This window comes from Dipodomys spectabilis, unplaced genomic scaffold (assembly GCF_019054845.1).
Source record: "Dipodomys spectabilis isolate Male_0828 unplaced genomic scaffold, ASM1905484v1 ptg000146l, whole genome shotgun sequence".
NCBI classification, from domain to species: domain Eukaryota; kingdom Metazoa; phylum Chordata; class Mammalia; order Rodentia; family Heteromyidae; genus Dipodomys; species Dipodomys spectabilis.
The window spans coordinates 2,174,229-2,298,455 of record NW_024870823.1 but is presented as its reverse complement, the minus strand read 5'-3'; the positions used below and the strand labels follow the sequence as shown (position 1 = coordinate 2,298,455).

At 43.3% G+C, this 124,227-nt stretch overlaps 2 protein-coding genes across 8 annotated transcripts; one reads left to right on the top strand and one right to left on the bottom strand.

Moving 5' to 3' along the window:
- Positions 1-12,375: 12,375 nt before the first annotated feature.
- On the top strand, positions 12,376-68,495 carry Fntb (farnesyltransferase, CAAX box, beta). The gene is made up of 12 exons (XM_042691796.1): positions 12,376-12,684; positions 25,318-25,382; positions 34,770-34,842; positions 37,561-37,652; positions 47,472-47,618; positions 47,719-47,802; positions 51,465-51,551; positions 53,488-53,617; positions 58,142-58,274; positions 61,979-62,090; positions 62,603-62,717; positions 67,451-68,495. Exons 1-12 carry the CDS (start codon positions 12,541-12,543, stop codon positions 67,577-67,579), a joined length of 1,311 nt encoding a protein of 436 aa, XP_042547730.1. The 5' UTR covers positions 12,376-12,540; the 3' UTR covers positions 67,580-68,495.
- A 14,534-nt stretch (positions 68,496-83,029) lies between these two features.
- Max (MYC associated factor X) lies at positions 83,030-111,595 on the bottom strand. 7 transcript variants are annotated; one of them, XM_042691817.1, is made up of 5 exons: positions 111,303-111,593; positions 110,542-110,568; positions 102,186-102,293; positions 85,886-86,015; positions 83,030-84,664 (listed from the first exon to the last, which is right to left on the bottom strand). In XM_042691817.1, the coding sequence occupies exons 1-5, from the start codon at positions 111,336-111,338 to the stop codon at positions 84,477-84,479; spliced, it is 489 nt and encodes a 162-aa protein (XP_042547751.1). In that variant the 5' UTR covers positions 111,339-111,593; the 3' UTR covers positions 83,030-84,476. The 7 variants fall into 7 exon arrangements, with proteins under 7 accessions (XP_042547751.1, XP_042547752.1, XP_042547753.1 ...); XM_042691818.1 differs by having other exon boundaries at positions 85,886-86,009; positions 111,303-111,590; XM_042691821.1 differs by lacking the exon at positions 83,030-84,664 and adding an exon at positions 85,085-85,412 and having other exon boundaries at positions 85,886-86,009; positions 111,303-111,595.
- Between the last annotated feature and the right edge of the window lie 12,632 nt (positions 111,596-124,227).

The window sequence follows — 124,227 nt, the reverse complement described above, 5'->3', positions numbered from 1 at the left end:
TCCGGTCGGCGGCGCGGCTCTCGCGGGCGGTGGGAGGAGAAGGCGGCGGCGGGCGGCCCCAGCCCGCCCCTTTCCCCTTCCCCCCTTCCCGGTTCCCGCTGCGCCGCCGCCGCAGCCGGGAGAGGGGGCGGGGAGCGCGCGGCGGAAAGCGGGGACCCCGCGGCGGAGCCCCAACTCCCTCCCCCTCCCCGACCCCGGTAAGGCGGGGACGCGTGGGCGCCTGGCTGCCTGCGGACACGGGTGGCGGAGTTGGGGTGCGGTCCCGCGCTGCGCGCCTCTACCCAGCTCCACTTTCCCCTCTCGTCACTTCTCCCCACACGCACCCCAAGTCCAGCCCTGGTGGCTCCGCCCCCACAGGGGCACCGGGCGAGCGACCAGCCCGGCTCTCCCGTGGCGGGGCTTCACCGGGGCTCACCCCAGGTCGGACCTGGATTCGATCCCGATCCACAAACACCCCCATGGATGTTTGTTACCTCGCTGCCTTCTGACCTCATAACGCCGTGTGACTGTCACACCTCCCTCCCCAGTTTTTGCCTGATCTCGTTTACCGGGGTAAAAAAGATGGATGATTAGAAAAGGCATTTGCAAATGCAGTATCCTTTGCAGGAGTTTCAGACCCGCCCCCTGCCCCCAAAGTCTCTGTTCTAGGTCTAAGTTGCTTAGGGTAGTTGGTGATGTGAACGCATTAGTTCACATCACTAAATGTTGGCATAATACATCAGTGGTACCCAAGGTGAGTGGGCTTCTGTCCAGGCTCAATTAATTTACTGTCACTGAAGATGTTAGCACTGCAGAAAGGCAAATTAAAATGTTGTTTGTTTGTTTGAGTTCAGAAAATTACCCATTCCTAAGAATAGGTAACTGGGGGAAAGGTGTTAGCATCATGCCCACCTTTGGTCCTCAGCTCCACCCATACCTGAGCTCCTCCCAGCCTTGGAGTTCCCGCCGTACAGCTGGCCACTCCCTCTCTCCGCCCAGACCCACCTGAGCTCCCACCTACCTCACTTCCTGCCCCCAGACCTTCCTGCTACCTGGATAGGTAGCCATGTGCTCCCTCTCCTGGGAAATATGGCCCCTCTAAAAAACCTTGTAATAATCTTTCTCCTGTGCCTGCTTGCCTCTGTGTGGTCCCCTGGGGTGGACGTGAAGGATCCTTTCGAAAGGAAGTCCAATCCATTAGATCTTTGTATTATTGCTGTTATTATTGTTATCTTTAAGTGGTTGTACAAAAGTTTCAATTCAACATACAAGTTTATAAGTACAATAAGTACGATGTATGAAATGTCCCCCCTTCCATCATTATCCATCAATTTACATAGCTCCCTCTTTCCATTTTGTCTGTTCCTCTCACCTTGGGTCTTTGAAAACCAATGGAATTGTGTGTGTGTGTGTGTGTGTGTGTGTGTGTGTGTGTGTGTATTAACTGAATATTTTGAAGAATGTACTTTTCTAGTAGGTCTATTTACTTGACCCACTGAGCTATATTTCAGACAATCTAAATTTATATTAAAGCGGGATAAATCCTAAGCCTGATAGCTACTTAACTACACTAAAATCTAAAGAAACGCACCCATGTGGAGTCCATTAAGCTGTGCAGGTGCATTTCTCTCCCCAGGTTTATTTGGGGTTTCCAGTGCATGTCTGCTCTGAAGTGAGCACACTTGGACCCACAGCTTCATTCCTCGGAAGCTGTGCAACCTTGAGCTTCAGGTGCCTCATCTCAAAATAGGGACGCTTGGAATAAAAACCTTATGGATTGTTAGGTGAAATAAATAATGTGTGGGAAAGATTTTAGCACAGCTCTCCGCATGGCACTCAAAAGATTCTAAGGATACCTGTCATGTTTTCCTTCTGCTTGCCCAGCCTGTAAGACTATTCCACAGATGCACAGGGCCAGGCATGTTTTTACTGAACTGAGTCCAACCTGCTGGGATGTTTGCTTTCTCCATGCATAGAGTACAAGCCCCAGTTCCACTCAGCCCGCTTGCTTTGAGCACAGCGGCTGTCTTCCCAATGATCCTTGCTTCAGTGGGAAATAATTTTCTACAGGTTTTCTCACGGGACCTGTAGTGATTCTCTGCTTGCTTCTGTCAGAGGAAGCTGGAGGAAAGATGTAAGCAGAGGTGGATTCCTCAGTCTAGAAGAACTTTTTTTTAAGAAACTTTTTCCTAGGCAAGAGAGAAAACAGAATAAGGTTTCCTAAATGAATTGGGGGACATTGGTGGGGGGGGGGAGGTGCCCATACTAAAAAAAAAATGTAGGATTTTTCATCAACACTGGGATGATTTCAAATTTAAATTAATTTTTAAAATTTAAAAGACAGAACAGGAAGCAGTGGACACTTAGATGGACATGTTAAATTGAAGCCCCCTCCCCCTTGTACAAACCTTTGAAGTTCAGAAAACTTAAATTTAAAGATTAAAAAAAAATGGAACCAGGTACTGGTAGTTCATACTTATCATCCTAGCTACATAGGAGGCTGAAATCTGAGTTTCACAGTTCAAAGTTACCCAGCTTAGGAAAATCTGTGAGACTCTTTATCTCCAATGAAACACCAGAAAAGCCAGAAGTTGAGCTGTGTCTCAAGTGGTAGAGTGCTATTCTTGCTCACAAAAGCTCAAGGACAGGGCCCAGGTCTTGAGTTTAAGCTTCAGGACACACACACACACACACACACACACACACACACACACACACACACACACACACACACACACACATGGAAGAGAGGGCTAAACTAGGCATTGCAGTATGCTTATAGTCCCTGCTATTGGAGGAACTAATGTAGGAAGATTGCTACAGCCTGTGAATTCAAGACCAGCCTGGTGTCCCATCTCAAAGTAATAATGATAACTATATATATATATATATAGGTCAGTGGTGGGTCCTGAACTCTGGACCTGGGTGCTGTCCCTCAGCTCTTCAGCTCAAGGCTAGCGCTCTACCACTTGAGCCACAGCGCCAGTTCCAGCTTTTTTCTTTTTGCTTATGTGGTGCTGAGGAATCGAACCCAGGGCCTCATGCATGCAAGGCAAGCGCTCTACCACTGAGCCACCTTCCCAGCCCCAATAACAATAATTTTTAAACAAGTGAATAGTCTAGAAGCTCAAGCTTCCTGGCTTAGCCACTTTCATAGCCATCAAAGACCTCCCTTGAGAGTTCTCTCTGTTTCTGTCTCTGCCTCTGTCTTTCTCCATTCCGTAAGATGGAGGAACTAAAATTTGGGACAGTGTTATCAGAAAAATCACATATACCAGTAAAGACATCAAAGTTCATTTCAACCAAAGTCTCTGTAAATAAACTACCTACTTCCACCCTCTTACCACAGTCACCCAGTAGGACATTTTGACATCTCCCCAGTTTTAGTCATCTTGGACTGGGAAAAATTTCTCTAGAGCTGAGACATACTAAATGTCTCTTCCACTGGAAACCTCCTACAGTCACTCGATTATACTGAATCTTTTACCAGAAAGATGAATCCTTTTGCCTCCCCCACCTCCTCCTCACCTCTGCCACACTGAGCATGCTCCAAAGGCCACTGCTGAGATATATGCCATAGCATCAGCTGAATAACCCAAGAAATGCTCAGTAGGCAGCCCATCTACCACCGAGATAACACAGCCGGCTCCCTGGCTCCTCATTAACCAAACTCAATGCATCTTCCAGACCCACCCTGTGTGTTCAACCCTGGGTGACTGTAATATGCCCACCACAGAATTAGAAAGAAAAGAAAAACAGGACCAGCCCCCCACCCTATATCCCTCCTCCTCCTCCTCATGCTGTCTTTTCTCTTTTATATCCTTTTTCTTTCCTGTTTCTGACAAAAGCAACTCTGAAATGGCACAAGAAGACAAGCTGTCAGCCATCATCCCTAATGCTGCTGGTGATTTGCCTTCACAGAAAAACTCATTTCAGTACCACTTCAGGTGCAGAAGGCAGGTGCAGGTGGCTCATGCCTGTAGTTCTAGCTATTCAAGAGACCAAGATCTGAGGATCCAGGTTTGAAACCAGACCGAGCAGACAAATCCTAGAAACTCTTATCCCCATTTAACCACACACACACAAAAAGACAGAAGTAGAGCTGTGGTTCAAGTGGTAGAGTGCCAGCCTAGAGGGAAAAAGCTAAGGGGCAGTGGCCAGGCCTTGAGTTCAAGTCCCAGCACTGCCACAAGAAAGAAAGAAAGAAAGAAAGAAGAGAGAGAGGAAGAAAGAAAGAAAGAAAGAAGAGAGAGAGGAAGGAAGGAAGGAAGGAAGGAAGGAAGGAAGGAAGGAAGGAAGGAAGGAAGGAAGAAGAAAAGCAAACAAGCAGAAATGTGCTTTCCCACAATTCTGAAGGTTAGAGGTCAGAGCTCAAGTCCCCAGGGTCAGTCCTGTGAGACATCTTTCCCTGGCTTGTACATGGCCATACCCTGTTTATAATCTTCCTTCTGTGAATGTCTTCATCACCTCACACAAGGACACTAGCCACACTGGATTAGTGTCCACTCATATGACTTTGTTTGACTTCAATTACTTCTCTTAAAAGCCCTGTCTCCTCATGAACTAAGGAATCATAATAAATAAGAGCAAAAGAAAGCAAAGGGCTCTTTTGTTTGTTTGTTTGCAGTGCTAGAGATCGACCCAGGATTCTAGTGCACTAGCCTAGGGCTCTACCACTGAGCGAGCGGCACCCCCAGACTCACAGAGCAGAGCACATTTGCAAATCCAGAAACACAGGTTCAACTAGATCAAACCTGTAAGTTTGAGCTGTTATCAAATTCAAAGGCTTAGAAACCCACATAATTGAAAGTGGCATGCATTTCATAAGTGCTTTGGAATGTCCAGGTCAAGAGACAAAACTGGTCACTCCAGAAATTTCTAAAACCTTGTGAAGACTTTTGAGATTCCAGAAAATTGTTCTCTGTGTTCCCAGCATGATGTTTACCAGGTGTTCTTCCTCCTCTTGGGAACTCTTTAAGGCTCAGGAAAAGACTTCTGTTCCTTATAAAAGACAAAAAAAATTCTGAAGCCATTTTTATTTTTACTTCATCAAAACTCCTCTTTGTTAATTGAGATGAGGGGTTAGAACTAGGGATCCTAGGAATTAGAACTTCAACATGAATTTTGAGGTGGAGTGACACAATTTGCCTATAACAAGAACCAAACCAGAAGGCTTATCTAATTTGATTTCCTGTGCACAGTTTTGGGAAATCATTTCATTCTTTCACAGCAGGAAATTAAAGCTGTGGTGTGTTTCTTACAGCTTCCCAGCAGGTGGTTTTAGCTATGGAGGATGTTATGGGAAAGTTTCAGAAAAGATTTTGTAATGAGAAGGTCTCAGAATGTCTCTTTATGAAACTAGGGTTCAGAGACATGACTCAGTCCCACCAACCATACAATATAGGTCTTTTTACTATTGTATATTGCAGTAAAAGTTTTACTGTCAAAGTTAGGTTTAGGGGAAAAGATATAATTTGCAATTAGGAATCCAAGCAGGAATGAATCACCTCATATATTAGTCAAGGTAATGCTAGTTGTTCTAACAAATAAATTTCCAGATTTTAGGGCATCTCATCAAAGATTTATTTCCCTCTCACGGGAAGTCAATAGGCGGCATGGTTGGGGGGGCGGGCAGGGGTGAGAACGGCTCTGTTCCACAGGGTCATTTAGGTACCCAGGATGACAGAAGTTCTGTTATCTACAACAAGGGAGTCTTTGCAGGAAGGATCACAGAGAATGCCCAGCAAGGACATTTTTCACACAGCAAGATTATAGACTTACTTTTCTCACATATGTAAACACAGCTAAGATTGCATTACAAACAGCAGGAGAGAGAGTCTTAAATTAGCAGACTTCAGAAAGACTGAGCTGGGTGCTGGTGGCTCATGCCTGTAATCCTAGCTACTCTGGAGGCTGAGATCTGAGGATCACAGTTTGAAGCCAGTCCAGGCAGGAAAGTCTGAGAGAGTCTTATCTCCAGTTAATCACACACACACACACACACACACACACACACACACACACACACACACACACACACACAGGAAGTAGAACTATGGTTCAAGTGGTAGAGCTCTAGCCTTGAGCAAAAAAGCTCAGGGACAGTGCCCAGGCTCTGAGGGATTGTGTGTGTGTGTGTGTGTGTGTGTGTGTGTGTGTGTGTGTGTGTGTGTGTGTGTGTTGTGGTGCTGGGGATCAGTCCAGGGCCTTATGCATGCTAGACAAGCAAGCACTCTACCACTGAGTTCCCTAGGTCCTTTCCCAGTTTTGTAGTGTTCATTGTACTATGTAGTTGGCTTCAGTTTTGCATCTGCTGATAAAATACTTTCCACCATCATAACAGATGGTAAGAAGGACTGAGAGTGAATACTTTCATGTATTTGTATGTAATTGAATATGTAAATATGTATAGTGATTAGTAATATATATTATTTATTTGCTGTCAACATATGGCACAATGAAACAATGCAGGCTAACAGGTGTGATACACCTCTGTAATTCCAACACTTGGGAGGCTGAGGTAGGATAGTGAATTTGAGGCCAGCCTAGGCTACATAGAGAGATGAGAGTTCTAATTAATAATAATACTAATACTGCCAATAACAATGCAGGCATTTAGAGTTCTAATTAATAATAATCATAATAGTAATGAAGGTATTTAGATTTGATTACATATTGGTTGCTGAGAAAACTCACAGTTATCCTGTGTCATAAAATCATTATATTTAGAAAGATATTCTATTACTGTAACTAGAAACTTTTTTTTTTTTTGCCTTTCCTGAAATTTGAACTCAGGGCCAGGGCACTGTCCCTGAGCTTCTTTTGTTCAAAGCTAGTGCTCTATCACTTGAACCACAGCATCACTTCTGGCTTTTTCTGTTTATGTGGTACTGAAGAATTGAATCCAGGGCTTTCTGCATGCTAGGCAAGCATTCTACCACTAAGCCACATTCCCAGCGCTAGAAACCTTTGTAACATTTCCTTTTGTATGTATGATACCAGAAGTGACAGCAAAAGTAGAATTTCACAGTTTTTAAATTCTAATCATTTAAAAGCTATTGTAGCTTCATGGAAGAGTGCTTGCCTAGTACACACAAGGCCCTGAGTTCAATCCCCACCAGTGAAGCTTTTTTTTTAATTAAAAAAAATGAAAACTTGCCAGGCACTGGAGGCTTACACCTGTAATCCTAGCTACTCAGGAGGTTGAGATCTGAGGATCACAGTTCAAAGCCAGCCCAGGTAGGAAAGTCCGTGAGACTCTTATCTCCAATAAACCACTCAAAAACCGGAAGTGCTGCTGTGACTCAAGCTTGAGCTAAAGAGTAGCCCCACGACCAACAACAACAAAGGAAGGAAGGAAGGAAGGAAGGAAGGAAGGAAGGAAGGAAACTTGTACTATATAATATTTACTATATTGAAAATACTGTTAAACACAAATGGTATTTATATACCAAATAGCTATCTTCACTAAATAGTATTAATTCTTCATGTACTTATTTTCCCACTTCATTTTGTATATGTGTTTGGTCTTACCTTCATGTATTTATTTTATAATGAACTATACAACACTAAGAGCTATATAGTTGTTTCTGCATTTATTTGATAATGAGCTCCTGGAGGCTAAGGCTAATGACATGTTCACTGTCATTATCTCCTGCAGCATGTTACAATGGCTGGAAATCATTCAAGTCACTTAACTTATCCAGGGTTTTGTGCCAGGGAGTGCAGCAATGAGCAAAATGCACAAAAATCTCTGCTCTGTATAACGTGCATTCTAGTGAGATTGGAGATGGCAAATAACAAATGCACACAATATAAAATCTGTGATCTGATAGGAAGTGTGATGGAGGAAAATAAACTAGGAAATTGGGACAAAGTGTTGCTGGTGGGTAATCACTTCATTTATTTTATTGTAGGTGATGTCAGAGGGATTACAGTTACATAAGTAAGGTAATGAAGGAGTGCATTTCTTGTCAAACATTGTTACCCCTCTCTGGGCTAGAGCCAGGTAGGGGAGAGAAACGGCAAGTATATATACTCTGCCGCTGGATCATGCTGAGATGAACACAGACCAACAAGAAGATGTGTGTGTATGTATGTGGGGGGGGGGGGGGGTTGGTTGGTTGGGAGGGGGAACAAAGTAAGCAAGCAGGAAAGCACAAAGCGAAGAGACGGGTAAAGTAGTTGGGTGGGGCTTTGTAGGCCACCTTGACTTTGGCTCTGGGTAAGATGAGAAGTGAAAGGTAATTTCACTTATATTTTAAAAATTCAGTCTGAAGCTGGGTGCCAGTGGCTGACACCTAGCTCTTTAGGAGGCTGATATCTGGGGATTGTTGTTCAAAGCCAGCCCAGGCAGTCTCTTGTGAGACTCTTACTTCCACTTAGCTGGCAAAAAAGCAGAAGTAGAGCTGTGGCTCAAATGATAGAGAGAGCCAGCCTTGAGCAAAGAAGTCAAATGAGAGTATGAGGCCCTGAGTTCAAGCCCCAGAATCAGAGAGAGAGAAAGAGAGAGAGAAAGAGAGGGAGGGGGGGAGGAGAGAAGGAGAGAGGGAGAGAGAGGGAGAGAGAGCGAGCTGACTGGTATAGGTCTGTTTCCTGGTTTGTGTCTTCCTGTGAAAGAAGAGGGATTAGGAGTTTCTGAGGATTCTTTTATAAGAGCACTAGTCTCAGGGCTGGGAAGGTGGCTCAGTGGTAGGGTGTTTGCCTTGTATGCATGAGGCCCTGGGTTCGATTCTTCAGTACTACATAAGCAGAAAAAGCCAGAAGTGGTGATGTGGCTCAAGTGGTATAGCTCTAGCTTTGAGCTGAAAAGCTGAGGCACAGCGCCCAGGCCCAGACTTCAGGCCCCACAACGACCAAAAAAAAAAAGCACTAGTCTCATTCATGAGAGCACTACTTTCATAACCAAATCACCTCCCAAAAGGTCTACCTCCAAACATTTTATATCAAGGACTGTGTTTCAACAACAATTTTTTAGGGGGATAGTATCATAGAAGCATTGCACCTGGGGCTGGGAAGGTGGCTCAGTGGTAGAGCACTTGCCTTACATGTCTGAGGCCCTGGGTTCGATTCCTCAGCACCACATAAGCAAAAAGAAAAAAGCTGGAAGTGGCGCTGTGACTCAAGTGGTAGAGCGCTAGCCTTGAGCTGAAGAGCTGAGGGACAGCACCCAGGCCCAGAGTTCAGGCCCCACGACCGGACCCCCCCCCCCAAAAAAAAGAAGCATTGCACCTATATTAAGTTTATCTGAGAGTGTGGGAAACAGAATGGAAACAGAGACAACACTCAGCGGATTCATGTAATATTGCTGGCAAGTCCAACAGACTCGACATAACTTATAACAGAATCCTCCCTTGGATTCAGCCATTTGGAGTCTATTTGAGACTTGATTAGGAAGACCTAAATCAGAAACCAGATTAAAATGAGTTCAAGAGAGAGTTGGAGAAGGGGAATTAGAGACACTATTAGTAGGGGAAACTCCTCTCAAGGACTTTGCTCTAAAAGCAAATGAGTAATGGAAAAGTGTAAGAGGGATGAAGAGGGCTAAAAATACCTGGCTTCCTCACAGAAGTGGAGAAATAGTATGTTGGGGGGAGGGCGATTTTGATTAAGTACAGGGAAAAATGATGTTTTAGGAGCAAGAGAACATTGTGTAGTTATGTCACAGAGCTGGGCATGAGGAAAGGGGAGGGGTTGGGCCTAAGTAGAAGCAGTCATCCACTAGGGTAAACCAGAGACAGGGATATGACAGGGGAGTAAGTGTGGGGGAGAAAATTAATTACCTAGAGGGATAATAAGCTCTTTTCATTTTCCCAATGTTCCGATGTGTATTATCACATAGTCTCCCGAGATATTAAAGGAAACAATTCATCCTGACATAAGGCTCGGGTGAGTAATGCGGTGACAGCTGTTCCCGTTTACTTTGCGCCCACTGTAAAGGTCAGGAGCGACCTCTAGTGGTTTATTTGAAACATTTTTTTCTTTTTGTTTTAGTACGAAGATGCACCGTCCACATTTTGCATTGTGTTTTTAAAAAAAGAAATAAAACCCACAGTTCAATGTAGAAAAACATATCATTCATTTGAAAAAATAAACCCAAAGCATTTTCAGTCCAATCTGGAGTTGCTATTCATGATCATTATTAAGGTGTTTCCCTCTACATCATTCTTGGCAGAGTTGACAAGATTGATGTTCATTTTGCATCTTGAATGAGTATTTTTTTTATTAACTAGAAGAAGGACAACTGGTAGACTATTAATTATCCAAGGCCTAAGGATCTCCTTGATGCTTACACACAGTAAAAACTTCTCATGTTTTTCATTATTGGTCACAGTTGAGTTTTGGTTGTCAGTGGATTTTCCATTGCTTAGTCTGGTCCCTCCCCCTAGATTATCTAGCTTATTTCCTCACTCTAGATCTGCCAAACTGTTTTTTAGGTTTCCTATTATGCAATCTTGCAACACTCTGTGCTTCTTCCTGTCTCATGCCATTTTCTCCGGCTGTAATGAAATAGTCAATTTTGTATTATTGTTTAATTTCTTTTGGTAAATCATGAGAGACCCATTAGGGCAGAGCCTGTCTGGCTTGTTCACCACTGCCTCCTTAGCATTTATTTCAGTACCCAGCATATAACTGATCTCAATAAACATCTGCTGAATGAACAGCCTATCCTCAGAAGATGCTTGCCAGGCTCCTATTAACAGCTCTTGGATCCCACTGCACAGGAGATTGCATTTCAGAAATGGATTTCAATTTCTAGAATATGATTTGTAATTGCTTTAGGTGTACCTGTGAGAAATACAAAGTATTTGTTACAAAACCATTCCAGTTACTCTTTCAGTAACTCCATCTTTAGGATTGAAATCTTGTTTCTGGCTCTTAAGCAAAGCAACAGTTTAACACAGAAGGCTAAATCCTTTATGACCTAGTCCTGATTAGACTCCCCCTCTCCCTACCCCCCCCCAAGAAAAAAACAAACAACACACACAAACACACACAGAGAGAACTAAAGGAAAGACAGTAAGATGCCAAATACAGAGGAAAGTATAATAAAGTAATATTATTTTGTACAGCCACATCCACAATCTCAACTGCAGTCCCACTCATTTTCAGATTTGGTAACATTCTAGCATCAGGGTCTTAACTCAGCAACAACATGATATATTCACCCACATAAGGCCTTTATGCCACCCAGCCTCATCTTTGCAATGACTGTTTCTGAGAGACTGAGGACATAATCAGATGTGAAATATCACATTGGCCTATATTTCTTGGACCTTAGAAATATGACTTGGAATTGAATGGGGATGGCAAAATGTGCTCTCCGCAGCCCCCCTTCTCTTTCGTGTGCGCATGTGCTAAGCCCTAACCACTGAGTTACACCTATTGTCTTTTCCTTCAACCCCTTACTTAGGCTCTTGGCATTATGATTTTGGTGTAGTCTTTTTGATGTTAGCCCTGAAAAATATTATTTTACATTATTGTTCAAAGGCAACAAGGTTTTCCTACGATCAAAATATAGGGAGTATATGATTACACCTACTTCATGAGAATTTCTTTGGTTGTGAATACTTCTAGATAATAAAAGCATACACAGATATACTTGTAACATGTTCTCTGCAACTTTGTTCCCTCTTCTGGAGTCCTCATTTAGTTCTCTTGGATTGCTCCTTAGCATCCTGCAGGTCTTAGCTTAATACATACTTAAGAGAAACTTGGCCTGACTACTAATCTAGTTAGACTCCTAACCCTTTAGTCTCTTTCACAGACCTAATTATGTCATTATTCTAAATTTTCATATTCTGGTCATTCATTTCAATCTATGTATTCCTTTAAAATATAAGGTTTCCAAGGGAAACTTTTGCATTCCTGGGGTTTAACACAAGGCCCAACAGGCAGCATGTGTTCCATAAATATTTGCTGACTACATCTTGGGGGAAGGGTGTCTTACATCTAACTCAGGTTTTCTCTCACATTTTAATTCCTGCTATTGCACTGTAATCCCCCAAGGAGGGAGAAAAATCACAATACTCCTTCCCGTCATCACTGCGAACCGAGAGAGTAATTTTGCTCATTTGTTGAGGAGCTTCTGGCTTCTTCAGAGAGGCTGTCAAAGACCCAACGGTGTGCACAATAGTTCTTAGTAATAGCAACACTGTGGCAGCCAGAAGAGCCGTCAGAATTGCTTTTAAATTTATACTGCTTTTAAATTTATATCCCAAACTCAAGGTTATCTCCTGTTTTTTTTTTGTTTTTTTTTTAAGATTTGCATAGCAAACGCGGGCATTCTCTGCCACGTCTCTTCGAAAGTGAATTCAGAGGCTCGGACCCTTTTCTAGCTCGCCAGGGGGAAGCTGAGCTCCTGCAGCAACTCATCTGTCCAAAGGGGGGCGACAGCATCCTAGTCACTCACTCCCTGAAGATGTGTAGGTGGGAGGAGAGATTCGCGTTCAAAATCTTGACTCTACCCACACTCCGTAGCGCCTTAGCCCGCTCGAGTTTCAATGCGCGTTGTTGCTGGACGAAGCTGAGTCTTACACATCGTCCGCTGCTCTCCCGATCATGGCTTCTCCGAGTTCCTTCACCTACTATTGCCCTCCATCTTCCTCCCCTGTCTGGTCAGAACCGCTGTACAGTCTGAGGCCGGAACACGCGCGGGAGCGGTTGCAGGACGACTCGGTGGAAACAGTCACGTCCATTGAACAGGTGAGGTGGCAGGACTGGGCGAGGCGCTTGCGCGGGGGCTTCTGGGAGTGGGAGTCCCGACCGCCAGGCTGCTCGGCCACAGAACACTTCAGGGAACTACGACTCCCACATTGCACCTCGGCGTGCCCCTTCGGCGAGCGCCCGGGGCTTCCGAGTGGAGCCTTTGTGGGGCAGCCTTGGGGAGGGGTCGTTAGGCCGGGAAGGGAGCGCGGAGTTCGGGACCTCCGTGCCTCCGAGCGGGGAGAAAGGCGTTCTAGGCCCGAGCCCGCCGCAGGCCAGACGGACCGGCCCTCGGCATTCTGCCCCCAAGTTCTGGGACCGTTCGTGCCTTTCCCCCCACCTGCTCACAGTCTCGGCACCTTCAGGGAAACAGTATGGCGGGACGGCGCTCCTACCGTTCCACAGTCGGTTTAATTTCTGACATGCAGTCTCAGGCTGGGGATTGCCTCGTGGTGGCACCAGCTAGGTACTGGACACAGTATGTATTGGACACCGTATGAAGAAACACAAATGAAACAGCCTCTGGGGTGTGTGTGTGTGAGAGAGAGAAAGAGAAACCGCCTCTGTGTGTGTGTGTGTGTGTGCACGCGCGCGTGCGCGCGAGTGGAGAGGGTGGGGGAGAAGACAGGAAAGCAGTTATGGCTTGGAAAGTTCTTATGGTATGGATTAAGGGACTGCTTGTCATTCACTAAGGCCTAGAGGTGAAATTGAGCAGAGCATTTTGAACAGTGTTTGTGAGGACTGAATAGTGCACTACATCGTTTAGCTTTTCTTTTTCATTACCCAATTGGAATTGTTCCCGAATGAGTTGTAGGGCTGCTTGCCCATCTGTTACTAGAAATGGTCAGGATGATTCTTTCAGCACTGACAATCGAGCCTCCCCAACTGCTGACAAAAATAAGATCTCTTAGTAAGATGAGTACTTAGACTTAAGCAAGGAGGGATCTGCTTCCTCTTGGACACCTGAACCTGCAGGCCTCTGTCGAGGCAAAAGTAATAGCAATAAATTTGTTTTACACGTATGACTCAATATAAATTTATAACAAAAGACCTTGAATACGTGGTTATACACATAATAGTAGAGGAGATATTTTAACTGGAGATACATGATAATGGGTAGGAAAGAAAACCTTTACATCCCAGGGGTAATGGTGACACACCTGTAATCCTAACTGTTCAGCAGGCTGAGATCTGAAGATAGAGGTTTGAAACTAGCCCAGGAGGAAAAGTGTGTGAGAATCCGGGAGGGTCGTTGGGCTGGGAGGGGAGTGTGTGCAGAATTAAGATCCTCCATGCCCAAAAGCCAAAAGTGGAACTGTGGCTCAAGTGGTAGAGTGCTAGTCTTGAGTGAAAAAGCTCAGGTACAGTGTCCCAGTACTGGCACCCCTACCCCAATAAAAAACCCAACCCAAACCAAAACAAAAAAAAAAATCCATGAAAACTCTTCTATTGAATCTAGTTTCAAGTGAGTTAGCTAATCATCTTGTCCTAATCTTTTGCCAAAGGTTGCAAAAAAATCAGTGAAAAACTTGTAGGATATTTACAGTGTTCCAAAGGAATGGATTATTAAGTTGATTCAAGTCAAATCTTTTTTCTTTTGGCCAGACTTTGGACTGAGGAGTTACCTTATTCTCCCTTCTCTTTTTTCAGCCCCGGGATAATTTTTTATGTAGTTAACTGAATTGCCCTAGCCGATAAGGGTCTGGATACTAAGGAAAAAGGGGAATCAGTGATTGGTCTGTTAATTTAAAATTCAGTACAGAGACTTCCATGCTTAGAAAGGCACGTAAAAAATAGGGACATTATCAAGAGCTTTTTTGATAGGCTTTTTTTGGGGGGGGGGTATAATTTCTTCCCCCCCTCCCAGAATGCTAAAGTTCTTACCAACTCTTATATTCTAAAGTGGGCAAAATGAGTAATGCAAAAAAGGAGCAAGTTCTCATCTGAAAAAGGATAGAGCCAAGGTCAGGTCCAGGTCTGAGAAGGTACTTCGTCCTAAGAGGTTATTACAGAGCATCTTTCAGATACAGGCCCAATGGTGTGATATATAGTAGAACATCTTGTGTTTCTTTTGCATGTCATTATTTCCACTCATATTTTAAAAAGTCTGTAATGAACAGGTTGGCAATTCCTAAGAAGATAATGAGCTGCGTGTAATGGAGCACAGTTCTAGTCACAGCAGTGGAGAGGCTGAATAAGAGGATCACAATTCGAGACACTAACCTGGGCTACCTAGCAAGACCCTATTTTAAGAAACTTCAAACACATACTCACACAAAAGAAAAATAAAAAGATAATTTGGCTTCCTTAGGGATTTAATCAACATAATGACCATTTATTTTGGTTCTAGCACAGTGCTAAATGCTCCTGTATATCCTGTGTGATTCAGTCTTTACACATTTGGCACATGAGAAAACTGAGGTATAAAGAAGTACTGAATTGGTAGGTTAATGATGTGTTGTGCTTAAGCTGTGGGCAGTGGGCCACCTATGGACTTCTGAGCCCAAAGGAGGGGCCGGAAGGGTTCTAGGAAAGAATTTTAGCCTCCTGCTTCATGGTATTGTCTTTAAAGATTAATGAATGCAGGTAAAACAAGTTGTTCAATATGATTAAACTTCCCAGTTTTGTTTTTTTTGTATTGCGGTGTAGAGGAGTCAGAACTCTGGTTAAATGCTCGATAGGAGGCTGTGTGAATCATTTTTACTTCATTGAAATTCAGCATATACTATATTGTATATAAGGCAGCCTCAAATATCAAATTCTGTAGGCCAGGAAGATGAAAAACAGGTGCGGCTTTACTGAGTTACATAGAGCTTCCTTGTGGAGCAGTCTGGAGTTTTCTTTGTGAGGTGGGGAAGTAAGGGGGAAGGAGAAAGCAAGAGATGTGAGATTTCCTTTAGAGATGTAAATTTCCCTTTGGGATCGGTAACTTCAGAGCAGTTTCCAGAACTTTCCCTGTGTCTGCTGTTTCTCAAAATAATCAGCTCAAAATAATCCTTATGCCAAAGAGGCTTATTTTGGAGTGATGAATTCTGGGCTCCTACAGTCTGATTTTCCTATGGCATATTCTAGTCTGCATCCTCAAAACATGAAGTTACTCATTTCGAGATATGTTTCATTTGTTAAACTTAAAAGAGTTTTGGTGATCTCTCTCTTTTATTACTTGAGAGGAAGTAAAACCAGATTGTTGAGGTGAAAAGCCCCAGCTCCAGTCCCAAGCCATCTACAACTACACCTGAGCCTGGTGCTGGGCCACTGGTTCTTCCAGTACGATTGCCCGTGGTTTGTGGCTGAGATCTGAGGATCTCAGTGGTTCTAAGCCAGTCCAGGCAGAAAAGTCCATGAGACTCATAATTCCATTTTAGCAGCACAGAGCTGGACGTGGAGGTATGCCTCAAGTGATAGAGTGCCATCCAGCTATCTTTTTAATTGCTGAGTGGTTTTTAAAAATAAATATAATATAGGTTTTTGGGTAGTCTCTCTCTTCTCTCTTCTATTCCCCAGATTTTGTCTGTTATAAATAATGCTACTAGAAAAATTCATTTAGAAATCTTTTTGGGTATGTATTTCATTTCTTTTGAATAAAAACAGTAGATGTAGGTAAGTAGGTATTTAATTTCATTTAACAAAACAAAACAATCATGAGGCTTTTCCACAGCTGTACATTTTACACCGTTACCAGCAGTGTGTGTTGTCATTCTGCTGTTAAGTGTGTGCTGGGCCTGAAACTTGAACTGGGAGCTGTCTCTGAGCTTTGTTGCTCAAGGCTAATGCTTTACTTACTGCTTGACCACAACTCCACTTTTGACTTTTTGGTGGTTAATTGGAGATAAGAGTCTCATGGACTTTCCTGGGTTGGCTTTGAATTTCAGTCTTCAGATCTTAGCCTCCATAGTAGTTAGGATTACAGGTGTGAGCCACCAACACCTTTTTTTCCCTCCCTCCCTCCCTCCCTCCCTCCCTCCCTCCCTCCCTTCCTCCCTTCCTCCCTTCCTTCCTTCCTTCCTTCCTTCCTTCCGTCTTTCGTGCCAGTCCTGGGGCACAGCATGGGCAGTGTCCCTGAGCTTTGTTGCTCCAAGCTGGCTCTTTACCTCGAGCCACAGCTCCAGTTCCACCTTTTTGGTGATTTATTGGACATAGGAGTCTCCTAGACTTTCTTGCCTGGGATGGCATTGAACTGTGATCCTCAGATCTCCTTCTGGATAGCTAGGATTATAGGTATAAGTGAGCATTAGCACCAAACTTCATAAATTTTTTTTTTTAAAGTTTATTATGTGTATGTGTTCAATCTGGATCCAATCAATTCCCTTTATTTTAGGCTGCTTTAAATTTTGAAGAGGTAATCTCTTGGGACTAAATCTTCAGTGAGTGATCCTCATGGTCTTTCTTGTAACTGTCATGCAGGAATATTTCTGAAGCAGATCAGATGCTTTAGGTTGTCATTCTCTCCCAAGAGAACCCTTTCATTTTCATTAACATGGTTTATGAACTGTGTGCCCACTGCTCAGGGAAAAATGAGTCTATGGGCAAAACAGCAAAAGCTGTTATCCAAAAGAAAATCTGTTGCAATAGGGCTGTTAAACAAACAGCATTTCTATTGCACAGGCGGAGAACAGCCTGCCTAGGCAGGTTCTTACTTAGATAAGAGAGTTTTGATACAGTAGTCAGTTCCTTTGGGATGGATAGGAGGCATGGAAATTAAGGATAAAGTGAGAGGCCAGGGAATGGGGCATGCTTTAGCATCACTGTTCTTTGCTTTGTTTTTAGCATCAATATAGTCAAGTTAATGTTCATAGTTACTTGCGGCTTAGATAACCCTTTTATTATTTATTGGTAAATCTCAGTTACGTAAAAAAAAGTTACTTAGCCTCTGTTCTCAATATTTCTTTTTATTGTTTATTGTGGTTCTGTGGATTGAACAAGGCCTCCCTCACATATACTAGGCAAGCCCTGAGCCACAGTCCTGGTCCAGGTCCCCCTTGTAATTAAAGTGTAGAATTCAGTAAAATTTATTTATTTATTTTTTTGAGGGGGGGAGGGGGTCCGGTCATGGGGCCTGAACTCGGGACCTGGGCATTGTCCCTAAGCTCTTCAGCTTGAAAGACTCTAGTCCCCTAGGATACTTTCGTAGATGGGAGGGCACCCCAGAAACTCAGACTCCAGGCCGGGAGATGCAACAAGCAAGAGGAGTTTATTTGAGGTTTGCGCAAACGGACTCTCAGCCTCTGGAAGGGAGAGAGTCCTGAGCAGCGGTTACAAGCATTTTTAAAGGCAAAAACCACAAGATTAACGCATAACACAAAGCGTCCCGTGATTGGCCCGTTTAAAGGTCACCATATACACCAGCAATCACTTTGCCACGCGGGAAATTCAGTAACACTCTTTGTAAAATGATTGGCGCGGGGGTTGGGGGTGTGTGGTAACTTTGGACCATAAGGGTTAGGGGAGTTCACATCCGCTAGTCCTGCCAGATGGTCGTAATCTCGGGGTCCCATTTGGGGAATTTCCAAACAGGAACTAAAAAAAAAAAAAAGCACTTGTTCTTTATCTAGGACCACAGACCTTGTCCTGGGGCCAACATCTGGACATTGAGATTTTTACCCAATTCCTTATTTCCAGGGAGGGGGTTGGTGCTAGTGCACAAAAGCAAAATCAGCAGTTAGCAATGGTAAGATGTAACTCTAATTTTTAATCTTTCAAGCTCAAGGCTAGCGCTCTACCACTTGAGCCACAGCACCACTTCCGGCTGTTTTCTTTTTGCCTATGTGGTGCTGAGGAATTGAACCCTGGGCCTCAGGCATGCAAGGCAAGCACTCTACCACTGAGCCACCTTCCCAGCCCCAAATTCAGTAAAATTTTTAAAAGGAATTTAATTATAGATATTCCACCAGTTAAAACTAAGAACTCTTAATTTTCTCATTGTAATGAAGTGTTGGAAATCCGTAAGGCCACCCCTAGGCTGTGATTATTCACTAAAGGATTCAGAGAACTAAACGTACTGTTGTGTTCACGATTAGGGTTTCTGTTCCATTTTCCTTACCTGTGTTTGGCTGGCTATGTTGCCCAAATGGGAGCTGTAGTTGGGACTTGACATGAAGAGGTTCGTGACCTGAAAGTTTTGACCTTAGATGTCTAAGTATTAGAATGCTAAGGAGAAGATAACTCATTTACTTGTCTTTGATGTTCTGTAAACCTCTTCCTCCTGGATAACTTTCTCTTGAGGAAAAACCTCTTGAGGAGGTTTTCCACTATAATTTATTGAATAGATAATATGTCTTTAATTGGTATCTATTCCCTTTCTATATCTACGATTCATAGGTTTGCCCTTTTGATGATGTCCCAGAAGTTTTATAAATTCCATATATATTTTTTGTAGTATTTTCTCAATATCTGACTGATGATTTAATTCTTCTGCTTTGTCATCAGTCCTTTTTTACAAAAATTTTGTGTGTGTGTGTGTCTGCCCTGGGGCTTGAACTGAGGGCCTGGATGCTGTCCTTTAACTTTTTTTGCTCAAGGCTAATGCTCTACCACTTGAGCCACAGCTCCACTTCCTATATTTTACTTTATATGGCAATGTATATTCAAAATTTTGCATTTAGATCCAATCATTAACCACCATATTATTCTTTTCTTATTTAAGACCATGTTTAGAAATACTGGTTGCAAAAGCAGGATAGACTGTTTTTTTGGTTAGTTTATTGGAGATAAGAGTCTTACAGACTTTCCTGCCTGGGCTGGCTTCCAGCTGTAATACTCAAATCTCAGCCTCCTCAGTAGCTAGAATTACAGTATGAGCCTCTGGCAGCCAGTTTTTCAATCCCTGTTTTTAACTTGTTGTATAGCTAAGGCTTTTGATGAACTTTTGTTTGTGCTGGTCCTGGGGCTTGAACTCAGATCTTAAGTGCTGTTCCTGAGCTTTTTGTTCAAGGCTTTTACTCTACTGCTCTTATCACTTGAGTGATAGCATTTTTGGCTTTGTGGAAATGAGAGACTTTCTTGTTGGCTTTGAGCTTCAATCCTCAGTTTTCAGCCCTCTGAGTACCTAGGATTACAAGCATGAGCCACTGGTGCCTGGCTTTGATTTAACTTTTTATTCAGACTATTGAGTGCTTAATTTCCAATTTTTTTCAAAATTTTTATATCTTTGTATATCTTTATTGAATTCTTTCATATCCTGCATTGTCTTCTTTATTTCATTCAGAGTTTCAAGTTCTCTTTGACCTCAGTTGTCTCCTCTCTGAATTTGTTCAGCTATTTATACATCCTTAATTTTATTGGTCATCCTTGTTACCGGGTTTTTGAACCAATTGTTTGAAAATTCTTTTTCTTTCTTTTTTTTTTTTGGGTCCGGTTGTGGGGCCTGAACTCTGGGCCTGGGCGCTGTCCCTCAGCTCTTCAGCTCAAGACTAGCACTCTACCACTTGAGCCACAGCGCCACTTCCAGCTTTTTTCTTTTTTGCTTATGTGGTGCTGAGGGCCTCAGGCATGCAAGGCAAGCGCTCTACCACTGAGCCACCTTCCCAGCCCCTGAAAATTCTTTTTCTTCACTGTCACTTATGACCTTTATTGTGAGTTGTTGGCTTTTGAGGGAAGCACATTTGTTTATTCATTTATGTGCTGTGATTTATGTATCTGGTCACTTTTCAATCTCCTGTGTCTTTTAAGTTAATAACTTAAAACTGGATGGTGGCTGGGATATTGTGTATTTCCCTGTGACTAAGTTGCAGGAGTATGGCTTAGCAGCCAAGCATTCATTTTCAGTGCCACTACACTGTATGTAGACTTATTTTCTACTCAGGGTGAGGAAGCTTTGCTGCAAAAGCTATTGCAGTTGATAAATCATAACCTTGTGTGTGGCAATCCCTAATGAAGACCAGTTACTATCCAGTATCTAGATGAAATAGAAGCAAAGATGTTTGTTCATGATCTAGGAGGACTTTAGTTAACCGGGGTAGTAATGGAAAGAAATAGGGAAGATAACACTAGTGAATAATACAAACTAGGTGATTATATAAGGAAGAGGTGGCAGTTAACCTGGAAAGGAAGGTTTTTTTTTTTTTTTGTTTTTGTTTTTATTTGGATCCGGTTATGGGGCCTGAACTCTGGGCCTGGGCACTGTCCCTCAGCTCTTCAGCTCAAGGCTAGCACTCTACCTCTTGAGCCACAGTGCCACTTCCGGCTTTTTTCTTTTTGCTTATGTGGTGCTAAGGAATTGAACCCAGGGCCTCAGGCATGCAAGGCAAGTGCTCTACCACTGAGCCACCTTCCTAGCCCCAAGGAAGGGTTTTTGGATGGTATGGCTCACATTTGTAATCTGTCTTCACTCAGGAAGATGAGATCTGAGAATTGTAGTTCAAAGCCAGCTTGGGCAGAAAAGTCCATGAGACTCTCCAGCTAACAGCCCAAACCCAAAAGTGGAGCTGTGACTCAAGTAGTAGAGCACTAGCTTTGAACAAATAAGCTCAGGGACATCACTCAGGCCCTGAGTTCAAGTCCCAAGACTGGCAACAAAAAAAAAAAAAAAAGAGAGAGAAAAAGAAAAAGAAAAAAGGAAGGGTAAATAAAAAAAAAAAAAAAAAAACCATGAGGGAGACAAGTAGAAAATATCTAGTTAAATTGTGGTAAGAAAGGGAAAGAAGAGATGAAGAAAATTGAACAGATAAGCACATATCCATCCAAACCAAAAATAAAACACAAAATAAGAAACAAAACACAGAAAAATCAATAATATTTGGCCAACTTAGTTACCAGCTAAAAGTATAAGTAATGAGGAAGGATTAGGGATGGCGAAAGAAATGTGAATGTGAGAGCAATTTAACTGTAGATAGAAATACAAATAGGGAGGGCTGGGAAGGTGGCTCAGTGGTAGAGCACTTGCCTTGCATGCCGATTCCTCAGCTCCACATAAGCAAAAAGAAAAAAGCTGGAAGTGGCACTGTGGCTTAAGTGGTAGAGTGCTAGTTTTGAGCTGAAGAGCTGAGGGACAGCGCCCAGGCCCAGAGTTCAAGCCCCATGACCGGACCCAAAAAAAAAAAATAAAAAGAAAAAAGAAATACAAATAGGGAAGGGCAGTTTGGGAAGGAAATATGATTTAAAATTGAACACTGAAAGGCAAATATTGTAGGTTAGATATGACTGCAGAGAAAAAGGAAGGAAAAGTTGAACAAGTAAGTGACCATCTTGCCTGGTCCTCCACTATCCTTTGAATATTTTTAATATGGATTTGAATAGGTTTGTCTTTGGTAATGGATGTGTTTTTGTTTCAGTTTTGTTTTATTCAGAATTTGTCAACTTACATATAACCATGTCATAGGCAAATCTTTATTTAACGTCCTTGCTGACATGCTTTATGACATATAACTTCCTGTCCCATTCAGTTTGCAGCTAAGGAAAGCATGATGGAAAACTACCATCTGTGTTCTGATTTGGCTGGTGCTTTATATTAGTTCCATATGAGTATCTGGAATGGAAAAAGCATCAAGAGGGATCTGGTACAATGTTCTATTCTTCTAAGTCATGTTCTCGTGGTGGCTTCAGTTTGTTTCTTGAAATATTATAAATTCTTAACCAGAACTTCCCTCAAACTTAGGTTCCAACAAAACACTAAAGCATATTCTGAAACCAAATATAAATGAATTTTACATTGGCTGCCACTTTATATGATTAATATCCCTGCTTCTCTCATCATCACAAATAAATTTGCACATTTGTCAATAGAACTAGAAACTCTAACTCGGGTGTTTTGAAATAATACCCCCCCCCTCCCTTTTTTAATGTTTCCTGGGCAGGGTGGAGGGGAAGGCTGGGATTAGTTTAGTGTTAGAGCACTTATCTAGCTTGCTTGAGGCTCTACATTCTTCTCCTGCCTGGGGGAGGAGAGCAAAAAAAATAAATATTTCCAAGGAAGGAGATCAATATATATCTCAGAGAGGAGTGCCATGGGCATTTAGATACAACATCATTTTAGACTATATAGAATTGCCAATACAGGCAGATGGCTTCCAGCAACTGATAAGAACCATGCAAGAAGCATTAGTATCTGTCTACCACATAAGCAATAATTTTGAGGTATGATACAGCCCATACGCTGAAGGTTCCCTACTCCTGCTCTTAGGAATTTAGAGCGTTGTAACTTGCTAACTAGTCCCCTACCTCATTACCATCCCTTTATCCTTGCAGAACCTACTATGAGATAACCTTGAGGTTTGGCCAACAGGCACATTCGGCTTTTGTGACTTTCTGAGGTCCTTTGTTTTATGGGAGGAACCAACGTGAACCATCTTTCAGGGCTGGGGATGTAGCTCAGTTGTAGTACTTGCCTACCACATGCTAGGCCCTGGGTTTGATCCTTAGCACTACCAGAACAAAGGGACATTTCTTTCAAATGCAGAGAAGGAATATAATTGGTTTTTTTGTTTGTTTGTTTGTTTTTGTCGGTTGTGGGGCCTGAAGTCTGGGCCTGGGCGCTGTCCCTCAGCTCCTCAGAAAGGCGAGCGCTCTACCACTTGAGCCACAGTGCCCCTTCCCACTTTTTCTGCTTATATGACGCTGAGGAATGGAACCCAGGGCCTCACACATGCAAGGCAAACACTCTACCACTGAGCCATCTTCCCAGACCAATAATGATCTGTTTTAAGTTCTTGTCTGGTACCCTGTAACAAAAAACAGATTATCAAATGGAAAATAGAAGCTTATTAACACACACACACACACACACACACACACACACACACACACACACACACACACACACACACACACACACACACACACACACACACACCCCCATATATCTGGTACCCTGTAACAAAAAACAGATTATCAAATGGAAAATAGAAGCTTATTCACACACACACACACACACACACACACACACACACACACACACACACCCATATATACATGGGAGATTCCCAGAGGAAGAGGACTGTAGTGAGGAATTCTAGACCTAACAGGACCAGTAGGACAAATAGACTAGTAGTGATAAGTCCAGAGAAAAGGGATAGGCATATTTTAGGAAGATGCAAAGTAAGCCCATCTTCCAGGTATATTAGGTTTAAATGTTGGAAGAAGGGGTATATGTAATCATAATTATTAAACAATCCCAGTTATGGATGTGGTCAGGTTGCTCATTCTATCAGGATGGGTCAGACAGAGCCTTGTTATAAGAAAGTCATTGTTTGGAAGTGGCGCTGTGACTCAAGCGGTAGAGAGCTCGCCTTGAGCTGAAGAGCCCAGGGACAGCACTCAAGCCCAGAGTTCAAGCCCCACGACTGACAAAAAAAAAAAAAGAAAAAAGAAAACATGTTTATTTGGGCTGGGAAGGTGGCTCAGTGGTAGAGTGCTTGCCTTGCATGCCTGAGGCCCTGGGTTCGATTCCTTAGCACCACATAAGCAAAAAGAAAAAAGCTGGACGTGGTGCTGTGGCTCAAGTGGTAGAGCGCTCGCCTTGAGCTGAAGAGCTGAGGGACAGTGCCCAGGCCCAGTGTTCAGGCTCCACGACCAGACCCCCCCCCCCCAAAAAAAAAAACAAAAAACAAAGTCATTGTTGCCTGGTCCTGCAGAGGGACTGCCATTCTTTTTTTTTTTTAGGTTATCATTTAGATTCAGCTTTATATTTTTTTTTATGTATTTTTATGCAGATACTGGGGTTTGAACCCAGATCCTAGGTGCTGTCTCATAACTTTTTTTGTTTAAGGCTAGTGTTCTACCATTTGAGCTGTAGTTCCAATTCCAGCTTTTGTTATGGATAATTAGATATAAGAGTCTCCCAGACTTTCCTACATGGGCTAGCCTTAAACTGTGATCCTCAAATCTGAGGTGTTTTTTTTTTTTTTTTGTCAGTCATGGGGCCTGAACTCTGGGTCTGGATGCTGTCCCTGAGCTCTTCAGCTCAGGCTAGTGCTCTACCACTTGAGCCACAGCACCACTTCTGGCTTTTTTTTCTGCTTATGTGGTGCTAAGCAATCTAACCCAGGGCCTCATGCATGCAAGGCAAGCACTCTACCACTGAGCCACCTTCTCAGCCCAAATCTGAGATTTTTTTTTTGTGGGGGGGGGGTCCGGTCGTGGGGCCTGAACTCTGGGCCTGGGCGCTGTCCCTCAGCTCTTCAGCTCAAGGCTAGCGCTCTCCCACTTGAGCCACAGCACCACTTCCGGCTTTTTTCTTTTTGCTTATGTGGTGCTGAGGAATCGAACCCAGGACCTCATGCATGCAAGGCAAGCGCTCTACCACTGAGCCACCTCCCAGCCCCTGAATCTGAGATTCTTGAGTAGCTAGAATTACAGATGTGACCTATCAGTACTCAGCTTTAGGTTAAGCTTTTCTTTAGAATTTGGAATGCTGGAAAAAAAAGAGAGAGAGAGAGAGAAATGCAAGGACAACTTGAAATAGATAGCCACTGTTCCAATTTGGATTAGGGTACTGGAAAAACTCGTGTGATGACAATATGGTACATGGGACCACTTACCTCTACCTGCCTCTTGTTCTAAGTCTCTGAATCCAGTCTTAAATACTGTGCAATCAGAAAACACTATATCCAGTGGGCATTTGTGGCAATGAGAAGAAAAAGTTAGCAGTATTGTCATTTATATTATTTTTTCTCTCTTCCATGTCCTGCATCTTACCAGGCCAAAGTAGAAGAAAAGATCCAAGAAGTCTTCAGTTCCTATAAGTTCAACCACCTTGTACCAAGGTAAGCTGTAGTAGGAGATTGAGGGGCCTGGGAGAATACCACCTGGATGAGAGCCTATTATTTTTCCTCCTTGTGCCTATCTAACCACAGGGTGCTCCCTGTGTCTGCTGCCAGAGTGATGCTTGATGACTTGTGGCTACCTGGGCATGCTTGTGACCCCAAACTTAGCCTCAACTGGAACAGTGTGTAAGGAGATGCTCCACTTGGTCTGAGCCACCGAGGGGTGCCCCTTGAGTCCTGACCTCTGAAGTCTGAAGGTAGGAAAGAGAGTCAGGTTTTGGATAAGTTATATCCTGTTGCTTTGGTGTTCAGAGGAGAACCCTCACTCAAACTTGAGAAACAGGCCAGGAAGGGGCAAAGGATAGATGATGCTGATTGAATGCTGGGGCTGGAATCCATCATGTGCTAGATGAGTGCTCTGCCAATGAGCTACATCTCCAAGGATGAATTCCTAATGAGAAATACAACTTTTTTTTTTTTTTTTTGGTTGGGGAGGTGGGAGTGCTTAGCAAGTTGAAGTCTTCAAAGCTCTCTTGGATCAGAAAATCTAAAACAATTAGAAGAAAATCTGAACTTTTATTTTCACAGTATCCTGGAAAGTCTCACACTAGAATTTCATAAAGTTGCTTCATCCCCTTATTAGTATTTCTCTTCCTGTCACAAATTGCTTTTCTAGAATCATCCAATGTTGCATTCTCAGTCATTAGAATTAATTCATAGCCCAAAATCCTGTGTGGCCATCACTTTATCTTAGAATACTTCTTTTTTGGTACTCTCCAGAGTTAGCATGGTGATGAGTCTGGTTAGGATGCTGTAGGGTCTTGAGTCCAGCCTCACCTCCTTCAAGAAGACTTCTTGAGCCCTTAACTGACTAAGTCTTTGCGTGCTTCTCTGTACTTGAACATTATACATGGCTCCAACCTTGCTACCTTTGTATCCTTTTTCCTATCATTTTATTTTGCTACCATTTCCTTGACTGTCCACCCCCATCCCTTTCTGATTATCCACTGCAGAAAACAGGGAAAAGCACTTATTAAAAAAAAAAAACAGGCAGGTGCTTATCTCTAAAGACTGTTTCTTCACTGGGAAGGCAAAGAGGAAAATATCAGCCAATGAGGAATCTTCCCCAGACTTGTAGACCAAAGCTTTACATTATATTATCTCAAAGCTCAGGCCTAAGCAAGGTGATTATTCTATTTCTCTTGTCAGAAGCTGCAACTGGAGTTAGCAAATGATACCATTTATGTCAACAGTGTGGGAGAATGAGCTGGTTGGATGTAATGGCATCGATGGTGCTTCCTCTACCCCCACGCACAAGCCAGTACCCCTCAGTTTTCCCAGTGGTTGCGAGACTTGTTGATGGTAAGGGGAATGATTGATTTAGGGGCCCCAAATGACTCACCTGCTTGGGCTCTGAGTCACTGTCTCCTGCCTGGAGCTCTGTGGACACATGGCCTCTCTTCCCACAAGGGACCTATGATTAATAGCTATTCCTTTTGCATTCACCATCAGAGTAGACCCTTATACTCCTTCCTTTGTGCTGATAGGTAAGTGAGTCTGAGGCTACAGTCTGGAAAAAGTTGTTTAGGAGTTACGGTTGAGGACAATAAAAAATTCAGATGTGGGTGGAAAACAAGTACTCCTTTGGAGCTTTGGGCCCCGTGAGATAGAATAGATCTGGACTCTGGGCTTGTTTCAGGAATATGACAGCTTTGTATTTTATCATCATTGGCTATAAAACTTGTTGTTTTAAAGGATGCTAATTAGCCTGCTAATTAATATTACATGGTGGCTGAATATGTGTGTGTGTGTGTGTGTAGCAATATAAGGCTGAAGCAAAACATCATCATAGAATAAACTTCTTGGATATCAGAATAAATCTGGAGGCTGGGAAGCTAGCTCGGGGAGAGCTCCCTGTGGGTTTGATTCCTAGCACTGCAACAAAACAAAAACATGAAAATTAATCAGAATTTCAAATTATTAACATAATTTTAATATTTTACAGTTTAGTAGTCAACATTTTGTAGGAACAAACTTCACTGTTAGCTAAAGTGTATCTTTAGACTTTAACAATAAATCTAGGTGGCTGGGTATTTGTGTTTCTGAGGTCATGATGCTGATCAGATGTGACAGAATTGTACACTGCCAGGAACTCTGACCACATACAGGCCCAGGGTACCTGCAGTGATACTTCAACAGCCTTCCAGAGCCAAAGCCAAATTTGATTTCACTGAAGTTTCAAGGCTGGAGATGAATGTGGATACATTTCAAAATGACTACCCTTTCCCTTCCCCACACACACCCCTACCCCCACCCCCAAGATCCCAGAAATTATTCCATGATTTTTTGCGTGTGTATGTGTGTATGAGCCTGTGACTCACTTGGAGTCATTCCATAGGATTGCAGATAAATTTCAGTCATTCTAATTCTCTATCCTGCTTTCTTAAACATGAATTGATTCTTTTTTTTTTTTTTTTGGTCGGTCATGGGGCCTGAACTCTGGGCCTGGGCGCCGACCCTCAGCTTTTCAGCTCAAGGCAAGCACTCTAGCCACAGTGCCACTTCCAGATTTTTCTGCTTAGGTGGTGCTGAGGAATGGAACCCAGGGCCTCATGCATGCAAGGCAAGCATTCTACCACTGAACCACCTTCCCAGCCTGATTTTCTTTTCTTTATGGTTGTGAGATTTACATCCATTCCTGGAGTCAGTGAGGTAGTAAGTCCCAAGGTTTTTTTTAAAATTTAATTTAAATTTAAATTTTAATTAATTTATTTATTTTGTTGGTTGTGGGGCTTCAACTCTGGGCTTGGGCACTGTCCCTATGCTCTTCAGCTCAAGGAGAGCATTCTACCGCTTAAGCCATAGCGGCACTTCCGGTTTTCTAGTGGTTTATTGGAGATAAGTGTCTCATGGACTTTCCTGCCCAGGCTGGCTTTGAACTGTGATCCTTAGATCTCAGCCTCTTGAGTAGCTAGGATTACAGGCATGAGCCACTGGTACCCAGCTCAAGAAACTTTTTTTTTTTTTTTTTTTTGGGGGGTCTGGTCATGGGGCCTGAACTCTGGGCGTGGGCGCTATCCCTCAGCTCTTCAGCTCAAGGCTAGCACTCTACCACTTGAGCCACAGCGCCACTTCCGGCTTTTTTGTTTTTGCTTATGTGGTGCTGAGGAATCGAACCCAGGGCTTCAGGCATGCAAGGCAAGCGCTTTACCACTGAGCCACCTTCCCACCCTCAAGAAACTTTTTGACCATAGTTGTTGTTTTTATTTTTGTTACCTGGGGCTCGAACTTAGGGCCTAAATACACTGTCCCCGAGCTTTTTTGCTAAAGGCTACCTAGCCCTTTGCCATTTGAACCAGAGCTCCACTTTCAGTTTTTTGGTTATTAACTGGACATTTCTGCCTGGGAAGCCTTCAAACAATGATCCTCAGATCTCAGTCTTCTGAGTAGTTAGGATTACAGATGTGAGCTACTGGCACCCTGCTTGACTATAGTTTTAATGGTTTTGTTTGTCAGCATCTTGCTTTCCTATGAAAGTTTATTTTTTCCGCCTTGTACTTTTATTCCATACTCTTTAAGAATTTACTCTTTTAGGGCTGGGAAGGTGGCTCAGTGGTAGAGCGCTTACTTTGCATGCATGAGGCCCTGGGTTCGATTCCTCAGCACCACATAAGCAGAAAAAAAAAAGCCAGAAATGGCGCTGTGGCTCAAGTGGTAGAGCGCTAGTCTTGAGCTGAAGAGCTGAGGGACAGCACCCAGGCCCAGAGTTCAGGCCCACGACCGGACCCCCAAAAAAAAAAAAAAAAAAAGGAATTTACTCTTTTATTTATTTCATTAGCTTCCCTGAGAAACCTAAAATAGTGTCCATGCACATGCATGTGCAGACATACACACAAACATTCACATATAATTTTGAAATTGTTCTCTCTGAGGCAAAAGTGAGCCAGTGCTTCTCAGAAGTGAGAAATACTGGCAATGTCCTGACCTGAAAGAGCTCTGGAGGTTTGCGTTGCAATGGCTCTGAAGCCAGAGTACCTGAGATAAAGCTCCACTGGCTGAGCTTGGCCTCCACTGGCTTCTGCCACCCCATATCCAAATGCTATTTAGAAGTTTTAAAATTCCAAGGAGTCCTTAATGGTTGGTCTTTCTCGGGTTCTTGCAGGTAAATTCACCTTCTCTCTGGTGATGTATGATGTGCCTGGTGCTTGTTTGTCTAGAGAAGCCTTTAGTGGGTTTAGGAAGTTCCCAGTAGCCAGCAATGGACTGCATCCTTTGTCCTCTCATCTGTCACAGCCAACCATGCCACTGAGCGATGAACACATTCCTCTCTGCTGTGTTCACTTGAATTCTTTCCACTTTTTCACTCAGTCCGCAACAGTAACAGGAGGGGTTCCAGAGGGTCAGCCAGTCTCCTAGGCTTGGGAAACAGGCATGTGTAGCAGGCTAGTGCAAGGCTAGTTGGGTCCTGTTCCTATTGGACTCATGGTTTTGGGGAGGTGGACCTTAAGTTGGTGAGTGCAAATAGACTTTACCAATGGGATGTTCCAAGAGAGAACCACAGGGAGGATCTAACTTATGTTGGGAAGTCAGTGGCAGCCTCTCAGAGAAAATGACATTGGAGCTGAGACCTGTGGGGTAAGTAGGGTACCTAAGTGTGAGTGTTCCAGACAGAATAATAGCATGTGCAAAAGTCCTGAGACTGAAGAGAACCAAGCTCAAAGAAGGCAATGAGGATGAGAGGCAATGAAGGCTTGACATGATGAAGGAAGGGGATGGATGCATGGTAAAGGTTAGCAGGACTCACCTTAGCCTGAAGTACAACTCCCAAGGTCATCCAGTACACAATATTTCTAGGTTAATTCCAGTAGCTTTAAGGTGTTTGCCTATTTGGTCTTCCTCTTGAGAAGCTGGTGTTCAGTCCTCTTTTGCACTGTCACATCTGGCCTGAAGCCCTTGTTGACAGCAGGTTCTTCTTCTGCTGCTCTACCTGATTGCCTTTGGGGTTGTATTGTTCAGAGAGAAAGGGGAGGAGTTATAGCTTTGACTTTCTACACTAGAGGTGAACTGAGGATAAAAGAATGGTAAGAGTGTTAGTCAGCCTGGGCTGACATAACCAGATTCCACAGCCTGGGTATTCTGAGACACAGAAACTTACTTTCTCACAGTGGTGGAGGCTGGAGATGTCCAACATCAAGATGCTGGCAGGATTGGTTTCTCCTGAGGCCTGTCATCAGGGTTACAGATGTCTGCCTTCATGCTGTATTCCTACATGTGTTTTCACCCCTCTGGTGTCTTTTCCTGTTCTTGTAGGGATACTAGTCTTTTGAGATTAGGGCCCCATTTATATGACCTCATTAATCTAAGTGCCTCTTTTTTTTTTTGTCAGTTGTGGGGCCTGAAGTCTGGGCCTGGGCACTATCCTTCAGCTCTTTAGTTCAAGGCTAGCCTTCTATCACTTGAGCCACAGCGCCACTTCTGGCTTTTTCTGCTAATGTAGTACTGAGGAATCAAACCCAGGGCCTCATGCATGCAAGGCAAGCACATACCACTAAGCCACCTTCCCAGCCTCTCAAAGTGCCTCTTTAAGGGACCCGCTTTCTAAATAGTCACATGGGAGATTAGGATGTTAGCATGAATTATGCAACCCATAATATTAACTCTTAGTGTAGTTAATAATTGACCAAAAGAAACTGGGCATGTAGTCTTCTATTGAAAAGAGTAAACCCTAGTATATATGGGTATGTGCTTATGATTAAATGGATGAGAGTGAAAAGAAGTGTTTGATTGTGGAAATGGTTACTAGAAGGAATTTCTTTTCCCTTGGTTTTTGGATCAAGTTTGTCTTGAGATGAATCAGCTGAAGAAACTTAGCAGGACTCCTGGGACCTGGCTGTCTACAGTAAGGTTTGAGGTTAGAGGAGAACTATTGAAGGGCTTATCTTAGGGTTGACTCAGCTTCTGTCCCCAGGGACCAGGGCAAAATCCAAAGTGACCTAGGTGATGTTCCTGAGCAGGTGGGGCTTCAGCTATTCTTGCCATTTTAGTAAAGTGGAGTCTCTTACCCTCTTGAGGCAAAGCATTTGCCTTTGAGATTTTAGATTTCCTTAAGGATGACAAAGCTTCTTTCAAGAAACAAGCTAAGAAGGCAAGGAAACAGCTTCTTTCTCTTCTCCTTCCTCCTTCCCTTTCCTTCTTCCCTCCTTCCCTCCCTCTTCCTCTTCTTTCTCCTCCTCCTCCTTTCTTTTTTTTGTGCTAATACCAAGGCTGAACTCTGGATCTTATGCTCACTTGGCCTGCTTACTTGTGGCTGTACCACTTCAGTCTTGTCTCTAGCCCAGCTTTTTGCTGGTTAATTAGAGATGGAGTGTCATGGACTTTTCTGCCTGGGATGACTTGGAATTTTATTCCTAAAGATCTCTTGTCTCCTGAGTAGCTAGGATTACAGGCATGACCCAACTGTGCCTAGTTGGCTGGTTGTCTGGGCCTTTTGCTGTGTGGTGCTTGAGAACACTAAGTATGTGATTGAATTTCAACTTCTCTTTGGAGGCAGTATCCTTCTTTTAAACTGACGGGACAAAGATGCAGAGAAAACAGTCCCTTGTGGCCAGACAGAAACTGACCTTATCAAACTCCTGCTTCCTTTCCCCAGCATTCTACTTAGGATCCCCAGATTTTTGTTATCAAGAACAGAGTGCTAGCTTGCCTGACATTCTAAACAAGGCAGCTAAGTTCTCTTTTGGTATATTCTGGTGTTTTTCCCCTGGAAAATAACTAACTAATGTATAGCAAACACTATGAACAGGTCCATTAAGAGAAATCAGGAGGGCCTGGAGCAGATTCAAGTGGTAAAGCATCTGCCTAGCAAGTGCCTGGCCCTGAGGTCAAATCTCAATACTACCAGAAAAAGAGAGAAGGGAATGAAAGGGAGAGAGGAGGAGAGGAAGGATAGAAGGATTGATTGAGAGATATTGTGAGAGAAAGGGATTAGGAATTCTGGCTCCAAATTCTTTGCTGTCTTGCCCTTATTGATGGTCTCACAGACTTTCATGGTTTTTCTTGTCCATTAGACCCATCCTGGCCTTGGCTTCCAACATGCTCAACCAGACATGTGATAAACTATTTCAGCAGTTCACTTAACTCTTTTCATGTTGTCCCTTCTCAGCTTACCTGCTCTTCCCTTAGCTTCCCATTGTGGCTTCTAATAGAGTCCCAGCAAGACTGGGGAAAATGAGGGAGAGCCAGTCTGGCCCACATAGTGAGATGCTATTCAAACAAACAAACAAACAAACAAAAAATCCAACAACAACAAAAAAATTACCAAGGAAAGATGTCACTTAATAGCGCCTGCTAACTGGCTTCACCAAAATTTCACGTTCCTTAACTTGTACTGGGCCTTCACTAACTACCTTATAATCCTTTTATTCATCTCATATATTGATTCCCAAATAATCCCTCCCCCACCAAACCACAGCTCTCCTGAGATTTTGGTCCTCATTCCTGAGAAATTGGAGGTTGTCCCAGATGAGTTTCTTGCCTCCTCCCTCCTCCCTCCTTCAGAGTCTTAGCTTTGGCTGGTTCCCTACTCCCACCACCATCTCTGTCTAAGGATGTAGAATCTCACATCTCCTGCTTCCTAAAATACTTGAGATTCTTAAATTTCCTTCCTTCCTTCCTTCCTTCCTTCCTTCCTTCCTTCCTTCCTTCCTTCCTTCCTTCCTTGTGCTGGTTACTGGGGCTTAAACTCAGGGCTTTCCACTCTTGCTTGCTTTTTTTTTCTCAAGGTTGATACTCCCTCTACCACTTGAGCTCTGTCTCTACTTCTAGCTTTTTGGTGGTTAATTCAAGATAAGAGTCTCACAGACTTTTCTGCTCAGGCTGGCATTGAACTTCAACCCTCAAGTCTTAGTCTTTTGAGAAGCTAGGATTACAGGCATGACCCACCAGCACCTGGCCATTGTTAGTCTTGGTCCCTCCTCTCAAAAAATTTTTTTTTCTTTTAAGAAAATCAGCGTCTTTCTATTGAGATTGGAGTCTTTATGTATGGGATGACCTCAAATCCCAATCCTCCCACCCTCAGCCTCCCAAGTAGCTAGGGGTGAGCCACTCATACCTGGCAATACCTGTCAGGCTTTTTAGTTTCTTCATTTCTCTCTCTCTCTCTCTCTCAAATGGTCGTGGGGCTTGAACTCTGGGTCTGGGTGCTGTCCTTCAGCTCAAGGCAAGCGCTCTACCACTTGAGCCACATGCCACTTCTGGTTTTCTGGTGGTTTATTGGAGATGAATCTCACTTACTTTCCTGCCTGGGCTGGCATTTTGAACTGTGATCCTCAGATTCCAGCCTTCTGAATAGCTAGGATTACAGGTGTGAGCCACCAGTGTCCAGCTTAGGCTTAGTATTTTCTTTATGAGACGTACTCATCCCCTTCACCTCAGGAGTAGTCTGTCTTTTTCCTTTATGAAATCTAGTCATCTGCCCCCTGGCTTTACAGCCATTTCTGTACATACCTCATTTCTATTACTGAATTGGAAAAGGCTTGTTGAGGTAGTGTCCTCATTAATGATCTTATTCTGACCATAGTTACAGTGGGAGTTCTAAAAACAATTGTTGAAATGATTACCTAGAAAGAAGGCTGGTTCTCTTTCCTGTGATTTCTTTAGTCAGCAGGTACAGTGGCTGCCTTGACATTCTTTTCCTTTTTATTCCTTCCATAACCACCCAGCCCCTTTTGCAGCACCCAGCAAGAAGTGCCGCCTCTGTCTCTGCCTGTGCAGGTGGCCATGGGCGGCACATTCCATCTTAAAGCCACTGTTGCTGACCTCAGCGCCAAGGATATGAATGACTGTGGAATACAAACACCATCATCTGGCCAGCATGTGGGTGGTGGAATTTCAGGGCAGGAATAATAGATAGCTAACCATGGAGCAGGCAGGGGAAAATATAGACCTCAAAGAAGTGACCCAGAAGAAATGGCTGAAATGACAGTGGCTAGCCAAGTCAAGGAAGCAGAGAGGCTTCCATATAAATTGTTCCCAGGAAGATAACCTGTTCTGAGGTCCTGGAGGAACTATCTGGATGGATTGTCACTATCTGGCTACATGTAGCTTTTCTACTAGCCCAGGGTCACCTACTTTAAGAGGTGATCAAACTCAGAAAATGGGCCAGTGTAGCATCAGGCACTCCAGATGTATTTAGAGGCAGGCCTCCTTTCCCTTGTGCAGTTGCCCTTTGGGCTTCAGAAGTTGCCAGGTATCCATTTAGTGATTGCAAGGTATGTCTTGAAGGCTAGATGTGCAGGTGCATGTGTGCATGCATATGTGTGCATGTATGTGTGTATGTGTGTAAACAAGTACTACTAGAATAGGCTTACAGGCTCTTTGTCTTTCCAGGCTTATTTTGCAGAGAGAGAAGCACTTCCATTATCTGAAAAGAGGCCTTCGACAACTGACAGATGCCTATGAGGTAAACCATGTGGCTCAGAAACTCTGTCATATTCTCAGCCACATCTTCCGTGTGTGTGTGGGGGGGGGGGGGTGTTTATGCTGGTATTGGGGCTTGAACTTAGGACCTCATACTCTTGCTTTTTCACTCAAGGCTAGGGCTTGAATCACTCCTCCACTTCCAGCTTTTTGCTGATTAATTGGAGATAAGAGTCTCAGACTTTTCTGCCTGGCCTGGACTGGCTTCAAACTATGACCCTCAAATCTCAGCCTCCTGAGTAGCTAGGATTATAGGCATGAGTTACCAGCACCTGGCTATCTTCTCATTTTTTCCTACTATAACACCAAAGGCTATTGGTCCTGACTTGTTAGAGATTCACATATTTACCACATGACTGTGGCAAGAACGGGCTGCTGTCCCACATCCAGGACCTCACTTCTGAAAGGAACAGAACTAAGTCTCTTACTGTCTTGTTGGCCCCCAACAGCCAGTGGAGCACCTTAGATGGGATTGGGCTTTCTTTCCACATTTAATCACAGCTAACAGGTGATTTCCATGCTTTCTCCTAACTCTCTAAACTAGCTAAACTAACTAACTAAACTAACTAACTAAAAGTCAATGACCTACTCATTCCTTATAGGACAAAGTCAACCCTTTTTCTATAACCTGATCTAGTTTTGTTCTGACCAGAGGCCAGTATGTGAATCCCCAAGAGTACTACTTGCAGTTTAACACTGTGAATCCAAATACTGAGTGGCTCTTAAAGCTTATTTCTCAGATCTCTAGGGTTGGGTTCATGAAGGAGCCTTAGTACTGTAGTTGGAATGAGAGGTGGCTTGGCTGGGAATAGGGCTGAGTGGCTGTGCACAGGAGGGCTCCAGGCTCCTGCCCTGCTTTACACTGAACAGCGCCACTTTTAACCTGTTGTATTTTGAGTTTTCTGTATTTGACTATTTGTGGCAGGGATTTTTCAACTCTAATGGCGTGGGGCCTCATTAGGTGGCAAAAATAAATGAATTTAGCAGAATGTGGTCTGTGGGAAAGGGAGATTTCATGTGTTTAATCTCCCCCACCAAGTTGCCAGCATCTGGGAATGTAGACCAAAAGTTGCCAGATCTTTATTTTCCTTCCAAATGAAGCAGAAATTCAGATTTCTGTGTCATTCTCCTATTAGGCTCAATGTTGCAACCAATTTCAGTTAAACTAAAGGACAAAACATATCCATGGGCTAGATTTGGCTGTGGGATATTGGTTTCAATCCTTGACTGAACTCTTCAGTGATTAGGATCCCATCAGCCCTGATAAAGATAATACAGTGTGCATTATCTTTACTCTCCTTCCCCCATTCATTTCACCCTTGTATCTACTGCATGAGCTAGATCAGTCTTTGAGGCATAGCAAGATTCATTTGCTCAAAGGCACATAGCTAGTAAGAGGGAGAGCTGAGATTCAAACTTGGGCCAAACACTTAGCAGTGTCTTCAGTGACCCACCAGAGTGAACTCTAGTAGTGGGTTAGAGCTCAAACCATCAGCACCTTTTGAAGAAGGTAGCTTGTGCCAAAGCGCACTGAATTGAGACTTTAGAGACTTACCGTCTTATCTCAGCTCTGACATGTACTGTTTTTACAAATTTGGAAAAAGTTGTTTTAATCTGTAGAGGTGGAAAGTGGGCACTACTCTTACCTGTCTCCTCCTTGACTTAAATGCTCATAGCTATGTATGATTGTATTAGGATTGAAATCTTCACATGTCACCTTTGGACACCTCTGATGGCTCCTGAGACAATGAATGAGTCAACCTGTTAGTTTTCTTCTCTCCTTCCCCCTCTCCCCCCCGCCACTCTCTCTCTCTCTCTCCCTCTCTCTCTCTATATATATATGTACACACACACACACACACACACACACACACACACACACACACACACACACGATATTGAACCTCAAGCTTTACCCATGCTAGGCCAACTCTACTTTTTGAACCATGACCTCAACTCCTCAAGAGTGTTGATGCCCATGGCAGCAATTGTGCAGGAGTATTTTTCATTCTCTCTTCATGTAATTAACTATACATATATTCTATATCCCAAATAGTTCAAGAATCTAAGCAAGCTAGACATGGCAGTATATGCCCATAAACCCAGAACTCAGAAGGATCATGAGTTTGAGGTCAGCCTGCGTTACAGAGTTGAGTTCTAGGCCAGGCCGCCTGCAGGCTGTGAGACTCTGTCACAGCAACAGCTTGGGAAGCAGCTTTGTTAATTATCATGCCCCAGTGTCTTTTCAGTGCTTGATACAAGTAGATACACACCAAATATTTATTGGCTCAGGGCTTTGTGCTTCCTAGGCAGGTACTCTGCCACTTGAACCACATTCCCAGTTTGCATAGTTTCTGAGTTTATGTGTCTCTTGGGGTCTGTACTGGGAAAACAAGCAGCCCTTAACTTCCTGGTATGTAAGAGGGCCCCTCTTTTGCCTTCCTTGAGTACTTGCGAGGGAGGGACCCACTGAGTTCAAGTTTTAATTAAAAAACTTTAATGCCATTGTCCTTTTCTCACAGATGGTTATTTTAGCTCTGACTAAGGCTACAAAGCAAAGCCTCCTTCATTCACTGTGGTCCAAAGCCAGGGTACCTTCCTCCTCTTGCTGGGCTGCAGGGAGTAAGACACATGTAGCCTTGTTAGCAGTGTCTTGGAATGATTGAATAAAGAGTGTGTTTTCTCCCTTTGCCTCTCACAGTGTCTGGATGCCAGCCGCCCATGGCTCTGCTACTGGATCCTGCACAGCTTGGAACTACTAGATGAACCTATCCCCCAGATAGTTGCTACAGAGTGAGTCTGGCTTTGGGGAGTCTGGAGTTCACTCTGGATTTATATCTTGAGTTTTGGATTCTATTTGTTTTGTTCCTGTTGTATTTGTTGTGAATGGAAATATAAACCAAACAAAAAACAAGCAAAAAACTCCAATGCTACCAAAAAACCCTTGCCCTTCTCTTGACCTCCAACAACTTCCTGAAACTCCTCCACAAGCCTATTGTAAGCTAGTGGGTAGAAAAGACTTTGAACTCCTCTAAGAAGGGCTCCGGTTCTTCTGTGGTCTTTTCTTTTGGCTCTTGCCTCTGATCTTTGAGAAGAGTCTTTATCATCAACTCTGAGAGACATGATTTTGCCAGAAAGTATAAAATGTGTTTGCATAGCTGCTGTGGGAAAGTGTGTACCAGCTCAATGAACAAGAATGCCTCTGACTTTCATAAACATCTCCAAAGAAGTGGAGTGCCTGAACAGGATAGTTCTTGACAGGACTGGATGGTTACTGTGTGCTATGATTCAAGGATCTTAGCAGCTTAGATTCCTCCCAAGCTGCTCATGCAGATGGCCTTCCTAAATTCATCACAATTTATATTTTGTGTGTATATGAGTGCATGCGTGCATGTGTGTGTGTGTGTGCGCACACGCACACGCACGCGCATCTGTGTGCATGACAGTGCTGGGCTTGACCTCAGGGCCTCGGTGCCATCCCTTAGTTTTTTCACTCAAGGTTGGTGTTTTACCAATAGAGCACATCTCCACTTCTGGCTTTGCTTGTTAATTGGAGAGAAGAGTCTCAGCGACTTTTCTGCCCATTCTGGCTTTGAACCAAGATGTTCAGATCTCAGGCTCTGAGAGCTAGGATTACAGGAGTAAGCCACTGGCTCCCACTTCACAATTGATATCTTAAGGAACCAAAAACGGATCATGCCTTGCATCTCTGGGATATCTGGGATGGGAAAGGAGAGCCAAAAATTGGATCTAAGAGGTCCATTGGGAGCAAGCTTGAGTTCTGCTATTCTCATACTCCTGAGGGTGAGGGACCAGCACTTGGAGCCTCCTGAGCTAGGATCATTTTTCCTCAGCACAAAGTGGCAGCCATGACCATGGAAGCTTACTGGAGCCCTCCTGGGTCACAGTGCCCCTGCCTTGGTCACATTGTCAGGTCAAAAGAACAGAACTCACATTGTCTCATTCATTCTCTTTTAACAATAACCTCTCATTCTTGAGTTCCTGGGCAGGGTGTCTTGTGATGAATGTGGATAGGGAAGATAATAAAGAATTAGGCCACTAACCCTTGTGGTGGGTACCATGCTTTCTGAGTCAGAGGGAAGATAGGCATTTTTTTTTTTTTAATCATCAGGATGCTGTGGCAAGCCTGCTTGCTTCCAGCACTGGAAGTGGAGTTGGACAGAGTTTCTGCAGTAACAGGAATTTTTCTTTGTCAAAATAAAGGCCTATGTGTTTTTGAAATACCAGTTGAAGGCTGGGGGTTGTTTGGGAAGTCTCCCCCTACACCTACACAATCAGGATGTATGTGAGAACCAGAAAGCCAAACATTTCAGACAAGCAAGAAGAACTGTGAGGATTCTGTTATGGTGATGCAGAAGATAGGTACCCGCGAGGAGGACCAGTTTGTCACGAGGGCTTCTGCAGTGGGAGAACTCAGTGTGGACTTTGAGCTTTGTCCAGGTTATGTGGTTTGTTGCTGAGGCTTGCTTGAGGATGCATCAGAGCTGATTCTGTGGCAACATCTGATAAGAAGAGGGGACGCTTTGAAGAGCTCACCTCAATGAACAATGAGCAACAACCTAAATACTGATATGAGGGTATGCTCTCAAACAGGTTAAATGTTCAAGTAAATTATAGTACAATACATGCAATGAAATATTACCATCATTAAAACTATATATACATAAATGTGTTTATTGCCTGTAAGAATGTATATACCCTTACAAAGAGATATGAAGTGAAAATGACTTTACAGGCGAAAAGTGAATAGTTATATACATAAAAAACCAGATGGATGTAATATACCCATCATTGCAATTCTGAATAGAGGTTAAACTGATTTAAAATGTTTCCTTTTGAAGCTTACTGCATTTTGTTTCTGTAATGAACCTTCACTGTTTTGTAGTCAGCAAAATGTTTGAACAATAAAGACCTACCCGGCATGGTAATGCAGGCCTGTAATACCAGCACATAGCTGGCAGAGGAAGAAGGAAAGAGAATTTGAGGCCAGCTAGGGTTGGTTACATAACAAGATCCTGTCTTAAAAACAAACTAGCTGATTTGTCCCAATTTCAAGAATTTTCTATTTTATAGCTGCCTTAAAGCTTTATCCATGATTCTTATGAGCATTAATTTTAATAACTTTTTCTTTTTTTTTTTTTGAGACAAGGTCTATGCAACCAGGAAGGTCTCTCCCTGATCTTCTTATCTCCCCTCTTGAGTGCTAGGAATATAAGCATGTACTACTATGACTAATTATGATCTTAAGAACTATGAAAGAATGACAAATTTAATAGCGCTATGGCTCAAAGTGGTAGAGCACTAGCCTTGAGCAAAAGAGCTCAGTGACAGTCCTAAGCTCTTGAGTTCAAGCCCCATGTCTGGCAATAAAATAAAATAAAAAATAAAATATTTTAGCCCAGTTTGGTGGCTCATGCCTATAATCCTAGTCACTTAAGAGGCTGAGATCTGGAATCACTGTTCAAAGCCAATCTGGCAGAAAAGTCTGTGAGACTGTAAGACTGTTATTTTCAATTAACCACCTGAAAACTCTGTGGCTCAAAGTGGTAGAGTGCTTGCCTTGAGCAAAAATAGCTTAGAGACAGCACCCAGGCCCCAAGTTCAAGCCCCATGTTCCAACACACACACACACACACACACACACACACACACACACACACACACACACACACACACACACACACACACACACACACACACACGAACGATAGATTTGGCCAGGCATGGTGGCTCATATTTATAACCCCAGCTATTAGGGAGATGGAGATGATGGTAGAAGGATCTCAGTCTAAAGCCAGCTTAGGCAAATAGTCTAAGACCTTACCTGAAAAATCACTAAAGCAAAAAAGGCTCAATTGGTAGAGTACCTGCCTACCAAGTGTGAGACCCTTACCTCAAATCCAGTACTTCCTCCAAAGAGAAAAAGAATGACAGTGTTCCAATAATGGTATTGTTTTTTGTTTTAGGCTAAGCAGACAATTAATTCTAGGTACCAATAATAGGTTATGAACACAGGCTAGTAGTTCTGACTACTAAAGAAATAAGCATTTTTTTTGAAGATTCAGAGCAATCTTAATGGCTTTTATAAAAAAGTGTTTTTTAAAGTACTACCTAAAATATGACACTCCCTTTTATTTTGCACAAGGAAAAGGAATGCTTTGCAATGCTATCAGTGTTTTTCCCTCATGTAAAAAGGTGACCCAGAAGGCATTTGGGGAGAGTTTTATTGTGTTCCTGCCCTCTTCCCTACCCTCCCTGACATTCAACACATGTGTACTCACACACTTTATGCATGATATGAATGTTTCTCACGCTTTTCTATTTTGTTCTCTCTGATGCTTCTGTTTGTTTATGGAATGGTATGACAAAGCAGGGTTCCCTCTAGTGGACAAAAATCACTTGATCAGCTACTGTGACTGCTGAACCAAATTAGCAAGGCTAGGCTTTTATTACGGCCAAAAATCAGATGTTTCAAGAACAATAAATATATTCACAGGTAGGAATTTAGCTTGCCTCCTAAGAGATTACACATGCGAATTTATATGTGTGTTTACATAAAATACGTTAGATGTTTGCTTTATTTAATGGTTTAACACTGAAGGAAGTACTTTAATGAGATTACCATTCTTTTCTATTAAAAGCAACTTTAATGAAACAAACAGCAAAATAAAAATTACAGGGAGACATTGACACTACCGAAGTGAGGTTTTTAATTTTTATAATTAAGTTAGTTTAATTTAATACTATTTAACTTAATACTATTTTAGAACTTTTCAGTTTATAAAGCTTTTCCAAAGAAATTCAAAACTTGCTATTTCTGTGCTTTATTGTTTCTAAAGGCTAATTGTTTTTAAAAAAGAAAAGACTATTGGGAGCTCCTTATATAATTTTAGTAGTACTGTAGATTGAATTCAGGGCCTCATTTGCAAGACAGGTACTCTACCATTCAAGCTACTCTACCAGTCCCTTTATTTTGTTGCTCATTTTCCTGATTGGGTCTTACTTTATATTTAGGTCAGCGTGGACTGAGATCTTCCAATTTGTACAGGGATAACAGGTGTGCACCACTGTACCCAGCCATTGTACTTCCCCTGTTAACTTGGAATGACAGGTATCTAGCACTATACCTAGCTATTGGTTGAGATAAAGTCTCCCAAACTTGTATGCTATGCTGGCCTTAGGCCTAGTCATCTGGTCTCTGCATCCCAAGTTGCCAGAATTATAGGCTTGAGCCACTGTGCCCTGCCTATTTCCTTCTAATTTTCTAATGAAAATATAATTAGTATGTTTTCTTGCCATTCAGTGAGGACACTATTTAATCTAGGCAGTGTGCTTTGGGGACCAACTTCTGATGGCATCTAGAGGGTATAGATCAGGGATGTTGCTGATTGTACCACCATCTCTGAAAGGGAACTGTCCACCCCAAACATCAGTAAGCCAAAGGTAAAGTAACCTACTTAGACTTGGCCACATTTTCCAAACAGCAGACATGGAAAGGATTGTTGGTGTTTGGTGGGAGTTCTGTGAATAGCTCCAGCCTCCTAGAACCAACAATAGATGCTGCTTATCTTTTACTGACCTATTAGTGGCTCCACCAAGGGGGAACATTGCCTCTCTCAGCTATGTTGAATGAAGATGTTTTACAGTCTAACATTTGGAAGAATTAGTACTAGAAGAAGCATTATGTCACTCATGTATCTTGCATTTGCCTCTATTCCTAAGCCAAGATGATTGCTTTTCCAAAATGTCCATTATCTTTATAATCTATTTAGGCCTTGAATCTGTGCTAACATCTTTTTTTGCTGTAGTTGTTTTGTTGTTTTTGTTGTTGTTGTTGTTCAGTGTACTGGAGTTTGAACCCAGGCCTTCCTGCATGTTAGGCAAGCACTGAGCTACATTCTGAGTCTTATGGTTTTGTGTTTTTTTTTTTTTTTTCCTTAATCTAGCCTAAATTCTTGCTTTAGGTTAGCCTCAATTTTGACTGTTAGAAAGTTTGTAAAATTATGCTTTGCATATATGAAGTGTTTTGCTGAGTAGTATCTTCACTATGGTTGTCCATAATATTAAGCCTTTTAATATTTTGTTCCCTTCTCATCCTTAGTATCATTTTTTGATGTTTAGGTATTTTTATAAGTATAATCTGAATTCTCTTTGAGTTGGAACAATAGAAATGGAAGCTAAGGGCCAGATAATTGTTTCTGGCCAATGCTGTGTTTACAATGATGCTTTTTTTTTTTTTTTTTTTTTTTTTTTGTCAGTCGTGGGGCCTGAACTCTGGGCCTGGGCGCTGTCCCTCAGCTCTTCAGCTCAAGGCGAGCGCTCTACCACTTGAGCTACAGCGCCACTTCTGGTTTTCTGGTGGTTTATTGGAGATAGGAGTCTCACAGTCTCTCCTGCCCGGGCTGGCTTTGAACCGCGATCCTCAGATCTCAGCCTCCTGAGTAGCTAGGATTACAGGTGTGAGCCACCAGCACCCGGCCCTACAATGATGCTTTAATAATTATATTTTGTTATTGATTGGCCACAATCAATAATTCTCTGGACCTAAATTCTCTGGTCCTTTTCCTGATGTATTTCCGGTCATTTTCTATCTTGTATCTTTATGATTTCTCACTCCACCCTTTCCCTAAATATATTACTTGCTTCTTGTGCCTGTTTCACTTTTTTAAAAATTCTTAGTAGTCTTTGATTTGTGCCCCTGTTCATTTTATTTTATTTGACTATTTACTGATCATACTTAATTCCCACTGGTAACAATTCTATCCAGAATCATTTACTCCAACTTTAAACTATCACCTAAAAATCCAAGTAAATTCCTTGTAAGGCAAATAGTTATTCTCTTGCTTTCAACTTGATCCTCTTAACAATTTAATGGTTACTGTTCAATGGAGCCTGCCATGTGGTCTAATATGTTAGCTTCTAGCCAGGCTACTGACACTTGAAATGTGTTCTATGTAACCAAGGAGTTGAATTTTTTTTTTTTTTTGGTCCGGTCATGGGGCCTGAACTCTGGGCCTTGGTGCTGTCCCTCAGCTCTTCAGCTCAAGGCTAGCACTCTACCGCTTGAGACATAGCGCCACTTCCGGCTTTTTTTCTTTTTGCTTATGTGGTGCTGAGGAATCCGAACCCAGGGCCTCATGCATGCAAGGCGAGCGCTCTACCACTGAGCCACCTTCCCAGCCCCGGAGTTGAATTTTTTAATTAAATTAAAACTTAAATAGCCTCATGTGACTAGTGGCCACCAGTTGGACAGTGTAGCTCTATCTCATTGCTACCCAAAATGTGGTTCCCAGGCCGACAGCACTGCCATCACCTGAAAACTTGTTAGAAACACAGAATCTCAGACCAGTCTTAATCCTGAATTAGACTTACTGTGTGACAAGATCCCCAGGTGATTTCCGTGCACACTTAAGTTGAAGAAACACTGGCAGTTGGGTGAACATTGGCATCACATAGGAAGTTTTAAAAATTTCTGCCAGCCTGGCTTACCTTCTGTGATTATGATTTAATTGATATTTAATTGATATTAGGCAGGGGCATTAATTTTTCCCACAACTCCCAAGTTATTCTAATTGTTTAGCAAAGACTAGTGCTCAGACTTTGTGGGTATCTGAGTCATCTGAAAATTTGGTAATATTGAGAGGCCTACATTCTTTCCTGCTTTGATATGCCTGAGCTTCTGTTTATTCTTTATTACTCCATGGGTTCTCATGCTTATACTTTGTGTCTGAAAAAACCATCCTATGTAGAAGAAACTTTTCTACTTTGTTAGTAATAATTATCACATACGCTAGCAATAAAAGCTTTGCTAATATTAATGATAACTGATCTGCGTCTACCTTTACTATGCATATGTCCTTAGCATATCTAAGCCATGCTTGTGAACTTATTTTTCACAAGTGTGCCCCTCTTGATGTTTGCATAGTACTTCCTGCTTGTAATTTCTTATTACTTGGTGAATTTTTGGTGTCTAAAATAAGTTTTTCTCCCCCTTTTGGTAGACTGAAGTGTCATGAACATTTTGGTGTTCAGAATTGCTAAGAAGGCTGTTACTGACAGCTGGGTTTGTCATGGCCAATTTGTCAGTTCCTTAAGGTGCAAGTAGGAAGCCTCAGGATCAGAATGTTCTGTAATACAGAAGTGTGAAACTCCAGAGAAGCCTCGCCTCTCTAGCACAACCCTAAGACAGATGCAGTGTGTCAGCTGACGGGGTTTGGCATGGAGGCTAGTACATCCAGATCCCCACTTAGTCCAGACTCTAGGCTACTAGGTCAGAAGTATTTTGTTCTGAGGAGCTAGGGAAGCAAATGGATGGCTCTTCTTCCCATGTAATTGTAACTCCTCTGTACGTATTCTCACAATAAAAAAAAATAAAAGAAAAAGAAACTGTTGAGCTGGGTGTGGTGTTTCAGACCTGGAATCCCAGTTGAAGTTGACGCAGGAGGATTCTAAGTTCGAGGACAATTTGGGCTACATAGTGACATCTTGTCTCTGAAAAAATATCAGTGCTGTTACATTTTTTGTTTTTTTGTTTCCCACTGTGGGAAATCAAACCCTGAACCTCACTCATGTGGCTACTTTTGAATACTTTCCCAACCTCAGACTATTCAGTTAGGTCAGCTAAAACCTTTTGTTTTTCTAGTATGGAAAGGTTTTGGTAGGTCATTCAGGCCACCCTTCATTCGGACTTGAGCTTAGTAGTTTTTTTGTTTCTGGGAGATGACCTAAGAATTTAGGAGGATTTGGTAAACATGTTAAGAATCACTGTATCTCTTTATGAATTTTTTTTTTTTTTAGTTGGTCCTAGGGCATGAACTCTGGGCCTGGGCGCTGTCCTTCGGCTCTTTAGCTCAAGGCTAGTACTCTACCACTTGAGCCACAGCACCACTTCTGGTTTTTTGGTGGTTTATTGGAGATATGTGTCTCATGGACTTTACTGCCTGGGCTGGCTTTGAACCGCCATCCTCAGAGCTCAGCCTCCTGAGTAGCTAGGATTACAGGCGTGAGCCACTGGCGCCTGGCATCTTTATGAACATTTTTATTAAAAATGTGTTGCAGAGTAATCTGTGTACCAAGTTTTAGTCTCAAGCCTTGTTTCCTACAGCAAATTTTTAGAAGTAAATGAGCATTTTTTTGACCTGTGAGGATTTCAAGACTCAAATGCCACGTCAGTAGCTTTTTCTGTTGCTGTCCTTGCCCAAGTAATGGAGGGCCTGGAATCCAAAGCACATGATATGGAAAAGCAATCATGAACTTGTGTCTTCATGGGGGTTAGCCCTAAGTGGTCTCTCTGTAAGCAGTGGATAAGAAAAAAACGAGGTGAGGGCTGGGAAGGTGGCTCAGTGGTAGAGCGCTTGCCTTGCATGCATGAGGCCCTGGGTTCCATTCCTCAGCACCATATAAACAGAAAAAAACCCGGAAGTGGTGCTGTGGCTCAAGTGGTAGAGCACTTGCCTTGAGCTGAAGAGCTGAGGGAGAGCACCCAGACCCAGAGTTCAGGCCCCACTACCAACAGAAAAAAACTAGGTGAACAAGCCAGAAAAGAAGGCCCCTGACCACTTGAAAGACATGGACTTTGTTCATGTCCTCTTAAGTGGAGGTTTTCCTAACCATAAGGCCTTGTGTGACCTGCAGAGTGTAGGCTAGGGAAGCAACTTGCTAATGAGGGCCGTGTACTTCTTCCTGGTGAACTTCAGAGGACTTTGGACAGATAAGGGCTTTCTTATTTCACCTAAAGCAGGAATATAACTTTTGGGTACCCTGATGCCTTCTCAGAGGCAAACCCTCATTAAAGTTGCTCCCAGTTCAGGAACTGGAACCTCTGTGGATTCATGTGGAAAATTCTCCAAGAACTCACAAATTGCCAAGCTGTCCTTATGACGTGAGCCATTTGGGCTTTGCTTGTGTTCACTTCTGTTGGAGAGCATGACAGGCCCTCTGTCACACTCCTAGCCATGGGGGCAGACTCCACTCAGAGATTGTTCCTTCCTAGCAACAGAAGAAACAGAACAGCAACCCTCCAGGGCACACATGGGAGAGAGAGATGTCTCCAAGTATTCACCACCAGCCAAGGAGAGAATCTAGACTGGGGTGGCTAGTGTGGAAAGAAGCAGTTGACCACTAAGTGCTGGTCAAAATTCAAAGGCAAGGAAGGAGGCTGGATTTCAAATCCAAGATGTGAAGCTGAATGAAAAAATATGAGAAAGGTTTGATAAAGATACACAAGACCCTCACCCTTGTGTATGAAAGGTTGTTTCTTCATTGTCTTTATGAAAGGCAATGCTTAAATACAAAACTGATAGGAATGCATGTAGCTGGAGGTATGGCTCAAAGTGGTAGAAGGCCCTGAATGCAAACCCCAGTACTACAAGAACAGCAACAGGAAAAGATTGGAAGACATACTGAACTGATGATAGTTTAGTGGAAAGCTAAGCCTCTGGGCGAGGGGACATTATTTTTAACAAATAAGAGGTAAGGGATTTTCCAACTTTAGAGGTAGGGAAGCTAGCAGAAAGATGGGCAATCTGGTGGCATTGGAATTTTGAAATGAATGTTCTCTGACTTTGTTTTTCCCCTTGGCCATGTAACTAGTGTGTGTCAGTTCCTGGAGCTGTGTCAAAGCCCAGAAGGTGGCTTTGGAGGAGGCCCTGGGCAGTACCCACACCTCGCACCTACCTATGCAGCTGTCAATGCACTATGCATCATTGGCACCGAGGAGGCCTACGATGTCATTAACAGGTATGACCACAGCCAGCAGTGACAGAGACCCGGAAGGGCTGCCCGGCTGCTGTACCTCACTGACCACTGTTTCTGCCTCTCTCCCTCCTGCTTGCCTCAGAGAGAAGCTTCTTCAGTATCTGTACTCACTAAAGCAGCCTGACGGCTCTTTTCTCATGCACGTTGGAGGTGAGGTAGACGTAAGGTGAGTGGGGGTTTTCTCAGGTGGTTGCATCCATGGCTTCTGGAGCTCAACTGTGTTAGTGATGCCAGGCCAGAAAAGCAGCATGGCAGATGTACTGCTTTATCCCACTGAGCAACGTGCAGAATGATGTGTCAGTGACACAAGGCCACAGTGATTGGGGAAGTGATACAGATATCCTAAGAGTCATTATCTCTTCTTTATGTAAAGGCCATAAAACATAAGTAAAATAAGCTGGGTGCCGGTGGCTCATGCCTGTAATCCTAGCTACTGAGGAGGCTGGGATCTGAGGATTGCAGTTTGAAACTATCCCAGGCAGGAAAGTCCAGGAAAGTCTTAGCTCCTAACTACCAAAAAAGCTGGAAGCTTCAGAGCTGTGGCTCTGCAAAAAAGCTTAGGAACAGCACCCAGGCCCTGAGTTTAAGCCCTATGACCAACAAAAAAAGAAAAAGAAAAAAATCTTTATGTTTGCTATAAAATTATATACTGTGATATGACTATACAGTGTAATATTATAACTCAGATATAATATATATTAATGTACATTATTGACATACTTATTTATATAAGTAATATAGTTCATCTCTTGTGGAGAAAAAAAAAAGTCCCAGCAGTGACTCAGTAAATACTTTCTGTTGAATTTGATGAAATCCTGAGAATGCTGAACACCTGAGCTTCTCCCTAGTCAGTGATCATTCCTTCCCAAGGTGCAGAGAGCCTTATGGGCCAATAGAGTGCAGTGCAGTGATGTTGCACTAGCACACTGGTACTTGCTTATCAAGGCACTGTGTCTGATATGCTTGTAGCAAGTAGCTTCTTTACCTGGCAGGATATTACTTATGAGGCATGTAGAGAAATCACTGAATAAGTTATTTCTCAAAGGCAGTGGTTATTGAGATTTTATATCATTTTCTAATTATTTAGTCTGAAAAAGATATTTTTTGTGAGTTTTCTATATCAAAACTATCTTATTACCATTATTGTCTAGGTTTGCCTCTGGGCACATTGATTAATATTCCGGCTTAAGTATCTGATTTATTCATTGGTTTGGAGGTATAGAGAAAGAGCTGTGTGTGGTGGTGGCACTGCACATTTCAATGGAGGCTGAGGCCAGAGGGTCATGAGTTTGAAGCTACCTGGGCTACAGAGTGAGATTAGGCAAAAGCAAATGACCCATAGCAAGACTCTTTTGTTATTTTCTCATGTACCTTTCTCAGTATGATTATTCTTCAGCTCATTTATTCTAGCACCAGCCTTTCTCTCTGTTCTTGTTTATACCTGATAGACAAATGCAGGACAACTTCAATAGGATGGATGTGTTCCTCTGAGCCATAGTCTCCTCTACTTCTCTCTTCTGGGAATATTCCATCATGGAGGCCATGCTTTTTATTTGCACAGTGGAGGAAGATATGAATAATGGATAAAAGTTTGTAGTCTGCATCCAGTTTCTTGAGGCAGGGATCAGCATTAACAAAAGTTGATGTGATGCTGGGTGCTGGTGGCTAATGCCTGTAATCCTGGCTACTTATTAGGAGGCTGAGATTTGAGGATCACAGTTTGAAGCCAGCTTGGGTAGCAAAGTCCATGAGACTCTTAATTCCAAGAAATGACTCAGAAAAAGCTGAAAGTGGTGTTGTTGCTCAAGTGGTAGAACACTAGCCATGAGCACAAAGAAGCTCAGGAACAGCACCAAGGCCCTGAGTTCAAGCCCCAGGACTGGAAAAAAAAAATTAATATGACAGAAAAGGATATCTGCAAGACAGGAAAGGCTGAGTGTTACTGAAATGTAGGGAGCCTGTGGTCAGAAGGAGCCATGAAGCTGAAGACAGCGCAGAAATGGACTGAGGAGGTCCAAAACACTCCTTCCAGATTCTGGAGTTTATTTTTGTGGTATTAAGTAGAAAGTGACGTGATCTGATTTGTATCTTGCTAGAAATTTTCCAGGTGTCCAGGTGCACTGAATAGATTGTAGTGTTTTTGCAAAAGTCTTCAGTTTCAGGGCTGGATGAAGGGAGACTGGACAGGAGATTGATCCAGTTGGAAGATAGCGATTCAGATTTGGATGACAGCAGAGAGGATGAAGTAATGGAGAGAAGCAAACAAATTGGAGTCCTTGGATGGCTGGACACATGGAAGGAGGAAGGAAGAAACCACCTGAAGAACTTGTGTCTTGTTCCCTCCCCAACTCAGTGTGAGATCTAGAATTGGTGACTTTGTCATCACTGCTTAGTTTTTGCATTGATGCAAGGCAAATGCCATCACAAGCTACCTCCCTGCTTCATAGGTTACATTAGGATTCAGAGCCTCAAAAAATACGTCTGAGGCTATTCCAGAGGCTGAAGACCTGGGCAATTGGATCAAATTTTTGTAGTTAGCTTATGGTAAATGCCAACATTTGGTGCTGGCACACATGACTCTTTCAGGCTTCCAATGCCTGCTGGTGCAGCTAAGCTTTGCCCTGCTTTGGCCAGCAGGAACCAGGCTGACAACCGTGCTAGTAGGATTATCCTGCTTATAGCTAATGCAGAGATTTCTATGGAATACTCAGTAAGTTTGACTTTGTGTTGTTTTATATTGTAAAAGATGAGAGAAGCTGAACTAGAATGTATACTGAGAAGAATTAGGGCTGGGATGGTAAAAATTATCCCAAATCAAAAGTGGGATAATGCTTTAAAAAAAAAGAAGACCTTGAGCCTAGTGCCAGTGGCTCACGCCTGTTATCCTCGCTACTCAGGAGGCTGAGACTTGAGGTTTGAGGTTCAAAGCCAGCCCAGGCAAGAAAGTCTGTGAGACTCTTATCTCCAACCGGAAGTGACACTGTGGCTCAAGTGGTAAAGCACTCGCCTTGAGCTGAAGAGCTCAGGGACAGCGCCCAGGCCCAGAATTCAAACCTCATGACTGACCAAAAAAACAAACAAACAAAAAAGAAGAGTCTTTGAATATAACTCAGTGGTGGAGCATATTACTTAGCATGAACTCTGGGTTCAATTCCCAGCACCAATAGCAAAAATGAGCAACAATGACGACAGCATTCCTTTGTTTTTATTGGAAGATGTTTCTGTGTGTGTATTGGTGAGATGTTGGAAACTAGAGTTCCTTTCCTCCTGGTGTTTAAGAGCTATGTCTATTCCTGTTCCTCTTGTTTTGCTTAAGCAACTATTAGAGTTCAGTGGTCTGCTCTGGAGTGTGCCTGTTGCAGAAAATGTAAAGTTCTAATTCCTTAGGCACCAATTCCACAGAAATCTGTACAGTCCTGCCATCTGAATGAGAGAGCAGCACATCGGAAGCCCTTGCATATAAACCAGATCCCTGAATGAATAATAGAAACCACTGTAGGTCTTTGAGTAGAGGAGCTAAAGCTACTTTTGACATGAACTGATATGGCTGTTATTTCCTCTGATGTCTATTTGGCCATTTGGAGGTAGGGAGAATAGAATGTCATGTTCTCTCACTGAGGCCATGCTGTGAGCAACTCTGTCCAAATAGAATACCACACCTCTCAGTTGGAGACTTGGGAGGACTGACTAGGTGCCAGGAGTGAGGACGGGAGGTAATCTCTGCTTACTTGGCAAGGCAAGCAATCCACCTACGGAGCTCACTGAGCCAGGACACTAGATGCATTCTTAAATAAAGCACACTATGTTTTCCTCTGTTTGTGTCTCCAGAAGTGCATACTGCGCTGCCTCGGTGGCCTCTCTGACCAACATCATCACTCCAGACCTCTTTGAAGGCACTGCGGAATGGATAGCAAGGTGAGAAAGCCAGGGTTTCCTGACTTCTTGGAGACCAGGTGGCCAAGACTTCACTGTAGACTGCAAAGAAATATAAAATTATAAGAGATGACTCAGGATTACATGATTGTGCATTTAAAAATATTTTAAACTGTTAAGTTTTCCAGCGTTTTATTATTTAGATGGTAAAGGCTCAAAACTTTGGTAAACAGTATAGGTGTGAGTTTGAATTGATTTTAGCAGTCTAGAGCAGTTTAGCAATATCATAAAGTACCCTGGCTATGAATCAGTAATTCCACTCCTGCAGAAACTCTTATGAAAGAGATGAGAGAGCTGGGCACCAGTGGCTCTTGTGTGTAAATCTTGGGTACTCAGGAGACTGAAATCTGAGATTGTAGTTCAAAGCCAGCTCAGGTAGTCAAATCCAAGAGACTTATCTTCAGTTAATCATCAAAAAGCTAGAAGTAGAGCTGTGGCTCAAGTGGCAGAGTACTAGCCTTGAGCAAGAAAGCTGAGGGACAGCACCCTAAGCCCTGAGTTCAAGCCCCAGGACAGGCACACACAAACGGTTACATATATACTATTTTTATTTTATATTTCTCGTCAATGTAGTAGTACTTTTTTTTTAACCATCTAAATATAACAATGTGAAACCACATAGTATACTATGATCTTATTTTTTTCCATTACTTTGATTTTCCTGGAGTTAATGTACATGTCATAAATGTATGCATCAGGAATTCATTCCAGAAATTCTGTCAGAACTATAAAATTATTCCCCACATAGTGAAACACACAGGCAGTCATGTATGGGTATGTGCGTGCATGAGTGCATGCACTTTGTGTGTGTGTGTGTGTGTGTGCCTGCGCACGCGTGTGTGCACGCCTGTGTCCTGAGTTATCCTTCCTGGAGCTCTCTGCCCTCTTGCTTCAGTCTGGGCAGATTGTTCTCAGCTTGTTGCACAGCAGGCATCTACAAGCTTCCTTTTGGCATGAAATTACTTCTTTGCTTTGTTGAAGGCATTACTCTTAGGTTTACTTATTCATTTTAGCGGAGCACATACTAGTGGATCTCCACAAATGACACCTGGGAGGCACACTTTTAAGATCTTGCCTATGTCTGTATTCACAAACTGATTAGTCGTTTACTTGGTTAGAGATTTCTAAGATAGGAATATTATAACTATATTCCTTCTGAATTTTGTAAGCATCATTCCATTACCCTCTCATTTCTAATATATTAATAAAGCAGATAATCCTAGTACTCAACATTTCTTAAAATTTTTATAGTGCTGTTGTAAGGTAATTATTATTTTTTTGTTTTGTTTTTGTCAGTCATAGGGCTTGAACTCTGGGCCTGGGCGCTGTCCCTGAGCTCTTCAGCTCAAGGCTAGTGCTCTACCACTTGAGCCACAGTGCCACTTCCGACCTTTTCTGTTTATGTGGTACTGAGGAATGGAACCCAGGGCCTCATGCATGCAAGGCAAGCACTCTACCACTGAGCCACCTTCCCAGCCTCATAATTATTGTTTAGAAATCGTACTTTAGGCACTCTGGGTTTGGTTCTTTTGTTGTTGGTGGTGGTGGTCATGGGACTGGATCTCAGGGCCTAGTGCTGTCCCTGAGATCTTTTGCTCAAGGCTAGCACTGTACTACTTTTTGCCACAACTCTACTTTTGTTTTTTTGGTGGTTAATTGGAGATAAGAGTCTCATGGACTTTCCTGCCTGGGCTGACTTTGAACCATACCTCTCAGATACCAGCCTCCTGAGTAGCTAGGATTACAGTCATGAGATACCAGCACCTGGCTAAGTCTGTATTTTGAACCAAGATCTGGAATATTTTTATATTCATAATGGTGATGGCTTTTGCCTTTACCTGAGCAAAGTCATTCTCTGCCATCTGCAGTGTGGAGGGGACATGTACACATTCAGTCTGCCTTTCTCAATATCTTCTAGGTGTCAGAACTGGGAAGGTGGCATTGGCGGGGTGCCAGGGATGGAAGCCCATGGTGGCTACACATTCTGTGGCCTGGCTGCACTGGTAATCCTCAAGAAGGAATGTTCTCTGAACCTGAAGAGCTTGTTAGTAAGTATCTGCTGAGCTGTGTCCCCTCAGCTCCAACTCCTAGGGTTGTGACTATGTCGGTCTGATATTCTGGGGAGGTTTGGCTGTGGAAAGACCAATAGAGATAGCCTTGAGCTCAGCACCTTCAAATCCTGGGAGAAGATGGGATGTTGGAGCTCTCAGCACAGTTCTGAGACAATTGAAAGAGTCCAGACTTAGGCTCAGTCTCAGCTTTCTTTTCTGCTGTCTCTCTGCCTGTTTCAAATTTTCTGCACATTGTGCTAAGCCAACTCCAAAGTCCTCTTAACTCTTGCAAACGTGGAATGATCCAGAATACCTTCCTCATACTTCCAAGAAAAGTAGCTTCAGTCTCAGGATTAGTTGCTATCATGTGTCTCAGAAGAGAAAAAGTTGTAAAAACTTGGAAGCATTTTGAAGTGAAGCTTTTTTTTTCTCTCTCGTCTATGTGAATGTTCAGCATCTACATCCAGATGGAGCCAGGTAGTTTCATTGAGGATACCCAAACATTTACATCTAGACCTCCAGCTTCTGGCTGAAATTCAGAATGAATTCAGAAAGCTGTCAGTCTTGAGCACAAATATACACACACACAGCCACCAAAGAGAAACTATTCTCCCTTGTCTTTTGGAGACCTTGCACTCTCTAGACTGTGACTTCCAAGCAAATTAGCTATAACTGACAGTTCTTGAGTGCAGGTTCCAGGCTCCCATCATGGACCCACCGTGGAGTATTTCTGCTATATTGTTTACAGGTTTAGCTAGGAGCATCCTCTTCCTTAGGAAGCTCTTATACATCACATTCTTTTAGAAAGTTTTTCAAAATGACTAGCTTTGTGTACTGGACATAGAGTTTATGAGACACTTGGTGATCTGTTCACCAACAAGGAATGCAACATAAAAGTCCTATGTCCCAGGTGGAACTAAGGAATATAATTATTGACTAAGTATATAATGGTAATATTATATATATATATATACACACACACACACACACACACACACACACACACACACACACACACACACACACACACACACACACACACACACACACACACACACATATGTATACATACCATTGCTGTTTTCTAACCAAGTGACCTTGGGCAAACTGTCTAATTTGTTTGTTTTGTTCTTTTCTCCCTTCTGAAAGGTAGGAAGAACGATTCTTGTTCTTCTTTTTTTTTTTTAGGATTTTTTTTTATTGTGAAAATACCATACAGAGGGGTTACAATTACATGAACAAGATAATGAGTACATTTCTTATCAAGCATTGTTGCCTCCTTCTTTGTTTCCCCTTCCCATACCCCACCCAATCTTCCCCTCCACTCACCAAAGTTGTAAAGTTCGTTTTTCAACATAATGACTTGTACATCTCACAATGGGTTTAAATAGGAATACAGGTGGACCTATAAAGATTTTTTTAAGTTGTAGATACTAAGATGATATTTCTTACTGTTTGAGCTTTCCCTTATATTGATGAAGTATTCCCTCTGGAGAAATAGTCAATGACAGAATGAATAGATCCATATAAATAGCTGCTTTTTCAGAAACACAAAATCCTAATTCAGTAGTTTTAGCAAATGTACAGATCCAGGTGAGTGTCATTTTAAGATACACAAGTTTAAAGATTCCTATTATCAATCAGAATGGTGTTATATATATATTTTTTGAGGACTTTTTTTGTGAAAATACTGTACAGAGGGGTTACAATTACATGGGCAAGATAGTGAGTATATTCTTATCAAGCATTGTAGCCTCCTCCTTTGTTTCCCCTTCCCATCCCTTCCCATTCTCCTCCCCCCACCCCGTCCCCCTACCCAATCCTCCCCCCGCCCAAAGTTGTAAAGTTCGTTTTTGACATATCGACTTGTACATTTCATTGTTGCAATGGGTCCACTTGTATCCCTATTTAAACGATTTGTTTTTTCCCTTCCCCTCCACAAATTATACTGACATCAAATACAATGAAAGCATGGGTTATACCGTGGAGGAGGGACATACAAAGCAACAAAGAAATAATCTTATAAATGTGTTAGAAACAATCGCATGAAAGAGAAAAACATTTGAATACATATCTTAGGGTTCATTTCCCTAACGTCTAACCTTTTCTGCTTGACTCAGACATATACTAGTTATTGCAAATAAGGGAAACCATGGGACCTATGTTTCTTTGGGCCTGGCTTACTTCACTTAATATAATTTTTTCTAACTCTTTCCATTTCCTAACAAATGGGGCAATGTCATTCTTTCTGATGGAGGCATAGAATTCCATTGCGTATATATACCATATTTTCTTGATCCATTCATCTACGAATGAATGGGTTGGTTCCATATCTTAGCTATGGTAAATAATACTGCAATAAACATAGTCGTGCTGGTAGCTTTAGTGTGGTCTTGTTTGGGTAAATGCCCAAAAGTGGGATTGCTGGGTCATAGGGGAGCTCTATGTGGAGTCTTTTGAGGAATCTCCATACTGCTTTCCAAAGTGGTTGAACAAGTTTACACTCCCACCAACAATGCAGTAAGGTTCCCTTCTGTCCACATCCCCTCCAGCATCTGTTGTTGTTAGAGTTCTTGATTATAGCCATTCTAACTGGGGTGAGGTGGTATCTCAATGTTGTTTTGATTTGCATTTCTTTTATGGCTAGGGAGGTTGAGCATTTCATGTGTCTCAATCCTTGTTCTTTGAGGGTTAAAGGAGAGAACTTACACAAACAGCCTTGTTTATACAGTACATGCTCCATAAATGTTAATATTACTCTTACCCAAACTTCCTCCCGCCTTCCCTTCCTTTTGCTTTGGAAGAGCCAGGACCTATATCTAAAGGATTTTATGACTTCCTTAGTCAAGGGAATAGGCTTAGGCATTGGGGAGAAAAAAAATCAATTGCATTTGGGACTACTTAAGCAGTGGGGAAAGAGAAAAATGAATAGATTCCTAGGTAGTGCTTACTTTCTCTCTTCCTGAGTAATGCTTAGTCTACTGCCATCAGATGCCATTATCCCTCGGCACAAGTCATTTAAGACCAACTAGGATGTGTTACTATCTCAACCAACTATGCAAGTTTTTACCTTTTTCCTCTTTTGTGCAAGTCTTGGTGCTTGAACTCAGGGCCGGGGTGCTGTCCCTGAACTTTTTTGCTCTACCACTTGAGCCACAGCTCTACTTCTGGCTTTTTTGGTAGTTAGAGATAAAGAGAATCTTGTGGGCTTTTCTGCCCCAACTGGCTTTGAACCAAGATCCTCAGATCTCAGCCTCCTGAGTTGCTAGTGATAGGTATGAGTCACTGGTGCCCAGCTGGACTTTGTCCTTTTAAGAATTTGTGGCTGGTGGCTCACACCTGTAATCCTAGCTACTCAGGAGACTGAGATCTGAGGATCGAGGTTCAAAGCCAGCTAAGGCAGGAAAGTCCGAGAGACTCTTATCTCCAGTAAACCACTAGAAAACCAGAAGTGGCGCTGTGGCTCAAGTGGTAAAGCACTCGCCTTGAGCTGAAGAGTGCAGGGACAGCACCCAAGCCGTTCAAGCCCCATGACTGACCAAAAAAAAAAAAAAAGAATTTGTGGTTGTGACTGTCACTGAATGTTGCTATGACTACAACTACAACCATTAAGAGAGGTCAGGGCTGCTTTTTCTAATGAGTCCATTGTGTTTATATCCAAGAATTCAATCCAAAAGACTGGGTACTGGGGACATAGCCTACTCTCTACCTTTCAGTGCAGTGATACTGTTCTGTGGTGTCGGCCAGTGGCTGCTCCATAGACTGGGATGGGAAATGAATGTTATATCTGTTCAGAAAGTTGATTCTTTAGCCAACCCCAAGGCTGTCTTGATCTTAGTAGTACAGTGTGTTTAGACGACTTGGAGATAAGGAAGGAATGGTGGTATCACATGTGACCACTGAGTAACATCAAGTGCCAGTGTATAAAGTAAAAGACTCGTATCAGCCAGCCAGTTTCCTTTTGGAGGATGGGAGGCTAAACGGTTAGAGACTACAGCTGATAGTCAAAACAAATGGGTGCTGCCTCAGTCTTGGTGGAGGACTTGCTGAGAGGCCTGGAGTGAATTTCCCCAGGTAGTAGGTGAGGCAGATGCTATGATGAGGTATAACAGAGCATTCCATTTATCTACTTTGAATAAATGTTCCCTGAGCAGTGAGTAGTGAGTATAGAGCCACTGACGGTCTTAGTTAGCTTTCCTGCACATGCTGTGTTTACTAAGACACTTTTGCAGGTCTCCTTACATATCAACTTGTTCTCTTTATTCTCAGCATCAGCACTGAATTGGAACCAAGTAAAGGTTAGCCACTGAGCAGAAATAAGTACTAGTAGCTTCAAAAGGGTCAGATTAAATGATCAAAGCAATGTGGAGACCAGAGGGAAGAAAGCCAGAGCCTCTAAATCCAAGAGCTAAGAAGTCATATGTAAGGAAGCCTTCTTCCCACAGAGCAGCCTGTCTTGCTGGATTTTGTGAATGTTTAGTTAACATTCTGCCTCTCCTGTCATTTTTTTTCCTTTCTCAGCAATGGGTGACAAGCCGGCAGATGCGGTTTGAGGGTGGATTTCAGGGCCGCTGCAACAAGCTGGTGGACGGCTGCTACTCCTTCTGGCAGGCAGGGCTTCTACCCCTGCTACACCGCGCACTGCATGCCCAAGGTGAGCCCAGGAGGCCCTTAGCTGGAACTGCATGGTAGTTGGTCTCCAAGTGGCCAGGAGCTAGCATGCCTGTTTAGAGGGGTGGAAGGAGCTCTGCCCATCCTGCATTTTGAGAACTCCATGGGGAGCCCCTTGGTGAGGGATTCATGTGCTCAACAGGATTTAGGGCTAGTGGTTGAGGGGTCACCTGTGGCAGGATAAGCTCCCTTATACCATAGTGAGGAGGCCCCTGTTATCTGGCGGAAGCAGCCATTCCTGTCTTGACCCCCTCAGTGACTGTCACCTCAGCTAGGTGTGAAGCTACAGCTTCTACCACAGAGCTTCATTCGGTCATGTCAGAAGTGCAATACTGTGCGCCTGGGCACCTGGTGACAGGAAAGGTGCAGAGAAGTGGAATGTTCAGAGAAAACAGCTACCATGTCTACTATGCTGACTGTGTAGATATCACCACCATTAGAAATTGTCAATTAGCCAGATGCCCTTGGCTCACATCTGTAATCCTTGCTACTCAAGAGGCTGGGATCGTATCTCTAGTTAACCACTGGAAGTGGTTAATTAAAACTGGAAGTGGAGCTGTGGCTCAAGTGGTAGAGTGATAGCCTTGAGTACAAAAGCTCATGGACAGTGCCCCGACCTGAGTTTAAGCTCCATGATCGGCAGAAAAAAAACAAAAAAGGAACAGTCGATTAGAAATTCATTGAGCCATCCAAACTGTGAGTTTGTTACACCTGTACCAGGTATTGCAAAACTCTACATTCCTGTCTGTGGGGGTCTCCAGTGGGGATGCAGAATCAAAGTAGACAACAATCAAAAAGTGCTGGAAACCTTCCTTCCTTTTCTCTTGGAACCTCAGGCTGCTTGTCTGCTGCCTGTTCTGGCTAGCTCTTTTGCTTTCCTGAGAGCAGGGTGTCACTGAGTACCAGCTGGACAGAGGAGCTGTGCTGCCTTGCTGGGTACTAATCCAACCCTTCAGGGAGATTCCCCTCCCAGAAGGAAAGTTTTCTTTGGACTCAGGTAGGTAATTAGTTGCTCAAGTGTAAAAAGTAAGATTCTTTTCTTTTGCCCTTCTCATCCTGTCCTTTTCCTCCTTCTTGTTTGTATTTTCCACACCTTATTCTTTAGCTGCTTAATTTAATTAGAGCTGTTGAGTTGTGGCCACTTTTGATACTGTAAGATAAACAGAGTTGCTGGGCTGTGTCCCCAGCTCAGGGCTACAGGGATTAGGCTCAGAGCTTTAAGATACAAACCTGTCTGTCTCTGGAGTCTGCACACTTTCTGGCTAGACCACTAATAGGATTGTCAGAAGACCCTTATTTCCAATAAACCACCAAAAAGCCAGAAAAAGAAGTGTGGTTCAAATAGTTGAGTACCAGACTTTAATGGAAAAGCCAAGTGAGAGCAGGAGACCCTGAGTTGAAGCCCCAGCACCATCACAAAAGCTTTTCTAAAAAGGAAAAGAAAATAAGCAATAAGTTTCTTGGACTTGGAACAGACTGGAGTCTAGCAGAGGATGTGTTCTGAGTGGCAGGTAAAATACCAACCTTGGAATGGAAAGGAGATGCATTATAGACACATCTTACCCTATACTATGACCACAGTAGTTTCAAAACAGAGTAATCTCATTTTTAGTGAGAGTTGGCTCTACAAATTAATAGAAAAAGCTGAGAATGTAGTGTTGTGGTACAGTGCCTGCCTAGCACATGCAAATCCTTAAGTTCCATCTTTAGGATGGGGGAAAAAAGAATAGACTCTAGGATATGAAATTACAGATAGTCATTTTCTTTTAGTTTGCATTTTCTGTTTTTCTCTACAATTGAAATGTTTCTTGTATAAAGAAAAATAAAATATGCTGGGCACTGGTGGCTACTCAATCTTGGCTACTCAAGAGGCTGAGATCTAAAGAATTAAAGTTTGAAGCTAGCCTGAGCAAAAAAAAAAAAAAATTGTTGAGAGTCCATTTTCAATTAACCAGCAAAATGCTGTACTAGAAGGTGTGACTCAAGTGGTAGAATGCCAATTGTGAACAAGAAAGCCAACCATGGCACGAGGCCCTGAGTTCATGCCCCTCTACTAGCATAGAGAAAAAAGGAAAAGGAAAACAACACAGGTTGGGAATTTGGCTCAGTGATAAAACACATGTTTAGCACGCTTAAGGCCATTCCCAATCTGTCTTTTTTTTCTCCCTTTCTCCCTCTCTCCCGCTTGTTCTCTCTCTCTCTCTCTGTCACACACACACACACACACACACACACACACACACACACACACACACAGTCTTTTTCTAGAAAAAGACCCAACAGAGTGCAGAATAGAGATGTAGGCTATTTCCTTACTCAGCAAGTGACTATTAGTAGCTCCATACCATCAACTGCCTTCCACCAGTGGAAGACAATATTTGAATAGAACAATGAATTACCAGTAGTCACTTAAAATCTCCGATGATTAAGTCAGTCTTACTTTGCTTTCTGGAGCATTAAGAAAGCCTCTGAGTTTCTTTGGGATATTCCTTGGTTGTTTCTTGTACATCTGTGAAATTGGGCTCCATGTGGCTGTACCTGTCAGTTATGGTTTAGAAATTGGGTAGATGAAAGGAACCTTTGAAATGCAAAATGATAATGGGGATCTGTAGTTGAAGGCAGAGAGGTAAAGGGATTTAAAAAGCTGATTTCCATGCAAAGTAATCATCCTGCTATCATTTCTCCCTTTATCTTGCTTCGATTATGTGTGATTGTGTCCAAATTCAGGAAGCTCCTTGTGGAGTTTATGAACTTCGAGATTTAAACCTCAGTAATACAGGAAGTAATTGAAGCACTCTATAATCTTTTGATAGTTTATAGCACTTTCTTTCCAGATTCTGATTTTACCCATAGGTTATTATTTAACTTCCAGAAATAATCATTTGTTTTAGGGTATGACATAAAGGCATATTTTATATAGAAAGTTTAATGTAGCTTTTCTGAAGTGTTAAGACATAAGATTCAGGGTTTAGTTTATTCATTGAATTATACATCCATCATCACAATTAACTTTAGAATATTTTCAAAGTCCTCATAAAAAAAAAACATTAAATAAATGTTCCTTCTTACCACCCCCTCCCCTCTACTGGGGATTGAACTCAGGTCCTTGTGTAGATGGCTTTATCACTTGAGCCACTCCTTCAGCTAGGAAAAAAAAAAAAATTGAGTCCAGAAATCATTTGATGAATTCCCTTTTGGAGATAGCTTTCATTCTGATTTAGAAAGTAGGAGAATAAACAGTTTATTACTGCCTGCTGAGAATTCCTTTATCTGTTTAGAGTTTTGCACAAGGTTCAGAAAGGTGCCAGAATACAGAATGATGGCTTCCAGGCATGGTAGTACATACCTGTAATTCCATCACACAGGAGACTTAGTTTGAGGCCAGCCTGGCTCATAATGAGACTCTATCAAAAAAAAAAAAAAAGGCAAATTTAAAAAAAAAGGCAAACAAATTGGTCATTTCAGGAGGAGTAGTAAGGTAAGTACTCAGTAAGCTAACAAGGTAGGAAGTGAATGCTTTGTATGGCTGCTCTTTGACACAGGACAAGGCTCAGCAGAAGGGATATGTGAAGATAGCAAGTATACCAAGAAAGAATGGAAGAGGAGGGAAATGAAAGCCTGACTGTTCTTACTGGCTCATAAAATACAAGTCATGGCTAACTCCTGCCTGGACCCTTTGTCTTTCAGGTGACCCAGCCCTCAGCATGAGCCACTGGATGTTCCATCAGCAGGCCCTGCAGGAGTACATCCTCATGTGCTGCCAGTGCCCTGCCGGCGGCCTTCTGGACAAGCCTGGCAAGTGAGTGTCTTGTCAGGATGGAAGGAGGGAGGGAGGGAGCAGGGGATGGCAAGCAGGAAAGGCAGTATTCTACAGCTCAGCTCAGAACCAGGCCATTGAAGGCTGGGCATCCCTTTAAATCTGCCTGCTTGGTGCTAGTGTCACATGGGGAAGACACTCTAATCAGTAGGACCCCAGCTTATCTGGTCTCCCTGCTCACATGACCTTCTCCTGAGAGGGGACAGGATGGCGGGCTTAGTAGCTTTCCTCCTCTGTTGTTTGTTTTGTTCTGTTGAGACAAACTGATTTAAGTAGAATAGGACAAAGGCTAAAATTATAGCCTCACTGTTGGGCGGGGTGGGAAGATAGGGCTTTTCAAAACAATGCTAGGAAAAGCCACACCTGTAGCCATGTGTAGCCTAAGGGCAAGGCAGGCAAAGCATATCACTGGCACCTGGATCCATGTGGTTGGATTCACTGGAGGGATTGGTGGGAGCAGAGGAGCACATGCTCAGAACTGCTTGTCCTTACAGGTCACGTGACTTCTACCACACCTGCTACTGCCTCAGTGGCCTATCCATTGCCCAGCACTTTGGCAGCGGAGCCATGTTGCACGATGTGGTCCTGGGCATGCCAGAAAATGCTCTGGTAAGGTGCAATGGGGACTCAACACCTCTTCTCCACGGTGTTTCTCTGAGCAGAGAACTTAAGCCTGCAGCACTGGCATGTGCTCCCTCTGTGAACAGGCTACAAAGCTCTTAGTGGACACTCCCTTACTCTTTGCTGCCCATTAGTGAGGATACAACCTTTAGGAAATGCAACTGTAGGCACTCAGGTTATTAATAGTGCAGTCTGATCTGGGATAGATAGAGGTTTTGTATGTTTATTCCAGAGTCAGGGATCCAGACCAGCACTTACCCCTTAGTTCCTCTCTGAGGAAAGTACAGCATATGCAGGGCATACTCACTGTATGCTGACTACATCTATCCTGGGTGTATCAGCTTAATGTCTCGTTAGAGATACTCTGAACCCAAATATGAGCCCAGGACATGGATTCATCTGAGATGTCCACAGAGGTCAAGTAACATGACCCACACAGATTTTAGTGAACACAATTTAGTGTTATGAAGTATTACAGTGTCCTGTTTCCACAATTGTGAATACTTAGCCTATTTTCTTATCTGTCTTCTTTTTTCTTTTGTTGGTCGTGGGGCTTGAACTCTGGACCTGGGCGCTGTCCTGAGCTCTTCAGCTCAAGGCAAGCACTCTACCACTTTAGCCACAGCACCATTTCTGGTTTTCTGGTGGTTGCTTGGAGTTAAGAGTCTCACGGACTTTTCTGCCTGGGCTGGCTTTGAACCGCAATCCTCAGATCTCAGCCTCCTGAGTAGCTAGGATTACAGGCATGAGCCACTGGTGCCTGGCCATTATCTGTCTTCTTAATCTTCCTTGTTTTGTTGCTTTTCAAACAAAAGAAACACAAATGGCGAGTAGATCAGTGAACAGATGCTCAACCTCAGAGAAAAATGAGAATAACAGCTTTATAGCCATTCTACATCTTAGATTTTTTCCTGTTTCCTTCAATGCAACCCTCTTCTTTTGTTTCTTCTCATTGCCTAGAGCTAACTTGTCCTGAATTTGACTTCTATCATGGCTGGGTATTTTTTGTCCTCTTAATATATCTGTTTCTACTATAAAAATATTAGTGTGTTAATTTTACATATTTTAAGCTTTATACTTGGGATCAAACCTAAGACCTTTTGCTTCCTAGACTACTGAGCTATAGCCCTGGCCTTTGATCTCTGGAGACAAGGTCTTGCTATGTGCATCATTCTGGTCTGGAACTTGTTACTCAGGCTAGCCTCCAACTGTGATCTTTTCCTGCCTCAACCTCTTAGGTGATGGGATTACAGGCGTATCCCAGAACATGCAGTCAAATGCTTTACTAGATAGCTACCAAACGTTCTTCAGCATGGTTTGTGCTATTTTATACTCACAGCAGCAGTAAGACAAGGCATTCCATAGGCAGATTTTTTTTCTTGTTGCCAGAATTCTTATCCTTAGCTCCTTAGCTCACTGATTTGTAATTTCAGATGTTTTCCTTTGTCTTGCATATTTGTAGGACTTCTTTGTGTAGTCATGATACTAACCCTTTCTCACTTATAGGTATATAGTAAGTATCTTTCAATTTGTGACTTTTCCTTTTTGCTTTATTTTTAGTGTTTGGACAGGGGCAGGGTATTAGGATTTGAACTCAGGCCTTCAAGTTTTCTAGGCAGGTACCCAACCATTTGAGCCCTAGTGCTAGTCCTGAATGGATTTTCACTTTAAAGTAGTACGCAGTTTATCTTTTCTATAGTTTGGGGTTTTTTTTGGGGGGGGGGGCAGTGGGGAGTGTTACTTAAGTAATTGTTCCTTTTTTGTGTGTGCAGTTACTAAGACTTGAACTCAAGGCCTTATGATCTAACGTACTTACTTGTATTTTCTGCTCAAGGCTAGTACTGTACCACTTGAGCCACACGTTCACTTCCAGCTTTTTGGTGGTTAACTGGACTTTTTGGTGGTTAACGGGACTTTTCTGCCCAGGCCAGCTACAAACATCAATCTTCAGATCTCAGCTTCCCAAATAACTAGGATTACAGGTGTGAGCCACTACTGCCCAGCCATAGTAGACGGCCTGAAATCATTTTTTAAAAAAATCTATCTTCTGGATCTTTTATTATTTATTTATTTATTTTTCTGTCAATCGTGGGCCTGGCGCTGTCCCTCAGTTCTTCAGCTCAAGGCAAGCACACTATCACTTGAGCTACAGCACCACTTCTGGCTTTTTTCTGCTTATGTGGTGCTGAGGAATGGAACCCAAGGGCCTCATGCATGCGAGGCAAGCACTCTACCACTGAGCCACCTTCCCAGTCCTCTTCTGGATCTTTTATAGTTTTCATTGTAAATATCTTTTACCTTCTTAGTTTATTCCTAGGCTTAAAAAAAAATAATTGTCTTTGAATTTCTTTCTTAGATTGTTCAGTATTGGCATATAGAAAAGCTACCAATTTCTCTATGCTAATTTTTATCCTGCGATATAAAAAAAAAGTGTTTAGCAGAGCCAGGAGTTTTTTGTTAGAATCTTTAGTATCTTTTAAATACAGAGCTCCATAATTTGCAAATAGGGATAATTCAATTTATTTCTTCCCTTTTTAAGTCTTTTATTGTCTTTCCTGTTGTACTGCTCTGCTAGGAGTTCTAGTACTACACTGAATAGCAGTTGGGAGAATGCAGAGAGTATAGAGACTATACCTGTGTCTCATTCCTGACTTCAGTGGGAATGATTTGTTTTCCTCCATGTAGCATGATATTGGCAATAGGTTTGTCATATATAATCTTTATTATGTTGTGGTCCATTCCTTCTATTCCTAATTTCTTCAGAGTTTTGTTTTTTTTTTTTGGGTGCGGTCGTGGGGCCTGAACTCTGGGCCTGGGCGCTGTCCCTCAGCTCTTCAGCTCAAGGCTAGCGCGCTACCACTTGAGCCACAGCGCCACTTCCGGCTTTTATCTTTTTGCTTATGTGGTGCTGAGGAATCGAACCCAGGGCCTCAGGCATGCAAGGCAAGTGCTCTACCACCGAGCCACCTTCCCAGCCCCTTCTTCAGAGTTTTTAACCAAGAAAAGATGTTGAATTTTCTCTGTATCTCTAGAAGTGATTTTGTGGGTTTGGTACTTTATTTGGTTTATGTACTTTGTTACATTGATTTGAATAGGTTGAACCATCCTAGCATTGCTAGAACGTACCAACTTAATCATGATGTGTTGTTGAATTCACTTTGCAAGTATTCATTAAGGAATTTGTCTGTGATTTTTATTGCTGCTGTTATTGTGGTCTTTTTCCAGTTTGGGTATCAAGGCTTTATAGAAGGAATTTATCCCTACCATGTTTTGAGAGAAGCTGACAAACAAAATACATCACAAGTCACGTTAAGTGCCATAGTTAACAAAGCACTGCAGTAAGACAAAAATTTTCAAGTTTGATTTGATTTCTGTCTATAGTGATGGCAAGATATAATTCTGTATTTTTTCTGACCAGCAGTATTTATTGTGGTTTGCAAGCTTTCATGCTGGTGGGCCTCCCATCAGTTTGTGTGTGAGGAAGTTCTGTTCTAGACTGTCATTCGGTTCCTTTGGCTTGTTTACCTCTGCACTTTAAACAATCTGCACACAATTAGGCAAGTACCTCTTTTTTGTTTTCTTTACAACTGCCTTTCCTTATGAGTTATAGGATCAGCTTATCAAATTCTTACAAATTTTTTTTTAAGAATTTGAAATTTTTGTTGGACTTGAACTGAATGTTAGGTTAATGTGATACAGCTGGCCTCTATTAAGGTTTTACTTTTATAAACATTCTAAGTTTTCTTTCATATTCTTCAGTGATTCTTAAATTTTGTTCTCTTGAAGGCTAGTACATTTTTGTTAGATCTATATCTGAGTAGTTCATGGTTTTTGTAGTTACTCTGAGTACAATCTTATTTCCCCATTATATTTTATAACTGGTTGTTAGTATATGAAATGGCTGTTGATTTTTATATGTTAATTTTATATACAGCAATCTTTATAAACTCTTAATAATTGTAATACTTTACAGACTCTCTTAGCTTAGGTATTCTATTTGGAAAAGAATGGTATCTTCAAATAAGGATAGTTTTGCCTCTTCCATTCTGACTTTTAAAAATCTTATTTACTGTTGTCTAAGATCCCCACATGGTATGTGGACTAGAGGTAGAAAAACTAAGAGATAGTGCCCAGGCCCTTAGTTCAAGTCCCAGTATGGGAATATACACATACACTCTCAAAAAAGCAGGGGGGAGTGGGGAGGAGAAGTGGGAGCTCACTGTATTGCCCAGGCTGACCTGGAAGTCACTGTGTAGCCCTATCTGGCTCTGAATTCCTGATCCTGTTGCTTCTACCTCCCTAGTGCTGGGGCCCAGGAGTGGGCCACCACATCCATTCTTATCTTATGTATCTTGGTGTGTATCTTTGATGAACCTTATACCACATTCTTAGAAGTATATTTCAGCTGGGTGCCGGTGGCTCATGCCTGTAATCCTTGCTACTCAGGAGGCTGATATCTGAGGATCGTGGTTCGAAGCCAGCCCAGGCAGGAAACTCTGTGAGACTCTTACCTCCAACAGACTACTCAAAAAAGTCAGAAGTGGCACTGTGGCTCAAGTGGTAGAGCACTCACCTTGAGCAAAAGAAGCTGAGGGATAGTGCCCAGGCCCAGAGTTCCAAGCCCCAGGACTGACCAAAAAAAAAAAAGGGCATTTCAGCAAATGAAGGATGTATGTATTTCCAGGGAGCACAGTATGATGTTGGATCTGTTCTCTTTACAGCAGCCTACCCACCCTGTGTACAATATTGGACCGGACAAGGTGATACAGGCCACCACATACTTTCTACAGAAGCCAGTCCCAGGCTTTGAGGAGTATGAGGAAAAGACAGCAGAGCCTGCCACTGACTAGAGGACCTGCGTCCCTGTGCCACCCAGCTCCCCAGTCAGACAGAGTTTCTGCGTTTCGGTACCTAGTGCATTCTGCGCTGCACCAGCCTTAGCTACCATGGAGCCATGTGTGGTTCTCTTTGTCCTTTCTTGTCAAAACAAAACCAGTGGCTCTGAGTTTGGAGTACACAGTGGCGTGGTTTTTAAAATTCTTTTCACATCTGTCAAACCAAAACTCTGTCAGCTCATGCAGTGAGGCGGGGAGCAGTGCATGCCAGGAGAAAGGAGCCCTCCCTGCCAGCCTCCAGCCTGGATGGTTGCACTGAAACGCATGGCATCTGAACATTACAGGATCCATAGCCACTGCTGCCACTCCCAACAACATGCCACCATTAAATCACCAGACAGGACACCCTCTTGTGGGTGAAGATTGGTCAACTCCATGCCAATGTGGGGCTCTGGTTCCCACCAAAATGAGCTCCCTGGAAAAGACCATGTTAGGGCCACAGTAAGAGGTACTTCTGCCTCTTGCCTCCCATCCCAGTTATTTTCAAGGGACAGAAGCTGGGGGTGGGGGAACTGAGCCACACATCTCTCCAAGGCCACGCCTGGTGCACAGGCCTTACCTCAGGTGTGCTGACTTAGATCCAGGTAACCAATTATGAGTGGAAACAGGCCTCTAGCTCAACTCTAGGCAGAGGAAGCAGCCCCCAGTGCCCAGCCCCTGCCCCTCTCATCATGTACCATGTAAAACCCTCTGAGGTCTTAAGACCCTTCGGCGTGTTTCCATCTTCGCCCACAGATTCCCAACCCATCTTCTGAGTGTTGTCTTTTTTTTCTCAGCATTAACACTACTAAGTCTTTCACCTTCATTATGACTCAGGATTTAGTTCTGGCTTGCCCAATCTAGGCTCACAGAAATAGTCAAGTGCTAGACAGCTGGCTGCTGTGGAGGCAGAGGCCTTGTGAACTAGTGGGGGCAGGGTGAGTGCTATCCTCCCCTTGGGCCCTGCTAGTGCCTCTGCTGCTCCCTGCATTGAGCCCTTTGGTGGTCAGTGGAGTGCCAAGTTTGGTCATCTGTCCGCTGCTACAGTCACAGCCAGCTCATGTCACTGTCTTGGCCTTCTTGTGAGCAGCCCTGGGCTATAGGCAGACCAGAGCTCAGAGATGCAGCATGAGGCTCTTCTCAGAAACTCTGGCTATTTGCTGCCTCTAATTTCCTATTGCTTTGGCATTCTGGGCTATGTATTACCTCCTTGAAATAATAAAGGAATAACATTTTCTATAATGTCTGTCATTTGTGATCTGTACTGACAGTTCCTTCAGAATGTCTAGTGTTAGGGAGTTTTGAAGGTTGCCATTGAATCATGTTTCTCCCATGTAAAATGTTTCCAGACAATTTGCATGGGCCTTTGCAAGTGAGACAGGACATCAGTTCCACCCTCACACACCTTTGCCTCTAGTTAAGGAGGCAGTGTGCCCAGTGAGGAGTAGAAAGGGTTGTTTTGCAAACTCCCTGCACTGCACATCCTGCATTTCAGCATGTCTGTCTCCTCCCTGAGTACGAGTGGAGGCTGTGCTCTAGAGCCCGGAGTAGGCATTCTGCATGGTGGGAGATAGAGGTTCTGACTAGAGGCAGAGGTTGGCATGGAGACAGACTGGAATCTTGCAGTCATCTGGCTTTGTGTCTCCTCTGTGGAGAGACCCTCTTCCTAGGAAACCCAAGAAGGTAGGTGTTCTGCTCCAACAGGGAGAGAGGAGTCCTCAGAGGACGCCCACACCCAAACAACCTAAATCCAATCCCAAAAGTAATTCTTGATTCCTGGTTATTTTTGCCCGGTAAGAAAGTTGGTTTTGTTTCGTTTTTGGTGGAGTGGGGCTGCAAAATTGAAATCTATCCTTCTCATTACTAATGCAGAAGGCTCTGGGCACAGTAATAATAATTGGTGTAACGAAGACACAAAACGGACTGCTTCCATCTGAGTTTGCATTACAACAAGGAGCTGGGCCTAGTAGGGTAGGTAAAGTCAAGCTAGGGAGAGAAAAGAGGGTGATATATCAGTGTTTACACTGCCATTTCCAGAGATTTATCTTCTCTTGGACTTTCCAACCCAGCATTCAAGACAGGTCCTAGAAGCTAGGTGCAGGTGGCTTATGCTTGTAATCCTAGTTACTCAGGAGACTGAGACCCAAACATTGCAATTCAAAGCCAGCCTGGGAAGATGAAACTGAGAGACTTATCACCAACTAACCAATAAAAAGTTGGAAGTGAAGTATGACGCAAGTGGTATAGTACCAGTCTTTTTTTTTTTTTTTTGAGTCCGGTCATGGGGCCTGAACTCGGCCTGAGCGCTGTCCCTTAGCTCTTCAGCTCAAGGCTAGTGCTCTACCACTTGAACCACAGCACCACTTCTAGCTTTTTTCTTTTTGCTTATGTGGTGCTAAGGAATCGAACCCAGGGCCTCAGGCATGCAAGGCAAGTGCTCTATCACTGAGCCACCTTCCCAGCCCTAGTACCAGTCTTGAATGAAAAAAGCTACGCAAGAGCAAGAGGCCCTGAGTTTAAGCCCCAATATTATACATGCACATACACACAATTTGCTAGGTTTTAGAGATAACATTCTCAGACTTACCAAGCAGATCCGTGTATGGAAGATACTACCATAACATCTAATCCCAACAAACATGAACTGACCCACCAATAAATGCAAAATGTCCACAGAGCTCTTTCCACACGAGCCCCACCTTCCCCTTAAGCCCAGCTTGAATGTCCTAGATGTTGAGGTCCTGCCAGGCCCTCCTGGGACTAGCGAGGAGGCCTCCTGGGTAAGGCAGAAGGAACATCTTTTCTGAATCAGAGGTTAGACTCTGGCCAGTAACTGTGAGATCACAACACAAACCCAAAGTGAAATACAAGCTGCCACTTTCCTTTGATGTGCTGCCCTTCACAGTCAACCTTTTCCTGACCAGCCTTCACCCAGAGTCTGCTTCCCTCATCATTGGAGGCTCCTCTACTGGAAGATGGATGCTTAATCCCCTGACTGCTCAAGTTCATCCCAGAGTTCACCTATTCCAGAAACTTCTCTAGGCTCACAACCTGTGGAGTTAATGCCAGTCTCAGTACCAGCCTGGTAGCCATATCAAAGCTTCCAAAGCTCTTTCAGAAGAAAGGAGAATAGCTGTGCCAAGCCGGAAAAGAACCAACCTCTGTAAAGACATGATGTCCTTGGTTAACTTCTATCCTGTTTCCTAGCAGAACTCAAGCAGCTGGAGACGTCCAACTCAGAACTGGAGATGCTGAAGCTCTATGGAGCCCATTCTTGCATGGGTGCCTTTGAAGTACACAGCAGCAGCATCTTCCTCCTGTGGCAGCACAAGTGGTACATTCACCAGCAGTTTCAGATAGCCCACATTACTGGACCTTAGCAATCAGAAACTAGAAGTGGAAGTGTGGCCCAAGTGGTATAGTACCAGTCTCGAGTGAAAAGAGCTATGCAAGAGCAAGAGACACTGTGTTTAAGCCCCAGTACTAGCGCACTTGTACACACACACATACACACGCGTGTGCGCGCGCAATTGCCTAGGTTTTAGATTCATTCTTAGACCTATCAAGTAGATCCGGAACCTAGAAGAGGTAACTCAGAGCTCAGCTTTATTTCACCAGAGCTTCCCAGGGTCAAGACAAAGGAATAGAGTAGGTCACAGGTGATCTGGGATCAGCCATCCTTTTCCTTGAGGAAGTCTGAGGGGTTCATCATGTAGACTTATGACTAAAAACCCAAGGATCACAAGGCATTGGTGCCTCGCACCTGAATCCTAATTATTCAAGAGGCTGAGATCTGAGGATTGTGGTTTGAAGCCATCCTGGGCAGGAAAGTCTGTGAGACTCTTAACTCCAATTAAGCACCAAAAAAGCACCAAAAGTGCCAGAGAGCTAGACTTAAGCAAAAAAAGCTCAAGATGGCACCCAGGCCCTAGGATAGGCATAAAACAAAACGAATCACCAAGGATTATCCTGCCAAAGCCATTTTGTGGACAATGCAACACTATCCTTTATGAAGCCCTTTCTGAGGAAGATTCATACAAAATTATCATAGATGTTTAAGGAAGTTTTATGACAGGATTTCCTCAAAATCTTACTATGTTTCTTGCTCATGATTTAACTTAGCAGAGATAAAGTTCTTTAGAAAACCCCATAAGGATGACTGATTACATGTTCCTTCCCCTATTTTACCCACTTTATCTGTGTATATGAGACTTGAGGCAGGAGTGTAACTGCCAAGAATTAAACAGGGAGATGGCCTGGGACCAGAGGAATAGCCTACCCCTTGTGGTAGAGCACCTGCCTAGAGTATGTGAAGCCCTGGGTCCAATCCGTGCATGACAACATAAAAAATTTCAAGCCTTTTTTTGATGGCCTTTAATACACTATAATTGTGGCTAGAGGTTTTAGATGCCAGATAGACAGATAAGATTGAGAAATGGTTATGAAAACTTGACTAACTTTTACTCCCGGCACATTTACACTGGTCCTACTTCCTAGTGAGGGTAAGCCACATGGTAAGGGCACATTAACTTCATTGTGAGGTAAGCTTTGTTCAAGTGATACTCGCTTTCCTGAAGAGCACAGGACCAGAGGTAGTGAGACATAGGCCAAGATGGAGGCCTCTCAGTGCTGCTGTGATTTGGGGACACAGGCAAGGACTTTCCCAATATTTTATTCTTCCACCATCTACCAGGGGGCAGTACATCTTTTTCTGGTAGGTTTTATGAGTCACATGATTCCTGTAGCTCCCACTCAGTTCTGCCATAGGGCCATTACACAAAACCACCAGAGTGTGGCTGTGTTCCAGGCAAGCTTTATTTATGAAAACAAGTGGTGTGCCAGATTTCTTCCACAAGCTGTAGTTTGCCTACCCCTGATCTGGATGAAATCTCCTCATCCATATTCATGTAGCATTCTTCCATCTCTTTCATGGTTGGGATGCTTTCTGGGTAACATTAGAATCAAATGACAAATGCACTTGGCCACTAAAACTTGGGCCAAACATTCTAGTCACCCACATGTACTTCTCTGTGGCATGCCCTGCCTTGGATGAAGACAAAGAAGAGTAGCATTTAAGACCTGGATGAAATTGATAGAAAACAGGCCTAACTGGCTTAAAGCAAAGAAGAAATGTGTCATCTCCAAAACGGAAAAGTCTAGGGGTAAGGCTGGCTGTATGGGCCAAACATAATAGTACAGGTTCTATTGAATTCATGTTGCTTTTGTGCCCTCCCCTGGAAGGACACTGGTAGTAAATGCATTTAAATGCATTTTAAAAAGCAGGGTTTCACTATAGAAGTGGGAAACAATGAATAAGTAAGGGTAGGGAACAGATTGGGGGGGGGGGGGGGGGGAGAAGAGTGATCAAGTAATACCGGACACTTATATGGACATGTTAAATTGTACAACCCTCTTGAAATTCAAGGAAAGTATGTTTAAAATTAACTGATGAAAACAAGTAAGCAAGCAAACAAGAACGCACTTGCAAAAAGCAGGGCCTTGTTGAAGACTCAAAGCTGGCCTGGAACTCAGTCTTTCTGCCTCTCCCTACTAAGTGCTAGGATTACAGGTGTGAACTACTACACCTGACTTGTAAAAGCATTTTAGTATTAACAATATTTTCAACTTACAATGGGTTTCTAAGGGGATGTGACCCCATCATAAGTCAAGGCACAGCTATAGTTGCAACTGGAAGTATCCTGGATACACACTAAACTGTCTCAGATGAGCTCCTAGGCCACCACTCCCTCCTTGCTGCCTGAAAAACCAGGAGCACTCTAATCACACTTCCCAAACAATAACCCCTAAGTCAGCCTACCTCATTTACTGCCTCTCCTCATTCAGTCCTTGACTCAGTCTCAGAGGTGGGCGAGGCTGGTGTCTGACCTGCATTTTACAACTGGAGAAACAGGTCAGGAGCAGAGTGAATCACCTGAGGTCTCCCTGTTGTAAAGTGAGGAAGTCTACCTGAGTCAGATCTGCTGCCCCCAAATCCATGCTCCCACCGCTCCAGGCCTCTGAAGGAAGGAGTGCAAGGGTTGTAGAAGTCAAGACAAGGGCCAAATATACACACCATAAACATAAAAAATTCCTCCAGGGCTACATGACTGAGGTCCTGAACACCTGCCTCCATCTTCCACCAAGACTTGGGTGGAGACAGCCAAAGGTAGGAACAGGTCCACTTCAGTTTTCTAATGGGTCCCTCATGCTCTGCCCATGCTCATGTCATAGGGACATTCTCAGCACCAAGTGTGTGTCACCCCAGTGCAGTATGGCACTGTGAGCCATACTGAGACGATCTCTCTGATAGCTGACCATAGCCAAGGTGGTAGCCAGTCTTCTTCAGACAGGCCCCAGCATGTCTAACCAGTTTCTGGACAGCTCAGTTGCCCACAATGACAGCTTTGCTCTGGCTTTTCATCACCTGGTACAGGAGGTTCAGAGACCAAGGACCAGGTGGCCTGATGACGCTCAAGAAGACAGCAGGGCAAGACACAGCCTTTGATTCCCACTCAGCTTGCTGGGAACTAGTCTCTACTCTTGTCTTTCCAAAAGAAACAGCTTTCTTATTAAATGACTATGTGTAATGTATGTTTAAAAATAAGCTTTCTAGCCCGGCTCCAGTGGCTCATGCCCATAATTGTAGCTACTCAGGAGGCTGAGATCTGAGGATCGTGGTTCAAAGCTAGCCCAGGCAGAAAAATCATCGAGACTTTCTCTTTCTCTCTCTCTTGTCAGTCCTGGGGCTTGAACTCAGGGCCTGGCCACTGTCCCTGAGCTTCTTTTACTCAAGGTTAGCACTTTACCACTTGAGCCACAGCACCACTTCCAGCTTTTTCTGTGTATGTGGTACTGAGGAATTGAACCCAGGGCTTCATGCGTACTAGGCAAGCACTCTACCACTAAGCAGCATTCCCAGCCCATCTGTGAGACCCTTTTCTCCAACAAACCACTCAGAAAACTGGAAGTAGTACTGTGGCTCAAGTAGTAGAGTGCTAGCTTTGAGCTTTAAGCTGAAGAGTTCAAGCCCACAACTGACCAAAAAAAAAAAAAGCTTTCCAGCCAGGCACCAGTGGCTCACATCTGTAATTCTAGCTACTTAAGAGGCTGAGATCTGAGGATCATGGTTGGAAACCAGCAGGGGCAGGAAAAGTCCATGAGAGTCATCTCCAATAAACTACTCAGAAAAAAGCAGAAGTGATGCTGTGGCTTAAAGGGTTGAGCACTAGCCTTGAGCACAAAGTGGCTCAGGGATAGTGCCCAGGCCCTGAGTTCAAGCCCCAGGACCAACAACAACAAAAATGCTTTTGTATAGTTTTAGACAGAAAAAAATATCACAAACAGCACACAGAGTTCTCATTACCAATCAGCCAGTTTCTCCCAATTGTTAAACATTTTATGTTAATATAGGGCATGTGGCACAAGGAATGGAGCAGTCTGCTTATGTTATTAATTAGCATGTTTTATTCAACGTAGTCTTTAACCTAATGCCACTTTACTGTCTTTGGATCACCTCTATAATACATTCTATTTAGTCATGGCTCCTTAAGGTCCTCTTGACTATGACAGTTTCTAAGACTTTCCTTGTGTTTGATGACCTTGACAGTGTTAAAGGGTATTGTTACTTTGTAGAATGTCAACTGGGACTTGTGTGTTCTCTCATGCTTAGCCTGGGATTGTGGCTTTCTGGAAGGAATGCCACAGAGGTAAAACTACTGCTCTGATGATCACCTGGCCCGTCTTGTGTGGTCATGTCTCCAAGTTACTCCTTCCCTCCCTTCCATACCACACCCTGTAGAAAAAGGAGCCCACCCCACATTTAAGAATGTGGAGTAACTGTATCATACAGCATTCTACATGGGAGATGTGTTTATTCTCCATTTATTTACTTCTTCGGGCCTTCCGTCAGACCTCTGTATCAGCACATTCCAATGCCACAAACTCAACCAATGGCAAATTGAAAATACTCACAAGAAAATGCCTATATCAAACATGTACTTTTTTTTTCTTGTCATTATTCCCTAAATAATCCAATATACTATTTGCCTAGAATTTGCATTCTATTAGGTATTGTAAGTAATCTTATTTTGGCAGCACGAGTGATGGGACCCAGGGCTTACATGTGCTGAGCAAGCACTCTATCACTGAAGCTCTGCCCCCACCCCTAGAAGGGATTTAAAGCCAGCTAGAGGTTGTGTGAGGTTTTGTGCCTGTGCCATGTTATGTTAGCGTCCACAAATCTGGGTTTCCTTGAGGAGGGTCTCAGAAAGCAATCTCCCAGTATTGAGACATGACTGTATTTATGTCAGTATGGACTCATGAATATTTATTTTTACTCTGGGTTTTGTTCCAGCAGTACAGTGTTTACATGGTTGTTCAGATTGTTTCTGTTTTGGCCACTGGGAGCTCTTTCTGTTGAATCCTGTGTTGTTTTTTTCTTGCCAGTACTGGGGTTTAAACTCAGGGCTTGCATGGACAGCATTTTACTACTACAACCACAACTCCAGTCTAGCTTTTCGCTGGCTATTTTGGAAATGACTCTCCTAAGCTACCCTTGAACCATGATCCTCCAGATCTCAGCTTTGTGAGGAGTGAGCCACCAGTGCCTGCCTCATACCCTTTTCACATACCCACACTTCTCACCTTCAGGAACAATAATAATAAACAATAATAATACATTTTTCTTTCAAGAACAATGCTTGTTGATAATCCATGATATTGAGTAATAGGTCTGTATGAGTTCAGCTATACTGTTCTCTCAACCTTTGATCACATTAAATAAGTACACTGTGCTTCGTGACGGTTATCTTGGGTGTGATTCTGTTGCCACCCCTGTACCCAGGATGGCCCGGGCTGATGGGACATTGGATATTCTGGGGCTTGCAGCTATCAGACACCTCGTGCTGACTAGTGCCAGGCATGAAAGATAGAGCTGAGGGCCCTGCAGGTGAAACCTTCTTGACGGAGATGACCAAGGGATGGAAGTTCTACCCTGTGTTCCTCACTAGGCAATACCCTTTGAGACCCTCTCTTCCTTCTCCCCAGCAGCGACTGCTGTGTGCCTGGATCCCAAGGGAGACCATGCATGTAGTGCCCATCTTCCCTTCACCAACACCTGCTGGCAACCTCTGGGTGCTTACATGGGGCCCTGAGACTGGCTTCTTTCAGGGAGAGAGAAAGGAGAGCCCAAAAGCTTGAGAATTGGGGCTAGGACGGTGGCTCAGTGGTAGAGTGCTTGCCTCGCATTCCTGAGGCCCTGGGTTCATTCCTCAGCACCACATAAACAGAAAAGGTCTGAAGTGGTGCTGTGGTTCAAGTGGTAGAGCGCTAGACTTGAGCTGAAGAGCTCAGGGATAGCACCCAGGCCCAGAGTTCAGGCCCCATGATCGACCAAAAAAAAAAAAAAAAGTTTGGGAATCAATGATTTAGTTTCCCAGATCACTGAGTTAGAGTCCACTCCCTCCTTGAGGGCTCTACTGAGCCACTCTGGAATTCAGGTGCCTGGGCCACATCTGAGTCTTTTCTCTAAGCTTTCTCTGTGTTTGTTCATTTGTTTTGTTTTAGGGGAAGGATTTATTTTGCTCTTCTAAGCTTTCAGGAGACAAGGCCAGGCTTTAAAACCCATGTAAATCTCTCCAGTGAGTGGTTCAAGATAGGGCCTTGCAGCTCAACTCCTGAAGAGGCAACCCAGAACCGCCCATCAAAGGCAGCAATAAAAAGCAGTGCAGGGCCAGGCGCTGGGGGCTCAAGCCAGTTTTACCTATTCTGGAGGCTGAGATCTGATGATCACGGTTTGAAGCCAGGCTACACAGACAAGTCCTCCAGGTTCTACCTCCAGTTAACCAGCAAAAAGCTGGACTGGAGATATGGACAAGTGGTAGAGTGCCTGCCATGAGTGCAAAAGCCCAGTGAGAGCACAGTGCCTTGAGTCTAAGCCTAGTACCAAAAAGAAAAGCTGTAGGGACAGTGATTTTTCCCCCCACATATTTGTGGCACAGTGACAAGACACTGGGCTGGAGGGGGAGGGGAGAGGAAGGGTGAAGTAGGGCGGGGGAGAGAAGGGACCAGCAGCAAGTGTAGATCCTCCCCAACCCTCATGGGAGCTCTCCCACAGGGGAAGGCCTGCCTCTCACATTGAGGAGAGGGTGAAGAGCCTGAACTCATTTCCTGAATGGGAATCATGGTTCAGTTGTTGGAACCAAGGTCCCTCCTACCTAAAGTCTCTCACCAGCCTTGCGTAGGAGTTCTCTGTGGACGTGACATTCCTTTCTCAGCTGGCTGGCCTCACTGTGGCCTTTTGGTCCAAAGCCATTGGCCAATGTCCTTTAGCCCTAGATCTGCCCTTGCCACCCCCAAGCTGTTGATGGCACCAGGAGATAGGAAACAATGACTCTCTTAAGTGTTGGCATGCACAGCCAGCTGAGCCTGCTGGGCTAGGGATGAGTGACTGGTGGTGTGGGCAGCAGCTTGGTTCATTCTTTCCTTTTTTTCCCCTCCTGGTCCTAGAGCTTGAACTCAAGGCTTGGATGATGTCCCTTAGCTTTTTTTTTTACTCAAGGCTGGCATTACCAGATGAGCTACAGCTCCACGTCCAGCTTTTTGGTAGTTAATTGAAGAAAAGAGTCTCATAGACTTTCCTCCCCGGGCTGGTTTTGAACTACAATCCTCAGACCTCAGCCTCCTGATTAGTTAGGATTATAGGTATGAGCCACTGGTACCTGACTTTGCATGGCTCATTCCTGGTATTGGTCTCCTGCAGGGGCTAGCTTGTGGGGAGAAAGCACCTCTCTCTACTGGCCTGATCAAGTTTGCTTTTCTTGGCAGAAAGCTGAATCCCTGCCTATGTTCAGCATTGGCATGGAAACTTTTGGTATAGTTTCCTTAATATAAAATCCTTGATTCTGCTTCCCCCTCCCAATCCCTGATCTACTGGAGAAAAAAATAGAAAACATTAATAGTAGAGACTGTGCCAGATAATTTTGCCTAGAGAAGGCTACAGGTGTACAGGGACCCATCCCTGCAATGAACATACAGGCAAACAATCCTACCGGGGGCCTGGTTGTCACAGCAGGCCTGCTGGACAGCTGGCATCTAGCTCAGGGCTCAGGAGGAGACCTGTTCAGCTGGTTGTGAACTGTCCAGGGCCACCTGCTTGGCACACCTGTAAACACGCCCATCATGCAGTATGTGCACATGTGCCTGGGGTCCAATGAGCAGGCTTGTCTATCTCCACTTCACTCACAATAATGAATCCTCATAATGAAATTAATATTCTCTTTTAAGAGACTTGAGCCACTCTTTTGTGCTTGTTGAAATGTAAACATCACAGAGCACATCCCTTATTTTGAAACTCATTCGAAGGAAACCCGAATGGCTCTCTGCTAGTTTTATCAAAGGAACCACCTCTAATGCACGGTCACTTTAGTCAGGGCTATTTTAGGATGCTTTTGTAGGGATTTGGAGAAAAGCTTTTCTGGTTCAAACTTATTTCAGAGTGCCCAAGGGAGGCCTTTTGACTATCGGAGATTCCAAAACTCCACCCTCTTTTGTGAACATGTGTCTTAGGAGCCATGAAGTTTGGAACCTGTGATGGACATCAACAATTTCACCCATACCTCAGACCACCCCGTCTGGCCTATCCCATAAATACCTCTAAGTACTATTGTTCAGGGCAGTGGATTTGAGCCCAGGATTCTCCCATATTCTTGGCTGCAATGCTCACTATTTCAGGGATGGGCTTGTTATGTGGCAAGCGAGGACAAGCCTGGCTCAATACTACCACCAGATGGGCTGCAACCATGGTCCCAACGAGTCCTGTACAGAAACCAGGCTGACCCCAGGATGGCTCAATCTCTGCCGAGTGTGCACCCGGCACCAGACACTGCAGAAACACAAACTGAAACCAGAGCGAAGGACAGAAACTCAAACTGAAACAAGTGAAGGGCCGGGTGAAGGTATGTTAATGGTTAGTGGCTCTGACCCAGGTGGCCAGGATATATATCAATTTCCCAGGTCCATTTATTTCAAAAGGTAACACTTATGGCTCAAGCGCCTCCAGAAAGCAAGCAAAGCACATTTGTCTTTGGCCCTTAACATATGTTGCCTTTCACTTTCTCTGAAGGATCATCATGCACTAAACCTTGATATGTGAGCAGGATGGTGCTCATTCACTGCACATTTCAACAATACCCAGGCAGGACGAAGAACTTACTAAGTGCCAGGCAGAGTTCAAGCGTTTTTTTTACATATGCCTCTAAGCCTCACAATGCATATGGTGCCACTATTGGCCTTCTATTAGGGCTCAAAAACTGGGGCAGTCACCTCATAGGTAAAGGTTGTCACTGCCCTGCCAATCTGGACAGCCCTGGCCCCAGCACTGGTTCTGCAGCTCCTTCCTCAGCTGGGCTGCTGGGGAGTCCGGAGTGGCAGCAATTCAACCCTTACTGGTGACAGTATGCCTAGGTGCCCTACAAGTACAAGCAGGCTCAAGCCATTGGTGCCGGGCTAGAAAATATTTTTGTTCCTCCTCTTCACAGGGGGTGGGGACAGTGTTACTTCACTCATGCATTACAAAACCCCAGACATGTTTGACCATTCACCATCTAGCAGTACATATAGAGCGCAGCAAATCTTTTCCCTTCCTGGGACTCCAGGGGTTGTTGAGAACAGAGCTTGGGAACAGGCCTTAGATGCCCTTGCTCTGGCTGGATTACAAACCTGCCTGGCAACCAGAGGCAACCAGTGTAGCATGAGAACAGGTGTGCTGCCCGGGGCTTCTCTGGTGTGCACGAGAGGGGAGGGGGGAAGTTAGCCCTGTAAAGGCTTAAAGCCCCACCAGAGAAGGAACTACTCAGCAGCTTTCCGAGCTTCCTCCAAGTGCAGCTTTAAAGGAAACAGAGCTCAGTCCCACCTTGCAATTGAACTCAGCTTTTCTTTGCTGTCCCCAACAGCTTCCTTTAGTTCTTGGGTTATACTTTAGAGAGCCAAACCTGAGTGACATAAACTTGTTACACTGATTCCAACTGTTGGGTCAGAATGCTGTGTATCAAGAGGGGCGGAGCCCAGAAATCCTTGAAACAAGTTCTCTTCGACTGGTTAAACGTTTTTCTGCAGCTGGGGGCTGATGGGTGATGTCTATAATCCTACTCAGGAAACTGAGATCTGGAGATCAGCCTGGGCTGACAAATCCTTGAGACTTGTATCTCTGATTAACCAGCAAAAAGCTGGAAAACTGGCAAAGCACTAGCTGTGAACAAAAAAAGCTGACTGAAAATATGAGGCCCTGAGTTTTGAGTACATACCTACTCATTTGGGTTTTCTAATAGCAGCCAGAGCTCAGTGATGCTGGCGTGGCAGGCTGCGTGGTGCACCCACAGAACTTGCTCTACTGAGCTGGAGGATAGGGCAGCAGTGGGAAGCATTTGGGAAGTCCAAAGAGTCAGGCCTTACTCTGAGGCAGGTGCCCAGAAGCTAGTTTTTCCCATCCTGCAGTCAGCGTTGGTCACACACTAGCACCACAGTGGCTACTCACTCCTGAGGTTGAACACATGATCGGCATTCTCAGTCATTTCACACGTGTCTATCATTTTCCTCCTTGTATAGATGAAAGTATGGAGACTGAGTAGCTACTAAGTGACAGACAAGATTTTGAACCTAGGCAGTCCAACTTTAGAGCCCTGGAACAAAACAAACAGTATTGTTACAAACGTTAAGTTTGCCTTCTTTAGTCCTTGTTCAGGCTTCTATCTACTCAGCCTTGAACTCAGGGCCTGGGCTATCCCTGAGCTTTTTTTGCTCAAGGGGAGTGCTCCACTTCCTGCTTTTTTAGTAGTTTATTGGAGGTAAGAGTCTCACAAACTTTCCTACCCGGGCCAACTTTGAGCCATGATCCTCAGATCTCAGCCTCTTGAGCAGTTAGAATTATAGGTGGCAGCTACCAGCACCTGACTTCAGCTTTGTTCCTTTTTAAACTGCCCCAGCTGACAGCTCTTGAGCCTAGTTAATTCTTTACTGAAGCAGTAGCTGTTATATAATGGTATTAGCATACCACTTTAAATACTCTTGGCAAAGGTGGAACCATACTAAGTTCACCACAGTAAAAAAGAAGGTAGGAGTCCCTCAGTGACACTACAGCGGTGACATCTACAGCAGTGACATAGCAAATCAAGAGTGACATAGCAAATCAAGAGGTTACCTGGCTTTGTGCAGGAGACTGTCCACAGTAAAGGGAAAAAACCTGATTTCAGAGATAAACCATTGCTGTGAAGGCTAGAAGAGACCTGGCTGTGACTTTGATTTGTCCACTTCAGCAGAGTAGTCTGCAGCTCCTTTCCAGTGCAGGCACCTGCCAGAGTCAGCTCAAGTCAGGTGACTAGGTGCCCTCCACCTCCCCCCCCCCCCCAGGAGCCCAGCTTGCTATCATGCCTTGGAGCCTGGGGATTACTACATCTAGGAATAAACAGCTGCCTGCCCCCCACGCTTAGTTGTGCCTTCTGCTTTGCACCCCTGCCTGAATGCCTTGCTTCCTTCCTACACCTGGTACCTCTTCACCAACAGCAGGGCGCAGCTGAGCCCCAACATCCATCCTGAAGAAACCAACTATGTTTAACAGATTGTATTTATGGCTAGCCAGATTCAGAGATCACCAAGAAAACATTGACATAATAAGCAAGCTTTCTGATCTGAGGGACTGTGAAATTCCACGACTGCTCGTTATTCTACTGGCTTTCCTCTGTCTAGAAAATAACATCTTTGATATTTGACATCAGATGGATTGAAGCTGTGGTACCCTCTACCATTCTAAATCAAACAAGTTACCCGACTTTACTCCCTCCCTCTAGGAAAGCAGAATTTCCTGTGAGCTGGACAGGAAAATCAAAGCTGAGCAGTTCTAGCCAGAAACCTACTTTCTTTCTAAAGTCAACCTGGTTAAGTCTGGAGTTGGGTCCACAGATGAGTTAATCTGATCTTAGGCCTTCTTGACTTCCAGCTGGCCCTTGGCAGTTCTGCGGCATCTTCATTGGAACTCTCTAGAAACTGAAAGGTCCTGGTGAACACCAGACCCTCTACACTGGGCACTCACATTACCAGAACACAAACCACAGTTCTAGGCTGTCAATTCCTCTAAAGGCCATTTATTCAGCAGGAAGACGATTAACATTGTCAGAAGTTACTCCTATTCAAACCCTGGCAGTCTTTCTAATGAATAGGTCACCATTTCTCATTTACCTACACTTCCTCAGGCTGAGCTGAGCCCTCAAAACAGGCATAGTCAGAGCAGGTGACTATATTTGTTCCTTGCCCTGCAAGCCCCAGTAAAAAGACCTTTTTTGATCGTTCAGGATGCCACATAAGCCCAGAAGCTTCCAGAAGCCTCTTCCTTCAACTACCTTGGCCTTTTAGGGGCAAGAAGACACCACCACCAAGAAGGATAAAATAAGTTTTTATTTATAGTCTTATAGTAAAGGGGAAAGCCTTAACTTGCAAGACAGTTCTTCAGCAGTATGTACAACATACTTTTTATTTCCATGGAATGGAATCAAACACGGACTGAGACTACAGAGTATACACTAGAAAATCAGCGAATGCCAGGAACAGAGTAGGAAAAAGACAAAGAGTTGAGGCCTAGAGACACAAAACCCTTCACTGGGATCTGTTGACGGCAGCCAGAACCAGGGCTGGACCACACAGTGGAGACAGGTTCCAGGAGGAAAAAAGGACTCAGGGCGAGGGTGGGGATGGGACCGCACTCAGGTGCGGGTTTAGTACCAGGTAAATTGCTCTTGGTTATTTACATACAAAATCAGTTGGCTCTATTTCTTAGAAATACACACAAAAAGAAAGGAAGATTTGATAATTACTTTATGAATCTGTCGCTTTGCAATATCGACATCATCAGAAATAGGGACAATTCACTCAGATTCAAATTTCAGTAGCAGGAAATAAATATCAAAACATCATCACTGGCTCTCAATACAAAACTTCTACCCCACCCAAGTCCCTCCCGCCCCACCCCCAATAACCACCCCTACCACTCTCCGGAGGCTGCTGCTCCACTGCTGCTGTCTCCTGTACATACCACAAGTGTCACGTGGCCCTCCGTAAGGCTGGCACTGCAGCTTTAAACAGCTGGCTGAGAAGCAGGAATGAATCTGCACATCTTTCTCCACTTTCCTTTCACACCACCAACTTGTTTTTTGTGGTCCTGGGGCTTGAACTCAGGGCCTTGCACTTGCTAGCAGAGCACTCTACCACTTGAGCCAGGCCCCAGTCCCACCACAAACTTCCTTAAGGATCTGGTCTTTCGGCTGGAACGATAATAGCTTTCCAGAAAAAATAATCCTTATGAACGAGAGGGGGTGATTCTGATTATTCCAACCTGGTCATCTTCTCAAAAGTCGAGCCATTCACAGATTCACAAAGTCTATCAAACAGAGGTGGGGGGCGGGAGGGGGTAGGGCGAGGGAGGACTGGGAGGAGGCCTAGCAGGGTAGGCATCCCTCCAGGCAAGTGCCCAGAAGGGCTATAGGAGCTGGTAGGGTGGACAAGACACCATGTGCTCAGGTCCGGCCGGCTGTCTGTCCTCCACAGAAAAAGCTGCCAAGTTGGGGTGTTTTGGTTTAAAAATTCCTGGAGGGGACAGGGAATCCCTGAAGGGAATACATTTAGCGGGGAGGGGGGGAGGGGGAGGTGAAAATGGGGAAGGAGAACGAGAGTTGTTGTCCAAGAGCTTCTATGTAAAAATAAAAATTTAAAAAAAAAAAGAAAGAAAAAAAAGTCTCTTAAATGGTTCTGAGGGTTCTAATGAACTGAGAGGAGAACTGAGACGATGGAGGAGACAGACAGTTTTTATTGCTGGCCTGCTCCAGCGGCTTTAGCTGGCCTCCATCCGGAGTTTCTTCCTGCTTTGGGGCTCTTCAGGCTCCGACTCCGAGCTGGAGTCCGAGCCCCCATCGAAGGCAGAGATGGTGCTGCCCTTGGCGTTGGTGTAGAGGCTGTTGTCTGAGGAGGAGTAGTTGGTCTGCAGTTGAGCACTTGACCTTGCCTTCTCCAGTGCACGGACTAAAAGGCAACCAAGGGAGCATGTTACCACCTTCTGGAGACTCAGGAACAAACAAGACTCTGCTCAGGTCCAGCCTGTTCTTCCTAAGGGCTTGCTTGCTGGCCCCCAATGCTCAGGGTGACTCAGAAGTCACTCCCTTCTAGTGGCTGTTCCACTCGCACACTTCAATTCCCCCTTCTCTCTCCTTTCTTGGCTGGGCACACATGACCAGCGACTCTGCCATCCCACCCAACCCTGAAGAGAGAAGGCTTGTGATGTTCCCATCCTGCCACAGAAGTCCAGCACAGAGGATGGAGTGCGAGTTCCCTGTTGGATTCAGCAGTGCAATGACAAAGAAGAAGCCGGCCCAGCAATGCCCGGCTCCACCAGGTTATGAAAGTCTCACAACAGCCAGGAAGGATGACGTAAGATATACTGACCAAAGAGAAGTTTTGGTTCAAGATCCACTTGGAATGACAAGCTGGACACTTGGAAGTCAGTCACCAATGCGCACAAAATACCTGGACCTACTGACAGCCCCTACATGCAGGCTGCTCAGCCCATTCACCAACCCACTGATGCCACCCACGGCCCATCCCTTGGTTCAGCTCAGCTTGAGCCTAGGTCAACCCATTCATTTTATTTATTTCATTTGAGATGTTCTAACCCAGGTGATTACTTGCATTTCCTTTTACTTGCATCTTCCATGAGGGAGGAAGAGAAGTGAATTCCCCAGGAACAAAGAACTTGATCAGCTCTCGCTTTCTCCTGTGGTTGTAGGAAAAGGCGGGTGTGAGCATTGGAGAACAGCAGGGGCCTGGCCCATAGGCTGCCCTGAATGGACTACCATTGACAATGGGGAGGGCTCACTGTCCCTGAACACCTGGAGTTTCTGGTACTTACGCAGCACATTCCACTCCAAGGACTTCAAAGCTCTTTTCAGACACCTGATATCAGGTGAGACCCCTATTGCAGGCAGAGCACCTGAGCTCCGAGAAAGGGAGAAAGCAGGCCAGAAAAGACACACCACTGGATGTCCAACTCCCTAGCCTCCACCATCTCACTTGGTGGCTCAGAGATCCTTCCTCAAGAAGGCTCTAACACTCAACTACCCAGGCCAAAGAAGCAAATCCGAGGCTGTTTCTGAGGCACAGGACTGGCTCTGACTGCAGGCCCAGGTGAAAGCCCTGGCCTGGCCCGAGCACAGCAGGGCCAGTCGCCCTATGAGCTCAGCTGCTCACCTTGCTGCTCCAGAAGAGCGTTCTGCCGTTTGAGGTCATCAATATCTTGCTGGTGCGTGTGGTTTTTCCTTCTCATATACTGGATATACTCTGTGGCTTTGTCTAGGATTTGGGCCCGGGATGCCTGTTGCAATATGAGAAAAAAGCACAGGGGACAAAATAAAGACCAAGTGCGGAGAGCGGAGGAATCATGGCTTTCCACGGAGACAGCTTGAGGCTGGGTACAGTGGAGAGAGGAAATAATATGGCTAGCTATGGGCTTCTTTGTGCCAAAATGCCAAATGCTTCACAGAGCTTACCTGAGACACACAGCCGAGTTCCACTAGGAACCCAGGGTTCAGAGAAGTTCACTGGCTTATTCAAAACCACCAGTGGCAGAGCCTGGGTTCTGACTCTTGGCCCATCTGACTCCTCAACTTGGACTCCTCCCATCCCCTTTGGTTCTTTAGGTTGCTTTAAAGTCTTCAGCTTGGCTATGTCTGAAAATATCAAAATACTACTTAAGTGAGAGCTCTGGCTATTCACTCTCTGCTATGGCCTGCCTATAATCAACTGGTCCAATATGATGAGAGTATAATGTCAGCTGATGCTGGCTTGGATAGAAGTGGATACCGTGCTTTTCATTGAGATCTCACACTTCAGTCAGATCCTCAAACTTCTCTTGTGAAAGTGGTCAGTGATTGGTGTCAATACAGGAGGGGCATGAGACTGAGCCATCTCAGGAAGCAGCCACACCTCTACAATGGCTAGAGGCAGCCTATCACTAACCTGTCAAAGCAACAAATTAATAAGGCAATAAAATGGATGGCAGACTACTGGGCCCCCTAGAAGACATGCTCATCTGGGAGACTCCTTCCAGGCTGTAAACAGTTACTTTTGGCCAGGCAGCCAAATTGATAGAATGGTACAAAAAAAGCCCAAGGTAGGACCATTAGTAGCTAAACTGTGACATGTATGTCACACAGGCTTCTGAGAAGTAGTAGAAAAGTTCTGTGCCCATAGGGTAGTTTTTGGCAATTCTGTAACACAAGTGGTTCTAAACAACTGGGTCACAACAGTAGGAGAAAGACAAAAGAAAGCACCCACACTGAGATTAGCAAAACTAAGTTTACTTTTGTATTAAGTGCTAACAATCTCAAGTTACAGATCTCAGCGTGGGCTGACTATCAGAGAGGTATGCAAGGACTGAGTTTATTTAGCAGTCTTGGAAAGCACTAGTACTTCCAGGCTTATTCTTGTACCCTGAAGGCAAATTTTTCAACCAGAAAACATGTTCAAGCAATCATTTTTATCTGGCATGACTTATGTGCAAGGTACTGGGCAGACTACTGTGGGGAAACTATTAAAATACATTATTCTTAGCATATCTGCCCAGAAGCTTACTTGCTATCTAGTTAAGAAGATAAGTATTATCTACACATAATCACAGGCAGTGCTGACAGGTGTGGCAGGACTAGACCACTGCAGATTACAAAGGCCATGGGAAGATGGCCTTTGGCATGGGTGATTGATTCCTGTGTGCCAGGCACTGGCCCTGCTCTGTATCTGACACATTCGTGCATATACACATGAACCCTGCATTAGACCAATGAGGAATTTTAGGGAAAAGGTCATGCTAAACAGGGAGAGTAGTAGATTTAAGAAGTCAAGGAAGAAGTCCAGTGTTTCTTTAACTGGCGGTCTGTGTAGAAGGAACGAAGAAACATAACAACAAACACTTCAGATGCACTTCTGGCAAAGGGCTTTATTGGAGCTAATAATTTTTAAGTGATAAAATGGGTGTGAGTACATAATTAGAAAGAACTAAAATATCTTGCCTCTCTGGACACTAGAGGTGGAATTCAAACAGGCCAGTGGTGTTCAATAGGTCTGAGAAGCATGTTCTGCAAGGTTATTACTAGGCTTCAGTCCTACAGGCACTTCCTGCCCAGGGCTGTTCTTTCTCTGACTAGAAATTCTCTATGCCCCCACCTAGCCCTCATGACTACCCTCTTGACCACTGATATAACGACATCCATTTCACATCCCATCTATCTGTCTATATATAGTGGTGTTTGAACTCAGGGCCTTGTGCTTGCTAGGTAGGTGCTAGGTCCCTAGTCCACTTTGACTTATTTTGACTTGTTTCATTACTATTTTGAGCAGGGTCTCATTAGGCTGGCTTCCTGGCTGGCCTCCAAGTCAAGTTTCCTTGCCTTAATCTTCTAAGTACAGGACTTGTAAGTGTGTGCCAATCTTTCTTAAATGTCTTTTATTTGAGGGACAGTACTAAGGTTTCAACTGAGAATCTTGCTAATTTGACTATTTTAAAGCTATTTTTTAAATTAGTAGTTTCCAGAAGGCAATACTAGCTCTTATTTAACTACCTGGATGCATGTGGAATGAGGGAAGAAAAGCACAGTGTGAAACCAGAAAACACTTGCAAATGTTTTAGTAGGAGCTTGTAATAAATGACAGGTAGTAGCTGTCCATGTGCTCCCCGTTTCTCTGGCTAATTTATACATGAAACCATTCAATTATTATCAGGAAATGAAAAGTGAGCACAGCAAAACAGGCCAGAAAATGAAACAAGGTTCTGAGAGCAGTGGCAGTTTCTACTCCAGAGAAGTTTTTGGAGGCAGACAGAATTCAGATTCTCAAAATAGAGTGCTCAGGAACCAAGTCACCAAGAAGACTGGATTGGTATAAAGCCAGCACAAGGCCTCCAAAATACTAAACATAGTTCTTCCTCTATTTCCTGCTGAAAGTGTCCTTGATTACTGGCCCCTCAGCAACTCCAAGGACTGGTTCCGGGTAGGGGGCATGGCTCAAGTAGCAAAGTTCTTGACTAGCAAGCTCAAGGCACTGAGTTCAAATCCCAGTACTGAAAAAAAAAATGATGGTTCAGCTAACTTTATTTTGTCCTTCCTAAGACATTCCACAAGAATTAAAGTCCAATTAAAAAAATAACTAAATAAAACCCACATCTACTCTAGAGCAAAAGATGAAAAGTTAAATCTAGAAAATGCTAGATTAATCTGAATAGTGTCCTGTTCCAACATCTTTCCAAACCACACAAGACCATAGCCACAGAAATGTTAATAGGCCCATCCTTGTCTTTATGAGTTTATGTGTATAGTAAAGACTTCCAAGAACCATGGGGTTTATGACAGGGACTGTGGACCAACCCCAGACTTTTGGTTTCAATCTTCTGAAAGGCTCTCCCAGCCAGCTGAATAAATAATAATATTCCTATGAGACTGCTGACCAAATAGGAGCTAGCAAGCCACCTGTCCATAAATCAAGTATTGCCTGAAAAAAGACGGAAGACTCATTTTTTCCTGCTAGTTTCTAAGCAGAAGAGTTTGGACGCAGCCCTGAAGGTAGGGTAGACAGTGGCTGAAGAAGATGAATGACAAAGCAGCTGGGAGCTGGGCCTCCTATAAAACAGTGACAAGCTTCTCTCTGTGGGGGAACCACACAGCAGAACGCTGGGCAGCCATTTCTTGGTCTAAATCCATGCTTGCACTCAGAAATAATGATGGAGGCCAGATGCCAGTGGCTCATACCTGTAATGCTCATACCTGTAATCCTAGATACTTAGGAGGCTAAAATGTAAAGGATGGAAGCTTTTTTGCCTGAGCAAAAAAGTCCACAATACTCCATCTCCAAAACAACCAGCAGAAGCTGAGCTGGAGGCATAGTTCAAATGGTGGAGTGTCAACCTAGCATATGCTGGAGGCCGTGAGTTCAAGTTTAAACCCTAGTTCTTAAAAAAAAATGATGAAGATAACAAGGATCACAGCAGCTAACACTAAGGGCTTATTAAATACCATCATCCTAACCATACCCTTTGATATGCTCTTTTCTCTACTTTATAAATGAGGCACAGGTCTGTAACTTACCCAATGTCACATAACTTGAAGGAAGCACAGCCAGAATTTGAACCCAAGCCCATGAGACACCTGTATCTTGGGGACAGAGGCCACTTTAGAACTAAAGGGTTTAAAAAGATCAGAGCCAAGTGCCCATGGCTCACCCCTTTTATCCTAGCCACTCAGGAGGCTGAGATCTGAGGCTCATTATTAGAAGTCAGCCTGAGCAGGAAAGTCTTCAATTAGCAAAAAGCCAGAAGTAGAATTGCAGTTCAAATAGTACAGTATCAGCCTTAAGTGAAAAAGCTCAGTGCTCAGGCCTTGAATTCAAGCCTCAGTATCCCCCAACACACACACACACACACACACACACACACACGTGCACACATACATACACACACTAATGTGCATGCAAGTGAGCCACAAGCAAAGCAAATCTAGCTGAAAAGGAAGGAATGAAAAACAGTAGCTTGTATTAATAGCAGCATTGAGGGAAGACTGTTTTCATCTAAAGACAGGTAAGCCAGGCACCTGGGCTCACACCTGTATTCCTAGCTATTAGGGAGGCTAAGATCAGAATTCACAGTTTGAAACCAGCCTGGACAGGAAAATCCGTGGGACTCTGATCTCCAACAAATTACCAACAAAAAAGCTGGAAATGGAACTGTGACTGGCTCAAGAGGTACAACAATAGCTTTGAGCAAAAGAATCTGAAGGATAGTAGCACCCAGGCCCTAAATTCAAACCCCAAGACAGGCACCCCCGCCTCATACACACACAAAAGAGGTGAGAAGCAAACAGGCTCCAAACAGAAACGAACGGAGAGGCAAAGACTGAGGAGCGCCTGAGAAGATTGGCTGATCAAGCTGAGGGGAGGGAATGTCAGCTCCTGTGGTGCTGCTGGCTCCACCATCTCTTGGCAGCCGACAAGGGGAAAAATACAAGAGAAAATGGAGAAGATTCGGGGGTGTGGCAGTGGGTCCCTACTTCTACTGTTTGTAATGCCGTGGCTGGCCAGAAAGGAAGGCAAGGTCAGGTCAGTTCACCTTCCAGAGGCACTGCTTTCTCAGAACTCAGCTTCTAGAAGAGTCCAACTCCCCAATCCAGTGCCACAGCGAGAATCTACACATTTCCAAAAAAGGCTCAGCCCCCAAAGAGTTTAATTCTAGTAAGAACTTTTTTTTTTTTAAGTCTTGGGGCTCAAACTCAAGGCCTGGGTGCTGTCACTTAGCTTTATGTTCTAGGCTAGTGCTTTACAACTTGAGCCATAATTCTACTTCCAACTTTTAGTTAGTCTCATGGACTTTTCCGACTTTTCTGCCCAACAGCCTTCTGTGTTTCTCAGAACTCAGCCTCCTGAATAAGCTATCGGTATCCAGCGCAAATCAGAACTTTTTAGGGCCTAAAAAGATTCCTCAAGTTCATTAATACAGATGTTTGGGGGATCATCCAAGTTAAGTCCTACCTAAAGCAGTGATGCGCAAAGCTTTAAGATATAATACAAGAGCTCTACATTTCTGGACTTGTAGATCTTATTAGAGAAACTTAGATTTGTGTAAAAAGCAAATTTGTTTTTAGGAAGAAGGTGAGGAGAGGTGACACTGAGAACAGTGGTCTACATCATTAACAGTAGGAACATTATTGCCCTCCTTTGAGAATTTCCTAATAACCTGAAAAGTAATTATCTTAGCTGTATTTATTCCTTTTTTCCTCCATTATCAAAAATAGATCCTAGCTGGGCATAGTGGCTTATTCCTATTATGCAAGCACTCCAGAGTAAAAGCAGAAGGTTCCAGAGCTAAAGGCTAGCCTGGGCTATAAACAAGATCCTATCTGACAACAACAACAACAACAACCAGCTCATACTGGTTCAGTTGTCTTGTTCCTTTAATTAAAAGAGAGGTAACTTACTGCCCAACTTGCTAACTATGATGCTGTATTTGCTTTTCTGGGGGAGGGAGGATACTGGGCAGTGCTGGGGGGTCAAGTTCAGAGTGCTACACATGATGGGCAAGCACTCTAGCACTAACCTACATCAACAGCCCTTGTGCTTTTGAGACAGTTTCCCTGCGCAGCTCAGACTGATCTTGAATTCATCACGATACTCTTGTTTCCACTCTCCAAGTGCTAGGATTGCAGGTGAGTTCCACCATACCTGGTTCCTATTTTAAATGTTTTTTGTTTATTTTTTTTAATTTAGAAACTCAGAAAATAATTTTCTACAAGCAGTTACACATACTAAGGTAAAAGGAGGGTTGGAAAAGCTGAAAAAAGCCATCTTCTAAAAGTAAAAATGACATCTGCACAACAAATTGGGTTAATATTATAAAATACTTTAATCAGAAATGGAATTCCACCAATACTAGGGAGAGAGATGGGAAGGCTGTGAGGTTTCTAAAGGCCTTTTGCTTCTGCTTCTAGGCCCTCGGCTTACCTGGCTAGGAAAAGGCAGTTACCGGGCCCTGCAAAGAGCTTAAAGACAGGAGCCAACATTTAAGGGTCAAAATCACTTCCAAACCTTGCATTTTTTTTCCTCTGGTTGTTGGAAGTCTGAGACGAAGGTGTGGCACTTCCCCAACAAACTTTGTGAAAGGCCAGAGCACAGAGTTCCCAGAGAGGAAAAAACACTAATAAGTAAACACATAACCAAGTATCTGCTCTCATAACTAATACAAAAAAAATACTTATTATCTTTTACCTGCTAAATTAGCTACCTTCTTAAAATGTACAAGCCATGGCTCAAATGGATGAGTACCTATCATTTAGCAAGTGCAACACTCTGAGTTCAAAATCTAGTACTGCCAGGTGCCAGTGGCACACACCTATAATCCTAGCTACTCAGGAGGCTAAGATCTGAGGATAGTGGTTCAAAGCCAGCCCAGGCAGGAAAAGTCCATGAGACTCTTATCTCCAATTAACCACCAGAAAACTGGAAGTGGTGCTGTGGCTCAAGTGACAGAGTGCTTTCCTTGAGCTGAAGAGCTTAAGGACAGCACCCAGGCCCAGAGTTCAAGCTCCACAACCAACAAAAACAAAAACAAAATTTAGTATTGGAATTTACTTGGAAAAGAAACGAAGATGGGCACAGTGGCTCAAGCCTGAAATCCTCCTACTTAGGAGGTAAACAGGGGATTGAGGTTAGAGGTCAGCCAGGCAACAAAAAAAAAATTTTTTTTTTGGGGTCCTGTCATGGGGCCTGAACTCTGGGCCTGGGCGCTGTCCCTCAGCTCTTCAGCTCAAGGCTAGCACTCTACCACTTGAGCCACAGCGCCACTTCCGGCTTTTTTATTTTTGCTTATGTGGTGCTGAGGAATCAAACCCAGGGCCTCAGGCATGCAAAGCAAGCGCTCTACCACCGAGCCACCTTCCCAGCCCCCAACAAAACTTTTTAAGACTCCTGTGTTAACCAATTGCTGGGCATGATGGAGTATGCCTGTTAACCCAGAAACAAGGATGCACCAATAGAAGGACTGCAGGACAGGCCAGCAGAGAATAAAGCAAGAACCTATCTTGAAAACAGCTAGCACAGAAAAGGTTGACCGTGCTCAATGCTAGAGAACCTGCTTTGTAAGCATCAGTTCAAGTTCCTAGATTCGATCTCCAGTCCTATTAAAAAATAAAAATAAGAGGCTATGGCAACAATCCTCTTAAAAAGCATATTGACAATCTTAGAAAGGCAAAATCATGGTTCAAAATAAACCAGGAAATAGGCTTTTGAAGGAAGGGGAATAAGGGAAGAGGGGAGAAGGGGGTGGGGAGAATATAGACAGAATTCAATGTTCATCTTATAAAATTAAGAAAAGTGAGGGGAAAGTAGGTTGAGAGAGATAGGAATGTTGAATAAAAGAGTGATCTTGATCAGGCTGCACTGTACTCACAAACTGCTTTGTTGAATGGCAACTCCTGTGTACAACTACTTAAAGATAATACAAATTTTAAAAAATGCTTAGGAAAAAAATTATGACAAGACACAGCACAAACCTTGGCTTAATAAAAAGCCAGCTTCAGAGAAAGGATTCTAGCTCTGAAAATGGCCAGAATCACTAAGCCATCATTTAATTCCACAAATGAAATATAATAGCAGCTTTCTGAAGAAAAATGAGAGGCAAGCTTCTTGACAGTTTAATGTGGTGCCCAATTTCAGTCATATTAAAGTGGAGGGTGAAAGAGGAAAGTACCTAGAACTGTACTATCCAATATGGTCCGTAAAAGCCACATGGCTAATAAACACTTGAAATGTGACTATTTTGAACTGAGGTGGAGCACAGTAATACAACACATACTGGATTATTAAGACAGAGCAACAAGTCAGATTATGAGAACAATGAGGGAGAAATGTTTTAACACAAAATAAAACATTGACTTAAAAAAAAGAGTGCAACAAAAATAGTCTAACTCATTAGTAATTAGTAAGCAGTTATAATATTCAAATCATACTTACTTTAAAGTACTTGGTTAAATACAGCTAAAGTTAATACAATTAAATTACAAATACAATTAAAATTAATTTTACCTTTTGCTTTTTATTAATAGCATCTTATGTCTACTGGGCAGTGGTTTTCATAGTATCTTAGGACAGAGAGTAGTTGTCATTGTATTAGAGTAACAGTAAGATGTGTTTTTTTCACAAGATTTTGTAATTTTGCTTAAGGGAGGCAAGTAAGGAGACTGAGAGAAGGAAAGGAAAAGGAAAGAAAGGAAGGAAAACAATGCTAAAGGGAAAGTCTAGTCATCTGTTATTTCAAATCTCAAGAGGCAAAACTTGTCTTCTGTCTCTGCAGTCCTTCTCAGGGAGTAAAAAAATCTCAGGGCTGGGAAGGTGGCTCAGTGGTAGAGTGCTTGCCTTGCATGCATGAGGCCCTGGGTTCAATTCCTCAGTACCACGTAAGCAGAAAAAACCATAAGTGGCGTTGTACTCAAGTAGTAGAGTGCTAGCCTTGAGCTGAAGAGCTGGGGGACAGCGCTCAGGCCTAGAGTTCATCTATCTCAGCTCCAGTAAAGGAATAACCAGCCAGCTGTCTGCACTATAGGCCCATCACCCTCAGTCAACAGTCAATCACAAAAATAAAGACGACACTAGAGGATCCACAAAAGTCCATGGATTAGGGCCCAAGGTTCTAAGGAAAGGGAAGTGTTTGAAGTGGGCTTTAGGAAGGGTCAGAGAAACAGGAAATAAGGGTTAGAACAGGGAGCCCCCGTCCCCAGCAGTCTATTCAATATCTCTTAGGGCATGGAGTTGGACCTTGAGGAAATATATCAGATAAACTAGTGACATCTTGGGCAAACAGAAGATGGCTGCCCAACTGCGCAAATTAGGTGCCTTAGAGAACACTGAATAATGTCAGTCCTTTATTGGATGGTCAATAAAATGCCCTTGAAGGTTGAAAACACAAGTTTTTAAAGAATTTAATAGGACTGGAGGTGAGGCTCAAGTGGCATAATGCCAGCTAGGAACAAGAACAAGAAAGCTTAAGCAACAACAACAAACAAACAAAAGATCAAGAAATATAAGCAAGCTCAAGGCCCTAACTAAATTCAAACCCCAGTAACAGGAAAAAAAGAAAGAAAATAATAAATTTACAGTCAGTGAGCCTGGACTTAAGGAAGAATAAGGCAACAATTTAAGATTTAGAAAATTTAAGCAGACAAGAATCACTTGAATTGGAGTTTGGTTTAATGAATAATGAGGTAAAATGGGTAGTGTTATGGTGTATATGTATACTTCATTTTAAAAGACATAGCTCCAGCAGCCAGTCATGATGTAGACACATGTGGATGAATAAATAACTGCCTGCTTTACAAGCATCCACAAGAACATAAACCTACGTTGTAGCCAGGGCACTTCTCTCCTCAGCTTAATAAATCTCTATTTTCCCCCTTACTATGTGTCAGGCAGTGAAGGAAGAAAATGACCTTATGTGACAGGCTCTCTGCTTTCATGTTACTTGTTATGGGCTATGTGGGTACCCATCATCAGAGAATCACAAGCATAGGTAGGAATATACTAGGTTAAACACTATGAGAATATTTAACCTTAAGCATCATCACATTGCCTGACACAAGGGAACTATTTGGTTTCAGTATCTACCTGACTAGTTAAGGGAATCAGACTTCAAGGAAAACAAAACTGAGATTAGCTCAGTGTTTTAGACTTCCTTGTTCATGCATTATTGTTCACTGTTGGCAGAATCCTCTTTCTGAAAGAGACCCTCAAGAGTAGACACCTACTCTACTAAGGCTTAAAACCTCTACAGCAGTCACTGGGCTCTCAATTGCACAGATGAGCACAGAAAGTTGGTCGCTGTTGTCTATTTTAAAGGGCCAAGCAAGCCATTGTTCCTCAGTTCTTTCCATCCACAATCATGGAATGAAAACCTGCCACATGCCAGGAGGTCTGTAATGGAAACTGACAGGGGTAATGCCCTCGTATCTTCACACCAAAATCAAGAAATTGTGAACCAAATAGTGTCTAGGAAAGTACAGTATGGAATGTTTAACTTAAAATAAATTTACATAAATACATAATATATAAAATATTTATATATATAGGTAAGCCTAATGCCAGTGACTCACACTTGTAATCCTAGCTACTCAGGAGGCTGAGATCTGGGGATCTCGGTCCAAAGCCAGGCAGGTCAGGAAAGGAAAGTCCATGAGACTCTTTATCTCCAATAAACCAATCAGAAAACCAGAAGTGTCGCTGTAGCTCAAGTGGTAGAGCACTAGCCTTGAGCCTAAGAGCTGAGGGACAACGCCCAGTCCGAGGCCCAGAGTTCAAGTCCCACGAATGACAAAAATAAACAAATAGATAATAAATACATAAACAGAATTTACATAAATTTTAAATTAAAAATTGCATTTTTAAACTTCTATTGAGGTTATATTCTTTTCCACATAGCTCTATTCAGAAGGAAATACAGAGCTTAGCTGGAGGCAGCTACACACACACACGCACACACGCACACACACACGCACACACACACGCGCGCACACACACGCGCACACACACGCGCACACACACACGCACATGCACGCAAACAAACATTTAGGGAGAGACTTTAAAGATGATAAGTTACTATAAACTGTGGTATGTATCTGCTAAAGGCAATGGTGAAAGTAACTTTCTATTACTAATATTAAACCATGATAAAGGAACAAGATTGGATACAATCATTTTCTTTTCTTTTTTTTTTGGTCGGTCGTGGGGCTTGAAGGGGCTTGAACTCGGAGCTTGGGTGCTGTCCCTCAGCTTTTCAGCTCAAGGCCAGTGCTCTACCGCTTGAGCCACAGTGGTTTTCTAGTGGTTTATTGGAGATAAGAGTCTCATGGAGGGCTGGGAAGTTGGCTCAGTGGTATAGTGCTTGCCTTGCATGCATGAGGCTCTGGGTTCGATTCCTCAGCACCACATAAGCAAAAAAGAAAAAAGCCGAAAGTGGCGCTGTGGCTCAAGTGGTAGAGCACTAGCCTTGAGCTGAAGAGCTGAGGGACAGCGCCCAGGCCCAAAGTTCAGGCCCCACGACCGGACCCCCCCCCCCCCAAAAAAAAGCCTCATGGACTTTCCTGCCCAGGCTGGCTTCGAACCGCGATCCTCAGATCTCAGCCTCCTGAATAGCTAGGATTACAGGCGTAAGCCACTGGCGCCCGTCCTTCATTTTGTCTTCTGTACTTCAACTATAGGGTGGAAAGCAGCATTCCACTTCTATGTAAAGGAAGACAGGCTGTCCACTAGGTCTTAACCTCCACATAAACATGGTGCCAGTAAACCACTGAGCTTCACAGCACCCAAAGGAACTCCTTAAAACAAAGAATAACTTCCACTCAAGAAAAGTACCATTTCCCTATAAGATGAGACCAAGCCAGGCATGGTTGCCCATTCGTGTAATCTCAGCACTCAGGAGGCTGAGGCCTGGCTGTAAGTTAGAAGCCAACCTGTGCTACACAGTAAGCTCCTGACTTAAAACAAAACACCAACCGAGCCAGACATTACTGGCTCCTGCCTAATAATCTTCAGAAGGCTGAGATCTAAAGACTGCAATTTGAACCCAGCCAAGGAAGACAAACTTCGAAGGCAAAAAACAAGAATTGGAAGTACTGCTCAAGTGGTATAACACAGTTACTGGGGAAGTGGGGAATTGAGTAAAAGCCTTAAGTTCAAGCCCAAATAATACTGGAAACAAGAAAAACAAAAAAAGAGAAAAGAGAGGAACCACAGTTCATCTTACTTAACTCTGTTTCTCTAGTTGATTGGCTAATAGTTTCTAATTCTATCCCATCTTTTCCTATAACACAAATGACTTGAAATAGGCCTCAAAAGGAAAATTTAAATGGACCACCAACTGATTGTAGTTATACATTTCCTGGTGCTGACACTATGTGGACTCACAAAGAATCCATAGATTTGATATGACTCTTAATTGAACATTTCAATGTAACCTACATATGCCACTTCAGAGAGTATTTTTCTAGAAGTTGTGGCAGGACATACTGCCAAGATTACTGGCTCTGAGGGAAAGTCTCAAGACAATGACAACATGTATTCAAATAAGATTTAAACCATTCTTAAATTGTTTACCTTAAGTATGGAAAAGTTGGAATTTGGCAAGTCTTGAGTTCTAGCCCGTTCTATTACAAAGTCTGTTAAAACCTTGAGATTGGGACTGGGAAGGTGCCTTAGTCGTAGAATGCTTGCCTAGTATGCATGTAGGCCTGGGTTCAATTACTGAGTACCATATGAACAGAAAAAGCCAGAAATGATGCTATGGCTCAGGTGGTAGTGCTGGCCTTGAGCAAAAAGAAGCTCAGGGGCAGTGCCTAGACCCTGAGTTCAAGCCCCAGGACTGGCAAAAAAAAAAAAAACCCAAAAAAATAACCTTGAGCTTTTTCTTCATCTAACAATGATAATGGCAGGTGCAGCAGCAGTATCAATAGTCTAATACCTCAAAGAGCCTCACATGGATTTAATTTACCTATGTTACAGGTATTAAGTTACTTTTTTCTTAAAACGTGAACATTCTACCCCTCACCCCAACACACACACACATATTTGTAGGCAGCAGAAATGCAGAAAACAAAATATAGAATTTGTATTTCAAACTTCTTTTTCCTGGTCAGGCCTAGTGGTGCCTAATGGTATAATCCCAGAATCTAGGAGGCTGAGGAAGGAGAACTGAGTTCTAGTCCAGCTTGAGCTACATAGTGAGACGGCCTAAAAACAAAGAAAAAGGAAACAAGGTACAGTTTAGTAGTACACATCTCTAACCTCAGCACTTGGGAAGTTGAGGCAAGAGGATCCTGAGTTCAAGGCCAGTCTGCTTCATAATGAGAACCTGTCTTAAACAATTAAAAAAAAAAATCTTTTGCTTTCTCTTCTCTCTCTCCCTCCCTCTCTTTCTCAACACAAGTAACCCTTATTCTTGGTTAGGAATGTATTCAATCAATAGTAATTTCTTTTAAAAATAGTAATTTCTCTTCAAAATAATAAAAGGCTTGGGCATATATGACAAATAATTCAAATGTTAAGTGAAAAGTTACTGGGAAAATAAAGATACTCAAATCAAAGGATCAGAAGACTCTGATCAAAGATTTTCAAGAATCTGAGCTAACCTCTCCAAAACTCACAGTAAAATAGTCATTGCATGCCTATTTACATAATTTCTCCACCTTAATTACTGCAGTCCAAATCAAGACTGAGTCAATTTCCTTTGATTCAAACATCACATTAAAAAAAAAAATTGCAACGTTTAGTGAGAAAATCACGTTGAAGACCAAAGGATTCTGTTAGAGTCACTGTACCTGTGAACTGGCTGGCAGACAAAAAGAATAATAAAGGTCATGATCTTTCTATAGGAAGAGACTAGATTGAACCAAAACTAATAGCGCACAGAACACAATTCTGCAACTTGAGTGGCATCCAGTAAAGTTGGCTATACGAAGTCTAGTTCCCCTATAAAGCACCTACTACCGTAATCTCAGCTGCTAGCCTCTTTGGTCTCTCAGTTTCTCTACTGGCCCAGGAGTTCTCTCCAGATTCTGCCTTAGGGCTTCCATTCTAGGCCTTCCTTCTGCCTAGAATGCTCAAAATGAATGGTTCTTTCCTTCACTTACTTCAGATCTACTCAAAGGCCATTGTGCTAGTGAGATTTGTCTGCCCTAATTACAAGCCTTTATATTCCCAGTTTAATTTTCCTCCATAGCACTTACCTGACATAGTATTTGTATTATAATGATCACTTCACTTTCTACCATTTTGTCATTAGCAAGATGGCTTGGTTTACTGCTGTATTCCTAATATCTAGGACAGTATCTGGCATATTGTAGACTCTCAGTAGTACTGCTGAATGGAGTGAGTAGATAGTCACACAAATGATCTACTATTCCATTTGTAAGGCTTCCAAATTCAAAACTTCAATTTCCTTTAAGAAACAGGATGTAGGATAAGGAGATTATGAAGACTTAAGGTTATGGCAATGTACAACAGTATCTGTGGTCTATGACTCCTTCATAGTTTCAAAAATTTAATGCCTGAGTCACTTGACTGCTTGTTATAAATATAGTATCCCCAAGTCTACCTTCAGAAAGTGGGTTTGATGATTTCTCTGTGAGTGGTCCATAGCCCACCCTATGAGAAAGAAGTACTTAGGACCCCTCCTGGGTAAATGTAAGGTGTTGTCTACATAGCTCATTAAAATGATGCTATGGGTAAGCACTCTCTTATCAACAGTGCATAAATGCAGAAGATAATCCTTTGCACATACAAATGTTTGACAAAAGGGTGGGTCTCTCTGTCATAAAGATGTCCTGTTGTATCCAGGAATGTTGTTATTCCAGGTAAGTACCTTGGTTCAAGACCATTAAAGAAGGTCCCTACTCAGTAAGCTTAACCTATGGCAGATTCTGGTTTTGCAATACTAGGTATCCACATGGCCTGTTTTGTTTTTCATAAAAGTCAGATCTACCCCACCTTTAATGAAGCATAAAGCACATGATTTGTCATAATACAAAACAAAATGAATCATAATGGTTCCAAATCTGATCTCTAATAATATAAGCAAATTCAGGACTCCTACCACAGACCTAAATCAGGAAAGTCAATCCAATCAAAAGTACAGAACAAAGGTTGTTTTTAATCAAGTGGTTGTTTCTTTTTCTTTCTGTGGTGCTAAGGATTAACCACAGGGCCGTGCACATGCTAAGCAAACATTTTACTTCTGAGCTATACACCTCTAGCCCCAAATAGCCAATTCCTTGAACACTGGATCACTGACTCAGGAAAAAACTGAGGTCTTTTTTCTAGTTTGCCACTTACTCTACAGAAGGGCTGCAGAGAGCAGCTAGCTACACATTGTGTCAAGATGGAATTAACTGTGCAAACAGATGTTTTCTCCAAATTCCAAGGAGTGACCCTAACCCATAGGCTTTTGCTCAAAGCTTCTGTTTTTCACATGAAGAAACGGCTGGTGGCCACCCCTCCAGGGAAAATGATAGCTTCTGAAGGGGCGCCCCTAGTGTGGGATGGGAGTGAGGAAGTAACTGTTTTTCCTTCTATAAAAACACAGATAAATGAACATATCTTTTTATTCAAGTCTTTTGTTCCAAAACTTAAAATATGCTCTTTACAGATCTTGGAAAGAACAGCTGGAAAAAAAAATCACTGTTGCCCAGGCAGGTTCACAGACATGCCTGGAAGCACACTTGCAGCTAAGTACTATCCTTGAACTGCATGAAAGAAATTCCCATGGAGGTCTAGGGAACCAATACTGTGAACCTTTTTTTCCTTTGTGATACACTAAGGTTTGAACCTAGGGCGTCCTGCTTATAGGCCAGACATTCTACCTCTTAAGCCAGGCTCATAAGCCCCAATTCCCTTTTTTTCTTTTCTGTTTTCTGTTATTGGAGCTTGAACTCAGGGGCCGAGACTCTTTGGCTTATTTTCAGCTGATGTGCTACCACTTGAGCCATACCTTCAGCCTGGCTTTTTGTTGGTTAATTGGACATGGAATCTTAGACTTTTCTGCCCAGGATGGATCTGAACTACAGACCTCCAGGTCTTAGCCTTCTAAGTAGCTCAAATTATAGGCACTGCAACAAGCAGATTTAATCTTTAGTGTGATTCTAAACTAATTATGAGGTCAGCTTTGTATTACAGACTATATTTATAATAATGATAATTTCTTGAATGAATCATTACATATTATCTCCAATTTTGAAAGACCACTCTTACTGATAACTTACAAACAGCTCCATTACAACTTACATATTTTTTTGCTAAGAACAAGAGCAAATAATGTGTAATGATTTTTCAAATAATCAAAAAATAAGGGAGTCATAGCACTTAAATATCCCTAACTATATTTATTTCCATATTTATTTTTATATTTATTTATTGCACTGCTATTATTACAAGTTTCAAGCTAGTATTGGTCAATCATCTTTCTCAAAAAACTCACCTTCTCTCCTTGGAGTGATGGGACAGAGTCCCGCAAACTGTGAAAGCTGTCTTTGATATGGTCCCTACGTTTTCGTTCCAGTGCATTATGATGAGCTCGTTTGTCAGCCTACAAGAATGGGAAAAAGAGCACATTAGAAATGTCACTCCTTATATACCTTATATTTGGTACGAGGTAGATGGGGGTACAGCCTGGAAGTATATGGTGTCAGCGCTGTCCCTGGTGAGTGTACTAGGAAGATTTGTCAAGCGAGGTAGACAGTTAGGAGTCTCCAGAATTAGGCTGCTAAAGGGGAAAAAGGGGTGAGCAAGGCTTGCGACAGACAGGAACATCCAAAGTAGCTCGATGCATCCAGCTCATGCATAAGTAAAATCATCGTTATTCATGGGGACAAAGTACGACTCTCCTCCAACAGTGTCCCCCAATTTATATGGCAGATACCCACAAGTCATGTTTGGGAAGTGACTAAAGAAAGCTCCAGTGGGCCCTTTTCTAAGATGGGCTCACCCTACTCCAAGACTGGGGGGAATGTTCAGGGAACAGTTGAGGCACTCGTATAGTGCTTCGCTCCAAATGAAACCCAGAGGTTCAGCTGTGGTTTCTCACTTGCTTAAAGACACTAGTATAATCTCATTAAAGCAAACAGAAAACCTCTAGAAAACCCCAAAACACAAAACCCTCTTGAATCTGAAATCCTCACAGAGCTGCTAGAGATGTCAATTGCATTCAGACTTCTTTTTTGAAAGCAAATCCAAGGCACGATCTGCTAAAGGCTTCCCATCACAAGAGCAAGACAGAAGGGCAGTTCTTAGACAGCAGGTCTATAAACACACACTGAGTAAATTCCCTAAGGCACATGTACCAGGTCAGGCTAATTTGGCAGTTTTTAAAATACCTAGCCAATCTTTAACTTGTTCTGTCTGGAGTCACAAAGAACAATGAGCTGGACAAAGACTGTCAATAAGTCAAAAGGGTAAAGGTAGCCAGGGACAAGTTCCCTCATAATAACAATGTTGCCTCTCAAGACTCCAAGCACTTTATTCAAAGCAAGAGCTTTACCACACCTATACTCTAGGAATTACAGAAAATCTTCTTTAGGAATCTACTTTGACTATTCCATAATGCACTGAGCTAGTCATATCCATAAAGTAAGGTAGCTTTAATCTACCAAGATAGTGCCATGAATTTTAAAAATGAAGCAACAAGAGTAAATAACTTGGCTGAGTACAAGAACAATGCCACCACCAACAAATGCATGTTACTAGACAAGATGTACACACAAAAATCCATGAAGAATTGTAAGAATGAAAGGATATGAAATTCTATTATTTAATTTAAAAAGTTTAAGCCTGGAATGTAGTGCATGCCTGTAGGCTGAAGCAGGAGGACAGCCTGGGTTATATGGTAAGACCCTATATCAAAGAAAAAAGATGTCTAAGTCACTCCAGATGAAAGAAGAGTCAGAAACAGCTGTGGTCATCTCATCCACAACTCTGTTGAATGGACATATGGTTCCCATCATGGAGAAGGTAAGAGCAGTCTAAAGCTGTCCCATGTGAAGTCTGAGTTCACTGTAAAGTGAGTATTTTACCAACTATAGTGATACATTAAATCAAGTCGTACAAGGAATCTAATGGGACAATCAAATTTGGAGTATCAGAGAACCTGAAGCTAGAGGTAGGAACTCCACATCATATAACACTATAGCAAAAAAACAAAACTTCTAATATGAGTATAAAATAGTTTGAAGGAATTAAACACATTTAAGGCCTAGTGCTACTCTAACTTATTGCTCCCTCTAGTCATGTAATACAAAGGTAAATTAGGCTACGAATATGCCTAAAGAACTAAGAAGGTGGAGGAGAGCTGACATTTGGCATTTACTGCCTCTGCTGTGTTTGCTATATACTTTCCAAGATGGTCTATTTACATGCAAATTAATTGCCAAGCTTTGGTCTCCCACATCAGCCTAAGACAAACTAGTCTACTAAATCACCCTGATTCCTGGCCTTCCTCCCAGCTTAAGAGCTATGAAGAGAAGCAATGATACCAGTTATCCACAATCCATCCTGTGGATACAAATAAAAATTCTGTTTTCTTTCTGGGAGAGCCCTGCAGCTCTCAAACATCTACAATAAAGTTGGATTTGGTTTCACATAGACCAGAGGTGTGGAATTATATATAATCTAATACCAAAATCGTCCCCACAATGAACTACCCCTCTCCCATTCCCTGAGCACTGAAAGGACTCAAATGGACAAGTCTTTTGGTTAGAGGATTGTAAGTGAACTTGGCTGGGGACCATAGCCAAAATCTTGGCTTCTCATTTGGGGAGGCAGCCAAGTTTAAAAAGTTGGCTCAACAAGGAAAGACAGCAGTCCACTGCTTGGTAGAGAGCCTGAGCTTGGGACTGTTGTTCTCAAACTTGTGTATGTAATTTCTGTGATGATTCCAAGCTCAGTTTAACTAGCAGAGGAGGGGAATCTTAGAACAGTCCCTCCTGCCTTGTCTATGTCTATCCTGAGCTGTAATGTCTAATCAGAATCAATATTAAAGTTTTCCAACAATGGCAAGTAAGCCTCTTCCCCAAGCCCATTTTACAAGAGCCAAGTTTAAAAAAAATACAGAATATGCCTAATTATACTGGAAAGCACACATGAAAAACTGAAAAACCTTTACACAGGCTGAGAATTCTCAAGAGATATTTCTAAACCAGCAATCCATGCAGCCTGATACCCATCACCATATACAGCCAGTTGGCAGACTTCCTTTCAATGCTTTGCTGTCTTTTGCTGGTAACCCTGTTCCAAAAGGAAAGAGTTCAGAGTTAAGAAAGAAAAACTGGGTGAAGACTCAGTGTGAGGTACTGGAGTTCTTCCCACAAACTCACAACTGATTTTTTTTTTTTTTAATATGAAGGGCTAAACAATTATGTTGAGCAAACAAAATTCAACTTAGATGTTGGAGATTTCTCTCCCCTGTGCTGAGGTATTCTAACAATGAAAACTCACTCTTACAGAATTGATCAAACACAATTCTAGGTGACAACCTGCTGTTGTATAGCAGATCCCCCAAATACTTGCTCTACCCATGCTCTAGGAGCAGTTGCTAGCTCTGCTAGTTCTTTAACACTGGATTTAGTTTCTGCCAGAAAGCCTTTCCGTTAGCACATCCTAGACCCAATAGAAATACTAAGGGGCTACCAGAGAGTGGCCCACAGATGTTCAACAGGAACTACAGCACAAAATCGCTTCCAGCTTTTGGTGGATTACGAATGCCAAGGTTTTTTACTTAGCCTCTTAGTTTTATTTCCACCAAACTTTCCATACTGTCAGCCAGAATAAAAATCTTCACCTACAATTTGTCCCTCTCTGACATTAACAAAACACATGTACCTTAAGTGTAGTTAAATGTTGTAAGAAAACATTTTATTGGCCAATAAGTTGTTAAACTGGCAGGTCACTGAAGTTAATCTGTTCTGAATTATGGGAAATCTCTTAAAATGATTTCAACTTAATGCCTAGAATGCATGTTGGTTCAAGAAATTGTACCAGTCCACACTCTTCTTACACTTTTAGGAAAATAATATGGAGTAGCAAATGCTTTGTTATTCAAGGATACAGAAAGTTTTCCAATACAATATAATTTGTTGCAAGCTACTGACACCTAACCACTCCAATAAGGGGAATCTTCTCAATGCCAACATAGAAAAGCCTTAGTGTATAGAAAATCTATGCAATGTACTAAATATTTACTGCCTTTAAGAAATGTAAATAAAGATGAGACAAACACTGGTGACTCATTCTTGTAATCTGAGCTACTCAGGAGACTGAAATCTGAGGATCAAGGTTCAAAGCCAGCCCAGCAGGAAAGTCCATGAGACTTAATCCCAATTAACCACCAAAAACCAGAAAGAGAGCTGTGGCAAACATGGTAGTGTTCCAGTTTTGAGTAAAAACAACTACCACTACTAAAGGACAGCACAGAGGCCCTGAGTTCAAACTCCCTTCCCCCATAATGTAACATACATTCATAACTAAATAAATTAAAAAAGCCAGGAGCCAGTGGCTCATGCTTGTAATCCTAGCTACAATTCAAAGCCAGCCCTGGCAGTAAAGTCTGTGAGACTCTTATCTCCCATTAATCATAGAAAAAGCCAGAAGTAGTGCTATGGTTCAAGTGGTAGAGTATTAGCCTTGAGCAAAAGTTCCCCAGGGATAGTGCCCAGGCCCAGAGTTTAAGCTCCAGGATCAGCAAAATAAAATAAATAAAAATTTAAAAATTAAAGCTATTTTTATTAAAGAATAAAAACATCAAAAAAATATAGCTTCCAAATTCTTACTCAAAAATATCTATATTCTGGTGGATAAAACAGATAAAACTGAATTTCTTAGCAACTTAAAATTCTCATTTTAACGGATATGAATTGAGTATTTGAAATGAGATAAGTCCACCAAAGTTTCTAACAGGTAAACAGTCATTTCAGTTTCCCAACACTTATTCTGCCAGAAGCCCATTGCCTGGTATACACTCCTGTGATCTAATAATAAACATACTTATTTTCCAGGCTCTTCCCACCTTTTGGTGTCTAAACCAAAATAGGAAGATAGTACTATCTACACACCTAGCATCATGCTTCAGCCATTTAGGAGTAAGGATGCCTTGGTCAGAATATCTCAACTGAAAGTTACATTGGATTTATAAGTTTTCACCTTTTCTGGCATCTTGACTCTTGAAGCTCAGAGTGGTAGAGTGCTAGCCTTGAACAAAAAGAGTTCCCAGGCCCGGAGTTCAAGCCCCATGACCAATCAAACAACAACAAAAAACAACACCTTTATTCTAAACACAAGCACATCCAGAATTCATATTATCACTGTCAGCACGAAGCAGACACAAAGTACAAGCACTGTGCAGCACTTCTGCTGTGCAACTGATTCTGTTGCAGGTAAGAGACAACCCATCTGAATACACTGCAAATCCTAAAGAAACAAAGAGCTGCAAAGTTAAAAATATGCCAGAACAGCACCAGAAGCAGACTTGTACAAATCTATTTAAAACTCCTAATGGCTATGCTATACAACTGTAACACACGTTTAGCTGCCATGGGATAGACAATACACTGGAAAAGGTCTCTGGCTTCCTAACCAGCTCACATTCTATATTTCTGGCATACTTTCACTCTTTTCCTAAGAAACGTACCAAACTAAAACAAAGCAAAAGGAACTCCTTGTATAAAATGAAAATAGACCTATTAGAAAAATTTATCTTTAAAATGCAACTTTTCACTCTCAAAACTAAGACAGTATCAGTGGAATTATGTGATTTATCAAATTTGGGGCTACTTCTTTTTTAAAATAAAACTTAGTAGCCACTGGAAAAGTTGTTTTCCCATTTGTATTGAGGCACACAAACACAGTCGTGAAATCAGTTTCACTTTCTGTTACAGTCAGCCTTACTTCCTAATTTAATTCTGTTCTTGCTGAGTATCCTCATTTTTCATATAGTAAGGCTAACATGGTATAGTGGTATTGTAAAACATACGTGTTAGTATCAGAACTCACAGAACACTTTCCAGTAACTTTCAAAGTTCTTCTGTAGTCCTAAGTATTTTATAATTCAAAACCCATATCTTTTCCCGTGTTTTTTTCCAAAGCAAAAACATAAAAATAGTTTCCTTGTAAACTTTTAAAAGTATATTTATTTTATACTAAATTTCAGGAAGTAAACAAATGTATTTATAAAGGGGAAAAATATGAAGTCATTTTTACCCTCGCTATCCACATTAGTTGTATTTGTATATAACATTTGTCTATACACATCTGCTTTTTCTCTCTTCTGTGGTGTTCACTTGTGCCTGATAAAAACTTAGGTTTCAACAAGTTGGTGTGCAAATTAAAAACAAAGGCTTTAGAGGACTAGAGTTCAATCTCCTGCACCAAGAAACAAAAACAAAGGGTCCAACCTACTTTCATTGTCTGTTTCCCACAAATCAAAAGGAAAAAAAAACCTAATACCTTAACAGCAAACTATAAACATCTAAATAAAACATGGAGATTAGTATTCTAGGAGAGTGGACATATTTAAAAAAACTTGGTCAACAAATATACAAAAACATCAATGTAGATAAATGTTTTGAAAAGCAAAAAGCATTCAAGAACTGTGAGCCAAAATTTCACACAAAGGAAAACTTTTCTCTAACTGGGAAGCAATACAATTCCAATTCAAAGGGTAATTCTGAAAAGGAAGCCTTACCAATCTTACCATCCAACCCTGACCACGCCCTGTGGCAGATTTTGTAACTGCAGACTTGGAGGAAACACTATGTTTTAAATAGACTGGGCCACAAACACAAAACTCCAACCAAGTCCACATTATCAAGTAAACATACTATTTAAAAAAAAAAAGTCTAGGGGTGGTCAAGTGGTAGAGTGCTAAGGCTTTGAATTAAACCTCAGTACCGTAAAACAAGAACAAAAACTAACACATAGTCAAATATATTACAAATGTAAGTTTTGGACAACACTTCAAATTATTTTTAGTAACCATTACCCAGTGACAATCTTAAACTATGGGAACAACTGCATCCCTGGGTTTTATGGAGACATCAGATCTCAAATAAATATAAATTGTAATGCCCGTCTTAGACAACCTGCACAATCTCTGATCATGCTAAAATGCAGGTACAACTATAAGAGCTTGCCTTTACATGGCGTTTACTAAAATCTTACACCAGAGGAATCAACGAGGCACCCTCTTAAGTCTTCATATACTATTTTAAACAGGTGTGCCACATGCCATTTTTAAAAATAAACCAGAAAAATGAACTAGGTACAGTTCAGTAGTACAGCATTTGCCTAGAATGCTTATGGCCCTAGTTGACCTCAGTACCACAAAAAAAAAAGAAATTAAATTAGCATTAAAAAATATAGGCAAGAAGCATGGTTTAAATAGTACAGTGCCTGCTTAGCAACTGTGGTGTCCTCCCCAACCCCGCCAAAATCCAGAAAGGTATCATTTCTTTTAGAATATGAAGATCTAAGGGATGTGGCTCAGTGACAGAGGGTTTGCCTGGCATGCATAATTATGACCCTGACTTTGATTCCCCACCATCACAATAAATAAATAGATAGATAGATAGATAGATAGATAGATAGCAGAAACAGAAACATCTGCTAACAGTGAGCTCTCCCACAATATAATCCACTGGAGAGTTGAAGAGTAGCCACATTTTTGGAAGTGGCATATGTTCCAGTCCTCACCTCTTCCCTCTATCTTATTCCTCACTATCTCAAAGACAAATGAATCTTTGATTCTCACTCTATATATGTCTATGTTCCTCACTGTCAAACATCAGACATTCTCATATACATATTCCTCTTCCTCACTCTTACTCTGGGCCTATGTTTCCTCTCTAATGCTATATTTTTACTGTCTCAAACTCCAAAAGCATGAGATTACAGTATGTTTCTAAATCCACAGGATCATCTTCTGGAAACCATGTCCAAACCGTAAGAAATCATTTTATAGTCAGGTGCTAGTGGCTCAGGCTTGTAATCCTGGCTATTCAGGAGGTTGAGATCTGAGGATCCCAGTTCAAAGCCAGCCCAGGTAGAAGAGCCTATGAGACTCTTACATCCAATTAACTTGAGCTATGATAGAGCTCTAGCCTTCAGTGATAATTCTAAAGGTACACACAAAGAGGAAATTATTATGACACTATACAGTCATAACTATCAACTTTTCAGCAAAGAGACTGCAATGCCAATTCAATTTTTTGTTGTTTTCTTTCTATCCTGTAGAAATAGATCACAAGAAGCTGTATGTGACACTCTTAGGAGTCAACCTCTGGCTCCTCTATATTTCCTATTTTTGCAATAAAATACTTTGCTTGGCTGGAGTCTATGGGTTTACAGCAGTCACATGACTTGGCTACAGGCGATTATTGCATGTGGCTTCAGGTTCATACAAGTATGCAGATATGGTTTAAAACCTACTTGTTCCTAAATAAATCTCTGGCCATTTTGCCCCCAAATAATACCACCATCACTCCAGAACACCTTCTTTCTCACTTCACATACAGAGGCAGGTGAATCCCTCACCTACAAACTAGAGGAACGATTCACTTCTTTGCATACAGCTTGTCTTACTGACTACTCACTACAAACTACCACCTGAGGATCCAAAATCACGTAATTTGCAACCCGCCCCAACCCCTGAAGACTCCCACCTCACTTTAGCTGTCAACAAGAGAATTTACTATATTATTAAAAGTAATAGAATGATATCGTTTTCTCTGACCCCAAAAAGGACTAAAACTGAACGGAAATGAAAATGAAATGGAGAGTAGGAGACGTACCGCAGATTGAAACCTCGGTTGCTCTTCCTGGAATAAGAGAGAGAAAAAAATAGAAAATATAGGAGTTATTTTTACACTTCACATTCAATAATAAGAAAGAAAATGCCGGCGGCGGAGGAAGCGGTGGGTGGGGAGTCAGCCTGACACCCCTCCCTCTCTCTCTCCCCCCACCTTCCACCCCCAGCGGGATCCGGTAGCGGGGTAGGGGGGTCCCGGGCGCCGTCCCTCTTTCCGGGATCCGATCCGGGCCAGAGGGAGTCGGGAGCACTATGCCCTCCCCTATGGCTCTGCTCGGGCATCTGGGCACTCCCAACCCCTCTCCGTCTTCCCTCACCCCCAGGATCCGCATGGGTCATGGGAGGAGTGGGGGGCGGGGGGAATCGCGGATCCAAGGGGCAAGTCCGGACCGTCGTCCCCTTCCCCAGCACCCGGACAATGGGATCCCTGGCTCAATCCACCCGTATCCCCGGAACCTGAGCCGGGTGAGGTGTGTACAGGAGGCCGCAACACCCTCCTCCGCGGGAGGGGGCGGGGGTCCCAGAGGCCGCGTGTCCACTCCCACCTCCAGCCCCAGGAGGCCGTCCCGGCCCGGAGAGGAGCGAGCCGGGAGCGCGACGCAGCGGGTCCTGGTCCCGGGAGGAAGGGGAAGGGGAAGGAGGCGGCGGCGGCCTCGGCCCCCTCCCGCAGTCGCCCCCCTGAGAGCCCCGGCCGCTGTCCCAGCCTGACAACCCTCAAGGGAAGGAAAAAGCCCCGGGACTCACGTCGCTCTCCACCTCGATGTCATCGTTATCGCTCATTTCCTACGGCCCAGGGAGCGGCCACTGCAGCGACGGCGGGGAGGGGGAGGGCGGGGGGAGGGGAAGTCACCGACAACGAGAAGCCGAGTGCCCCCGCACACACTCTCACTCACTCACGCACTCGCTCCCTCACTCACACCACACACACACACACTCACACTCACACGCACGCACACACACAACACGGGCGAGAACCACCTCCTCACTGCAGCACCGGATCAACGGCGGCACGCACGCCCGATCGGACCCCTGCCACGTGACCGGGCTTCGCCGCGCTAGGGTAGCCGAGACTTGTAGTCCACGATTCTATATTGGGCCACCTGACGTGAACCAGGAAAACTATAAATCCCATAAGGCACCGCACTCCGGGGCCCCTAGCTCGGCTTGTTGACGGAGCATAGGGCGCCTGCGCACCAGTAGGGGGCGGAGAGAAGCGGCGCGATGCCTGCCGGGAGGTGTAGTCCAAAGACCGCGAGTTGTCAGGAGGTTTTCTTCCTGAGGCAGCGGAGAGGCTGCCGGGAAGACAGGACACGTGGAGGGAGCTGAGCTCCTGGAGTTTGCCACTGTCTGGGCTCCAAGCTCCGGGCGCCGGGCCCAAGGGTCTGGGTGGAGGCTCTTGGGGAGAAGCCGGCTGCCTAAAGAACGCTGCCTCTCCTGGTGCGACTGTCTTTACTTTGCCTTCCTGGGGCTCCCGGGGCCGAAGTGAGGACGCTCCGGACCGGGGGCCGCGGCGCGACGTGGGTCCCTGGGCTCTGGTGGCTGGCAGTGGCTGGGGTGAGGTAGCGTCGCAGGACCGGGTAGAGGGCCGAGCTCGCGTGGGAGTGCTGCGAGCCGCGAGGTCTGGTGTCTGGCTCTGAGTGACCGCTCTGCCCTCCGCGAGGCTCGCACATTCGCCGCCCTGCACGCTCGCCCGTGGAAGAGGCCCGTCCCGTGTGTGTTTGCAGCTCTCCGGAACTGCAGGTCCAGAGAGCTGTAATTAAGCATTGCCAAAAAAGGACTAAACGGGAAACATGTGCAGCTTCCAATCCAGTTAAAATCGTATGTAGATACCGGCAGGAGGTGTCATTACTTCCATCCCCCGGGTATTTACTGAGCACCTAACATGCGGCAGGCAGCAAGGAGATGCCATGGTAGGTGAGACTGGACCTGCCTTCACAGAGCTCACAGCCAGCCGTGGAGGTGTAGACGGCCTGGGGTGGCCTGCCACTATTTGTAAGAGTTCCAAGTCCCTCGGGAAAGAAAAACAAAAACAAGACGCCTTTGTGATCAGATAAATTAACCAACTCTCTCATATCTCTCCTGCAAGGTGAATGATATCTTGAGCTTTTCCATGAGTTACCAGTTCTAAATGAAAACTATTATATGGCCCCCAGACTCCTTCGAATATGGGAATTCGGGGCTATCACACACACACACACACACACAATCGTTGTGCTATATAGCGTTTTGTGAACATATCTTTGTGTTACTAAAGACACAAATGTAATATGCTTTCCCCCCCCCCCCTTCAAATATGTTGTCTTTGTTGCTCAGTGGTGCAGTCCTTTAAGTCTGTACTTGCTGTAAATACATTTACTCCTCCCCCCACCCCTATCCCCAGTACTAGTGTTTGAACTCAGGGCCTCCAGCATTCTCAGCTTAGCTGGCACTCTACCACTTGAGCCACCTCTCCAGCCTTGCTTTCTCTGGTGGAGGTGATGACGGACTCTCACAGACCCTTCTGTCCAAACTGCCCTGGGACCACGATCCTCCCGCTCTCAGCCTACAGTGTAGATAAGATTACAGGTATGCCTGGCTAATTGTTTCTAAATTTCTCTTTGTGTTGGGAAGATCATTATGTGATAAGAGGTAGCAGGCTGTAAGGGAGACTAGGATGGTAGCTCTTCAGTGAGTTAACTAGATAGTAGATCTGGGTTAATTGATGATTACAACAATCATAGGCCCCAGCTTTGTGTACTTAATAGAGGCTCTAAAAAATCCATATACCAGGATCATATCCCAAACCAATTAAATCAGAATCCCTGGGGGTGAGAGCTAAACAGCAATAGTTTTTAAAGCTGTTGAAGTGATTCCAATGTGGACCCAAGATTGAACCACTATAGAGAATGCCAAGATAAATAAGACAGTCTTTCACTGAATTGTATTCTTTGAAAGAGTGGGTTTTATGATACATCGATAATTATATCTCAATAAAGCTGTTATAAAAGAAAAATAATCTTTGCTAAACATGGAATGACAGGAGAGTAAATTATGAAAGCAATGTGGTAAAGACAATGTGTCAAATGCATTGTAAGGGCAGTGACTGCTGTTAAGAGGTCAGAAGAGTGGGAAAGAATGCCAAGTCCCACATGGGGGTGGGCTCCATCAAGAACATCTGAAACTGTCAGCTCCAGCAGGACAAGCGCAGGGTCTGTAAAGATCAAGGCCACATTTTGTTCCCTTTGAATCCTTAGCTGTTGAAAGAAGGTCTGAGCAAGTAGGTTGAAGTGAGAGGAAATGCCTTCCAGGTAGAGAGACAAGAGATGTTAACACATCTCTTCCTAGTAATTGTTAGACTCTGAACACCTCCCAGCCTAGTTAATACATCTGACAAAACATTGCACCCAACAATTGTAGAATGTGCTATTTTCATAGGGCACATGCAAGAACTGGCCATGTTTTGAACCATAATGCAAATTTCAGTAAGTTTCAAAGGACTATGATCTTTAGAGAGAATGTTTTTAGACCAAAGGCAAGTAAAGAACAAATAACGGGGCTGGGAATGTGGCTTAGTGGTAGAGTGCTTGCCTAGCATGCATGAAACCCTGGGTTTGATTCTTCAGTACCACATAAAGAAAGCTGGAAGTGATGCTGCGACTCAAGAGGTAGAGTGCTAGCATCAAGCAAAAGAAGCTCAGGGACAGTGCCGTGGCCCAGAGTGCAAGCCCCAAGACTGGCAAAAGAGAGAGGGGTGGGGGGAGAGAACAAAATAACACTAAAGCTAACGAGAAAATTTAATTCTCCTTCTTGGTGCTTTCCTGATATGAATAACAATCTAAGAAGCTATTCTCTTCTCTATACACAGTTGTCTTTGGTAGAGCTTAAGAGAGCTTTTTTCAGGCTTATGGGCAAGAATCTTGTTAGCCCCTTGCTACTACAAGCAGGGTCAGTGATAAATCACCTGGAAGCGTGTTTGGAGTGGGAAGTCTCAGCTGGCACCTAGACCTTCCAAATCAGATCTGCATTGAAACCTATTCATTTGTATGCACATTAGAACTTCAAATGCTCTGGTGTGGGAGGAAGGGTAGGCAAACAGACTTCCTCGCTTTCTACACTTCAAGTTCTGTGTTTTTGCTGGTTAATTGGAGATAAAGAGTTTCAGGGATTTGTCTGTCCAGGCTGGCTTCAAACCTAGATCTCAGACTCTGAAGCAGCCATTGCACCTGGCTAAAATCACTCTTTTTGGGGGACAGCGGGGGTGGTGGTGGTGTGCTGTACTGGGATTTGGACTTGGGGTCTTGTAGTCTAGGCTGGCCCTCTCCTATTTGAGCCACACCTCCAGCCTAGCTTTTTGCTGGTTAGTTGAAGTTAGTTATGGACTTTTCTGCTCAGGGTGGCTTTAAACCATGATCTTCTGGATCTCAGCCTCCTGAGTAGCTAGGATGCATTAAAGGAACATTCCACTGGCACTTGACACCAGTGTGTTCATGAGTTACTGATGCCAGTCTGGGCACATCTACTTTGAAAACTCAAGGCCTAGCCAGACACCAGTGGCTCATACCTGTAATCATAGCTACTTAGGATGCCAAGACCCAAAGTATTGAGGTTTGAGGCCAGCCCAGGCATACACTCAGTATCCTTTATTAGCCAGTAGCTAATCACAGTAGCTACATGGGAAGCTGAGATTAGGAAGATCTAGGCCAGACCATGTAGAAAAACCCTAGAGACTCCAATTTCTGTAGAAAGAAGCTGATGTTATACACACTTGTCATTTCAGCTTTAATGAGAAGTCTACAATAAGTGGATTGAGGTACGAGGCTCTGATTTCAAACCCCAGTACTGCAAAAAACAAAAACAAAACCATAAAAATAAATCCCAAGGTTTTGCATATTGAGATCCTTACAAAACAAAACAAACAACCCCCCCCCCACCTATGGATGAATAAGGAAAAGCAGATTTTAATACATTTGGACTATGAGCCATTTACATAAACTTGAGCATATCTATGAGTGTGTGTGTGTGTGTGGTGTGTGTGTGTATAGAAATATGTAGAAAGGCATTTAGCTAAATCTTGCTAAAATACCTTTAATGACTGTCTATCTGTCTCTCTCTCTCTCTCTCTCTCTCTTTCTCTCCCTCTCTCTCTCTGCAATATTGGGGTTGAACTCACAGCCTCAGCTTTGGTAGGCAAGCATCCTACCATATGAGCCACTTTTCAAGTGTACATCATTCTTAACAAAACAGAAAGCCTGTTAGACTAGCAACTATCTCAACAACTTGGCTATCTTTCCTGTGCAGCAAATTTCCCAAGGAACTCCTAGAAGACAATCTCCTTCTTTCCCTACTCAGTGTGTTCCTCTCTCCTTATTTGGGGAAATGTAACCACCAAGTTCCCTCAGGAACCAGCTGCCACACTCAACTAAGGACCATTCAAAGAGGTCAGAATAAAGTTGATTGCAGGGATATAGCTCAGTGGTACAGCATTGAATCCCCAGACTTACAGAAAAGTAATTAATGAAGTAAGAGTTAAAATGAAAGAGGTTGTTTACTAGTGTATAGACAGAGCATAAAGAGACTTTGAGACTGCTCAGTTCTCTTGGGACTCCTTTTCATACTCCATAGAGGAGAGGGGGCAGTGGTAACTACTCTGAGGCTGTGTGTAGTCACGGGCTTAGGTAAAGAGCTCAGAGTAGTTAGAGTTGGAAGGCCAAAAGGAAGGACCATGAGAAACCTTTTCCTTCTTGTATTTTCAGAGAAGAAAATGTGTTTTAACCCATTCCATAGGGAAGAAAAAAGTATAAAAATACAGGATGCGGGGGGAGATTCTAGCATTCTTTATTTCCTTTATTTCCTCTTGGGGAATGAGTGAGTAACTTGTCTTGGGAGGAATGGGAAAAGCTTCCCTTTCTACCCTGAGAGTTCAACAACTTCACCTATGAAATAAGCTGTCGGTTGAAGGAAGAAAATATAGAAATTTATTTTATTATTACTACTTATTAATGTGGGTTTGTGTGCCAGTACTGGGGCTTAAACTCAAGGCCTGGCATTCTCACTTGGCTTTTCTATTCAAGGCAGGTGCTTTACCATTTAAGTTACTTCTAGCACTTTTTGCTGGTTAACTGGAGAAAAGAGTCTTAAGACTTTCCTGCCAGGGCTGGAATCCTTAGATCTCAGCCTTTTGAGTAACTGGAATTACACTCTGCCACCAGCACCTAGCTTATAAATTTATTATGTGCACTGGGCATCACAGAAAAGGGAGTATCTAATACCCAGTGAGAACTAGAAGCTTCCATACCCTGTTGGGGGGGTGGGGGGGAGGAAGGAGGCAAGTTAGGAGAGTAAATGACTACTGGAAAAGATGGATGGGCCCTGAGGTAATAGACAGAACCTGAGGCAGAGCCTGTCTGCACGTGGTGCTGACTCCAGACTTGAACTTAATCCTCCCTGGCTGATGACATTCTGGGAAGGATTGCAGACTCTTGAACTCCATTTGGAGGATCTGTGTCTACTTAGATAAGGGAGTACAGAGAGAGCTCCTCCCTGCACTTGCCGTTCTCCAAGTGCCCCGTTTGCACTCACCAAAAGAACATTATGGTATATTGTGGGGCAGTGTTTCTTGAACCCTTTGTCACCTGGGAGAGTTCAAAGGAGAAACTGGTTATTTGTGGTCCAGCCCTTTCTCCCTGAGCTGTGAGAACTTCAGTGTGTGTGTGTGTGTGTGTGTGTGTGTGTGTGTGTGTGTGTGTGTGTGTGTGTGTGTGTGTGTGTGCGTGAGTGCCAGTCCTGGGTCTTGAACTCAGCCTGAGTATTGTCCCTGAGCTTCTTGTTGCTCAAGGCTAGTGCTCTACTACTTGAGCCATAGCTCCACTTCTGACTTTCTTTTGGTAGTTATTTTGAGATAAGATTCTCACGGACTTTCTCGACTAGGCTGGCTTTGAACTGTGTTCCTTAGATCTCAGCCTCCTGAATAGATAAGATTACAGGCATGAGCCACTGGTACCCAACCTGAGCTGGGAATTCTGCCTTTTCCCCTCCCTATCTATAGAGGATCTGTAGAGGAGCCTGTGGCCACCTAGCTTTGACATGACAAATTGCCTGGTAGCTGTTAAGAAGCCACAGAGGTCAAGCTTCACCTTCAATTCATTCATCTCCATCAATAATAATGGGGGTTTCTTTGTTTTTGTTTTTGTTTTTTGCCAGTCCTGGGGCTTGAGTCCTGGGCCTGGGCTCTGGGCCTGAGCCTCTTTTTGCTCAAGATATCACTCTACCACTTGTGCCACAGCACCATTTCTGGCTTTTTTCTGAGTAGTTTATTGGAGATAAGAATCTCATGGACTTACCTGCCCAGGCTAGCTTTGAACCTTGATGCTTAGACCTCAGCCTCCTGAGTAGCTAGGATTATAAGCATGAGCCACCAGTGCCTAGCAATAAAGCTATTTTGTTTCCATCAATTTGTCTTTATAAATTGAATCCAGATTTAAGGTGGGAGACCAGAATGGCATTTATCAGCCCGCTTGAACCACCACTCTTCCTTTACTCCCACCAAACTCTCTCATCTAGCATATCAGCAATCCTGTATGTATGTATGTATGTATGTATGTATGTATGTATGTATGTATGTTTTGGCGGCATTGGGATTTGAGCTCAGGGCCATACATTTGCTGGCCAGGTGCTCTTTCCCTTGAGACATTCTTCCAGTCCACTTATGGTATTTTTCCAGGCCTTTCATGCTCTTAGCTCCTAATGGAGCTGTCAATTCTGGCCTGCATCTTCTCTGATTTGATCAATGGCCTCCTAGTGTGTTTCCCTGCCTTCTAGCCCACCTTTCTGCCTTTTCCCACCCTACAGCTAGGTGTTCTATAAAGAGTGAAGTGTCAGGCTGGGAAGGTGGCTCAGTCGTAGAGCACTTGCCTTGCATGCATGAGGCCTTGGGTTCGAGTCCTCAGCACCACATAAGCAAAAAGAAAAAAAAGCCGGAAGTGGCACTGAGGCTCAAGTGGTAGAGCGCTAGCCTTGAGCTGAAGAGCTGAGGGACAGCGCCCAGGCCCAGAGTTCAGGCCCCACAACTGGACCCGCCCCCCCCCCCAAAAAAAAAAGAATGAAGTGTCAAGTGGCTCATACCTATAATCTGAGTTACTCAGGAGGTTGAGATCTGAGGATCATGATTCAAAGCCAGCCCAGGCAGAAAAGTTTGTGAGACTTTTTTTTTTTTTTTTCTGGGTCCGGTTGTGGGGCCTAAACTCTGGGCCTGAGTGCTGTCCCTCAGCTCTTCAGCTCAAGGCTAGCGCTCTACCACTGAGCCAACTTCCCAGCCCAGTTCGTGAGACTTTTATCTCCAATTAACTACAAGAAAACTGAAATGAGTCTGTGTCTCAAAGTGGTAGAGCACTAACTTTGAGAGCAAAAGAGCTCAGGAACAGTACCCAGTCCCTGAGTTCAAGTCCTACAATTGACAAAAAGGAAAAAAAAGAATGAAGTGTCTTCACTGGTGCCTGTCTTAGGTCTTGAATTCATGGCCTAAACATTGTCACTTAGCTTTTTTGCTCTACCACTTGAGCTACAGCTCCACTTCTGGATTTTTTGGTGGTTAATTGGAGGTAAGAATCTCAAGCCTATCTGCCTCGGCTGCCTTCAAACTGATCCTCTGCTCTCAGCCTTCTGAGTAGCCAGGATAACAGACGTGATCTACTAGTGCCTGGCTTTTCACTGCCTTGATCAAACATTTCAGTCCTCTCCATGGTCCCAGAATAAACCTAGACTCCAGAGTTTGCCCTGAGTGTGCTCTCTCAAACAACTCCCACTCAGCCCCACTTTCTGCTGTTCCTTTAAGACTTCCCTGTCACCTCCTCTAGGAAGTCTTCTAGGAATCGCCAAGACAGGTTTAGATGTCCAATTAATTATTTCCACAGCACAAGATGCTTTCCTTATCCAAACACTTACTGTTCTATGTGATGGCTTCCTGTTTGGATATGCCTCTCTTCTTAACCCCTTCTACATTGGACTGTAAGCCCCTGAAGGACAGACTTCCAAGCATCTTAGGGTATCATTGACCAGGCATGAGGTTTCTCATCTCCCTATCTCCCTATCTCCCCAGCAACTGTCTGCAGTTCCCCTTGCCTAGATTCTTCTTCCCCTGGCTTTGAGCTTCTCTAAGAGCCATTCTGAGCTCATCCTCTAAGTGAGGCAGCCATTACCACCCTCTATTTTTCACTGTGGTTGTTTTGAGACAGGGAGTCTTCAATCCAGAATGGTCTCTGAATTGAAATCCTCTTGCTCCCACCTCCCTAGTGCTGGGATTACAGGCATGTTCTACCACACCAGCTTTCACCACTTATTTTATTGGTGTTTGTTCACTTATTTATTGTCTCATCCCATTAGACCTTCAATTTTATGAGGCCAGAGACCTTGTTCATTTTGTTCCTAGTCATATGTATGGCATTTAGCATGGTAGCTGGGTAGACATAGATGCTTCTGTCTACTGTTTGTGTTTCATCAAAATCCTAATTCCCAGTCAACCATATTTAGAAGGGGTGGTGATTAGGTTCTGGAGTAGAATTAATGCCTTTAGAAAGTGGCCCAAGATACTCATTTTCCCCTTTGGTAGAAGGGGCACTACGAGACAACACCTTCCAGGAGACAGTTGAATTTGCCAATGCTTTGACCTTGGATTTCTCTGCTCCCAGGATTTTCAAAAACAAATGTTTAGGGGCTGGGAAGATGGCTCAGTGGTAGAGCACTTGCCTTGCATGCCTGAGGCCCTGGGTTCGATTCCTTAGCACCACATAAGCAAAAAGAAAAAAGCCGGAAGTGGTGCTGTGGCTCAAGTGGTAGAGCACTAGCCTTGAGCTGAAGAGCTGAGGGACAGCGCCCAGACCCAGAGTTCAGGCCCCACGACCGGACCCAAAAAAAAAACAAAAACAAATGTTTATTGTTGCAAACCACACAGTTTATGGTTTTTTGTTACAGCAGCCTGAATGGACTGAGACATAATAAATACTGTGGGATTGAACCTAACAACTGTTTAGTCCTATTCTATCATACTTAATAGGCTGCCTGGACAAATGTTAATTCATCTTTGAAATATCTGGAAATAAATCATGAAGATTGTTCCACTTTTGGCAAGGAGACTTCAAAGAGCCCCTTTCCCCTTAAACATCTGGGGACTGCAGACAATGAAGTGCTGTTTGTTTAGGTCTTTCTTCACATAGTACTTGGCAGGGCAGTCCCTGCTACTAATGTAGGCTCTGAATGATTCTAGAAATGTGTTCCTGTAATCCTGAGGTCTCAGGGGTTATGGTGAAGAGGAAGAGATTAATGTCAAGGATCAATCCACGTTTAGCTTCTACCTTACTTGAAGTCCTTGAATTAATTTGACTCCATTGTCAGAAAATCAAAGGCATTTGTTAATAGCTTTGGTAAGCAACAGCCCACAGAGAATGTTTAGTTTATTAGCACCAGGGTTAGTTTCCTAATACACATTAGAAATCTGCTTATAGAAGTTGTTTCATTGATCACTTTGGCTATTGTTAGTGATATACAACAGATTTGAAACAAAAGAGACCTCAAGAAGTAATTGCATTATATCATATGGTCAAAGCCCAACTTACAAAGACCAAACAAAAAGTATCATAGGTCTCTGACAGTTATATTTCAGAGTAAAATGATTAACAACTTTTATTTAAAGTAATAAATCTATCAGGGTTTCCATCCTGATACTCTTCAAATGTCACATGTATTTCAAGAGACAATTTCAAAGTTACTTCTGAGAACTGTAACATTGCCCTGGTGTTTTTGCTTATCGTGGTAAGAGTATTTTCACCTACAAACCCCAAGTTCCTTTTTTGTTGTTGTTGGTTTTGTTTTGAAACAGGGTCTTACAATGTAACCCAGACTGCCCTTGAATTCTCTCAATCCTTTTTATTTTCTTCCTTGGTGGTAAGAGTTGAACCCAGGACCCTACATGCTAAGCATGCCCTCTGCTTCTAAGCTACACCCCAGCTTCCTAAGCTCCTTTCATTTTGAAAGAACATACTTTGAGGTACTTTTTTTCCAAAGACATATTGTTTGTCCCTTTTCTGTGACAAAATGAAGGAATCTTGAAGAAAGATGGTTCTCTGAAGCTTGGAGGAATTCAGAACCTATCACTGAAGTTTTAGTTAGCAACTTAATTTATCAACTCCTTGATGTTATTTAAATCAATGACTTGAAGCACTAGACATAACTGTGAAAGAAAAGAGAAGAGAGTGACTATAAGGTATGACCTTTGAGTGTCTTAATTAGAGTGGAAAAGTCATGTACCATAATAACCTTACATCAACAATGGACCACATATAGGAAAATGTCCCGTAAGATTAGAATGCAGCTGACGCCCAGCACCTGTGGCTTATGCCTATAACCCTAGGTACTCAAGAGACTGAAATCTGGAGATCATAGTTTGAAGCCAGCCTGGGCAGGGAAATCTGAGAGACTTTTATCTCTAATTAACCAGAAAAAAGCTGCAAGTGGAGGTGTGGCTCAAATGGTAAAATGCCAGTCTTGAGTGAAAAAGCTAAATGAGTTCAAGCCCCAGTACCATTGGCACACACAAATATACATATATATATAATATGTACACACATATATATGTATATATCAATATATATCATATGTAGTTAAGTATAATATATGACATTTGACATTGATATTAAATATTGGCCATACTATGATGTATATTTATTATATTATATATATTTATTATATTTTTTTCTTGGTACTAATGAGCCCTATCTCTGGTCTTTTTTTTTTTTTACTTTTCTTTATTGTTATTGTACATAGGGGTCACAGTTATATAAGTCAGGTAAAGAATTTCTTTTGTTTTTGTACAATGTTTGTTTTCAAGATGTGGGGGAAGGGGGGTCTTGCTTTATGTTTGGACCAGCCTGGCAATCCTCTTACTTGTGTTGCTTCATGTTGCTGGGAATGACAAGCATGGGGCACTTTGCCCAGCCATTGTGTTTCCCCCATAGCTTTGATAAAAAGCATGCCCAGCTATCGGTTGAAATGGAGTCTCCCAAGTAGCTAGAATTACAGGTTTGTACCATTGAACCCAGCCCTATTCTATTACACATTTGTTGTTGTTGTTGTAGTGGTGGTGGTGGTCATCGTGGGGCTTGAACTCAGGGCCTGGGCTATGTCCCTGAGCAATTTTGCCCAAGGCTAGCACTCTGCCACTTTGAGCCACAGGCCCACTTCCGGTCATCTGGTAGCTAATTGGAGATAAAGTCTTATGAACTTTTGTGCCTGGGCTGGGTTTGAACTGCAACCCTCTGATCACAGCCTCCTGAATAGCTAAGATTACAGATGTGAGCCACCAGTGCCTGACTCTACTATACTTTCAAGCATCAGTTTTAGGGCTGGGAAGGTGGCTCAGTGGTAGAGTGCTTGCCTTGCATGCACGAGGCCCTGGGTTTGATTCCTCAGAACCACATAGCAGAAAAAAAAACCTCGGAAATGGTGCTGTGGCTCAAGTGGTAGAGCGCTAGCCTTGAGCTGAAGAGCTGAGGGACAGCGCCCAGGCCCAGAGTTCAGGCCCCACGACCGGACCTCTCCCCCCACAAAAAAAGCATCAGTTTTAGAGTGTAATTCTACTTAGATTTTTTTAAAGTATACTGCTGATAATTGTGTTCACTGTGTCTTTTGATTATGTCAAGGGGCCACATAGAGTGACTGGCCTCTGCCATCTAGGTTTATGCAAGTGCACTCTACGATGTCCACACAATACAGAATTGCTTAAGAGTGTCTTTCTTAGGAGGTGTCTTCATCCTTAAGTGACACATGACTGTAGTTCTGGTAAGGGACCACAGGGTGGGTCCTACCCCACTGGAGTTGCCTTTCCTTCCATATGTCTTACCCTCATATGGCAGAAAGGAGAACAATTGCCTTAGATGATGGAAATGCATCAATAAACTGTGATCATACATGCAGTGATACTTTGTTTTGGTTTTCTGTTAATTGAGGCCTATTTTACATGGAATAAAATCTAGGGTACATTTCTGCCAATCTTGAAAGCTGCATAGGTATAACTGTAATCAATATCCAGAACACTTTTCTCACTCCCTAAAATTCTTCTGTATCCCTTGCTAGTTAATTCCTCCTGTTTAAAACCTCAGACCCTGAACAACCACTGAACTATCTTCTCTGTATAGATTTCCTGGTTCCAGAATGATAAATTTCTTTTTGTGTATATAGTGCTGGGGATTGAACCCAGGACTTTACACTTGCTAGAAAAGCACTTTACCCCTGAAGATACAACCCATCAGTCAATAAATTTCTCTCCTTTGCTCTCCCTCTCTTCCTCTCTCCCTCCTTCCCTCCCTCCCTTCCTCTCTCCTTCCTTTTTCTTTCTTTCTTTCTTTTTTCTTTTTCTTTTGCTAGTCCTGAGACTTGAATACAGGGCCTGGGCACTGGCCTTGAGTATCTTTGTACTCAGGGCTAGCACTACCACTTGAGCCATAGTGCCACTTCTGGCTTTTTCTAAGTAGTTTACTGGAGATAAGAGTCTAATGGACTTTCCTACCCGGGCTGGCTCCAGACCATGATACTCAGATTTCAGCCTCCTGAGTAGCTAGGATTACAAGTCACTGGCACCCATTTCTTTTTCTCTTTCTTCCTCCCTCCCTCCCTCCCTCCCTCCCTCCCTCCCTCCCTCCCT

Coding starts and splice junctions, on each gene's coding strand:
- Fntb (XM_042691796.1), top strand. CDS start 12,541: ATGGCTTCTCCGAGTTCCTTCACCTACTATTGCCCTCCATCTTCCTCC. Junction 47,619..47,718: donor GCCTACGATGTCATTAACAG/GTATGACCACAG, acceptor TGCTTGCCTCAG/AGAGAAGCTTCTTCAGTATC. Junction 62,091..62,602: donor CTTCTGGACAAGCCTGGCAA/GTGAGTGTCTTG, acceptor TTGTCCTTACAG/GTCACGTGACTTCTACCACA.
- Max (XM_042691817.1), bottom strand. CDS start 111,338: ATGAGCGATAACGATGACATCGAGGTGGAGAGCGAC. Junction 102,294..110,541: donor AACCGAGGTTTCAATCTGCG/GTACGTCTCCTA, acceptor CCATTCTTGTAG/GCTGACAAACGAGCTCATCA. Junction 86,016..102,185: donor CATCACTCCAAGGAGAGAAG/GTGAGTTTTTTG, acceptor TTTCTCATATTG/CAACAGGCATCCCGGGCCCA.